Below are 144,179 nucleotides of genomic sequence, written 5' to 3'. Positions count from 1 at the left end.
GCGAGGCGCTTTTAAAAATCGGGCAACAGGCGCCGTGGCTGCTGAGGGAGAGAGAGGGGGTGCGGAAAGTGTCCAACATGGCCATAGTGTGCTGGCAGTTGTGCCGCTGGCCGGGGGGGGGGGCTTCTGCCTGGGCCTGGAGGAATAGCGGGGGGTGGCCAGAAGGTGGGCTGTGGGGCCGGGGTGGACATGCACGGATGTGAACGCCGTAATTGTCCACGGTGAAGCTGCGCCACCGGTCGGATGAGTCTCCCCCCCCCCCCCCCCCCCCCCCCCCCCCCCCACCCCAGGCCACCCCCTTAGGTGCCCTCTGGCCCAGCCGACCAGCGCTCCAGCACAACCAGCGCCATCTTGTGGGCTGGGATGGTGTGTGCGGGGAGTGAAGTGAGTATAGGCGGCTACAGCTTGTCAGCCTCCCGAGTGTCAATTACGAACCCGCCGAATCCGACACCGTTTCTCATTGGAATCAGTGGTGTTCCACATTGCGCTAATGCTCGCCCCTCCACCGTCGCTGAATCGGTCCAGGTGTGGTGCCAGTTCTGCTGTCATTGAAGTCCACGTATCCTGCGTCAGCACAGCCTCAGAAATGGAGAATCCCGCCCATTGTTTTTGAACACTTACGTGTAATCGGACTGATTTTGACAGGACTCTGAAAGCCGTTGTTTCACCTCCCCCGAACGCACGTCTTCTAAAATTCACTGGAAATAACCTCTTTATAGCGTTCATTTGTTACCGAGGGCTCCATTTCAATATAAATTGATGGTGTCACCACACCAGCCTAGAGAATATGAACTGCATGTGTACAAGATGTGTACCGTGGGCAGAACGGTAGCACAAGTGGCTAGCACAGTGGCTTCACAGCGCCAGGGTCCCAGGTTCAATTCCCCGCTGTCTGTGCGGAGTCTGCACGTTCTCCCCGTGTCTGCGTGGGTTTCCTCCGGGTGCTCCGGTTTCCTCCCACAGTCCAAAGACGTGCAGGTTAGGTGGATTGGCCGTGCTAAATTGCCCTTAGTGTCCAAAAAAGGTTAGGAGAAGTTATTGGGTTACGGGGATAGGGTGGAAATGGGGGCTTAAGTGGGCCAGTGCAGACTCGATGGGCCGAATGGCCTCCTTCTGCACTGCATATTCTATGTTCTAAGAATGATAGACGTCATGGCCTCGCTCTCCTTACTGAAGATCGCCACACCATATCTGTAGGAGAAAGTCCACCTGGTTAAATTAAGGACATTACATGAAATGGAATGATGTTAGAATTAAGCAGAGAGAATTGTTCTGCCGGTGCTGAAGGGGAAAATAAATGCGGACTGAGCATGTAACTGTATCGACAGTGCCAACTCATGGTCAAACTCGCCAACCGTTCTGCTAAATGAACCAAAATATTGCAGAAGCTGGAAATCTGAAGTGAAAAGAAGGTTGGAATGGTCAGCAGACAAGGCAGCATCTGTGGATAGTGAAACGGAGATCACGGTTCATGAATCGATGGCCTTTCATTGGAACGGACATTTAGGCCAATGTCGTGCCCCTGGGTCCAGTTGTCCCCACCTGATGTGGATCACCATCTGTGAGGAGCTGACCAGTGAGTGACCTAGAAGCCTGTCTACTAGCCAATCCCACCGAGGGGTGAGTATCTGTGCTGGTGGAGGGTGTGGCCGACAGCTGGCACCGATCGAGGGGGAGATTGGAGAATTGTCACACTGAGATGCTCTGCTCTGGATCTTCCTGGGGGTGCAAGGAGGGTCCTGGATGGTCGACTGTTGCCCTGAAAGGGAAGGGAGCTGGCATTAGGACATTGTGAGGGATTTTTACTCCCCTGAGGTTTTAGGTGTGACTGTGTATCCTGAGGGTTCTCACTTTTCCTCGCTGCCCTCATGCAGGGTCAGGTTTCAAAGCTCCCACATGACCTACGGTGGCTGCACCATCTCACTCCAGTGGGGCTCCCGTCTGTCCTGCGCAGTCACAGATGAAGAGGTTGTAGGCAGCATACCTGTCAGTTCAGATGGTTGGGGTGTGGCATGCGTGGGACAGGGGTGGGAGTAGGGGTGGGAAGAGCTGACTTGAAATTGGGGAGGGGTTGCGCACCAGAGTAGGCTGGGTGGGGGGGGGGGGGATTCGTGACAGGTGGGCAACCCGTGAGAGCGATAGGTGAGAGATCACCTTGGCGGTGTGAGGGGTGGGTGAGGGAGTGCAGTGAGAGACTGGAGGTGGCTGACCTACCCTGGCTGCATGAGGAAGGTCATTCATCTTCTTCCTGCACTGCTCCCTTCAACTTCTGTGGAGAGCTGGCATTGGCCAAGGCAACTTTTGCCTCCCAGGCGGTGATGGTGATCCTGCTGGTGGGCCTCCTCCTGGATTGCGGGTAGAGTACGCCCCGCTTCTGCTGTACCCCATCCAGGGTTCTGGTCAAGGCCCCCTCAGTAAAACGTGGAGCTGGATTCTGTGTTGCCACCCCCACCGCCCCCTCGAATGTATCTGGAACACATATTGGGGAGGCGTTTATATGGAGCTCCCCCTGAGTAAGTTTCCCTGGGGTGAGCAAATCAACAGGTGGCCCCCAAGAGCGTGATTCTCGTGGGGAAAAAAATTCTTAAAATGGCATAAGATTCCATGAGAAATCTGTCGACTCCGTCGGCAGGTGTTCCTCCAGTTTTCTTGCCAGAACTGACACTTTGTCGTTTTTTGGTAAGATTCCACCCATGGAATGAAAGAAATGAACATATCAGTCATTTCCTCGCCTTCAGGCTGATTTTGGGTAATTACATTCCTGTTGTTAAATGATAACAGGTTTCGCACCATCGGCCTAGATGCATTGATAATATTAGTGCAATGTAGCAGTCATGGTGTAAGACTAGCAACTCAGGTGTCAGATCCCACCTGAGTAAGTTGTATCATTTCATAGACTGGCCCAGCCCAGGAGAAGGCGATTCAGCCCATCAGCTCCATGCTTGTGTATGAAAAAGCCCTTTTCCCCCATAATATCATAGAATTTACAGTGCAGAAGGAGGCCATTCGGCCCATCGAGTCTGCACCGGCTCTTGGAAAGAGCACCCTACCCAAGGTCAACACCTCCACCCTATCCCCAGAACCCAGTAACCTCACCCAACACTAAGGGCAATTTTGGACACTAAGGGCAATTTATCACGGCCAATCCACCTAACCTGCACATCTTTGGACTGTGGGAGGAAACCAGAGCACCCGGAGGAAACCCACGCACACACGGGGAGGATGTGCAGACTCCGCACAGACAGTGACCCAAGCCCGGAATCGAACCTGGTACCCTGGAGCTGTGAAGCAATTGTGCTATCCACAATGCTATCGTGCTACCGGCCAACTTTGGAATATTCCCTTTTCAAATATTTACCCAATCCTCTTTCGAGAGTCACTCTTCAATCTTCTTCCACTGCTGAATTACAAATATAAAAAGTCAATGCACTTCAAAAGTAATCAAAATGTAAAATGCTGCACGGCGTTCCAAAGTGGGCAAGGTATCATCGAAATATATCCATTACCTTAGTATTGTCTGAACTGAAAAATAAATAAATTCTTGGGAAAATCTATCCACTGAAAAGCAAAGTCTGGTTAAAATATTTGGAGATCTTATATTGAGAGGCAGCACGGTAGTGCAGTGGTTAGCCCTGCTGCCTTACGGCGCCGAGGTCCCAGGTTCGATCCCGGCCCCAGGTTACTGTCCTTGTGGAGTTTGCACATTTTCCCCGTGTTTGCGTGGGTTTCGCCCCCACAACCCAAAGGTGTGCAGACTAGGGGATTGGCCTTGCTAAATTGCCCCTTAATTGGAAAAAATGAATTGGGCACTCTAAATTTAAAAAAAAAAGAATTATCTATTGAGAAACAATGGCCGAGCCTTTGCAGCCGTTCCCCGTCGACAACGGCGGGCCCGGAAGATACCACCCACCGGCCAACGGTTTGCTACCTAGACAACGGGAAGATACCTCCCAATGTCCTTGCAGGAAAACCTCAGCAATGTTTTTCTTCGGAGGGTGTTCAAATACGAACGCCTTCACACCATGCCTCCTGTCCCAAGACTGGTTCTTGTTGAATGGGTCACCCGATCATTGTCAAATCTGCCCAATATTCACTCATTGATTGTTGCCGCTGGCACGATCTGCCCACTCTACTGGGTAATGGTCTCAAAGGGGTGGTGGGCACCATTATTTAGAATACTGTGAGCAATTTTGGGCCCCACACCTCAGGAAGGACATACTGGCACTGGAGCGGGTCCAGCGGAGATTCACACGGATGATCCCAGGAATGGTAGGGCTAACATACGATGAACGTCTGAGGATCCTGGGATTATATTCATTGGAGTTTAGGAGGTTGAGGGGAGATCTAATAGAAGCTTACAAGCTAATGAATGGCTTAGATAGGGTGACGTAGGGAAGTTGTTTCCATTAGCAGGGGAGACTAGGACCCGGGGGCACAGCCTTAGAATAAAAGGGAGTCACTTTAGAACAGAGATGAGGAGAAATTTCTTCAGCCAGAGAGTGGTGGGTCTGTGGAATTCATTGCCACAGAGGGCGGTGGAGGCCGGAACGTTGAGTGTCTTTAAGACAGAAGTTGATAAATTCTTGATTTCTCGAGGAATTAAGGGCTATGGAGAGAGAGCGGGTAAATGGAGTTGAAATCAGCCATGATTGAATGGTGGAGTGGACTCGACGGGCCGAATGGCCTTACTCCCGCTCCTATGTCTTATGGTCTTATGGTCTTATTATCCTTTGATTTATGCCTGTCTCGCTCTGGGATCCAGTCGAACCCCAATGGATAATTTGAGGGCTTAATCTTTCAAACGATAGGAGCGGCTCATCCATTGTGAGAGAATATTTTCGAACATCCAATTAAGTCTCAACAGTCATCGTGGGTTTGAATTGGTTCCGATCAAACCAGAGAGGCTGAACCCAGGCCGTTTTTTTTCTTGTCTCCCTGCAGGGCGTGTCTTCACAATCTCATTCCTGTCGCCCACTCATCATCTTCAAATCCTATCGCGTTAGATCCAGGAAGGATTTATCACTCTGGGGTCCCTGCACCTGATCTTCAAAGCATTTTAAGTTAAACATTATTTCCTTCGGGGTTAAGAAAATTAGTTTATGTTCAAACTTTATTAAGGCTGCCATCAATTATGGATTAGTCACTTGGGGAAATCTTTATCAAGGACTGTTAAAGCCACTCTCAAAAAATAATTTCCTGATCTTAGTCATTTGCGATCTTTCTAGTTTATATTCCCAGCTTTATTTAGCCCAACGGCTGTCCTTTACCCCCCTCACTGCTCAGTGTTGATCTTCACATGCTTGTCTCCTTATTAGAAACAATAAATTTTTTTTTTTAATACGTTTCTCCTGCTTGCTGTCTAATTTGCCACTCTCCATTTTAATTTCCCACTCTCTTGATGGCCATTGTTTCGATAACTTAATGGCTGCAACAATTATTAAACAATGAATTTTAATTACTGGATATATCCCACAACTTGTGGTGTACCTTCACACAGATTGTGGCGTACCTTCACACAGGTTCATATACATCCTGTTGGAGCACTGTTGACTTCATGTACTGCAGCTGATATACATCTTGTTATAGCACTGATCTCCTCCCTGCACACTGCCTCATATCGCAGCATCATAGAACCCCCTACACTGCAGGAGAGGGCCATTCAGCCCATCAGGTCTGCACCAACCCTCCAAAAGAGCAGCCCACCCAGGCCCACTCCCCGGCCTTATCACCGTAACCCCACACTAAGGGCCAATTTAGCATGGCCAATCCACTTAACCTGCACATCTTTGGACTGTGGAAGGAAACCGGAGCACCCGGAGGAAACCCACGCAGACACGGGGAGAATGTGCAGACTGCACAGAGACAGCCACCCAAGGCCAGAATCGAACCCAGGTCCCTGGCGCTGTGAGGCAGCAGTGCTAACCACTGTGCCACCGTGCCACCCATGCTGTATCATAGAAAGATGCAGCATGGAAAGAGGCCATTCAAACGATCGTAACTGCACAGGCTCTTGGGTAGAGTTAGCCAAGTAGCCTCACTGTTGGCACTTTCCCCTACTCTGCAGAGAGAAGCCTCCCTTCAAGCCTCCACCCAATTCTCTATTGGGAACCATGCTTCAAGCTACTTCCGCCATGTTTCCAGATCACCACTTGCTCAGAACAAAGAGTTTCCTCATGTTGACTCCAGCCGTCTCTCTTCCGCTTTGCGAAGTGACCATTCGAGCCACATGACCAGCTCATTTCGGTTGAGACAGTCTCAATATAGCGTGGAACAATATATTGAGGTTGAACTAAGATTCTTTTGCTAATCACCTTAAATCTTTATCTTCTGATCAATGAGCTTTCTGCCTCAGAATAGAGCACTGCCCACTCCACCTGCTATCCTCCTCTTCGAATACATTTGTCGGTATGCAGGACGCAGTAATAATTTTGGAGACTCCTTCAGATGGTACAACACCAGTCCCATGCACCTTGGGTCAAAAGGGTATCTCTGGCTATCCAGGACTGGCATGGAGCAAATCCACTGTGGCCAGTTTCAGGAAATCTGGCACCAAATGTTTCCAAATGATGCAGCAATTGGGGAGGCAGGTTCGATTCCGGTTCGTGAGCCCGTCAGGGTCTCCAGTGGGCCACGGAGTGTGACTTTCACAGGGTCGAGATCTTAAAGACCCGAGAAATAGGTTTGCCGCCTGGCTAGTGGCTACGGGCGGGGGAGGGGGGGGGCATCGTGATTGCATGGGCGGGGGGAGGGGGGGAGAGCATGAATGGAGGCAGGGCAGCAGGGAAACGGACCCCATTCTGGCCTGAATCAACAGCCAGTGCAGCACCCCCTGTTCCCGCCAGGTTGCAGCTGGTCAGTTTCAGAGAGCTTCTAAAGGCCCCCCCCCCATGAGAAACCCGTCACGGCTGAAGATGAGTTTTTAACAAGCTCCCCCAATGGCCTCAAAACGCCCCGTTAACAAGGTGGGCAATTTCACTTTACCCCACTCCTTCCCCGTCCCCAGAGAGTTGTCCAAGTCAGGGCAGAGGTGGCAGACTGGCACAAAGTCTGCCATTTTGTATGCCATCCTGCCTCCGCCGCATCCCAATTGGGAATGTGATAATGCAGCCACTGGTGCCTACCTCACGTGACGTAGCTCTGATGGAAAGGAATGCTCCTGTCCAAATATTCTCTGCAATTGGTGGAGGGTGCCCACGAGCTTCAGTGGGAACAACAGTGGGATTTTGCATGTTTGGAGAGCTAGCTGCCCTGAATGAATGAAGAGCCTCTACTGTTAATTGCTATCATCTTTAGAAAAATATGGTAAAGTTCCCTGGCTCTGACTTAGTCAGCGTCACAAATCTCATGTGTACTGCATGTTGGCTAAATCCATAGAATTTATACAGATCTATGGATTCTATCGAATCCACACTGACCCTCCGAAAGAGCATCCTACCTAGGCCAACTCCCCCACTCTATCCCTGTAACCCCGCAACTCCACCGAACATTGAAGGCACTAAAGGACAATTTAGCATGGCCAGTCCACCCAACCTGCACATATTTGGACTGTGGGCGGAAACCGGAGCACCCGGAGGAAACCCACAGAGACATGTTTGCACTAAGTGCTGAATTTGGTGCATTTGAGTGCTATAGTGAGAGTTTGGTGACAGAGGGAGTGTAAGGCTTCATTTTTATCTAAAGTCTAGTCTTTCTTTTATTTAGTAAATTAACTTAAAAGTTGCTGTTTGGTTTAGAAGAAGGTGAATTTTCAACAGCTTTAAACAAAGGTTCTACTTGCAGCTGGAGCTTGTTAATTAGTTAATTGGATTAGGCCAGTTTTCAGAGGCTAGATTCACAGTATAAAAGTGATCCCCTACAGTGCAGACTTTGTTTGCACTGAGTGCTGAATTTGGTGCATTTGAGTGCTGTAATGAGAGTTTGGTGACTGAGGGAGTGCTGAATTTGGTGCATTTGAGTGCTAAAGTGAGAGTTTGGTGACTGAGGGAGCTAGGTGAGGAGGGAGTAAGGTGCTCCGTTCATTTTGTTTCCTACATTTCCGCAAAGAGCGAGAAGGGAGCCAGGAGTTTACAGAGAGTGCAGCTGACTGGGAGCAGAGTCGGAGGGCGGAGGTCCAGTTGGTCCACAGGGCAGCTATATTCTGTAAGGTAAGAGGGGATGGAGGCTAGGCCAGTTGCATGCTCCTCCTGTAGGATGTGGGTGGTGAGGGATACCACCGGTGGCCCCACTGACTATACCTGCGGGAAGTGCATCCAACTCCAGCTCCTCAAAGACCGTGTTATGGAACTGGAGCTGAAGCTGGATGAACTTCGGATCATCCGGGAGGCAGAGGGGGTGATAGAGAAGAGTTACAGGGAGGTAGCCACACCCAAGGTACAGGACAAGAGTAGCTGGATTACAGTCAGGGGTAAAAAAACAAACAGGCAGACAGTGCAGGGATCCCTCGTGGCCGTTCCCCTTCAAAACAAGTATACCATTTTAGATGCTGTTGGGGGGGATGACCTACCGGGGGCAGGCCCTAGCGGCCAGGTCTCTGGCACTGAGTCTGGCTCTGGGGCTCAGAAGGGAAGGGGGGAGAATAGAAAAGCAATAGTAGCAGGGGATTCAATGGTTAGGGGAATAGATAGGAGATTCTGTGGTCGCGAGCGAGACTCCCGGAAGGTATGTTGCCTCCCGGGTGCCAGGGCCAGGGATGTCTCAGATCGTGTCTTCAGGATCCTTAAGGGGGAGGGGGAGCAGCCAGAAGCCATGGTGCACATTGGTACAAACGACATATGTAGGAAAAGGGGTGTGGAGGTAATAAACGAGTTTAGGGAGTTAGGCTGGAAGTTAAAAGCCAGGACAGACAGAGTTGTCATCTCTGGTTTGTTGCCGGTGCCACATGATAGCGAGGCTAGGAATACGGAGAGAGTGCAGCTGAACACGTGGCTGCAGGAATGGTGTAGGAGGAAGGGCTTCAGGTATTTGGATAATTGGAGCGCATTCTGGGGAAGGTGGGACCTGTACAAGCAGGACGGGTTGCATCTGAACCAGAGGGGCACCAATATCCTGGGAGGGAGGTTTTCTAGTACTCTTCGAGAGGGTTTAAACTAATTTGGCAGGGGAATGGGAACCGGATTTGTAGTCCAGCAACTAAGGTAGCCGATATTCAGGACGCCAAAGCGTGTAGTGAGGCAGTGGGGAAGGGAACACCGACAAGGGAGAGTACTTGCAGGCACGGAGATGGGTTGAAGTGTGTCTACTTCAACGCAAGAAGCATCAGGAATAAGGTGGGTGAACTTAAGGCATGGATCGGTACTTGGGACTACGATGTGGTGGCCATCACGGAAACTTGGATAGAAGAGGGGCAGAAATGGTTGTTGGAGGTCCCTGGTTATAGATGTTTCAATAAGATTAGGGAGGGTGGTAAAAGAGGTGGGGGGGGTGGCATTGTTAATTAGAGATAGTATAACAGCTGCAGAAAGGCAGTTCGAGGAGTATCTGCCTACTGAGGTAGTATGGGTTGAAGTCTGAAATAGGAAAGGAGCAGTCACCTCGTTAGGAGTTTTCTACAGGCCCCCCAATAGTAGCAGAGATGTGGAGGAACAGATTGGGAAACAGATTTTGGAAAGGTGCAGAAGTCACAGGGTAGTAGTCATGGGTGACTTTAACTTCCCAAACATTGAGTGGAAACTCTTTAGATCAAATAGTTTGGATGGGGTGATGTTTGTGCAGTGTGTCCAGGAAGCTTTTCTAACACAGTATGTAGATTGTCCGACCAGATGGGAGGCAATATTGGATTTGGTACTTGGTAATGAACCAGGGCAAGTGATAGATTTGTTAGTGGGGGAGCATTTTGGAGATAGTGACCACAATTCTGTGACTTTCACTTTAGTAATGGAGAGGGATAGGTGCGTGCAACAGGGCAAGGTTTACAATTGGGGGAAGGGTAAATACGATGTGGTCAGACAAGAATTGAAGTGCATAAGTTGGGAACATAGGCTGTCAGGGAAGGACACAAGTGAAATGTGGAACTTGTTCAAGGAACAGGTACTACGTGTCCTTGATATGTATGTCCTTGTCAGGCAGGGAAGAGATGGTCGAGTGAGGGAACCATGGTTGACAAGAGAGGTTGAATGTCTTGTTAAGAGGAAAAAGGAGACTTATGTAAGGCTGAGGAAACAAGGTTCAGACAGAGCGCTGGAGGGATACAAGATAGCCAGGAGGGAACTGAAGAAAGGGATTAGGAGAGCTAAGAGAGGGCATGAACAATCTTTGGCGGGTAGGATCATGGAAAACCCCAAGGCCTTTTACACATATGTTAGAAATATGAGAATGACTAGAGCGAGGGTAGGTCCGATCAAGGACAGTAGCGGGAGATTGTGTATTGAGTCTGAAGAGATAGGAGAGGTCTTGAACGAGTACGTTTCTTCTGTATTTACAAATGAGAAGGGCCATATTGTTGGAGAGGACAGTGTGAAACAGACTGGTAAGCTCGAGGAAATACTTGTTAGGAAGGAAGATGTGTTGGGCATTTTGAAAAACATGAGGATAGACAAGTCCCCCGGGCCTGACGGGATATATCCAACGATTCTATGGGAAGCAAGAGATGAAATTGCAGAGCCGTTGGCAATGATCTTTTCGCCCTCACTGTCAACAGGGGTGGTACCAGGGGATTGGAGAGTGGCGAATGTCGTGTCCCTGTTCAAAAAAGGGACTAGGGATAACCCTGGGAATTACAGGCCAATTAGTCTTACTTCGGAGGTAGGCAAAGTAATGGAAAGGGTACTGAAGGATAGGATTTCTGAGCATCTGGAAAGACACTGCTTGATTAGGGATAGTCAGCACAGATTTGTGAGGGGTAGGTCTTGCCTTACAAGTCTTATTGAATTCTTTGAGGAGGTGACCAAGCATGTGGATGAAGGTAAAGCAGTGGATGTAGTGTACATGGATTTTAGTAAGGCATTTGATAAGGTTCCCCATGGTAGGCTTATGCAGAAAGTAAGGAGGCATGGGATAGTGGGAAATTTGGCCAGTTGGATTACGAACTGGCTAACCGATAGAAGTCAGAGAGTGGTGGTGGATGGCAAATATTCAGCCTGGAGCCCAGTTACCAGTGGTGTACCGCAGGGATCAGTTCTGGGTCCTCTGCTGTTTGTGATTTTCATTAATGACTTGGATGAGGGAGTTGAAGGGTGGGTCAGTAAATTTGCAGATGATACAAAGATTGGTGGAGTTGTGGATAGTGAGGAGGGCTGTTGTCGGCTGCAAAGAGACACAGATAGGATGCAGAGCTGGGCTGAGAAGTGGCAGATGGAGTTTAACCCTGAAAAGTGTGAGGTTGTCCATTTTGGAAGGACAAATATGAATGCGGAATACAGGGTTAACGGTAGAGTTCTTGGCAATGTGGAGGAGCAGAGAGATCTTGGGGTCTATGTTCATACATCTTTGAAAGTTGCCACTCAAGTGGATAGAGCTGTGAAGAAGGCCTATGGTGTGCTAGCGTTCATTAACAGAGGGATTGAATTTAAGAGCCGTGAGGTGATGATGCAGCTGTACAAAACTTTGGTAAGGCCACATTTGGAGTACTGTGTACAGTTCTGGTCGCCTCATTTTAGAAAGGATGTGGAAGCTTTGGAAAAGGTGCAAAGGAGATTTACCAGGATGTTGCCTGGAATGGAGAGTAGGTCTTACGAGGAAAGGTTGAGGGTGCTAGGCCTTTTCTCATTAGAACGGAGAAGGATGAGGGGCGACTTGATAGAGGTTTATAAGATGATCAGGGGAATAGATAGAGTAGACAGTCAGAGACTTTTTCCCCGGGTGGAACAAACCATTACAAGGGGACATAAATTTAAGGTGAAAGGTGGAAGATATAGGAGGGATATCAGAGGTAGGTTCTTTACCCAGAGAGTAGTGGGGGCATGGAATGCACTGCCTGTGGAAGTAGTTGAGTCGGAAACATTAGGGACCTTCAAGCAGCTATTGGATAGGTACATGGATTACAGTAGAATGATATAGTGTAGAGTAATTTGTTCTTAAGGGCAGCACAGTAGCATTGTGGATAGCACAATTGCTTCACAGCTCCAGGGTCCCAGGTTCGATTCCGGCTTGGCTCACTGTCTGTGCGGAGTCTGCACATCCTCCCCGTGTGTGCGTGGGTTTCCTCCGGGTGCTCCGGTTTCCTCCCACAGTCCAAAGATGTGCAGGTTAGGTGGATTGGCCATGATAAATTGCCTTTAAAGTGTCCAAAATTGCCCTTAGTGTTGGGTGGAGGTGTTGACCTTGAGTGGGGTGCTCTTTCCAAGAGCCGGTGCAGACTCAATGGGCCGAATGGCCTCCTTCTGCACTGTAAATTCTATGATAATCGATGATTAATCTAGGACAAAGGTTCGGCACAACATCGTGGGCCGAAGGGCCTGTTCTGTGCTGTACTTTTCTATGTTCCATGGGGAGAACGTGAAGAGTCAGCACCGACAGTCACCCAACGTTGGAATCGAACCTGGGTCCCTGGCTGTGAGGAAGTAATGCTAACCACTGTGCCACCGTGCCTATCCAACAACCAAATATCTAACTAATGGGGGCAACACAGTGGCGCAGCGGTTAGCACAGCTGCCTCACGGCGTCAAGGACCCTGTTCGATTCCAGCCCCGGGTCACTGTCCGTGTGGAGTTTGCTCATTCTCCCCGGTGTCTGCGTGGGTCTCACCCTCACAACCCAAAGATGTGCAGGGTAGGTGGATTGGCCGCGCTAAATTGCCCCGTAATTGGGAAAAAAACAATGTCCAATATCCGTTGCGGCTGAGGCAGACTTGTGGCCTATCTTCCCATCAGCCTGCCCCGATGTAAAGTCAGTGCAAAAGCCATGGTTCGACCAGCCTCAAATAGCCGAGGTTGCTACCCGGAGAGGAAGAGAAATAACCGGGCCGTGACGCGTTGCTGCCAGTTATACAAATCGGACACGTAGCGTCCCATTGTACTCCCTCAATAGTGCCAACACTGGGACAAACTGAAGGTCTTCTCAATGTCAGAGTTCATTCATAAATGTCACTGGTGTTCCAAATGCGATCCTATCATTTGTCTCAGTGTAAAAGTGTAGACAGAAGTTGCCTTGGAAACTGTCACACCACATCGATTTCCTTGCAGCTCTCAATCTATTTAACTGACTTGTTTTTTTCAGGACAGACATAGCATTGACAGCTGTCGGTTCAGTGAAGACAAATCAGGTCTTAAGCTGCTATTCTTTCCGAAGCCGATGATGATTCCTCTCTTCCAGCCGCCGAATACATTTTCATTCACGTGTTTCATACTTTCACAGTGACCCAACCCACCAGACTCTTGCCAACTGGCGTGAACATGTTGACTGTCAACCCACAGAGGCCCGAATTGACTGTAGTGATGGATATGCATCATCGCCAGAGTCTTCTTGCTTCCACTCAGTGATGAGTCACAGTCAGCAGCACCATTACGTTCCTCAATACTCACATCAACCGCCCCTCCTGATGGTTCCAATAACTTTAGCTCAGTACGAAGGGTTTGTGTTCCTTTATTAACTCGGTAATCAGTGATAGCCTTGGGGCAGAGACGCCCTTCACAAGCGGGCCAGATGAAGATCAGACCGGTGCCAGCTAAGTGAGGGATTAGGCATAAAAGCCTGCAAAAAAAAAAATCCCTTTTCAAGCTCTGCAACCAGAATGAAATGAGCAGGGTCTGACTTGAACAGATTAAATACTAGAGTAGCACGAGTGACGATGTAAATCCAATGATGTGACTCCATTGTCAAAACTCGATCTGCCTTTGCAGCTGAGGACGCCGGGCAATTAATCATTTAATTGATTAATTAATTAATTAATCAATCCTCACAGCTCCAGGGACCTGGGTTCAATTCCGGCCTCGGGTGACTGTCTGTGCGGAGTCTGCACTTTCTCCCCGTGTCTGCGATCGGTTTCCTCCGGGTGCTCCGGTTTCCTCCCACAGTCCAAAGATGAGCAGGTTAGGTGGATTGGCCGTGCTAAATTGTCCCTTAGTGCCCAAAAAGGTTAGGTGGGGTTACTGGGTGCGGGGATAGGGTGGAGGTGTGGGCTTAAGTAGGGTGCTCTTTCCAAGGGCCTGTGCAGACCCGATGGGCCGATTGGCCTCCTTCTGCACTGTAAATTCTATCTATTGTGATAAACGTATGGCTATAAGCAGTGATCACAGTCTTTTACGGTGTAAGTTGACCTCCAACCTGTAAAGTGACAAACTATGTAATTCTAGGAATAGCAATACGGGATGATGAACTGTGGTATAAAAGAAAGGCAGCTAATGAGAAATTAAAATGATGTTGTTGAAAGTATTGCAACAGTCAATGACTCAGAAATGTGTGTATGTGCGTGACAGCCAATTAAGTACTTCTGTTGGAACATAGAAAATGTGGCAGCCAACTCGGGCTCAGCAAATTCATAGAATTATAGAATCATTATAGTGCAGAAGGAGGCCATTCGGCCCATCAAGTCTGCACCAACCCTCTGAAAGAGTCCCCATGCCCCCACACTATCCCCATAGCCCAGTAGCCCCACCTAACCTTTGGACACTAGGAGCAATTTACCATGGCCAATCCACCTAACCTGCCCACCTTTGGACTGTGGGAGGAAACCGGAGCACCCAGAGGAAACCCACGCAGACAAGGGGAGACAGCGCAGATTCCGCACAGGCAGTCACCCGAGGCTGGAATTGAATCCGGGTCCCTGTCGCGGTGAGGCAGCGCCGTTACCCGGCCGCCCCAAAGCAGTCTTGAAATAATTGACCAAATAACCTCTTTCCGTGACGTCGGCGGAGGCATTGAGGCAAACCTTCCTGCTCTTCGTCCAATCGTGGCATGGGATCTCTGACTTCCGTCTCCGGGGGCAGACGGAGCCTCAGCTTTGAGGTGAGAAAGGTGCTCCTCCGACAGTGTCCCGGCATTTGGGAAACCCTGGCTACAATCTAAATATAGGAAGAGCATTTTGACAAAATAAATTTGAAGAGACTTGATAGAGTAAACAAAGAGAATCTGTTTCCACTGGCAGAGAGCTCAGTAGCCCAAAGGATCAGATTTAGAATAATTGCCACAAAAGAAATAATTGAGAGCAAACATTTCTGTGGATTATTGGTGGTAGAAGCAGATTCAGTAACAACTTTCTAATGGATCAATACTTGATGGGGAAAATATTAGAGGGCGATGGGGGAAGGGCAGAGGGTGGGACCAAAGCTTTTTCAAAGAACCAGTATCAGTACAATGTGCAAAATTGCCTCCTTCTGTATTGTCATTTTCTATGGTTTTATGAAATGCCAAACAGCAGATAAGAAGGTTTAAGTGGCAGCAGGCACTAAATTCTAGTCTTAAAATGTCAATTTTTTTTTTGCGGCATTTTCTAAATTTCGAATCAAAGCTGAGTGACCTCTTGGAAGGTCCAGGCATGGGTGGTCGCCCCAGTGCCTGTGCTGAAGAGGCACAGGCCTTAATTGTTTCGCAGGTGCCGCAATTTAACATTGGAATTCAGTTTGCATCACAGTCGCCAGTTCAAGTGGAAACGGAACCTACATTAAATTCCAGACATGTCACTACATCTATTAATAATGAAGATGCAGCAATCCGAGGTGTAAAGCCTCTGTGCAGTCACAGGTCATCGATTTATTTCAGCTCAGCTCGGCTGTCTAACCTCAACATTCTCTAAGACCGCTACATGAACACAGTCTCTTCCTGTGTAGGGTGAAGAAAATCCTGACTGGGGAATGTTGCCCCTTGGTGACTTCCGCAACCGCATTTAAATAAATCAAAATCCTTCTAGTCGGATTTAGTGATCAGATTCTTGAATATGTGGTCCACCAAAACCAAGAAGGAATTTGACGTGCTCAGTCAACATAAACCATTGGAACTGATCAGAGGGAATGTCGGGATAATGATCGGAAGCATCAATCCAAGTCTTGAAAGTGCCAACAGAGATAGAACATAGAACAGTACAGCACAGTACAGGTCCTTCGGTCCACGATGTTGTGCCGACCATTTATCCTAATCTAAGATCAACCTAACCTACACCCCTTCAATTTACTGCTGTCCATGTGCCTGTCCAAGAGTCGCTTAAATATCCCTAATGACTCTGACTCCACCACCTCTGCTGGCAGTGCATTCCACGCACCCACCACTCTCTGTGTAAAGAACCTACCTCTGACATCTCCCCTATACCTTCCTCCAATCACCTTAAAATTATGTCCACTTGCGACAGCCATTTACGCCCTGGGGGAAAGTCTCTGGCTATCCACTCTATCCATGCCTCTCACGACCTTGTACACCTCTATCAAGTCTCCTCTCTGCCTTCTTCCCTCCAGTGAGAAAAGCCAAGAATTTGTCCTATTCTATGATGAGGTCACTGTCATGTGGAGTAAGACTGCCAGAACCATTTTAGCCTGGTTAATGTCTTGTCAATTACACATTGTTACAGTCTATTAATGTTAATTACTTACTACAGTTAAGAGAAACAGCTGGTGGTTATTGATTGTCTTTGACCATGTATAAACAGGGGAGGGCTGCGACAGTGGGTTGAGTGGGACAAGAGCTCTGAGATTGAACAAGTCAATAAATTCTCTCAGTAACGAAAGACTCTGTGTCTTGATTTTGGCTTCACCATCCAGCTTGGATTCTATCCGCAAGCATGTCATAAGCGAAAGAATGAGCTCCCACCATATGCTCCCAAATTTGAAACGCTCAAACTAACGTATCGATGAGGGAGAGTTTTCCTGCTAAATGACCGGTCCACCTTAAATCCAAGGGAACACTTGTGCCGTTGCCCTGTCTGCCAGTGGCAACCCGTCATCAATCCCCCACTGACCTACTTTAAGTTGGCCACTGCAGCTCCTCCTTCGCTGCAAGTCCCCCATTTCGTGAACGGGATGGACTGACAGCAGTGAGCAGGGTAAACCCGCAAGAGTACAATCATCTGCCTGGCATCGGTCAACAGTAATGAGCTGCCCAAAGTGGCCAGCTGCTGCTGAGAAGCTGATGCCAAGATCTCAGAAGCAACAGCCCCAAATGGAACTCCAGTGCCAAGTGGAGCAACAAGGAATGGAGGGCACATCAGGTACCGCTTCAATGTTTGGAATGACCAATGTCACCCCGTTCTCCTCAGAGCAGGAAAAGGTTAAGGCGGGATTCAATAGAGTCATTCTGAGCCATGAGGTGTTTTGATAGGGAATATGGGGAGCCTCTGTTTCCATTGGCAGAGACAGCAGCCGCCAGAAGACACAAATTTAAGATAATTGGGAAAAGAGGCAGAGAACAGGTGAGACACCGTTTTTGACACGGAAGGCGGGTTGTTAAGATTTGGAATGCATTGCCTCAAAGGAAGGGCGGTGGAAACAGTTTCATGATTAACCTTCAAAGGGAAAATGGATAAATAATTGAAAAGGAGACAATTGCAGGACTAGGAAAGAAGTGGGACTAATTGGAGAGCTGTATCCTACTGTCAGCACCTTCAATGCTGTTTGATTCTATGATCCTAATTGCAAAATCAGAGCTAATGTGCGAAATTAGATTGCGATAACTAATGTTTCGCTGCATACGTTGATTCATATGGAGATGTCAGAAGGAATGCGTTGCCAAACAAATTAGTCTTGCAGGTGGATAGCCTGTTCTTGCCTTCATGAACTTTGCAACGTTTACGAGCTGACGGAAGAGGCCGGGGAGAATTCTAACCAGAAAAACTTCAGAACTGTAATCAAAGGGAAAGAACTGCAATGCCAAGGCTGGTCATGGTTGGCGACGATGATGCAAACAACAAACAGCTGATCCGATCGCCTGACACAAATGAACACCAGCAGTTTCCACTGCAACATTCTTTCAGCAGAGATTCCGAGATAAATTCTTTTACAAGCCAAATTGCCCCTTAGCTGAGGGGATAGGGTGGGGGGAGTGGGCCCACCAGAGGGTCGGCGCAGACCCCATGGCACCTCCTGCACTGTAGGGATTCCGCGGATTCCATGGGTAGACTGATCTCGATGAGGTAGCTCCACAAAAATAGCGCGAGGCTGTCTCCTGCCAAGTCCAATAAGCATGTTAAAAGATTCATGTGCTAAGTGCAGCTTGATTTAATTTAATATGCTGCTTTTAGTCTGCTGTCAGACTGAAATTGGCCGACTTAAATTTTACACCCTTTCTATCTCAATATCAAAATCATTCCTGATCTGAATAAATATCTGACAGCTCCACCCCAACTCTGCAACTGTGTTATCCAATGACCAGTACAGGCTTGGAGGGCCGAAGGGCCTGTTCCTGTGCTGTATTGTTCTTTGTTCTTTGACTGTGGTGCTCATTAACCACAAGTGTCCCCTCACGTTTCCACCCTTCTGTTCTTCCCTTCCTTTTATAATCTTTACTCTGGTTTTCTCGGTCCTATTTCATTCTTTCCCAACGTTTTCTTTGCTTTTCTCAGCTCTCAATATTTTACTCGCCTTCGGTCCTAATGGAGGGTCCCCAGTGGGGAAGTTTTTTTTTCCAGGATGCCAAGGCAGATTTGGGTGAATGTGGTAGGTTATGATCCTGACATCCCCCCACCCACCCTCCCCTGTCGTGCACGTTTCACTGGAGCTGGATTGAAGGTAAGTGAGGACCCCCGTGGATCTGTCAAGTAAATAATTCCGGTGCTTGCAAAGTCGATCAAGGCTCATTTCAAACCTCAGGTTTGGATATCCCAGCCAGGGCACCCCGATCTGTTGGCACCTCACCAGTGAAACTGACCGGCTGGAAAGGCTTTAATCAATGGAACTGAAGAGCTCCAGCCTTGGCCGTGAGAGGCCGCTGTTCAAAGCACTTCTTTGCTCAGAAAGTACTGTCACTAGTTGAGTGTCAGTTTCTTGGGAGGCACGTCACCTTGCTAACATTTCATGCACCCTCACTTCCCTGCTTCCGGTCTAAACCCTGACACGGGAGCTGCTTTCGCAGCTCAACCTTCCACCCATGATGAGGGCCAAGAGAAGGTGCCGCATGGCCTCCAACAGCTCCAGCAACAGCAGAAGCAGCACCACCAACAGCTGCCTCCTCGGCAGGCAAATGCTCCTCCTCAGGGCAGAGGGGATGGGCACTGAGATCAAACTCAATGGAGGCAAGGCCCCCACCTCAGGGTCTACAGGGAGAGAGGATCAGCGTTCGAGGAAAGCCAAGGCTTGACACCTGCTGCCTCCTTGGAATAAGACCTCCTTCCCAGCATGCAGCTGGGCGCACGTTGTGTGACCAAGAAGGTGCCTGTCGCTGGAGGGCCGCCATGCCTGCCCCCACCCTCAGCAACCCCACCCTACCCCCGGCTGGTCTCTTGCTAAGCTGTGTTCATTCGTCTCCAGAAAGGAGAAAAAGCAGAGAATAATGCAGAAAAACAAAGAGCAGGAATAGACCATTCAGCCTCTTGGCCCTGATCCACCATTTAATAAGATCATGGTTGAGGTGATTGTCACCTCCAATCTGCATTTCTCCTCCTTGCTTACCAAGAATCTATCCACCGCTGCCTTAAAAATATTCAAAGAGTCTGCTTCCACCGCCTTCAGAGAAAGAGTTACAAAGACCCATGACCCTCTGATCTGAGGGAAAACATTTAGCCTCATCTCAGTTTTAAATGGCCGACCCCTTAGTTTTTAAACCGTGACCCTCCAGAATGTTTGTCATAGAAGAGGGTTGGAAATTTAAGGGAGGGGTGACTGTGAGGCATGGGGTCATGCGGGAAATGGGGTGAGTGTGGGTGTTGGCTGCTCAGGTGGGATGTGAGGTGGCAGCTGAGAGAGGAATGAGTGCAGTTACAAACTGAATTGCCCTGAGGAGAACTCTGCATGAGGACACTGGGCCAGAGTACAGGGGCTGGTGCATGAAAGTGTTTCGTCACTCTCACCTTTCCCACCCTCTTGAGATCCCGAATCCCATTGGTGCCCTGTCTCCAGGTTGGAGGGACCACACGTATTACTGCCGTCTACCTCAGCCACTTCCATCCATGCCTACCTGGCTGGAGAGGTTGTCCTCTTCCTCCAATCTATTGTCATGTCATCCCGCCGACCCTCCCTGATTAGTCAGGAAAGCCCGGAGCCCTTTCCCGCCGACCGGCGGTGCACCAACCACTCCGGCGCGGGGCTAGCCCCTCAAGGGAGAAATCCGTACCTTTGGGTCGGCCCGACGTCGGAGTGGTTCCCGCCACTCCATCCCGCCGGGACCCCCTGCCTGCCGGGTAGTGGAGAATCCCGGCCCCTGTACTTAAATTCAGGCACCCGGTTTAGGTCAAGAAACAGTGGCCGCTGTTCAATTCTGGATCTCTTGGGTTTGAAGGGGTAACTGCGGCTCAGCTGGGCTCATCCGTCTGGTATCGGGCGTTGAACTCGAACTTGCTTCTGGTGTTGCTGCGATTGGCGATGACCGTGACCTAGGTACCAAGGCCCAAAGAGAGCGAGCATATGGCGAACTCTTCCTTTATACTCGGGGGGGGCTTTCGGGCTCTTTTGGGCGGTGCTTCGATTTGGGCCTTTCTAATTGGATGATCCCTGATCACTCCGTTGGATTCCTTAGCCAATAAGTGGGCGGGGATCTGGATGACTGGGCGTGTCTCAAGCGGTCGTTGACCCCGTTTTTTGTGTTTCCCTTGGACAGGGAGTGGCGCCGAAGTGTCTGGGCCTGTCCCGGTTGCTGGAGTACCAGTCCTTTGTGTTGGGGGAGATGGGCCATCGCCTGCTAATGGGGCGGGGTTTCGATAGTGTCTGGACTTTGCTGACAAATATGCATTTCAGGCTCAGAACCTGCCTGACTCCTGGCTTGTCCATTTTACCCATCAGTCTTTGCGAGTTGCTCTGTGCGTAGTTGGAAGTGGCCATCCCAGATGGCTACAGTGGTGGCAGGGTGAGGAGGCTTTCCACGGGCCTTCCCATAACGGGTCATCGGGGCAGACACGGGATGGTGGCGGAGTAAATGCCTGCCCCCTGCACCCCCACCCATCCACTACCAGCCACATTTCGGGGGAGGGGGGCATAACATTCTGCCAATGTTTCAGGCCAATGGCCCTGTTGTCAGAATTTGCTTTCAGACCTGCTCTTGTCCTTCCTAATAACAGTGCTGCAAACGATCCAGCTGGAAGATGGGAGGATCGTGTCACGTTTGCTATGAGACCGCTGCCTCTAATAACCGGGACATGCTGAGCTTCGAACCTGCAATCAAGTTTGAGGTTTATCACTGTGACACTCATTTGCCGCAATTGCGCTTAAATAGCTAACATGGATCACGCAGCATGACCTGATCTTTCCTCTTGTCATGGAGGCTGACTGACCCACTGTGTCCTTCGATCATTTTCTTTCTGTCTACCAAGTAAAGCTGCCAACACCTTCAAGACAAAATGCTATTTGAAACTCTTGTTTAAACCATTTCCTCCCCATCTTGCTATCGAACCCCTTAGCTCGGATATATAAATCCAACAGATTTTATCTATTTGCTTCATCAATTTAAACACGTGTTCCTTCTCCCATTAATCTTTATGGCAGCAGTAATAAGAGAGACGACAGTAACTAGGCAGGATTGTGTCGCAACAGTACAATGGATACTGCTGAGACCCACTTAGCCACCCTCAACAGAATTCTAATGCAAACACCCCATCAATAATAATTCAGTCAATGCAAAACAATTCCGACAAAAGCTGATTTAATATTCATAGATGCAAACAATGGTTCAGCATCTGATCAGAACAATCCTCATGGCCGAAAGTTATCAAAAAAGCGAAAGAGATACATGAAATATATATACTGGGTAATGATCTTTTTTAGGAAATGAGATGAGTGACACCGAACCTATTAACTGTTAATTGTTGCTGTGACTGGTGCCTTCTTCACACACTATCAACTTCGCAGTGTGGCTTTGTTACATACGATGCACGAATTGACAATTTTATTCTGAAGCATTTGAAAACATTGACACTTGACACATCTGGTGGATGCCACATTCTGAGCTGTATTGACTGGCAAAGTTAGCTTGGGGCTAACAATCCTCCTTTGGATAATTTTGCTCGACACAATGAAAAAGCCTGCCTGGTTTATATAGAACCATAGAAACCCTACAGTGCAGAAGGAGGCCATGCGGCCCATTGCGTCTGTGCCGACCCTCCGAAAGAGCACCACAGGCCCACTCACCCGCCCTATCCCCGCAACCCCATCCAGCCTGCACATCCCTGAACACTAAGGGGCAATTTTAGCGTGGCCAATCCACCTAACCTGCACATCTTTGGACTGTGGGAGGAAAGCGGAGCAACTGGAGGAAACCCACGCAGACACGGGGAGAACGTGCAAACTCCACGCAGACACTCATCCGAGGCTGGAATCGAACCCAGGGGCCCCTGCTGCAGTGAAGCAGCAGTGCTAACCACTGTGCCACCATGCTGCCATATTCACAGAAACCTCTTCCCCCCCCAAAAAAAAGACAACCAATTAAAGTAGTGGGCTGGGGAATTTAAGGTGGAAGAGGGTAGTGTAGTGATAATGTCACTGAGCTAGTAGTCCAGAGCCCACTTGAATGTTGTGGGAAATCAGGTTCAAATCCCACCAGCAGTTGACGGAATTTAAATTCAATTTTAAAAAATCTAAAATTGAAAGAAAGTCTCAGACATGATAACTATGCAACATATCGTTGATTGTCATATTTAAAAACCCATCTGGCTCACTAATGTTCTTTAGGGATGGAAATCTGCCATCCTTACTTGGTCTGGCCTACGTGTTTTTTTAAATTCATTTCCAGGATGTTGGTGTCGCTGGTTAGACAACATTGATTGCCCATCCATAAGTTGCCCTTCAGATGGTGGTCGTGAGTTGCCATTTTGAACCACTGCAGTCCCTGAGGTGTAGGTACACCCACAGTGCTGTTAGGGAGGGAGTTCCAGGATGTTGCCCCAGCGACAGTGAAGGGACGGCGATATATTTCCAAGTCAGGGTGGTGAGTGACTTGGAGAGGAACCTCCAGGCAGTGGAGTTCCCAGGTATCTGCTGCTCTTCAAGATGGTAGTGGTTGTGGGTTTGGAAGGTGCGGACGAAGGAACCTTGGTGAGTTACTGCAGTGCATCTTGTAGATGGTACACACGGCTGTACGTCAGTGGTGGAGGGTTTGAAAATTTGTGTAAGGGGGAGCAATCAAGCAGGCTGCTTTGTCCTGGATGGTGTCGAGCTGCTTGAGTGTTGTTTGAGCTGCACTCATCCAGGCAAGTGGAGAGTATTCCATTACACTCCTGACTTGTGCCTTGTGGTGGACAGGTTTTGGGGAGGTCAGGAGGTGAGTTACTCGCCTTAGGATTCCTATCCTTTGACCTGCTCTGGTAGACACAGTATTAATGTGGCTAGTCCAGTTTAGTTTCTGATCAATGGTAACACCCCAGGATGTTGATTGTGATAGATTGAGCGATGGTAATGCCATTGAATGTCAAGGGGCGGTGGTTAGATCCTCTCTTGTAGGAGATGGTCATTGCCTGGCACTTGTGTGGTGTAATGTAACTTGCCACTTGTCAGCCCAAGCCTGGAAAATGACCAGGTCTTGCTGCATTTGGACATGGATTGCTTCATTATCTGAGGAGTCGTGAATGGTGCTGAACATTGTGCAGTCATCCGCAAACATCCCCACTTTTGACCTGATGATGGAAGGGAGGTCATTGATGAAGCAGCTGAAGATGGTTGGGCCTAGGACACTAAACTGAGGAACTCCTGCAGTGATGTCCTGGAGCTGAGATGATTGACCTCCAACCACCACAACTTTGTGCCAGGTATGGATCCAACCAGCGGAGAGTTTTCCCTGATTCCCATTGACTCCAGTTTAGCTAGGGCTCCTTGATGCCATACTCGGTCAAATGCTGCCTTGATGTCAAGGGCAGTCACTCTCACCTCACCTCTGGGTTTCAGCTCTTTTGTCCATGTTTGAACTAAGGCTGCAATAAGGTCAGGAGCTGAGTGACCCTGGCGGAACCCAAACTGAGCGTCCATGAGCATGTTCAGTAAGTATCGCTTGATAGCACTATTGATGACTCCTTCAATCACTTTGCTGATGGAGAGTTGACTGTTAGGGCAGTAATGTGCCTGGTTGGATTTGTCCTGTTTCTTGTGTACAGGACACTCCTGGGCAATTTTCCACATTGCCGGGTAAATGCCAGTGTTGTAGCTGAACTGGAACGGCTTGGTTAGGGGTGCAACAAGTTCTGGAGCACAAGTCTTTAGTACTATTGCCGGGATATTGTCAGGGCCCAGTGTCCAGCACCTTCAGACGTTTCTTGACATCACGTGGAGTGAATCGTATTGGGTGAAAACTGACATCTGTGATGCTGGGGACCTCCCACAGCAATGTGGTTGACTCTTAACTACCCTCAAGGGAAGGGATGGGGGACACATGTTGGTCTTGGCAGCAATGCCCACATCCCACAAATGGAATAAAATAAATAAACCAAGGAGGGGCAGGAGAGGGAACAATACAATTTTAAAATTCTGACACCTTACCCTAACCAGCCCTAAACGAGTGGGACGAGTGAGTAACACACAAAACCTGGTAGAAGTTTGAAACTCTCACGTGCAAATTGTCAATTAGATATTAGTTAATCAAAGTTATTCAGGGATATGAGCGAAAGTGGGTATATGGAGTTAGATCACATGTCAGCCACGATCTTATTAGATGGCAGAATAGGCACAAGGTGTTAAATGGTCTCTGTTTCCATGTTTCTCCTCTTGACACACAGATTGGTCATTTACCTATGTTAATGGGACTTTACGCACCAGGTTTCAATAAACTTTTGTATTCATTGTCTGTGGACTGTGTTTCCCACACTTGAGAAAGCTTGGACTGGGTTTCCGAAGCCTTGAGCTGGATGCTGCTGGTAGTAGCTTTTCCAGCACTGCATGTGGGCCTCGGGGAAGAGCACTTCCCCTCGCCAGAGTCAACTCGGCCTAATCCTGTCACATTCATGCAATCTAATCGGAATTCCAGCAATTGAATTTTTCATAACCAACCCCATTCTCCAAATGTTGATTTCCTCATCCGAAGTCCTTCCGTTTCTTCTCCAGGAAGTGAACAAAATCAATGGGGAAATGTCAGAGACAGAGACCATGACATTTTGGATGATCCATTTTCGGGTAGGGGACAGGTGAGAATATCAGGATGGTAGAGGCTGGCAAATCAATTACTTTTCTGAAAACTGTGGCAACAAAAGTGATAAATGAACGGATGTAAAGACGCTTAATAAATATACAAAATCAAATATTATGTTCAAGCACCATAGCACCATGCAATGTCTTGTGGATAATGAAATGTCAGACACTAGATGCATTATGGAGCTGATTCATATTTGGTGACATTTATCATGCATGTGGCTCGAATACTCTGGCTCATTTCAGTCAAACCCTCCCCCAACCATCACCCTGTGTTTCAAGCAATGTACAAAGAAGCTGTGGAAGCCAACAGTGGGGGGAAAATGCAAACTCAGTGATGTACGATCAATGACCACTAAAGCGAGGTTGTAGTCCAACTGAAGGCTTTAATAAGCTAGATGTTTCCCCCAGCAGCTCATGTACAGAATGAGGGCTGCTGGGGCGGCACGGGTTCTTATACCCTGCCTATCAGGGCGGAGCTATTATACACTCTAGCCAATAGAAAGCATACAGTTTCCACCAATGGTGCTTTAGCCTATCAGGTGCCGTAATACCTATAATACCACATTCAGTAACGCACTCGAGGTTACAGAACTCACAGTAGGCATGTACCACTGTGTACTGCGACTTGACCACATGTTATTGGCAATTAACCTCCTTCCACAAATTAGGCCAGTTGTAGCTTTTGAAAGTATGGTTTACGAGCTGAATTTTGTCGGACAATGCAAGGCAAAGATTTCTGATTTGACATAAAAGGTGTGGATAAAGTAGACATGGAGCAGATGTTTCCTCTTGTGGGGCGTTCTAGAACGAGAGGTCAATGTCTTAGGAAAAGGGGTAGCAAATTTAAAATGGAGTTGAGGAGAAACTACTTCTCCCAAAGGGTCGTAAATCTGTGGAATTTGCCACCCCAGAGTGCGGTGGGTGCTGGGACAGTGAGTAAATTTAGGGAGGAATTAGAGAGATTTTTAATTGGTAATGGGTTGAAGGGTTATGGAGGACGGGCAGGTCGGTGGAGTTAAGGCCAGGTTGAGATCAGCCATGATCGAATGGTGGAGCAGACCCGATGGGCTGAATGGCCTAATTCTGCTCCTATATCTTATGGATTTATGAACTTATGACATTGATTTGATTTGATTTATTGTCACATGTACCGAAGTACAGTGAAAAGTATTTTTCTGCGGCCGAGGGAACGTACACAGTATGTACATAGTAGACAAAAAAATAATCAACAGAGAACATTGACAAATGGTACATCGACAAACAGTGATTGGTTACAGTGCGGACAAGGGGCCAAACAAAGCAAATACATGAGCAACAGCAGCATAGGGCATCGTGAATAGTGTTCTTAAAGGGAACAGATCAGTCCGAGGGGGAGTCGTTGAGGAGTCTTGTAGCTGTGGGGAAGAAGCTGTTCCTATGTCTGGATGTGCGAGTCTTCAGACTTCTGTACCTTCTGCCGGATGGAAGGGTCTGGAAGAAGGTAATGCCTGGTTGGGAGGGGTCTCTGATAATGCTGTCTGCCTTCCTGAGGCAGCAGGAGGTGTATACAGAATCAATGTGGGGGTGGCAAGCTTGTGTGATGCATTGGGCTGAGTTCACCACACTCTGCAGTTTCTTGCAATCTTGGACCAAGCAGTTGCCATACCAGGCTGTGATGCAGCCGGATAGGATGCTCTCTATCGCATATCTGTAGAAGTTTGTGGGAGTCGATGCAGACATGCCAAATTTCTTTAGCTTCCGTAGGAAGTAGAGACGTTGTTGGGCTTTCTTGACTGTTGCATCAACGCGAGTGGACCAGGACAGACTGTTGGTGATGGTGACCCCCAGGAACTTAAAGCTATCGACCATCTCCACTTCGGAGCCATTGATGCAGACGGGAGTGTGTGTCGTGCTGCGCTTCCTGAAGTCGATGATCAGTTCCTTGGTCTTTCCAACATTTATAGAGAGGTTGTTTTCGGTACACCATGCAACCAAGTGATCTATCTCCCTCCTGTCGTCTGATTCGTCGTTGTTTGAGATACGACCCACCACAGTCGTATCATCCGCAAACTTATAGATTAAGTTGGAGTTAAATCTTGCTACACAGTCATGTGTGTATAGGGAGTACAGTAGAGGACTGAGCACACATCCTTGTGGGGCTCCGGTGTTGAGGACTATTGTGCAGGAGGTGCTGTTGCCTATCCTGACAGATTGCGGTCTGTTGGTGAGGAAGTCGAGGATCCAGCTTCACAGGGAAGGGTCAAGTCCAAGATTGCGGAGTTTGGTTATTAGTCTTGTTGGGATAATGGTGTTGAAGGCGGAGCTGTAGTCTATGAACTACAAGCACAGAAACCACTGAAGATCGGTCAATTGTACACAGAATGAAGCCCCAGAGAGTGACATTCCTTCTCCTTTAAGGGGACTATGGTGGATGTCTCTTCTTTGTCACTGATGGGGGCAATCTATTTTTATCCTCGACACCACACACAGTAAGGCCATCCGACAATATAGCCACAGTGATATGTTTTCTTTCAAATCATTCTGTGTTTATTCAGCATGAAACCGTTTTCCAAGAACAAATGCATCTTTTTAATTAATGTTACGCCTGCGTTAACCGAGTCCTCCTACTCCCGGTAACGATGAGGCTGACTTACACAGTGTCCACTGGCCCATTCTGGACCCAGCAATCAGACTGCATGATGCTGGCCCTCTCACGCTAAGGACCAGCGCTCGCAGTCACGGTAGGGATTGCACACAAGAAAGTGGTCCTCCCCACCTCATCAATTTGTTTTGGGCCCATGAGCTGAATTGAATGTTCTTCAATTTAAGCTTCTGATGGACTCATAAGAATGTTTGACAAAAGACGGCCTCATTAAGATGGTAGAAATAGATGGTTTCCCCAGAGTGGGTGCAGCATCTGGCAATTTTGGCAACTGCATAAATCAGTGCAGGGGCATCTCGCAATGGCTGTGCCGCCAGTCGACATTGGCATAGATCTCCCCACATCTAAATCAACGGCAACAGGCAAGGCACCGCCGTGTTGTTTCAGGTTCCAGCATCCGCAGTCATTTGCTTTTATTGCTGAGGTGGGTTTAATTTACACTGGCACCAGTTCACAATAAAGAACCCAGATCATCTCCAAGAGGATGTTGAAGTGAATGAGACTGATAGCGAGTGAACCACTGGGAATCTAGGCATTGTGGCAAAACTCTGGGGGGGGTTGGGGGGGGGCGGGGGGGTATTTGGGAAAAATCCATTCATCTGTTGTGCTTAAAGAAGAATATCAAAAGGGTAGGGTGGGGTGGGGCGGGGGTGGCATAGGTACAGTCTGTGGTTACAATTGTGAAGAGAATTCCTTGAGAACCATAAAGGAGATGAAATGACAGAGGGGCAAATGGATCTCTCGTTGACAGGCTGTGGGGCTACAATAAAGGTGCATGTTGTGCTTTTACATAGAACATACAGTGCAGAAGGAGGCTATTCAGCCCATCGAGTCTGCACCGACCCATTTAAGCCCTCACTGCCACCCTATCCCCGTAACCCAATAACCCCTCCTAACCTTTTTGGTCACTCAGGGCAATTTAGCATGGCCAATCCACCTAACCTGCACATCTTTGGACTGTGGGAGGAAACCGGAGCACCCGGAGGAAACCCACGCAGACACAGGGAGAACGTGCAGACTCCGCACAGACAGTGACCCAGCGGGGAATGGAACCTGGGACCCTGGCGTTGTGAGTCCACAGTACTATCCACTTGTGCTACCATGCTGCCCAATTACATTCAGCATTAGTTCCAGATGTACAGGTGTCTGTATCACCAGTCTGCTAATAATCCTTTAAAAGTAATTGCTGAAATACTGCTTCGCCCCATCTTCATTTAAATCCCTGAGAACTCTAAAACGTAGAAGGACCTTGGTTCCATAATTTCTTCCATGCTTGTCTGTCAGACACAATGGTGAAGATTCCCATTAAACCACAATGTAGGAAATATTTTATATTGATAATAATCAGATAGCTCCATATTTCTCAGATGCATGGATGCAGAAACAGGGAAGACTGGAAATATTCAGCAGGACAGGCAGTATCGGCAGAGAAACAGTGAACATTTCAGATAAATGCAAGTTACTGCGGGATGCTGAAATCTGAACCAAAAACAGAAAATGTTGGACAATCTCAGCAGGCCTGACAGCAACTGTGGAGAGAGGAGGGAGCTAACGTTTCGAGTCTGGATGACTCTTTGTCAAAGCTCCTTAGGTGGATGGTTTTTGCTGGAACTGGAAATAGTTAGGGATGTAATAGATGTGCTGAGGAGCTGAATGTTATTTAAATGGAGAGAGATTGCAGAAAACAGCAGCGCGGAGGGGATTTGGGGGGTCCTCGTGCATATATCACAAAATGTCAGCATGTAAGTTCAGCAGGTAATAGGGAAGGCAAATAGGGAATGTTGCCCTTTATTTCAAAGGGAATAGAGTAGAACAACAAGGAAGTCCTGCTAAAACTATACAAGACACTCGTTGGACCACATCTGGAACACTGAACTGTTTTGGTCCCCTTATCTATGGAAAGGTATCCTGGCATTCAAGACAGTCCAGAGAAGGTTCACTAGGTTGATTCCGGGTATGGAGGGATTTTCTTAAGAGGAGAGGTGGAGTAGGTTGGGCCTGTATTCACTGGAGTTTAGAAGAACGAGAGGCGACCTCATTGAGACATATAGGATTCTCAGGAGGTGTGGCAGGGTAGATTCTGAGAGGGTGTTTCCCCTTCTGGGAGAGGCTAGGATCAGGGGGCAGAATCTCAGAGTAAGGGGATGCCGAATGGCCTACTTCTGCTCCTACGTCTTATGGTCTGTGACAGGGTGAGAGAAAAGAGAGTTTTAATGTCAAAGGGGCAGATGTGGCAAATTTGGTTAACGGCGGGATGGGGTGAGTGGGGCAAAACGTGGTGGTGGTAATGGAACAGGAAAAGAGCAAAGTTTGGCTCTAGATGAGCAATAACTATCAACAGAATCATAAACAGCAGCAGTTGGGGTGATATGCTCATATGCATATCTGTATATAATTGAACCAATGTATATAACTATCTAACAGTACCAATGTATAAAGCTGATCATCAATGCATGTAGTGACAGTTATGACCTCCTGCCAGTAGGTGGAACCAGACACACATGGAGCCAGATATATAAATCAGGTGACTGACGAGACGTAGGCAGTCGGTAGCAGGACGGGACAACAGGACAGTCACATCTCACCTTAGCTCTACAGTAATTGCGATATAATTGTCTGTACATAGGTTTGTCGGTTACCTGACCACGTGTTTCATAATAAATACTTGTCGTAGCCTAACACACATGTTCTATGCCTGACTTCATGATCAGGGGAGCTATAGAACACAACAGCAGCAGTCTCAAAGAATAGGACAGTGATTATGATCTGAAATTGCTAAGCTCAATGTTGAGTCTGGAAGGCTGTAGAGTGCCTAATTGAAAGAAAGGACTCAATCCGCAGCATTGTTGTTTCTTTGCTCTTGGGATTTTAGCGTTGTCAGAATGTATTACCCATTGCTAATTGTCCTTGAACTTGCTGAGCTTGCTGCGCCATTTCAGAGAAGCAGTTAGAGAGTCAAGCACATTGCTATGCGTCTGGAGTTACATGGGCCAGATAAGGATGGGAAGTTGCTTTCCGCAAAGGACATTAGTGAACTAGATGGGATTTTAAGACAATCTGGTAGCTTCACGATTATTAATGAGGTTTATTAACTAATTAAATATAAACCCCTTGAGCTGCCACGGTGGGATTTGAACTTAGAATCGCCTGAGCCTTTGGATTCCTAGTCCAGTATTAAAACTACAATGCGACTGTGCCCCTCGCCCCACCCACGATACTGAAAATCGCTTATTTTCACAAGTAGGCTTCAAATGAAGTTACTGTGAAAAGCCCCTAGTCGCCACATTCCGGCACCTGTTCGGGGAGGCTGGTACGGGAATTGATCCATGCTGCTGGCCTGCCTTGGTCTGCTTTCAAAGCCAGCGATTTAGCCTGTGTTAAACCAGCCCCCAGATACTAGTCTCAAATTGCCATAAACAAGTAACAAACAAGGTTTTGCTGCAAAACTACAACAATTGAACTGCCCGCACTCTTTACACCCCTTCCGAACAATGCACGGAAAGGTAAAGATAGCTCCTCAAAATCAAAATACGCGGACCAACAGTTGGTTTTCTGCCTCTGATTTCCCTATTTTTCACCTACTTGCATTAGTCAGAGGCATGCTTCGGATGTTGATGGCTCTTTTTATTCTGGGAGGGGAGTTTCACAATTAAGGAGTTAAGGAGAGCAGACTATTAAATGAAGTCCAATTATAATCTTCAATTCTTTCTGTAGTAACGTTTCGTGTCGAGACCAAAATGTGAATACTTCTTGGTTCATGTCGGAATCCAATTATTAATTCATCCCATTCCAATGGTGGGTCCTATTATGGCACAATGCAGTGTTATTTCATTGAGGTGTATTATTGCTCCACCCTTCAGCAGTCCATTTAAGCGCACTCCTCTAGCCTAACAAACTAATTGAATTCCTTTCTGCTCTGGCCAGCCTGCAGTCACAATCCTGAAAACAGCAATCACTCTGTTGTTACTCATGTGTGTTAGCCTGATAGGTGCAGAGTTAAAATCGAGTTCACTCGCCTGCCTGAAAACAAATTGCACTCGGATCAGACAGGACATATAAACATTGCTCTGCTTCCCCCCAGTGTTCCGTGGACCTTGTCTTAATTAACTGCATGATGCACGACTCGCTATTCCACAATGCATGCCAATTAACCAACTAGCCCTTGTCCAACTTATTCCATCTGTTTGCTCGAACACAGCATTGCTGAGCCAGAGATTGCCGGAAGGAAGGACCCACTCCGCATGGTCAGTCCCCAGTTCCGGGTCGGATTGACAGGGAGCAGGAGACAGAAAGGAAAATCAGGGAGTCAGTCAACCTGGACCACTCCCTCATCCCTTCTACTGAAAAACAAGTGATCTCACAGACTGCTGTGTGTAACAATAAAGTTTTAAATCAAACAAAGAAACTCTGATGATCATTGCCTTCAACACAAGTTTGTTGCAATGGTCTTTATTCAAAGAAATCACTCGTTTTGAACTACAACACTACCAGGTTCAGTACTGTAGCCAATCATCAGGGCTGATAATGTTATATGACTTATCTTTCATTGTCTTGTTAAAATTAACTGATTAAGCAGTAGCTCCCTGTTACTTACTGTTCTCCTTTCTGGATAGACAGATCAATATTTTACTTCAACATTGCACTCTGTGCCATTTCCTAACTATTATATATTGTGTTATCTGCACACATCTGGAAACACTTAGCTCAAAACTAATGTGTTATGTGTAAGTGTTCCATGGGGCAACTGTGCTGCACTAAAGACCTACATGAATTATAACAGAACCAACTCAATCCAGCCCTTCCATTGAACCAGACAGCGTGGCAAAATTACACACAAGGCATCTTTCCAAGACTGTAGTGTGATTATTGAACAACATCTGGGAGCCAAAAGACATTGAGAATGCGCAGCACTAACTGTACGGGTTTCTCGGATTGAAATCAGTCTGAAGCGCTCTTCACCTTCTCATTGCATCAACTCCATCAAGCCTCATGCTCAACGCAACTCACAATTAATTGGTTTAAGAGCCAAAGCGGATGCAGGCTGTGGTGATGTGCATCACTGTGGGTACACGGGGGGGTTAATGTAAATACATGTCAGCTAGCTAGACACTAGAGGGAGCACCAGACACATCACACACACACACTCAACCAATAGATCAGTTAGATAGGACACGCCCAATGGACATTCACGATACACACAGAGGTGACACGACCACAGGAGGGCATTACACCAACCCAAATATAAAGGACACCACACACATGATCTGCCTCTTTCCAGTGGAGACAGTCAGTGAGTAGAGACACGGGGTTGATTCAATATTACACCCACCACGTGGATTGCAGCAACTGGTTAGTCAGTCTGGGTAGCTATAGTAGGATTAGCAGTAGTGTCAAACCCGAGTAATACGTATTGAAGTTATCTCCACGTCTGAACCTTCCTTTGTCAAGTGCACCACAAGGAAGCCGCTTATGCTACACCTAGAGCATAACAAATCACAGGCAATTATTTCATTTTTGTTCTCCCTCCTATAGAGTGGGAGTCAACTCACATCAAGTTACGATCCGCTCAACACCAGTGTGAGAAACCTGACCGTGAGTTTGGGAGGTATTTAACTGCACAAAGCACCAAACCTAAGCCCTATCCTGGTCTCTCTAGCATCCGCACGCGTGGCAGACACGTACCAGGGGCGGCACGGTGGCACAGTGGTTAGCACTGCTGCCTCACAACTCCAGAGACCTGGATTTAATTCCAGCCTTGGGTGACTGTGTGGAGTTTGCACGTTCTCCCCGTGGTCTGCGTGGGTTTCCTCCGGGTGCTCCGGTTTCCTCCCACAGTCCAAAGATGTGGTATAATCTAGGTTAATCTAGATTCCGTGCGTTATTGATTGAATTTCGAGGAACAACATTCTGGATAGAATATCAAGTCAAAGCCCAGACAAGTTAGATGTATAAGATCTCTTGACACTATTCGAAGAAGGTCAGAGGAGTTCTTGCTAGCTTCTTGGCCAACATTCACCCCTCAAACAGTAACATTACAATACAAGTTAATGGCTCATTCCCTCATAGCTATTAGTAGGACTTTTAGGACTGAATTCTCCGATTTTGAGGCTATGTCCGGAGGAAGTGTCTGGTTTTACGATGAAAAAAATCAGCGCAGCCCCAGCACCGATCCTCCGACCAGTGAGGGGCTAGCTGTTGCGCCACATAAAACGCATGGCCTTCCCGATATAAACGCCTGGAGAATTGGCGGGTCCATGGCCGCGCATGAAATGAAATTAAAATGACTTATTGTCACAAGTAGGCTTCAAATGAAGTTACTGTGAAAGGCCCCTAGTCGCCACATTCCGGAGGCTGGTTCGGGAATCGAACCGTGCTGCTGGCCTGCCTTGGTCTGCTTTGAAAGCCAGCGATTTAGCCCAGTGTGCTAAACCAGCGAAACCAGCATGCGCACGGTGACGACCTGCAACAGTCCCGCCATACAACATGGGACCGGCCGCGCCAGATAGTACCCCGCTGGACACCCCTTGCCATGCCTGGGACACCCCCAGCCCTCGCCGAAGCCCCCCAGCCCTCGTCGATGCCCCCCCGGCCAGCAACTCGGCTCCTGCCCGACTGTAGCGTCGCTGGACACAGTCCGCAGCCGCCATGCCGGGTTCACGAAGGCTGAGAGCACACGTGTCCCGCGCTGTCGGGAACTCGGCCCATCGGGGGAGTGCCTTCAGGTAACCTCCAGAGGCTGTCCCACCGGCGTGTGGCATACTCCTCGATGGCGCCATTTTGGAGGGGGCGGAGCATCTGAAAACAGGCACCGCTCCCGATTCGGTCGTAAACAGGATTCTCCGCCCGATCGCCGATTACGATATCGGCCTCGGGCAACAGAGAATCCCACCCAAGGTGTGTGCAAAGTGGTTTCTCTGTTTGACAATAACATTGTCAATGCTTCAAAGGTAATTAATTGGCTCGAAAACATTTTGGGATGTCCAGCGGACGCGAAAGGTGCTATATAAATGCGGGGGATTTTGTTTTTAGTGGGAATCACTGGAAGTTGTGTAGGATCAGGAATTTTGACGGAGGTTTCCCCTCCCTATTCTGAAACTTCGAAGCTTACCCAGGCGACCCAGAAATGACCCGAACGTGAATCCGCATTCAAATGCAGAACAGAAATGGAATGCATGGATTAAGACAAGAAAGGAGAAGCACATAAAAGATGAGCAGAGAGATAGATAGGTACAAAGAGTGTGTACCGTTTACAGGGAGCACTGCAGCAACTCACCAAGGCTCCTTCGGCAGCACCTTCCAAACCTGTGACCACAATCATCTAGAAGGACAAGGGCAGCAGATACCTGGGCGCATCCCCCCCCCCCCCCCCGGGAGGTTCCCCCCCCAAGCCACACCTCAACTTCACTCCTGCATGTTCCTTATAAAGTCTCTCGAAGCCTTTGGTGCCTTTCCAAATAAACCTTCTCATATTTAGTCAGTCACCAGCCAGTGGCTCCCCTGGGTCAGTGGGAATGTTCGGTCTCCTCAGGAATGCTCTGAGCACACGTCTAAAGTGAATCCGCTGACCTCCTGGGAGCCTACTACAGTGACGGAGTTCAGAGTGGAGAAATTGCTTTGGGAATCTGGGGTCAGGCACACGAACGTTAACATTTGCTTGGTCATGTTTTTAAACTTTCTATAGACGATCGGATCATTGTCGTCAGTACAGATAGATTTTTTTTTTAATGCATTTAGTGTACCCAATTAGTTTTTTCCGATCAAGGGGCAATTTAGCGTAGCCAATCCACCTAGCCTGCACATCTTTGGGTTGTGGGGGTGAGACCCACGCAGACACAAGGAGATTGTGCAAACTCCACACGGACAGTGACCCAGGGTTGGGATCGAACCCGGGTCCTCAGAGCTGAAAGGCAACAGTGGTAACCACTACACGACCCTGCCGCCCAGTACAGATAGATTACAATGCAAACCATCGGCCAGTTATTCCAGTGCAAATTGCTCCAATGGAAAAATGCTGAAGCATTCTGTAATTAGGGACATTTGAGTTCCTAGATTGTGATGAAATGATCATTATTGGCTATACGACTAGATTGTGATTACAGAATCACATGAGCAAGAAAACTGGTGCTTACTGTTTCACGAGGAAGCTTGCCTGCACTAACAACAAGGTAATTGTCAGGATTGTACCGGGAACATGCTCATTAACATATGGGCCTGAACTTGCCCTGCCCTGCAGAGACAGGGTCAATGAGGCAAAGGCTATCTAACACCAGGCTGTGTTGGGTTTTCAATTAGTCACGTTAGTGGGTCATTGGGGGAAAGGTGATGGCATGCCAGCAATGTCCTGAAGGTGGACGGTCCCTCTGCTGAGGCCGGAGGCCAGCAGGCGACCAGGGGAGGCCTCCCAGCCACAGGACTGGAAGCAGTCTCAGAGAGTCGGCAGCCTGTGGAACTCTCTTCCGCAGAGAGGAGTGGAGGCCGGGTCATTGAATATCGTCGGGGCTGAGTTAAGGCAGCTTTTTGATCAACGGGGGAATCAAGGGTTAGGGGGGAGCTGACAGGAAAGTGGAACTAAGGCCACAAGCAAACCAGACATGACCTTATTTCTGATGGTCTTCCGAGGTTGTCAAATCAGGTGTTTAATGGAAATTCGAAAGTGGCCAGAGGCCCAAAACTGTGCTTGGACATCCTGGCAAGCAACCCACATCTGAGGAAGGGGATACTGGCCTCGGATTGGGTGCATTGTAGATTCAACAGAACAATACTGAAGTTAAAAGGATTGAATTATGCAGACAGGTACCATTGGCGAGGTTGATTGAAAACTTCAAAGTTGAGCTTGAGGGTTACAGATCAAGGCAGGTAACTGGAGTTAAACGACAGATCAACCGTGATCTAAGTGAATGATAAAACAGATGCGAGGTGCTGAATGATCTCTTCCTGTTCCATTGTTCCTGGCCTCCAAGCCTCTGGTGGGTAGAATTGAATTCAAATCAGAAATCTGGAATGGAAACTATCACTGAATTTTGTAAAAACCCATCTGGTTCACTCATGTCCTTTCGGGAAGGAAATCTGCCTTCCCACCCAGTCTGACCTACACGTGACTCCAGACCCACAGCAGTGTGGTTGACTCTTAACTGTCCTCTGGAATGGCTCAGCAAGCCACTCAGTTCAGGGGCATTGGGAATGAGCGCCGATGCACGAGTGGACTTTGTCAGCATTACTGGAGGAGGTTAAGGGGGATTTTAAGAGTTGGGACACTTTGCACTTGACACTGGCAGGGAGGGTGTAGATGGTGAAGGTGAATGTGCTGCCAAGGTTCCTGTTTGTCATTCAAACCTTCCCAATCTTTCCCGCTAAGGCTTTCTTCCGGGGGGGTGGAGGCACTAATCTCGGAGCGTATATGGGTAGGGAAGGTACCGAGGGTGCAGAGGGCTCAGTTGCAGAGGCAGCGACAGTAAGGGGAGGTTGGTGCTCCCAAACCTGCTGCATAGTTGAGGAGGCATTGTATGTTGGGAGGGATGTTGGTGTTGATGCCACTGTGGGGGAACCACAGGTTCAAGCCGGGGAGATGAGAAATGGAAGGGTGGGGGGGGGGGGCTTGTTCTCGGAAAGGAGGCTTGCGGGACTGGGCGAGCTGTGGGAGTGACTTTAGGTATATGCTGGTGTGAGACTTTGCCCGGAAGGAGCAGAGGGCGTTTGCCAAGCTGCTGAGTATACACTGTTGGAGCAACTGCTGTTCCTGGATGCGTTGGGGGAGGGCAGGGCTGGAGATATATACGGGTGGTTGGGGGAGCAGGGTGGGGCACAGGTGTTGACGATCAAGGGTAAATGGGAGGAGGGGTTGGGGAGGGTTGGGGGCTGTGGTGTGAAGCGATGCGCAGGGTGAACTCAACCTCCTCCTGTGTGAGGATGAGCTTGATTCAGTTCAAGGTGGTGCACAGGGTGCACCTGACTCGGGCGAGGATGAGCGGATTCTTCCAGGGGCTGGCCGGTGGGTGCGCGGCGTGTGGGCGAGAGGCTGGCCAATCATGCTCACATGTTCTGGGGTTGCGAGAAGCTGCAGAGGTCCTGGGAAGCGGTGTTTGGGATGTTATCTAAGATTGTGGGGGTGGAGATCAGGCCGGACCCAATGGTGGCGATCTTTGGGGTATCGGAAAAGCCGGAGTTGCTGGAGGGAAAGTTGGTCGATGTTGTGGCCTTCGCCTCTCCAATTGCCCGGCGTAGGATTCTGCTAAATTGGAGGTCGGATATGCACTGGGGGTGGCGGCCTGGCTGGGAGACTTGTATGACTTCCTCTGGTTGGAGTAGATTAAGTTCGGAGCTGAGGGCGTCAGCGGAGGGCTTTGAGTTGCAGTCCGGTGTTCATGATGCTATTTGAGGAGTTGATTATGGCGAGGGAGTGGATAAAAAGGGCAAAATTGTGCAAACTGTGGACTGTGATTTTATCGACTGCGTATTTCATATGTTGCTGTTGTTGCATGTGTAACTGTGCTGCTGGGGAACAAGTCTGTGTAATAAAGCCATCGTTCGACTCCTTCTCATCCCGTCTCGTGAGTGATTTATTGTGCTACAATTTATTACACAGTTACAGAATGCGGCTGCTGGGAGAACCCGGGCTCTTATACTCCGCCTTACTGGGTGGAGCCAGTAGGCAGCTGAACTAATCGGGACCCAGCTTCTATCCACCAATAGCCTCTCGGCATCACAGGGTACCTTAATACCCCTAATACATACCACCACAAGAATAAAATACCTTTTTGAAACAAGAAGGAATGAGCAACAAATGCTGGCCCTGGCAGCAACACCCACGTCCCACAATAGAATAAAGGACATTTTTATTACAGCTTTCTCAACCTCAGGAAATCCAAAATCACTTGACAGCCAATGAAGAGCTTGGATGCTGGAAAATCTCGGCCCGCCTGGCTGCGTCTGTGGCGAGAGAGCAGAACTAACGTTCCGAGTCTGGATGACTCTTCGTCAAGAGTACTTTTGAAGTACAGTCACTGTTGTGCAGCAGGAAATGCAGCAGCCACTTTGCACACAAACAGCAATGCGTTAATGGCTAGGCAAACCGTTCAGGGGATGTTGGCTGAGGGCTGAATGTTGGCCAGGGCAGCAGGCAGAGCGTCCCTCCTCTTCTTCGAGATATTGCCATGAAATCTTTCACATTCGCCCGGGCGGGTCGAGGCCTCGACTTTGATGCTTTTGCCTGGACATCAGCTCCTCGATACTGCGCCGCACTCTCTCGGTACAGCTCCAGAGCAGCACGGATGTGTCTGCTGGGTCCCGGAGCAAGGAAGAAATTGGTTTGGAGGCAGATGGTGGCAATCAGTGGGACGTTGCAATGTGAGCGGGGGCTAGTGAGTTGGCACTGGTCAGAGAGTGCAGCATCTGGAGCTGTGTACTGTGGGAGAAGTTTCAGCTTGAATTGCCCGAAGCGAAGAAATTCTCCACAGAAAAGCAATTGGGGCATTATGGAACTATTATAAATACTGCATGTACTAAGTATCACCATATTACAGCTTCCATCTCGGTGTGTATTACAGATCCTGGAATTACACTGTCTGGAAGGGGGGTATTTGAAGCAAGCTCTTTGTGCCAACATTGAAAGATGTATCAAATTAGTCTCAAACCCCATCTCGCCCTGATTTTTAAAAATTTACTTGCAAGTCATTATTGAGTTTACTTTTGAAAGTTGCTGCAGTATCTGCGCCCATCACCCTCTCAGGCAGTGCTTGCCAGACCACAACGACTGGCTGTATAAAAACAATCTCACAATTCCCACTCCAGTTCTTTTAACCAGTATCTTCAATCTTTAACTTCAGGTCCCCTGACCCTCCCGCCAAAGGGAAGTTTGTCATCAGCCACGAGGATCGTGCCTCAAAATCATTCCTCAACCTCTCAGTTTAGGCGAGGTCCAGCTTGTTTACAGGCTTAGATTCAGAGAAAGGCTCATGTTGACGGTGAGGCTTACATGGCCCCGGGACACTCCCACGTATTTTGCGGCCAATTAAGGACTTCTGGAATTGTACCCACAGTCGCTACTCAGGTTGTTTTGTGGCAGACGCGTGCGTATCGAGTCTTATTCTCAGGTAATGGTGCCTGCATGCTTGTAGGAGAACGCATCATTAGTTTTCTGTGCGAGCGATGGCAAGTTCCAGACCGTTAGAAAATAACCTGAACCCTCTTGGTAAGAGCTACCCTTCCAGGCCCCGATAAGGGCCCTCAATCTTCATGTGCTGCGACCTCTCACTCTCACTCCTTGATCCCTGCTCTTTCGCTCTCTGTCCGTGTTTTAACTTTTAATTCCTGGTTCACCCGGCAAAATAGCCAGATGTTGCATTGAGGGTAGACTCAACAACAACCTGCATTTATATAGCGCCTGAATGGTCATAAGCTTTTCCCACGTCCCAAAGTGTTTTATGGCCGAACTCCACGTTAGACAATGCAGTTGGCGTCAGTGAACAGGGCAAATGGTGCAAATGAAATAAAAGTCAGCCAAGGTGAAAATAATCTGGAAATCTGAAAATTAAAACATCGGAAGCAGAAAATATCCAACAGGTGAGGCAACATCCCAGGAGGAAGAGGAGTCAGTCAGTCAGGATTACAGGTCCGAAGTCCGAAGGAAGGCTCCTTCCTGGACCCACAGTGGGATGTTTGTCTCGAGCACTCCATTTACAAAGTAACCATCTGGGGCAAGACGAGCAGCGCCTGTCAGGAATGGAACGATGCTTCTCAGGGAAGGGCGGCACAGTGGTTAGCACTGCTGCCTCAGGTACCCGGGTTCAATTCCGGCCTTGGGTGGCTGTGCGGAGTTTGCACGTTCTCCCCCGTGTCTGTGTGGGTGTCCTCCGGGTGCTCCGGTTTCTTCCCGCAGCCCAAAGTTGTGCAGGTTAGGTGGGGTTACGGTGGGGAAGTGGTAGGGTGCTCTTTCAGAGGGTGGGTGCAGACTTGATGGACCAAATGGCCTCATTCTGCACTGTAGGGATTCTTCTGTGAAAGTGGCTGCCGCCATGGGACTGATTGAGTCATTTTGTGCGTATGGCTGTGCTCGGGATTCCTGACGGGATGTTTTTGCAAACATGTTTTTACACCTTCAGTCAACCTTGGTGCTGCACAAAGGGTTTTGATGTTGGGCACATGCTATCAGTAAGATTTAAGATGTAAACGAGACTGATGTCACGTTCATTTGAACATGCATGAAAACAGATGAAACCAAACATTAGCACCTCTCAGTATGAAGTGGGAGAGGGGTTGGTATGTTTGTCCCTTCTGAGCAGTTTTAGGATGCTGTCCCACAATTGTTTTTCAAAACAAAATCCCTAATTTGTCTGTTTATGGTATTTCTGCCACGCACCATCTCATTCTCCACCATGACTTATTTTCCATTTTCTTGTTCTGTTTGCTTTTGCTCCGTCGAATTAAACACGCAAATTGGTGTGCTAATAATAAACATTTTTCACTTGCAGCCTCTCTGCAGTATTCAGTCAATGACAAGTTAATACAAGAGCCCGACTAGTGTAATTGATACAATGTGCTAACTGCTGTTAGGGGGCCACCTAGTGTTCGGATAACAACATGCAAATCCCATATCGATCAGTTTTTACAGACAAGTGACCAGACTTTTTTTTTTAACACTTTTTTTGAAAGACTTGCAACTTTAAGGGAAGACGGTGGCGTTGCGGTGCTGGCACTGGCCACGTACTCCAGTGGTGCAGGCTCACGTGCTGGGGACATGGGTTCAAATCCCACCGTGGCCGCTGGTGGATTTTGCAATCGGGGATTGAATGTTTCTTTACGACGCCCCTTTTGGGAAGGAAAATCTGCCAATCCTTACTTAGCCTGGCCTGGTCTGGCTCCAGGCCCGCAGTTAATTTGGCTCAACAAGTTAGTCACTTCAAGGGGTGGGCTGGCAGGAAATGCGGGACTTGCCAACGATACACACACACACACCACCGATAGTGTTTTACAAAACCACCTGACATGCCAAAACGTTCTGGACAGTGGCACAGCAAAATCTCACAGGCAGCAATAGTGACCAGGTCACCTGCTTTTGTGATGTTGATCGAAGGATAAATATTGAAAAGGACACCAGGGATAATTCACCTTCAAAATAGAAAGTGGGATTTTCTAAGTCAAGCTGAGTAGGGGCCACGGTTAATATGTCATCTGAAAGACAGCATCGCAGACAGTGCAGTACTCCCTCAGTACTGCACTATGAGAGTTCCTTGCCCTTCATGGTTAAGTGGTGCAGTGGGACTTGAACCCAGGACCTCATGGCTCAGATTCGAGAGTGCTACCAATAAAGCCACAGCTGCCATTTAATTAGTACTTATGGAAGCCAATCAAGAACCTGGAACTTATTTCCCCCGTAGAACTTGAGTACACCTTGTAATTGGGTACATGGATGGTGGCCATGGACAATACGTTCAGCAATAGTGCAGAGGATCTGTGTTCCAGAACTTGCCACGCCCCTAGCCAAGCTGTTCCAGTACAGCGACAACATAGGCATCTACCCTGCAATGTGGAAAATTGTCCAGGTGTGCCTTGTACTCAAGAAACAGGACGTGGCCAATTACTGCCCCATCAGTCTACTCTCAATCATCAGTAAAGTGATGGAAGGAGTCATCAACAATGCTGTCAGGCGGCACTTACTCAGCAATAACCGGCTCACGGACGCTCGGTTTGGGTTCCGCCAGGGTCACTCAGCTCCTGGCCTCATTGCAGCCTTGCTTCAAACATGGACAAAGAGCTGAACTCCAGAGGTGAGGGCAGAGTGACTGCCCTGGACATCAAGGCAGCATTTGACCAAATATGGTATCAAGGATCTCCAGCAAAACAGGAGTTGATGGGAATCAGGGAAGAAGGAAGGACAGGGGGCAAAGAAGGGGAGGAAAGACAAGAGAACACAAGCTGGAAGGAGATCCCGGGAAACAACGGTGCCCACAACGAACACAGCAGGGCAACAGAGAGTAAAGAAAGTACAGGAGGACGGAACGACAGCGGGCCGAGGCGGAGGCAACACACAACAACAGCGAAAACCAACCGGGAGAAGCAAGTAACATCAGGGGCACCGCCCAGGTGCCCTACCCACCCAGTTTTGTTTTGTTTTTCTTCTTCTGTAGGTATTTTATTTTAATTTTTTTTAAAGCAGAACAGAAGGGAGGGGAGAAAGCTCCCCCCCCCCCCCCCCCCCCCCGCCATGACATGTATAACGGAATTGTCTCTCCGTTGTTTCTCTGTATATACACTTCCCCAGTTTTTATTTCCCCACCCCTTGTTTTTTTTAGTTATGCCGTGTTTTTGTTATCACTTTTTGGTTTCTCTGTGTGTACACCTGTAAATGTACCATGTGTAAAAAAAAACCAATAAAAAACATTTTTTTTTAAAAGCAACATTCAAGCAACATTCCAACAAGAGAGAATCTAACCGTCGCCGTTTGACATTCAATAGCATTACCCTCACTCAATCTCCCACTCGCAACATCCTGGAGGTTACCATTGACCAGAAACGCAGCGGGACCATCCCTATAAATACTGTGGTTACAAGAAAGGCCAGAGACTGGGTATTTTGCAGAGAATAACTCACCTCCTAACTTCCCAAAGCCTGTCCACCATGTACAAGGCACAAGTCAGGAGTGTGATTTAATACTCTCCACTTGTATGGATGAGTGCAGCCCCAACAACACTCAACACCATCCAGGACAAAGCAGCCCCACTTGATTGACACCCCATCCACCACCAGGGTATTCTGAGAATTTTGAGAGCCGATTGTGATGAAATCCAGCTTACCTGAAGGGTAAGAGCATGTGGTAGCCTGTGTTAGGAGGATTACGGTACCTAGTAATGCCGGAATACCATTGGTGGAGAATGTACCTGTTCCCATTGGATAAGCTTGCATGTTAGCTCCGCCCTGCAAGGCGGGGTATAAGAGCCCGTGCCGCCCCAGCAGCTTTCTTCTGTACCTGCGCTGCTGGGGGAAACATCTAGCGTATTAAAGCCTTTAATTGTCTCCAATCTCGTTTCTGAGGTTATTGATTGTGCATCAATTTAATACGCTAGATTTAAATGAATGGAGCTCCGAATCAAGCTGGTGTCTGCAACTCAGCCCCCATGCGGCAAACTCAGCGGCAACCTTCAAGCACTGGCCGAAAAGACACCCACGGGAGAACAGAAACTGCAAGTCCTGCACTCGAGGGTGAGCCCAGAAATCTACACCCTCATCGAGGACGCGGACGATTTCGATGCAGCAATGGAGCTGCTGAAAGGACATTATATTCGCCCGGTAAACCAGGTCTACACCCGACATCTGCTAGCGACAAGGCGACAAATCCCTGGGGAATCACCGGTAGAATTCTACCGTGCGCTCCTGGTGTTGGGGTGAAACTGCAACTGCCCGCAGGTTTCGGCGAGCGACCACACAGAACCTTTGATCCGGGGCGCTTTTGTTGCAGGTATGCTGTCCTCCCAAATTGGCCAGCGATTGCTGGAGAAAGACACCGTAGGGCAAGCGGGCAAGCCAAGCACCCCCGACAGCGCTGTCTGGCCCGCGCATCCACCTGCAAGGGATGCGGCAAAAAGGGCCACTTTGTGGCGGTATGCCAGGCCCGGGTGGCCGCTGCGGTCTCCGGTGGCGAATGCGGACTGCCACCACAATCCTCTCCATGGTCCCCGTGCGGCCAGCGGGCGCCGCCATCTTCCTCCTCCAGGATCACGTGCGGCCTCCGAGCGTCGCCATCTTGTCCCGCAGACGCCACGTGCGATGGATGGGCGCCGCCATTTTGTGCACCCACAGCCATGTGCGATCAATGGGCACCACCATCTTGGATGGAGTCCTAGGACCCCAGCTCAGCTGACCACACACCGCCCGAAGAAAACATTCAACTGCTGCCACGAGTAGCCTCGGTGACCCTGGACCAGTCTCGGCCTCGAACACTATCGACTGCTACGACAACGGTGCTTATCAATGGGCATGAAACGGCCTGCCTAATCGACTCTGGGAGCACGGAGAGCTTCCTACACCCCAACATGGTAAGACACTGTTCTCTCCTCGTCCACCCCATTAATCAAAAAATCTCCCTGGCCTCCGGATCTCACTCAGTAGAGATCAAGGGGTTTTGTGTAGCTAACCTCACAGTCCAAGGAAGAGAGTTCAAAAACTACCAACTCTACGTCCTTCCCCACCTCTGCGCGGCCACACTCCTTGGATTGAATTTTCAGTGCAACCTCCAAAGTCTAACTTTCAAATTCGGCGGCCCTATACCCCCCACCCCCCCCCCCCACCCCCTAACTGTCTGCAGCCTCGCAACCCTCAAGGTCGTTCCACCTTCCCTGTTTGCGAACCTCACCCCGGATTTCAGACACGTCGCCACTAGGAGCAGACGGTACAGTGCCCAGGACCGGATCGTTATTAGGTCACAGGTCCAACGGTTACTGAAGGAAGGAGTCATTGAAGCCAGTAACAGCCCCTGGAGAGCTCAAGTAGTGGTTGTAAAGACCGGGGAGAAGCATAAGATAGTCATCGACTACAGTCAGACCATCAACTGGTTTACGCAGATCGACGCGTATCCTCTCCCCCGCATATCCGACCTGGTCAACAGGATCGCGCATTACATGGTCTTCTCCACGGTGGATCTTAAGTCCGCCTACCACCAATTCCCCATCCGCACTAGTGACCGGAAATACACTGCCTTCAAAGCAGATGGGCGGCTCTACCACTTCTTAAGGGTTCCCTTCGGTGTCACTAACGGGGTCTCAGTCTTCCAACGAGAGATGGACCGAATGGTTGACCGATACGGTTTAAGGGCCACATTCTGGTACCTCGATAATGTCACCATCTGCGGCCACGACCAGCAGGACCACGACACCAACCTCCGAAAATTCCTCCAAACCGCAAAAATCCCTAACCTAACGTATAACAAGGATAAATGCGTGTTTAGCACCGACCGCCTAGCCATCCTCGGCTACGTAGTGTGTAATGGAGTGATAGGCCCTGACCCTGAATGCATGTGCCCCCTTATGGAATTCCCCCTCCCTCACTGCTCCAAGGCCCTGAAGCGCTGCCTTGGTTTTTTTTCCTACTCTGCCCAGTGGGTCCCCAACTATGCGGACAAGGCCCGTCCACTGATCCAATCCACAGTTTTTTCCCTGTCGATAGAGGCCCGCCAGGCCTTCAGCCGCATCAAAGCGGACATTGCAAAGGCCACGATGCATGCCATCGACGAGTCCCTCCCCTTCCAGGTCGAGAGCGACGCGTCTGACGTAGCTCTGGTGGCCACCCTCAACCAAGCGGGCAGACCCGTGGCCTTCTTCTCCCGTACCCTCCATGCTTCCGAAATCCGCCACTCCTCAGTCGAAAAGGAGGCCCAGGCCATAGTATAAGCTGTGCGACATTGGAGGCATTACCTGGCCGGCAGGAGATTCACTCTCCTCACTGACCAACGGTTGGTTGCTTTCATGTTCGATAATGCACAGCGGGGCAAGATAAAAAACGACAAGATCTTACGGTGGAGGATCGAACTCTCCACCTACAAATATGAGATATTGTATCGTCCCAGGAAGCTAAACGAGCCCCCTGATGCCCTATCCCATGGCATATATGCCAATGCACAAGTGGACCACCTCCGAGCCCTCCACGAGGACCTCTGCCACCCGGGGGTCACTTGATTTTTCCACTTCATCAAGACCAACAACCTGCCCTACTCCATCGAGGAGGTCAGGACAGCCACCAGGGACTGCTAAATCTGCGCGGAGTGCAAACTGCACTTCTACTGACCAGAGAAAGTGCACCTGATAAAGGCTTCCCGTCCCTTTGAATGCCTCAGTATGGATTTCTAAGGCCCCCTCCCCTCCACCGACCGCAACACGTACTTCCTGAACATGATTGACAAGTACTCCCGGTTCCCTTTCGCCATCCCCTGCCCCGACATGATCGCAACCACCGTCATAAAAGCCCTCCATAGTATCTTTACGCTGTTCAGTTTCCCCGCCTACATACAGTGATAGGGGGTCCTCCTTTATGAGCGACGAACTGCATCAATTCCTGCTCAGCAAGGGCATTGCCTCGAGCAGGACGACCAGTTACAACCCCCGGAGAAACGGACAGGTAGAGAGGGAGAACGGAACGGTCTGGAACACCGTCCTACTGGCCCTGCGGTCCAGGAATCTCCCAGTCTCCCGCTGGCAGGAAGTCCTCCCGGATGCCCTCCACTCCATCCGGTCACTGCTGTGACCAACCAAACACCTCACGAACGTCTCCTTGCCTCCCCCAGGAAGTCCTCCTCTGGGACCTCGCTCCCGACCTGCTGGCAGCTCCCGGATCCGTCCTGCTCTGAAAACACGTGTGGGCGCACAAATTGGACCCATTGGTCGAGAGGGTCCATCTCCTCCACGCTAACCCTCAGTACGCCTATGTGGCGTATCCCGACGGCCGACAGGATACGGTCTCCCTACGGGACCTGGCGCCCACTGGATCCCCACACACACCCCCGCCACCAGCCCCACCCTCCCTCCCACCAGCGCACCCCACAGCCGCCCCCCTCCTAGGTGGATCGGTTCTTCCATCGGCCCCATCTAGGCCTTGCCCACCGGCGCACCCCACAGCTGCCCCCTTCCCAGGTCAGTCAGCCCTTCCACCAGCCACGTCTAGGGGTGATGAAGCTGCCACAGAAGCCGAAACCATGCTCCCGGAGTCACAGACGCCCGAACCTCCACCGACATCAACACCAAAGCTACGACGATCGCAGAGGACGACCAGGGCCCCCGATCGACTAATTGCTTCCTTTTGAAATGTGCATTACTGTTGTAAATAGTTAAAAGTTGCAATGAGACAAAACGCTGTACGGAGGCATTACGGTACCTTCATAACTATAACTTCTACCACTTTTACCACGTTGTAATACGAAGCCACCAGCCCTGCCGGACTCTTTTTTAACAGGGGGTGAATGTGGTAGTCTGTGTTAGGAGGATTACGGTACCTAGTAATGCCGGAATACCATTGGTGGAGAATGTACCTGTTCCCATTGGATAAGCTTGCATGTTAGCTCCGCCCTGCAAGGCGGGGTATAAGAGCCCGTGCCGCCCCAGCAGCTTTCTTCTGTACCTGCGCTGCTGGGGGAAACATCTAGCGTATTAAAGCCTTCAATTGTCTCCAATCTCGTTTCTGAGGTTATTGATTGTGCATCAGAGCAGAAGTGGGAAATTCCAAATCCCAACAATCCTTGGGCTCTCCACACACACACAGACCAGGGCAGGCTGCACATGCACAATTCAACAGGACAGGCCCCTGCACAGCGATGGAAGATGGAGTGAAAATCTGTGTCTTGTGACTGGAAGCAATGTGCCATTGGACGCAGGTATCCCAGGCAGGGGACTATGGGAGGTCCCAAAGGGAGGGGGCAACAGGAGGAGTCCTAAAAGGAGGGGGCAACAGGAGGAGTCCCAAAAGGAGGGGGCAACAGGAGGAGTCCCAAAGGGAGGGGGGAACAGGAGGAGTCCCAAAGGGAGGGGCAACAGGAGAAGATCAGAAAGGGAGAGGGAACAGGAGGAGGCTCCAAAGGAGGGGAGGGGGGGGGAGGAGGTACCAAAGGGAGGGGGAACTGGAGGTTCCAAAGGGAGGGAGGACATGAGGAGATCCCAGAAAGAGTAGGGGGCAGGAGGAGGTCCCAAAGGGAGGGGTTCAGGAGGAGGTCCCAAAGGGAAATCCCAGGTAGAGGGACAGAGACAGGTCCCCATTGAATTCAGGTAAAAAGAGAGGAGCAGTGAAGCAGGCTTCAAACTGGAAAAGAGCTCCAGGGAGAAGATCTTAGGTGAGGAGGGAAACCCTGAATATTCAAGATGGTAACCAATGGTTGGTGACTCCAGGCTACGGCCATTGGGGCAGAGGCATCCCTTTGGCATCAATATCATTCTGTTGAGCCCAGCCAAAGAACTGAAGTTATGCTTGTGAATTGGTGACTGGGTGCAGACTCGGGAATCCAGGGGAACAGGATCTCAGGAGATGAGACTGAAACCCTGCCAGATGGACCTCTGCTGATGCATTCCGAGTTACAGCAGAGAATTGACTGGTTGAATCTTCAAAGGTGAAGACTGGAATCTCTTGTGAGGGAGTCAGAGCTTCAGAGACTGGTTGACTCACAGCCTTTACTGATGTCTGGCTGGGTTGACGAGAGATCCATGGACTCTGTTTTGGTCACATCTTCCATTTATTGTGTAATGCGGTGTGTCTGACCGCAGAGTGCTTGTTAATTCACATATACCTCGTATTAACACTGAATATCAGAGTATAAGTTGATATTGTAAATTGTTTTACCTTCTGACCTTGTATAGTACAGTTTATCTTTATTTGTTCAAAATCGGTGGAATCTTGTGGTTTATTCACTGAGCAAGTGTCTTGACTATCAATGTTTGTTTATTATAAACAAAATGTTAGACTGTTGTGAAAACTGAATGGCTTTAGCTAGTGTGCTTGAGGGAAGGAAGCTTCTGGCCTTTGCCCTGGCTCTCCTATGTATGACTCGTCTCACACATGAATGGTTGGCTCTCAACTGCCCTCTGGAGTGACCGTGCAATTGGGTCATTACTTCTCAGGGCAACTAGGGAGGGGCAGTAAAGGTCACCATCATGAGCAAAGGGCAAATTCACCGCACAAAGTAAACAACACAGGTTTGAAATTGGCTCATGTTCAGGTCTTTGGCCTGACCAGAAATGCTTCCACTTGTGTCCGTGTGGGTTGTTAATGTCTCCACCATGTGGCTACAGCAAGAACTGCAACAGCACAGTCCCCGTGAAGATCACGAAGACTCGCAGGGATCCGGAATTCACAACTCCTGAGCAAGGTATTCGCAGATGGCTCAATAACGGGGCCAAAGTATCAGGCCTCGCCCCTCAGGGACTGCAGCTGTTCAAGGCGGCAGCCCACCACCACCTTCTCAAGGGCCACTAGGGATGGGCAATAAATGCTGGGCCCAGCCACTTTCCCGTAAATGTATTTTAAAAAATGAATGAAATGAAATGAAAATCGCTTATTGTCACAAGTAGGCTTCAAATGAAGTTACTGTGAAAAGCCCCTAGTCGCCACATTCCGGCGCCTGTTCGGGGAGGCTGTTACGGGAATTGAACCCGCGCTGCTGACCTGCCTTGGTCTGCTTTCAAAGCCAGCGATTTAGCCCTGTGCTAAATAGCCTCAGATAAAGTTAACTGCATGAAAACATATTTGTACATCTTATACCAAAACGTCTCATTTTTTAAATCGTTTTTCTCACCAGTTATAAAAAAAACACATTTACAGGAAGCCAGTGCTTGCCGCTGAATGTGGCCATCGAGTGAGACCTCAAAGGTACAGGGTGCAAACTCACAGTCACAGTGAAGTATTCTCAAGTCCCCTCACACTCCTCCTACCAGCTGGTTCAGATCAGCGGATGCAGAAGCCCGGGATCGGGTCACACCATTCACATTCTGCAGCCAATCCCGCCCCCCTCTTGGCCAAGCACGTCACTGTAACCCTGGCCAGAGCCAGCAGATCCCTCCCCCGCCCCCACGGCCTCGGGGGTCCATGGTTGACCTGTCCTCCTCCTCCTCAATCCAAGGTGATGTCGAGCCAGTTACACATCGAAGGGCTTTGTAACTTTACAAAGAGGCACTCACCTAAAGGGAAGGCACTGAAAGAGAGAGCAGGACAGTGTGAACACTGGCGAGGCCAGCATTTATTGCCCACCCCCAATTGCCCCTCGAGGAGGTGGTGGTGAGCGCCATCTTGAACCGCCGCAGTCCACGCCAGGTTTAGGTACACCCATAGTGCTGTTAAGGAGGGACTTGCAGGATTTTGATTCAGCAACAATGAAGGAACGGCCGGTATATTTCCAAGTCAGGGTGGTGAGCGACTTACCTGCAGCTGGTGGCTTTCCCACGGGCTTGCTGCTCCTGTCCTTCTGAGCTGCAACGGTTTGGGTCGTACTGTCAAAGAAGCCTGCTCTCCCTGATGACATTCCCCTTCCTCCTCTACCCTACTGCTTGTAGTTTCTGCCCTCCTTCCCTCACTCCTTCATCCATTCCCCCTTGCTGCTCTCTATCATTACCCCTTTTTGTCCAAATTATTCACACGGTAAAGGGGTCTAAAAAAAACTAGTGTATATACGAACGCCGATAGCTGCTGATCCCCATTACACCAAATGAACTCAGACCCAAGCATTCACACACAACAGGAACCTACTCATCTCTCTCCATTTCCCGACCATCGATCTTCAGGGAGTGATTCTGGCAACTAATGAAAAACTGGTTAAATTGCACCTTGCGTTGAAACGTTATATATTTGTTATATATTTAGCTCATTGTAGTGACCAGGCCTTTAGATTTTTGTGTTCCACTGTAGGTTGTTGATGGAAATGTTGCAGAACACATTTTGTGGTGTGACATCACCCTCTAGTGACAGCCTTGCACTACTGCACCAACAATAAGCGCAGAATTAAAAAGGGTAAATGGGAGGAGATTTTGCCTTAAAACGTTCAGCATTTTTGTTGGTGCAGGAGAATTTTATCTATTGGGTAAGTTTAAACGGGCTGAGGCTCTTTGGGGTAGGCATAGAGAGAACACAGAAGGGGCGGCACGGTAGCACAGTGGTTAGCACTGTTGCTTCACAGTGCCAGGGCCCCAGGTTCGATTCCCCCCCAAAAAGACTGTGCTGTTTTAATGTCACACTGACTTTGAAAATATGCATTTGCCAGAACAACGGACCTCAGTAAAAGTGAATTATGCAGTATAAGTGGGTATTTAAAACTGGGGCTTAATATTTATGCTTAAACAGCTATCTTTTACCTATACTAGTTGTATTCGAAATACCTGGCTTCTACAGTCACTGTGTGCGGAGTCTGCATGTTCTCCCCGTGTCTGCATGTGTTTCCTCCGGGTGCTCCGGTTTCCCCCCACAAGTCCCAAAAGACGTGCTGTTAGGTGAATTGGACATTCTGAATTCTCCCTCTGTGTACCCGAACAGGCGCCGGAATGTGGCGACTAGGGGCTTTTCACAGTAGCGTCACTGAAGTGTTAATGTGAGCCTATTTGTGGCAATAAAGATTATTATTTCCACTTCTGGGAGAACTACCGGACAGTCATCAATAAAACCAACAGAGAATTCAGGAGAAAGTTCTTTACCCAGAGAGACTGGAATTGGGAACTTGCAGTCACAAGCAGTAGTTGGGGTGACGAGCATGACTACATTGAAGGGAAAGTTAGGTAAGTACATGAGAGAGGAGAATTGAAGGCCATGTTGGTGGGGTGAGATAAGAGGGAGGAGGTCTTTGTGGACAGGAACTGCAGCATGGATCAATTGAGCTGAACTACCTGTTCGCTGCTATTCTATGTATGAACATTCTGTCAACCTTGAAACTATAGTATGAATACTATGGCTGTGTGTGGTCATCATCTCCTTTTCACACGAATGGCCCATAGTTCACAAGGTATGATCAATGAGTCATTGTTAGACCGCAGTTTAAACCAGTTTTTCATTATCATAGAATTTACAGTGCAGAAGGAGGCCATTCGACCCATCGAGTCTGCACCGGCTCTTGGAAAGAGCACCCTACCCAAGTCCACACCTCCACCCTATCCCCATAACCCAGTAACCCCACCCAACACTAAGGGCAATTTTGGACACTCAGGGCAATTTAGCATGGCCAATCCACCTAACCTGCACATCTTTAGACTGTGGGAAGAAACCGGAGCACCCGAAGGAAACCCACGCACACACGGGGAGGACGTGCAGACTCTGCACAGACAGTGACCCAAGCACGGAATCGAACCTGGGACCCTGGAGCTGTGAAGCAATTGTGCTATCCACAATGCTACCGTGATCAGGTAGTCACCAGTCCTGATATATGGGATGGACTGATCGGGGGGTTTGATATCACTCTGGTTAGTTTACCTGACCAAGGTCTTTGACATAGTCATTCACGAGCTCGGGCCTCTGGAAGATAACAGATAAATTCCACGCAATGGTTTTGACAACTCCGTGCCGACATGCTCATAAGCGTGTCCTGGATGCCGGTGAATCTTCTGGCCCACTCCCAGACATTAGAGGAGTTAATCAGAGCTGCATGCTATCGCCAACCCGTTTCCGTTCATTTTCTCTATTATGCCCCATGACGCCCTCCACAATGGTGGAATTGCAATGAGATGTTGCACAAGCAGGAAGCCCCTGGATCTGAGATGACTCCGGACACAGACCAATACTGTCTGGAAATTATCAGACACTTCGACCAGCTTATGACTAAAACATTTTACCCAGGTACCCTTATTTGCGAGGTGAACAAACGACAAGCACAGGCTCAGGGTTTAACCCAATTTTATTCACAATACTCTCACTCACACAAAATATGACTCAGACATACAGCTGAGCTCTAGGCATTACCTATGCTTCGGGCGAGAGGCTGGCCAGGATATGATCACTCGATGTGGTTGTCTTCTCTGGGCCCGGAAATGAAGGTTTTGCCTGGGGGGACTCCCTGGTTATCGCTGAAGATCTGCTCCAATGTTCCTTCTTTTATATCTGTTCTGCGAGCACGGAGTCATAGGTATATGCCCACACCTGGCCTGAGTTCTATTGTCCCATCCAGACTTAAACTCATTAATTAGAATAAACAGGATACTCCTGTTCAGCCAGGGGGGATTCAATCAAGATCCGTTGTCCTCCGAAACACTCTTGTCTGACCTGCTGTTAGTCCATTATGGAGTCTGATGGCCTCTTTGTTTGTCCTGGCTACAAAGCTGTTCACCTATGTCTGGAAGTTCGTTACATATTTATAGCATGGTCTTGTTCATTTGTGTAAACGTGAATGGTTAATCACAAAGTCCATATAGCGTTAATGAGTTGATATGTTGATGTGAGTGTTCTCGCAGGCGGCCAGTATCAATTCCAGCCAGGGCCTCATTCTGTTCTGGCCCGATGGGGCTTGTCAGCGTGTTCTCAGTACCACACCAAGGTCACCAAGGAAACACTTTCCTTTCTTTTTAATAAACAATTTACTGAATTACTAAACTAACCCACATTAACTCAACCCCCCTAACCCTTTAACGCATCCAGATCCTTAAAGAAAGAAATGAATGGCTGCCATCTCTGGTATCGTGTCGAAAAAGGAAACCCCGTCTCCAGCAAGCTTAGGTCAAGCTCAAAATGCATGCGTGTGGCTAGCCGGTGTAAGTGAACACTGTTCTCCAGGACTCAAAAGTATCCACTCAACCTGGCCTTGGTCCAATGCTTCTGTGCAGCACTCTGAACTGACCCAAACTCAGTCTGGCACAGGAAGAAGTGGAATTCACCCTGTAGAGGGCCTCTCTCCAAACCTCAGTAAGCACAGAGCCCAGCAACCCCCGCCTATTTCTCCTATACTCTATCCAAAGGGGCAGGATACGAAGATAGTCTGAGGTTTGAAATTGACCCTCTCCCCCGCTACTCCAAGGCCAGAACATTTCCCAGCAGGGAAGGAGGGAAATTAACTTGGGTGAGAATTCCTGAATTTGAGAAAAACAGAAAAGGTTGGGACCAGACAGATTGTATCTGTCTGAGGGATTTTCAAGGCTGGCAAAGCTCCCATTTAGGAATAAACCCCCAAAGTGCACCAGGATCTGAACAATGGGTCCAAGCTCGAAGGCACAAAGAGGTGGTTATCACATATCGGGGCAAGTGAGGTCAGCGAGAGGAGATTGAAGTGCGACCGGAACTGTTTCCGGATCCAGAGGGAAGAAATCACAGGGCTCGAGGAAAGACCTACCGGGGAAAAGGGCAGCGGTGCGGTAGTCATGGTTTGTAGGGGGGAAGGCTGTGGCACAAGACCGTGCCTCCAATCTACTCCAGTTCAACTTCGGGTCACTGAGCCATTGTAGGATTATCTGTATGTTGGCAACCCAGTAATAAAGCAGATTCGGGAGGCTTAATAATAATAATAATAATAATAATCGTTTATTGTCACGAGTAGGCTTCAATGAAGTTACTGTGAAAAGCCCCTAGTTGTCACATTCCGGCGCCTGTTCGGGGAGGCTGGTACTGGAATTGAACCCGCGCTGCTGTCTTGTTCTGCATTACAAGCCAGCTGTTTAGCCCAGTGTGCAAAACCAGCCTCTCTGACGCAGAGCGCTGCGGACTCTGGGACTCTTACCCGCCCAGATAAACGCAGATATGCATTTGCTGACTGTAATAAGAAATGCTTTGGGTAAAGAAAATGGGGCTGCATCGAAATAAGAATAAAAACCTTGGTAGCACATTCATCGTGACAGTTTGGATTCTGTGCGCCAGAGTCAAAGGGAGATTATTCCACCTCTGTAAGTCCATTTTAATCTTCCCAATGAAGGTAGAAAAGTTCAGTTTGTGGAGTAAGGTCCAGTTATGGGCTACGCAGCTCCCCAAATATCGGAAATTAGAGGGCAAAAGGCGAAACGACAGTGAACCAAGCTGAGTCCGTCTGGCCAATGGGTTCACATTTCATTTAGAACCTGCAAGTTTGCCAAATCTCGTGAGAATCTTCATGACGTTTTCTATTGAGGAGGTCGGATATGTATAGCGAGATCCGTTGCTCCTCCCCCTCCCCATGTGTTCCCCTCCACCCCTCCGATGACCTCAACGCTATCGCCAGATATTCAATGGCCATTGCAAAGAGCAATGGAGAAAGGGAGCAGTCCTGCCTGGTGCCCCTGCCCAGCAGAAACTATTCAGAGGAGGTCATATTTGTGCGGATGTTGGTTTTCAGTGCATTGTACATTAGATGAACGCAGGAGAATTTGGGACCAAATCCGAATCTATCCAGTATCTCAAAAAGGTAGTTCCATTCCACCCTGTCAAATGCTTTTTCCACACCCAAAGATATTATAACTTCAGATTCTCGAGCGGAGGAGGGGTTAGCTCAAGGCGCCATAGTCCCAGGTGACCACAGGCTGCTTTCACCTTTGAAGGGGAGAGCTGACTGGTGGTGGTTTAACCAGAGGGTCACCACACCTCAGGCAAGGGGACCAGGTTGAGAAAGCGGGGCCTTAATGAGTAACCTCAGCCGGTAGGGAAATTGAATCCACGCTGCTGGCCTCGCTCTGCATCACGGACTAGCTGTCTAGCCCACAGAGCTAAACCATTAAGGACGATGTTCACCTTTGATAAAGCCTGTCTGATCCTCCGATATTATAGTTGGGAGGCAGGGTTCCAAGCGGGTTGCCCGTACTTTAGCAAGTAGCTTAACATCAGTGTTAAGGAGTGAAATGGGTCGATAAGACCCACACTCTGCTGGGTCCTTATCCTCTTTAAGGAGCCCCGAGATTGTGGCTTGGGCAAGGGACAGGGGTAGTGATCTCCTAAACAGTGAATCACTGAACATGTCCAATATTAAGGGTATCAGTTGCTCTTAGGACCTCTTATAAAATTCGGACTGGAAGCCGTCAGGACCTGGGGCTTTGCCAGTCTCAGGCCAACCGATACATTTCTGTATTTCTTCGAGGCTTAAGGGGAAGTCCAGTTCCCTTTTCCTGCCTTCCTCACTGGCAGGATGTGTAAATCATCTAGAAACCTCTTCATGTCTAAGGTGTCTGGAGGAAGCTCTGACTCATATAGCTCCCAGTAAAACGTGCTAAAAGCCACATTTACCTGGAGAGGGGCTGACACTAGGTTACCTTCTTTGCTCCGAATCCGGGGGATTTCTCCGAAGGCAGCCTGCTTCTTGAGTTGATGCATGAAAAGACAACCCGCCTTCTCCCCATGTTCATAGAGGGTGTCCCTAGAATGTCGTAACCTATGCATCGCTTTATTCGTGGAGCTCAATTCAAATTGAAGTTGCAAATTTCTTTTATGCATCAGTAATTCCGGTGTCGAGCTAGAGAATATTGGCGGTCAACCTCCAAGATGGAGTCCACCAGCCTTTGTCGTTTCACTCTCTCCTTTTTCACACCTGAGCTTTATATGAGATTATTTCCCCCTTTACTGCGGCCTTCAGGATTTCCCAGAGAGTCGATGGAGAAATTGACTCTGTTTTGTTGAGTTTGATGAAGTCTGCTGTAGCAGACAATCACTCACAACGTTTGTCATCAGACAGCAAAGTGGTTTCTTGTCTCCATGGCAGCCACTCAGGGGGGGCTAAAATCAAAGCAAAATTCAAGAAAGTGAGGGGCATGGTCCAAGATGACAATTGCCGAGTATTCAGGTGCTCTCGCTGAGGGGAGGAGGGATTTGTCAACAACAAAAAAGATCAATTCGAGCATAGGCGCGGTGGACTTGCGGGAAAAAAAGAAAATTATTTTCTGTTTGGATGCAGAAAACCCATCCAGTCCTATCCATGAAAGAGGTCAGCACCCTAGACATCCCAGTTTGGGATTTGGACATGGAGCGGTCCACTTTAGGGTTCAAGACATAGTTTAAGTCTCCTCCCAGAATCATCCGATGAGAGTCTAAGCCGGGGAGGACGTTCACCAGTGAGTTTATAAAGCTCGAGCCGTCCCAGTTGGGAGCATAAACATTCACAAAAATAACCAGAGTGTTTTCCAATGAACCACAGGCGATAATGTAACGCTCATTGGGGTCATCCATAATCCGGGAGGGAGTTAATTGTGTTTTTTGTGGATTAGTATTGCCATGCCTCTAGCCTTACCATTAAGGGCTGAGTAAAAGACTTGGCCCACCCAATTTTTGCGAAGCCTTATGTGGTCTTTCACCCGCAAGTGGGTCTCCTGTAGGAACACAACAGCCGGGTCCAGACCCTTCAAACGTGCAAAGACCCTTGCCCGCTTCACCGGTCCATTCAAACCCCTCACATTCCAGGTTATAAGGTGGAAAGGGGAACCTCTACCGCCTATCCCACCCCGGGGTCAGCCATTACACCTGTAGACCAACAAACAAGGAATGCTGTAAAGCCAGGGTGAAGAAATCCCACCAGGACAGCGGCCGGTTCCAGACCAAAGAGCAGACAAATACAAATTAGTGGACAGCGTCAAACAACCAACAGTAACTCCCTTCCTGCCCCAATCTCCCCTCTAATCCATTAAAAACATCAAATTTGTACACAATAATCTAAACACCCCCTCGCAGGGTGTGAGTGGGAGCTGCAAAATACCCACATTTGTGACTTCCCTTCACTAGATCTATCTCCAGCTGTAGCTGAGAGGATCTCCAACAGACCCTGAGAACATTGAGAAAAAACATTAACAAGATTTTAAAATGTCAGTTATAACAGTGACGGCACAGTAAGAATATATACAGCACTAGCACAACAAAAAACATTAAACAGGAATAACTTTTCATATAAATCAACCACATTGAAAAATTAATTAATTTCCGAATGTACAACAATTTAAAATAGGGAAGGGTTTACACAAAATTCAAACCATGTTTCCGAACAAAGATGCTCGCATCATCTGGGGGAGTCGAGAAGTGGTCTTTCACCTCGGCAGAGACGCGAAGATGGGCCGGGTACAGTAGCCCAAACCCTTCTTGAATCGAGCAGATTTCGCCCCGTTAAATGCGGCTCTTTTTTCACCAACTCTGCACTAAGGTCGTAGTATAACCAGATCGAGTGACCCTCACCAAGTTTTGTTTATTTTAATGGTTAGCGCTGCCGTTTTAGCGCCATACAGGTTGGGTTCAGGTCGGAGCGCCTCCCGGTGCGTTCTCTCCGTCCACATCTGCCGCCGGAAATCCAGGACGCACTTTCCTGTTCGCCGATGACTGCACACCAGCTGCCGGTTCAGAATTGGACATGAAACGCAGTACGGACTTCTTCTCCAACGCACGTGGCAACTTCAGCCTTACGATCAGCACAAAGAAAACCGGAATGATGTACCAGCCTGCTCCAGGAAAATCCGATCTCAACTCCCAAGGTATCAGTCTATGAGCCAGAACCTATCAGCAGTGGAGAGGTGCGTGGGTGATGGCATCGAACACGGCAAGACCCCTGGGTGAGAATCTACAAGAAGGGGGAGTGAAATACGGAAACGTAGCTCCACTTAACATTGTCGACGAGGAGGTGAGGCGGTACATGAGGCTCAGTGCATGGGAGAGGCTGAGAGACAGAAGCAGAACAAACCTAAATTGGCCGGTACAGTCAGCAAATAGGTAAAAAAGAAAATCCAGAGAAAATAACACCGAGAGGCAAGAGCTGTGGCTTAAAGTTTAAAAAAATATAAAACTTAAGTTAAAAAGAGTTGCTGCAGAGTTTGAAAAAAATAAAGCAGTGCTGCAGCTTTAAGAGTACACAAAAAAAGAAACAACATGGAACATTCTGGACCTGCATTGACACATTTGCTGTAAAATTCACCTGCAAAGGGGGGCAATACAGCTGATGTGGGTGGGAAAGATTACTATACAGTCTTAAAGCGACAACACCCTTAAAGAGGTGACACCTTTAAAGTGGAAATACACTTAAAGCGGCAACCACAAGGAACACATGGCTATTGACAGGAAAATTAGAGAAGACCGCAGAGAGAGACAACTCTCAAAAAAGGTCCATAAGCAACGAAGACCTCAGAGGAAGCAATGAAGACCTCAAAGGAGAGGCAACAGAGAGTTCAGAAAGGAGGCAAGAGAAAACCCCCAAAATAGGGCAAAAGACACTCCCCCAGAGGGCAACTCGCAAAAAAGATTCAAACGCAGCAACGGTCTCAAAGAGGAGGCAAAAGATGACCCCCACAAGGAGAACAATGAAAGACCCCCCCCCCCCGCCCACAAGGGGAACAATGAAAGATCTCAGGAGGGAAATGAAAGATCCCAGAAAGTGGGCAACAAGAGAATTGCAGAATGGAAACAAGTCAGCATTTCGTCGGAGACAGACCCGACCAACAGTGAAGCCAAAAGTGTTCGGCTGAAGTCAAGTAGAAATGAAGGTTCCATTTGTGAAATGTACATGTCCAGTGAGAACATGATAGATTCCCCTCGGAAGAAGCTCAGAAATTAAAGGCTTCAAAAGAAACTAGGAACTGTCGAGCATAAAGAGGAATCGGCAAAAAGAATTAAAGCGCCAGAGAAGAGATACAAACAACGGGGTGAAATGACTGGCAGAAAACGTGAAATAAAAAAGTTGCAAAACATTTTTAAAAGCAGATGGGGAATAAGCTGAACTCCACAAAGAGCAAGCAGAAAACAAGAACGCGACCAGTGAAGAATTGAATCAGGAGGATGAGCGTGAAGAAGGGAAGCTTGCCAATGAGAAATTATCCCACAAGGTAAAAACATTGAAAAAGAGGCAGAATCAGCAATTCAGACAGAGAAAGAAACTGTGATTACGTGGCAGGACAAGATTGCTGAAATGGTCGCACTAATGGAACAGCACACAAGAACAAATATGATGAAGTGGCCGATGGAAAAGATGCTGAATTGAAATGTTGGAAAGAGAACAAACTTTATCACACGACCCAAGTACTAGAAAGTGGTTTGAAAGGTTAGTCATGGCACAAATCAACTCCAGCCTCCCGGATTGCCTTGATCCACTACAGTTTGCCTACCGCTGCAACAGGTCCACAGCAGACATGCTCCATGGCCCTGCACTCTACCCTGGAACACCTAGATAACAAAGACACCTACTCCTATTTAATCGACTCCAGCTCAGCCTTCAACACCATTATTCCTACGAAACTCATCTCCAAACTCCGTGGCCTTGACCGCGGCCCCTCCCTCTGCGACTGGATCCTGAACTTTCTAACCCACAGACCACAATCAGTAAAGATAGGCAACAACACCTCCTCCACGATCATCCGCAACACCGGTGCCCCACAAGGCTGTGTCCTCAGCCCCCTACTATACTCCTTATACACCTATGACTGTGTGGCCAAATTCCTCTCCAACTCGATCTTCAAATTTGCTGATGACACCACAGTAGTGGGTCGGATTTCGAACAATGACGAGACAGAGTACAGGAACGAGATAGAGAATCTGGTGAACTGGTGCGATGACAATAATCTCTCCCTCAATGTCAACAAAACGAAGGAGATTATCATAGACTTTAGGAAGCGTAGTGGAGAACATGCCCCTCTCTACATCAATGGGAACGAAGTAGAAAGGATCGAGAGCTTCAAGTTTTTAGGTGTACAGATCACCAACAGCCTGTCCTGGTCCCCCCATGCCGACACTATAGTTAAGAAAGCCCACCAACGACTCTACTTTCTCAGAAGACTGAGGAAATTTGGCATGTCAGCTACGACCCTTACCAACTTCTACAGATGCACCATAGAAAGCATTCTTTCTGGTTGTATCACAGCTTGGTATGGAGCCTGCTCTACCCAAGACCGCAGGAAACTACAAAAGGTTGTGAATGTAGCCCAGTCCATCACGCAAACCAGCCTCCCCTCCATTGACTCTACCTATAATCCCCGCTGCCTCAGAAAGGCAGCCAGCATAATTAAGGACCCCACTCACCCCAGACATACTCTCTTCCACCTCCTTCCGTCAGGAAAAAGATACCAAAGTTTGAGGTCACGTACCAACCGAATCAAGAACAGCTTCTTCCCTGCTGCCATCAGATTTTGAATGGACCTACCTCGTATTAAGTTGATCCTTTCTCGACACCTTGCTATAACTGTAATATTATATTCTGCAGTCTCTCCTTCCTTCCCTATGTACGGTATGCATTGTTTGTACAGCATGCAAGAAACAATACTTTTCACTGTATACTAATACATGTGACAATAATAAATCAAAGAAAGAGAGCAGCAATATAAAACCCATATTAAATGCATAATATGACATGGTGTCATAATATGAAACTTCGGTAGCGGTTCCAGTTGGATCCTGGGAATTATTGTCTCGGAGACCAGACCCCTGCCGTACCAAGTAGACACGGATCGTTCGTAAACATGTGGACCACTTGAGGAGTAGAGAGATGCTCCAGCAGTCAGTGTTGCCAGCAAGAAATATTCTCGAACCAGTAAAGCACTGAAGGTACCTGGTCGACCTGTTACAGTCTCCGTTGAAGCAAATAGCAATGAAGTGCCTGTGCCAGAAGAGGTACCTGTTAGTGCAATTCCTGTTAACGTCGATCCTGTGAAAGCATCTCAGACAACAGAATTTCACCATTCCACAAGCAGGGTTCCACAAACCCTCAAAAACTTGATTTACAATTGTCCAACTCATGTATATAATGCTTGATTAGAATTGAGGACTGAGTAAATGATCCCACGTGTGAATAGGAAAACAATTCTGAACGCTCGCATCCATGCAAGCGGGTTGGGGGGTGCGGGGTGATGTGGGAAGACGGTGGCATTGTGGGAATGTCACTGGACTAGGCGAGGCCTCGAGTGCTCCGAGGGCACTGGTTGGAATCCTGCCCCAGCAGCTGCTAGATTCAGGAACGGCGTTCATCGATTGTTGCAAAAACCCATCCGGTTCACTGATGCCCGCTAGGGAAAGAAATCTGCTGGCCTTACCAGGTCTGGCCTACATGACTCTTAACTGCCCTCTTAAATGGCCGAGCAACCTACTCAGTTCAAGGATAGTTAGGGATGGGCAACAAATGCTGGCCTTGGCCGCGATGCCCACATTCCATGAAATAATTTTAAAACATGTACACAGGTTCCCAGATCCATGTAAAATCCAATATTTCCCAGTCTTACCCCATGTAAAATATGTTCCTATCTGAGCAGGAAGCTCACAGCTCCGAAATGAGTCATAGAGCACCGGCCGTGATTAACTCAATTCTGTTTGGATTTGTTTTATTGTCACGTGTACCAAGGTATAATGAAAAGTATTGTTCTGCATACAGTCCAGACAGATCATTCCATACATGTTGATAAAAAAACATAGGACATACATCATGTAAATACATAGACACAGGCATCAGGTGAAGCATACAAGAGTGTAGTGCTACTCAGTAGAGAAGATGTGTGAAGAGATCAGTTCAGTCCATAAGAGGGTCGTTTAGGAGTCTGGTAACAGCGATGAAGAAGCTGTTTTTGAGTCTGTTCGTGCGTGTTCTCAGACTTTTGTATCTCCTGCCCGATGGAAGAAGTTGGAAGAGTGACTAACCCGGCGGGGTCTTCTGATTATGCTGCCCGCTTTCCCCAGGCAGCAGGAGGTGTAGACAGAGTCAAAGGATGGGAGGCAGGTTCATGTGATGTACTGGACGGTGATCACGACTCTCTGAAGTTTCTTACGGTCTTGGGCCAAGCAGTTGCCGATACCAGGCCGTGATGCAGCCAGATAGGATGCTTTCTATGGTGGATCTGTAAAAATTGGTAAGAGTCAATGTGGACATGCCAAAATCCCTTAGCTTCCTGAGGAAGTATAGGCGCTGTTGTGCTTTTTTGGTCATAGCATCAATGTGGGTGGACCAGGACGATGTGAATTTAAAGCTGCCAACCATCTCCACCTCGGCACCATTGATGCAGACAGGGATGTGTACGGCACTTCGCTTTCTGAAGTCAATGACCAGCTCTTTAGTTTTGCTGACATTGAGGGAGAGATTGGTGTCATTGCACCACTCGACTAGGTTCTCTATCTCCCTCCTGTACTCTGACTCATCGTTGTTCGAGATACGAACCACTACAGTCATGTCATCAGAAAACCTGTAGATGGAGTTGGAGCCAAATTTTGCCAGGCAGTCGTGTGTGTGTATAAGGAGTATAATAGGGCCACAGTAGGTGTATAGTGGTAATTCCCTCCTTAGGCCTGAACAAACACCTTTCCCAGTCAAGGGCAATGGTGCCAAAAACTAAATCCAATCAACATTGCGGAACTTACTTAGTTCAAGAATCCATCAGTATCCTGATGTTTCCAGGTTGCTTTTACCAATTCCAAGTTTATCCATACTAAATAAACACGAGTCATCAAAATTAGACATTGTGGCAGCTCAAAGTGGTGCACAGAGCGCACCTGACCAGAACCCGAATGTGCAGGTTCTTCCCGGAGGTGGAGGACAAATGTGAGCGGTGACTGAGGGGCCCGGCCAACCACACCCACTTGTTCTGGGCTTGCCCCAAGCTTGCTGGGTTCTGGACAGCCTTCTCCGAGGCAATGTCCAAGGTTGTGGGGGTGAGGGTGAAGCCATGCCCAATAGTGGCAATCTTCGGGGTATCGGAGCAGCCAGAGTTACACATGGAGAAGGGGGCCAACGCCCTTGCTTTCGCTTTCCTAATCGCACGCCGGAGAATCCTGCTCGGCTGGCGATCGGCAGCACCACCCAAAGCTGCAGACTGGCTCGCTGACCTCTCGGAATTTCTCCACCTGGAGAAGATTAAGTACGCCGCCAGAGGGTCAGAGGAAGGCTTCCTGGATACTTGGGGGCAGTTTGTCGGCCTGTTCCAAAACCTGTTCGAGGCCAACAATGAGGAGTAACCCAATAAGAATTTTTTTTTTTTTAATTTTATGCAAGATAGATGAGTTACCAAAAGACAGGCAGTCGTACAGGTCACCCAACCATGCTGCTACCCCCGGTGGCGATGCCGACCGCCACTCCAACAAAATTCGTCGCCGTACAATCAGAGAGGCGAAGGCGGCCAAGATATCGGCCTTCCTCCGCTCCATGAGCTCCGGCTTCTCTGAAACCCCAAATATCACCACCAAAGGGTCCGGGTCCACTCCCTCCTCCGCTATCCTGGCTAAGACCACGAACACTCCCGCACAGAAACGTCCCAATTTTTCACAACCCCAAAACGTGTGCGCGTGACTGTGAGGCAGCAGTGCTAACTACTGTGCCACCTACATTGAATGCAGCAATGGGCAACTTTATGTGGATGGATTCGAGAAGCAAGAGTTGTCCTTCTTGGAAGAAAGCAAGCTGAGGGGATGTTTAATAGAGTTGTTCAACATCCTTAGGTGTCTAGACTCTGGACAGGGTAGATAGGGAAGGCCAGGATGACAACTGTGATCTACTGTGGCCAGAAGTAAAGGCCTATTTCAGGTGAGGCTTATTTTTAATCTTGCTTGAGAAGTGTTCCACCTGCTGGCATATTAATAATGCAGGTTACTATCAGCCCACACTCCACCATCTACCATGTACGCCAAGACTTTTAAAGGGCCGTTCCCAGTGTCTACGCTGGCGGAGATTGATCAGGCTCTGACTGCAGGCCATCTCATGGTGGCCGATTAGGGTCTCAAGATAATGCGGCCCAACAACCCATTTAGGACAGAATTTGTGCCCCATTTATCTGTCACTCAACTCCAGCCAGAAACATTTCCACTTTTTCAAAATTTATTGATGGGAATGTGGGGGCCGCTGGGCAAACATTTATTGCCCAGCCCTAATTACCCTTGAACTGAAAGGCTTTTAGAGGGTTGTAAAAATCAACCACATTGTGGTCACATTTAGGCCCACATCAGGTAAGGATAGCAGAAAATTTCCTTCCCTAAAAGACATTATTGAACCAGATGGGTTTTTTACCACAATCGACAACGGGCTGGTTTAGCACACTGGGCTAAATCGCTGGCTTTTAAAGCAGACCAAGGCAGGCCAGCAGCACGGTTCAATTCCCGTACCAGCCTCCCCGAACAGGCGCCGGAATGTGGCGGAATGGGGCTTTTCACAGTAACTTCATCGAAGCCTACTCGTGACAATAAGCGATTTTCATTTCATTTCATGGTCATTATGAGGCCTTCAATTCCAGATTGTTATGGATTTCAAATTTCACCATCGGCCTTGGTGGGATTTGAACCCGGGGCATTGGGTCTCCGGATTACGAGTCCAGTCACAATACCACTACACCATCGCGAGGGCTTCCAGGTCCCGTTGCACATTCCTCTCTCAATGTATAGCCATTCAGATGATAATCTGCCTTTCTGTTTTTGCTACCAAAATGGATAATCTCACATTTATCCACATTATACTGCCTCTGCCATGCATTTGCCCACTCACTCAACTTTTGCAAATCGCACTGAAGCATCTCTACATCCTCCTCACAGCTCACCCTCCCACCCAACTTTGTGTCATCTTCAAATTTGGAGATATTACATTTCGCTCCCTCATCTAAATCATTAATAAATATCGTGAATAGCTGGGGTGCTGGCACTGATCCCCGAAATACATCATTCACTGCCTGCCATTCGGAAAAAGACGCATTTATTCCTACTCTGTTGCTTGTCTGCCAACCCGTTCTCTATCAATCTCAATGCACTACCCCCAATCCCATGCGCTTTAATTTTACGCGCCACTCTCTCATGTGGGACATGTCGAAAGCCTTCTGAAAGTCCAAATAAACTACATCCACTGGCTTCCCCTCATCTGCTCTACTAGTTACATCATCCAAGAGTTCCAGTAGATTTGTCAAGTATGATTTCACCTTCATAAATCCATGCTGACTCTGTCCCATTAGAGGATGGGTCAAGAACTAGAGGGCACTGATTTAAAGTGATTGGCAAAAGAAGAAAGGACCAAAGAATTATGTACAGTGAATTTGGACAACGTTCTGGCCTAGATGATCGACAGAATTCAAAGTGACTGGGGAGGGGGAGCAGAAGGAGCCCATGACCGCCTGGATTCCCCCACTCCGTGGCAATAATCAAACAGAACATTGGGGTTCTCCTGGTTTCTTTCTATCTCTGATCGAGTCTTACAGCCATTACAGCACAAAGGGAGGCCACTCTGCCCAGCCAATCTGTGCTAGTTGTCTCTAGAACAACTCAGTCCATCCCAGTCAACTCTCACAGCTCGGCAGGTTTATGACCCTCAAGTGTCTACTTTGTTGAGAAGACATTGGCAGACCTAGCAGAACATTCCATGTGTCATTGTTAATAAATAGAGCATTGAATATTGCTGAAAATAGAGGCATGTTTCTGAAGATTTTCATCTTGCGCTAATCAGGACAAATGCAAGAATACCAAATGTCAAGTGATCACAACAATTTATACTACAGGAGAAAAGGTGCTGATTGGTTAACAAATAGAATATTTTGAACATGCCAATCAAAATGTGTGGTAATTAATTGGAGCATGTGATGTGAGCATCACGTGATGTGAGCGTGGGAGAGGCTGCATTTTCGTGAGCTCCGACGCAGTCCATCTTTGTTTTTATCCTTGTGCACATCTTTATGTATTTTTTCGGATGAAATGACTTTTACTATGTGACAAGATTTGTTGTTTAATGTTTCAGCACTCGAGGTCGAGACAATGTGCTTTAAACCTCGATGATTTGTGGCGGCAGTAGGGAATTGGGGCCTAGACTTAAGTGGAGCAGTGCCCTCCGAGAGGTTTACCACCCTGACGACATGGTGCACACAGACCGATGATGGCTGCTAGCGATGAAGGTGATCCACTTGTTGGTCTTGGCTCCGCGATCCAGGACGTTAAAGCCCAATTTCAAGAGTTTCGAGGGACCTTTCAGGAGACGGTGGCAGGGCACGAGAAGCTTTTTGACGCAGAAAGTGAATGGTCTCTGGTGGAAGCCTCCGCACGGTTGAGCTCCTGTCACATGGCCTGTCGTCCATCCTGAAGAATTTGGGTGAGGACGAAGGGAAGCTGAGGAGGAGTCCGGTCATGTCTGGTGTCTCCGGCGAGGTGGAGATGTTCCCAGCCGGGTTTGAGAACTGCCTGCCATACCTTGGCATTCTCAATCTGGAGGCCGGGCAGCTTGGATTCGATGGAGCACAGCCCCTGGTTCTGTGTGCTCCCGTCCCTGTTGTCCATCGAGGGAGGTTGGGGTGCCTAAGCCGGCCAAGCCGTCCCCCACTGCTGGAGCCAAGGTAGCTGACTGGCTGGGCTGGTCCATGGCAGCAGGTTCGAACTAGAGATTCAAAGACAATGACAAAGAAGACAAAGAAAAATTACAGCACAGGAACAGGGCCTTCGGCTCTCCAAGCCTGCGCCGATCCAGATCCTCTATCTAAAACTGTCGCCTATTTTCTAAGGATCTGTATCCCTCTGCTCCCTGCCCATTCATGTATCTATCTAATGACGCTATCGTGCCCGCCTCTACCACCTTCGCCGGCAATGCGTTCCGCTGCAATGAAGTTACTGTGAAAAGCCCCTAGTCGCCACACAGAGGGAGAATTCAGAATGTTCAATTCACGTAACAAGCACGTCTTTCGGGACTTGCGAGAGGAAACCGGACCACCCTCTGCGTAAAGAACTTTCCACGTATATCTCCCTGAAACTTTTCCCCTCTCACCTTGAACTCGTGACCCCTAGTAATTGAGTCCCCCACTCTGGGAAAAAGCTTCTTGCTATCCACCCTGTCTATACCTCTCATGATTTTGTAGACCTCAATGAGGTCCCACCTCAATCTCCATCTTTCTAATGAAAATAATCCTAATCTACTCAACCTCTCTTCATAGCTAGCGCCCTCCATACCAGGCAACATCCTGGTGAACCTCCTCTGCACCCTCTCCAAAGCATCCACATCCTTTTGGTAATGTGGCGACCAGAACTGTACGCAGTATTCCAAATGTGGCCGAACCAAAGCCTTATACAACTGTAACATGACCTGCCAACTCTTGTACTCAATACCCCTTCTGATGAAGGAAAGCATGCCGTATGCCTTCTTGACCACTCTATCGACCTGCGCAGCCACCTTCGGGGTACAATGGACCTGAACACCGAGATCTCTCTGTACATCAATTTTCCCCAGGGCTTTTTCATTTACCGTATAGTTCGCTCTTGAATTGGATCTTCCAAAATGCATCACCTCGCATTTGCCCGGATTGAACTCCATCTGCCATTTCTCCGCCCAACTCTCCAATCTATCTATATTCTGCTGTATTCTCTGACAGTCCCCTTCACTATCTGCTACTGCACCAATCTTAGTGTCATCTGCAAACTTGCTAATCAGACCACCTATACCTTCCTCCAGATCATTTATGTATATCACAAACAACAGTGGTCCCAGCAACGGTCCCTGTGGAACACCACTGGTCACAATTCTCCATTTTGAGAAACGCCCTTCCACTACTACTGTCTCCTGTTGCCCAGCCAGTTCTATATCCATTCATACTCCTCCGTTCATCGGAATCCTTTAACGATTCTAAAGAGTGCTCTCCGTCTCAGATCCTCCTTTATCTCGAGGGTCTACTTCGTTTGCGCACCAGTGGAATGATCTTTGCCCTGGTGACAGCCGCGTTTCTCAGTTGTTATCCTGGACCTCTCTCCCAGATAATCACGTAGTTGTCGGTTAAGGTTGTCTATCCATTCGTTTGCATGGGAAGTAAATGAGTTGGGTGCGGTGTCCTACACCGTTGGTTACCCTGATTTAATAAGGTTTTATCACGTTTGGCTGAATATTAAGTTTGGTATTTGTGCAGTTTCTTTATCCGAATGTATTACTGTGGGGCGGATGAGCAGAGCCTGAGCAGTTGTGTGTGTGTGTGGGGGGGGGGGGTTAAAAAAAAAAAGAGTCCCGGGGGGCGGGGGGCACGGTGTTTCGACTTTTCTCTTGGTATTGGGGCCTGTGAGGGGTGGCTGTGGTGGTGCTGGCTGGTGAGCTTTGCTGACGTGAACATTCAGATACGGATCGGTGTTGGCCTTTGGGTGGCCCTGGTTGTGGGGGCGGGGCGGGTCCAAGGGTGTTTAGGTGTGTGTGTGTGTGTGTGTGTGTCCCCAAGGGTGCTCCCTTGTTTGCGGGTCACTCTGACAGCCCTCCCATCCTCAAGTGGGGTTCCCCTCTCGTCATCCAATTGGGGCCAGTTTATGTTCCTATTCGTTCTTGGCCCTGCACTACGCTGCTGTTCTGTTTAGGGCGGTACTGCGGGTGGCTCGGTGGTCAGTTTTGTTCTTTGACCTAGGGGGGGTGGGCGAAAGGATTGTGGTTATTTGCCCTTGGCCTCTCTATGCCTGTCATTTTCTCTGCTTCTTCTATGGGAGACCCGAGGCTGAGTCTTAAAATTTGATTGTGGCCGATCCTCTCTTTTTCCTTGTTATTGTCATTTTGCCTTCTTGCACCCCGGTGTAGGATGGCCGCCTGTTGTGGTCTGAATCTGGAGAGCTGTTTAACTTGCGCTAAGAGTTATTCCCCCCCCCAAGCACTCGGGTTCCCGGGGCATTGTTGTCTTCTTCTGTCATTTTGTTCTGAAGCTATGTGTAAAACATAGGTCTTAAATGTTGCTTGGGTGCAGACAGGTCACCTTTCCCTGGAAGGAACACATTGACGATTCTGTCCCTGAATCATCAAGTCTTATTTGTTCTCAACTATGGAATGAATAGTTTAATAATAATCTTTATTAGTGTCACAAGTAGGCTGACATTAACATTGCAATGAAGTTACTGCGAAAAGCCCCCAGTCGCCACACAGGGAGAATTCAGAATGTCCAATTCAAGTAACAAGCACGTCTTTCGGGACTTGTGGGAGGAAACCGGAGCACCGGAGGAAACCCACGCAGACACGGGGAGAACGTGCAAATTCCGCACAGACAGTGACCCGAGCCGGGAATCGACCCCGGGACCCTGGCGCTGTGAAGCAACAGTGCTAACCGCCGTGTTTTCTGCTGTACCCCTTGTGCATTGGCACCTGCAGTGATCTTTCTACTTTTCTGTTTGTTGTTGCAATTTCTTTGTTAAAAAAATTGAACATCCTGATAAAACAGACATTCATTTTCTTCTTTTAAACCTATTGATCTCAGCCTTGAGAACCTTCAAGGACTCGGCCTCCACAGCTTCCTGGGGTAGAGAAGTCCGAAGATTCACCACTCAGAGAAGAAATTTTTCCTCAAAGCTATCTTAAAATAGCACCCCCCCCCTTATTCTGCAACGATGCCCTCTGGTCCTATACTCTCCCTTGAGTGGAAACATCCCCCCAACATTTACCCTGTCTAATTCCTGAAGAATTTTGTGTTTTCATCACATCACCTCTCATTTGTCTGAACTCCGAGAACTACAGATCCAACCTGTTTAATCTTTCCTCATATGGCGGTCCCTCCATACTTGGGATCATCCTGGTAAATCTCCTCTGTACTGCCTCCAGTGATAATAGATTTTTCCTTAAATAAGGGGACCAAAACTGTTGTTAGGATCCCAGACCAGACCCCAACATTTGTTGGGGTGCCGGACCAGACCCTGACATTTGTTCGGACCCCGGACCAGACCCTGAAATTTGTTGGGGTACCGGACCAGACCCTGACATTTGTTAGGATCCCGGAACAGATCCCGACATTTGTTAGGACCCCGGACCAGACCCCGACATTTGTTAGGACCCCGGACCAGACCCCGACATTTGTTGGGATCCCGGACCAGACCCCGACATTTGTTGGGATACCGGACCAGACCCCGACATTTGTTAGGATCCCGGACCAGACCACGACATTTGTTAGGATACCGGACCAGACCCCGACATTTGTTAGGATCCCGGACCAGACCCCGACATTTGTTAGGACCCCGGACCAGACCCTGACATTTGTTGGGATACCGGACCAGACCCCGACATTTGTTAGGATCCCGGAACAGATCCCGACATTTGTTAGGACCCCGGACCAGACCCCGACATTTGTTAGGACCCCGGACCAGACCCCGACATTTGTTGGGATACCGGACCAGACCCCGACATTTGTTAGGATCCCGGACCAGACCCTGACATTTGTTAGGACCCCGGACCAGACCCTGACATTTGTTGGGATACCGGACCAGACCCCGACATTTGTTAGGATACCGGACCAGACCCCGATATTTGTTAGGGTACCGGACCAGATCCCGACATTTGTTAGGATCCCGGACCAGACCCCGACATTTGTTAGGATACCGAACCAGACCCCAATATTTGTTAGGATCCCGAACCAGACCCCGACATTTGTTAGGATCCCGGACCAGACCACGACATTTGTTAGGATCCCGGACCAGACCCCGACATTTGTTAGGACCCCGGACCAGACCCCGACATTTGTTGGGATACCGGACCAGACCCCGAAATTTGTTATCGTACCGGACCAGAACCCGACATTTGTTAGGGTACCGGACCAGAACCGGACATTCATTAGGGTACCGGACCAGACACTGACATTCGTTAGGGTACCGGACCAGACCCCAAAATTTGTTAGGGTACCGGACCAGACACTGACATTCGTTAGGGTACCGGACCAAACCCCGACATTTGTTGTTGTACCGGACCAGACCCCGACATTTGTTAGGGTACCGGACCAGAACCCGACATTTGTTAGGACCCCGGACCAGACCCCGGCATTTGTTATCGTACCGGACCAGACCGCGACATTTGTTATTGTACCAGACCCCGACATTTGTTGGGGTACCGGACCAGACCCTGGCACTTGTTAGAATCCCGGACCAGACCCCGACATTTGTTAGGATACCGGACCAGACCCCGACATTTGTTATCGTACCGGACCAGACCCCGACATTTGTTAGGGTACCGGACCAGACCCCGACATTTGTTAGGACCCCGGACCAGACCCCGGCATTTGTTAGGATCCCGGACCAGACCACGACATTTGTTGGGATCCCGGACCAGACCCCGACATTTGTTGGGATACCGGACCAGACCCCGACATTTGTTAGGATCCCGGACCAGACCCCGACATTTGTTAGGACCCCGGACCAGACCCTGACATTTGTTGGGATACCGGACCAGACCCCGACATTTGTTAGGATACCGGACCAGACCCCGATATTTGTTAGGGTAGCGGACCAGACCCCGACATTTGTTAGGATCCCGGACCAGACCCCGACATTTGTTAGGATACAGAACCAGACCCAATATTTGTTAGGATCCCGAACCAGACCCCGACATTTGTTAGGATCCCGGACCAGACCACGACATTTGTTAGGATCCCGGACCAGACCCCGACATTTGTTAGGACCCCGGACCAGACCCCGACATTTGTTGGGATACCGGACCAGACCCCGTCATTTGTTATCGTACCGGACCAGAACCCGACATTTGTTAGGGTACCGGACCAGAACCCGACATTCATTAGGGTACCAGACCAGACACTGACATTCGTTAGGGTACCGGACCAGACCCCGAAATTTGTTAGGGGACCGGACCAGACACTGACATTCGTTAGGGTACCGGACCAAACCCCGACATTTGTTGTTGTACCGGACCAGACCCCGACATTTGTTAGGGTACCGGACCAGAACCCGACATTCATTAGGGTACCGGACCAGACACTGACATTCGTTAGGGTACCGGACCAGACCCCGAAATTTGTTAGGGTACCGGACCAGACACTGACATTCGTTAGGGTACCGGACCAAACCCCGACATTTGTTATTGTACCGGACCAGACCGCGACATTTGTTATTGTACCAGACCCCGACATTTGTTGGGGTACCGGACCAGACCCTGGCACTTGTTAGAATCCCGGACCAGACCCCGACATTTGTTAGGATACCGGACCAGACCCCGACATTTGTTATCGTACCGGACCAGACCCCGACATTTGTTAGGGTACCGGACCAGACCCCGACATTTGTTAGGACCCCGGACCAGACCCCGGCATTTGTTAGGATCCCGGACCAGACCACGACATTTGTTAGGATCCCGGACCAGACCCTGACATTTGTTAGGATCCCGGACCAGACCCCGACATTTGTTAGGGTACCGGACCAGACCCCGACATTCGTTAGGATACCGGACCAGACCCCGACATTTGTACCAGACCCTGACATTTGTTGGGGTACCGGACCAGACCCCAACATTTGTTGGGGTACCGGACCAGACCCCGACATTTGTTAGGAACCCGGACCAGACCCCGACATTTGTTAGGATCCCGGACCAGACACTGACATTCGTTAGGGTACCGGACCAAACCCCGACATTTGCTATTGTACCGGACCAGACCCCGACATTTGTTAGGATCCCGGACCAGACCCCGACATTTGTTAGGATCCCGGAACAGACCCCGACATTTATTAGGGTACCGGACCAGACCCCGACATTTGTTATTGTACCGGACCAGACCCCGACATTTGTTGGGATACCGGACCAGACTCCGACATTTGTTATTGTACCGGACCAGACCCCGACATTTGTTAGGGTACCGGACCAGACCCCGACATTTGTTAGGGTACCGGACCAGACCCCGACATTTGTTAGGGTTCCGGACCAGACCCCGACATTTGTTAGGATCCCGGACCAGACCCCGACATTTGTTATTGTACCGGACCAGACCCCGACATTAGTAAGGGTCCCGGACCAGACCCCGACATTCGTTAGGACCCCGGACCAGACCCCGACATTTGTTATTGTACCGGACCAGACCCCGACATTTGTTATTGTACCGGACCAGAACCCGACATTTGTTAGGGTACCGGACCAGAACCCGACATTCATTAGGGTACCGGACCAGACACTGACATTCGTTAGGGTACCGGACCAGACCCCGAAATTTGTTAGGGTACCGGACCAGACACTGACATTCGTTAGGGTACCGGACCAAACCCCGACATTTGTTGTTGTACCGGACCAGACCCCGACATTTGTTATTGTACCGGACCAGAACCCGACATTTGTTAGGGTACCGGACCAGAACCCGACATTCATTAGGGTACCGGACCAGACACTGACATTCGTTAGGGTACCGGACCAGACCCCGAAATTTGTTAGGGTACCGGACCAGACACTGACATTCGTTAGGGTACCGGACCAAACCCCGACATTTGTTATTGTACCGGACCAGACCCCGACATTTGTTATTGTACCAGACCCTGACATTTGTTGGGGTACCGGACCAGACCCTGGCACTTGTTAGGATCCCAGACCAAACCCCGACATTTGTTAGGATCCCGGACCAGACCCCGACATTTGTTAGTGTACCGGACCAGACCCCGACATTTGTTGGGGTACCGGACCAGACCCCGACATTTGTTAGGATCCTGGACCAGACCCCGACATTTGTTAGGATCCCGGACCAGACCCCGACATTTGTTAGGATCCCGGACCAGACGCCTGTACTTGTTAGGATACCGGACCAGACCCCGACATTTGTTATGACCCAGGACCAGACCCCGACATTTGTTAGGATCCCGGACCAGACCCTGACATTCGTTAGGGTACCGGACCAAACCCCGACATTTGTTATTGTACCGAACCAGACCCCGACATTTGTTAGGATCCCGGACAGACCCCGACATTTGTTAGGATCCCGGATCAGACTCCGACATTTGTTACTGTACCGGACCAGACCCCGACATTTGTTGGGATACCGGACCAGACCCCGACATTTGTTATTGTACCGGACCAGACCCCGACATTTGTTAGGATCCCGGACCAGACCCCGACATTTGTTAGGGTACCGGACCAGATCCCGACATTTGTTATTGTACCGGACCAGACCCCGACATTTGTTGGGATATCGGACCAGACCCCGACATTTGTTCTTGTACCGGACCAGACCCCGACATTTGTTAGGGTACCGGACCAGACCCCGACATTTGTTAGGGTACCGGACCAGACCCCGACATTTGTTAGGGTTCCGGACCAGACCCCGACATTTGTTAGGATCCCGGACCAGACCCCGACATTTGTTATTGTACCGGACCCCGACATTAGTTAGAGTCCCGGACCAGACCCCGACATTCGTTAGGACCCCGGACCAGACCCCGACATTTGTTATTGTACCGGACCAGACCCCGACATTTGTTAGGATATCGGAACAGACCCCGAAATTTGTTATTGTACCGGACCAGACCCCGACATTTGTTATTGTACCGGACCAGACCCCGACATTTGTTAGGGTACCGGACCAGAACCCGACATTCATTAGGGTACCGGACCAGACACTGACATTCGTTAGGGTACCGGACCAGACCCCGAAATTTGTTAGGGTACCGGACCAGACACTGACATTCGTTAGGGTACCGGACCAAACCCCGACATTTGTTATTGTACCGGACCAGACCCCGACATTTGTTATTGTACCAGACCCCGACATTTGTTGGGGTACCGGACCAGACCCTGGCACTTGTTAGGATCCCGGACCAGACCCCGACATTTGTTAGGATCCCGGACCAGACGCCTGTACTTGTTAGGAACCGGACCAGACCCCGACATTTGTTATGACCCAGGACCACACCCCAACATTTGTTGGGGTACCGGACCAGACCGCGACATTTGTTAGGATCCCAGACCAGACCCCGACATTTGTTAGGATACCGGACCAGACCCCGACATTTGTTAGGACCTAGGACCACACCCCAACATTTGCTGGGGTACCGGACCAGACCCCGACATTTGTTAGGATCCCAGACCATACCCCGACATTTGTTAGGATACCGGACCAGACCCCGACAATTGTTAGGATCCCGGACCAGACCCAGACATTTGTAAATTTGTAAAACTGTGAGGAAAGGATACTTCACCCCAGAAGTGATAACACTGACCAATAGGTATCTTTTATATTAAAACACACTTTAATTTAAACACAGAATTAACCACATTAACATCAAAGAAAATAGCTTTACAATTAACAGAGGAAGTGTTCTTAAAACACAATGAAAAACATAAACTTACTATCTATACCTGCTACGAACTCAAATTCAGCAACATAATAAAGTTCAAATTCCACTTTTAAATAAAGTTAACAAACGGATTGCTTGTTTCGTTGTGTAGAGACATGTGGAGGGAATTCCTTTCAAGGGCAGATCCAGTACACTTCAACTTGAAATCTTATAACAGACAAACTGCAGAAAGATCTGGCTTCTCCCATTAATATCATGTGTAACCCACTAAGTTCCATGGCCTGCTTAGCTCTGACGAAAGACCACTCCCCCATAAATTATCTGCACTCCAGGGAATCTCCAGCAAGCAAAACACAATTCCATTAGCCCTTTATCTGTAACCAAATAAATGGTTAAAATCAATAATGATCTCACTCTATTATGACTTCTTAATTAAAGCTTTAGCAGACAAACAGTCTGGGTACCTTAACTTAGGTTATTTAATAATAGTACTGCAACAAATATATACTTTAACCCAGGCTTTTAAAAACATGACTGCAACAGATTATAAAATATAATGGATAACCATTCTACATTCATCACATTGTACACAGTATTCTAAATGTAGTCTCACTACTGTATAGTTGCAGCGGCACCTCTACTTTTATACTCCAACCCCCTTGCAGTTAAAACTAGCATTCAGGGGAGCCAGTGATGTAGTAGAATTGTCACTAGACTAGTAATCTAAAGACTCTTGGGACCTGGGTTCAAATCACACCACAGTAGATGGTGAAATTTGAATTCAATACGAACCGGAATTAAAAGTCTACTGATGACCATAAAACCAGTGTCCATTGCTGTAAAAACCCATCTGGTTCACTTACGTTGTTCAGGGAAAGAAATCTGCAGTCCTTATCTGGTCCGACATGAGGGCTAACACGTGACTCCAGGCCCACAGCAATGTGGCTGATTCTTAATTGCCCTCGTGGATGCTGGTCCTGCCAGCGACGCCCACATCGCATGAACACTTTTTTTTGTTTTTTAACCTATTTTAAATGTTTTCTACGAAATGAATACGGTCGCAATGAGTAAATTATCACCCTGCTGAGCTTCATGGGCATTATGAAGATTGAGCACAAAACATGTACAACAGCAGTAATCTATTTTGTTCACTCTCCCAAAACCACACAACTACAAGGCCTCTGTTGTAAAATAACTTAATATGCACTTTACCCAAATAAGAAATTCAAAATTTACCCCTTTTGCGTTTCTTCAAATAATTTTGAGAAACCTTTGATCAGAAACCACTGCCGCCTTCATCTCTTGGACTGACTGCCACTGAAACAATTCAAATTCAGCTTGCAGTCTCAGCTATGAACGAAAATAGATCTCACTGACCAATTTCACTCGCTCGCCATCAACCAAAACCCACAGAAAACTCTCGTGCCGCTGTTTGTAGGAGGTGGTGGAGGTCAAAATTGTGACCATGTTTGTCTGCATTTCAACATTTTAGAAATACTTTGCAAAATATTTTAATAGGATATGCAACACTTTGCGACATCCTCAACTTCCAAGAGGCATGCGATGAATGGCAATTTTGAAAGATATGATTCTATTTTTTTTAAATAAATTTAGCGTACCCAATTATTCTTTTTGCAATTAAGGGGCAATGTAGCATGGCCAATCCACCAATCCTGCACATCTTTTGGGTTGTGGGGGTGAGACCCACGCAGACACAGGGAGAATGTGCAAACTCCGCATGGACAGTGACCCGGGACTGGGGTCGAACCCGGGTCCTCGGTGCCGTGAGGCAGCAGTGCTAACCACTCTGCCACCGTGCCGCCCGAAAGATGTGATTCTAACATTCACCTCCATGATCGGCCCCTTATCCTGAGATTGTGCTGCTGGGTTTTAGACTCCACGTCTGGGGGAAACACCGGTTGGTCACCATAGAACAGTCCTTGCTGGAAACATTTTGGGAAATTTCAATTGCCACGTCGCCCACACTCCACCCACCCCACTCTGCACCATTAATCTGATAAGAAAGAGCTCGTCAGTTTGTCAAACTCTATTTACAAAAAATAAAACACATGATGTTAGAGATACCTGTACACATACTGGTAATTCTCAATAACATTTTCGTGCAGATTTTTTATGAATAGAACATTTGGTGAGAAGCAGGTTTTTTGCTTTGTCGAGATCTCTCCTCGAAATACAAAGGATAGATTTGGTGGCGTGATGAATAGGGATTCCTCGTGCTCGTCTCCCGTTTCCATACACTGGAACAACGTTCACTACCACATCTGGAGGGACTCACTAAAACCCGTCTGATCCCCAGGCTGTTTAGAATCTGCAGTTTAAAATGTAAAAGCAAGGCAATAATGGGACCAGTCAAATCCAAAGAGACAGAACAAGTTTTTTTTTTAAAGTGAAGTGTGGTTAAAGTGCAGTGTGCAGGAGTTTGCTGAATCTTGTGCTCCGAGATAGACCGGTTGGTCTTTCCCGCCTGCTCCGATATTAACACCAGTCTTCTGATGTTTACCACAGTAAAATGATACATCTCTCTGGAAACGCAAGTGTCACAGAACATAACATGACCACAGACTGGGCAACAGTTTGTATCACACATCATAGTAGTGGAATCCTAAATATGGGAATACCAAGTAAAATGCATGCCACTCCCATCCCACTTCCTGTTTTGCTTCCAAATCTTGGCAATGACTTCAATGTAGAGAAAATGACTTGAATAAAGGCAGTTAATGCAGGCACACTAGTGAAACCTTTCCCCTCTGTAAAACAAAGACAACAGCTATAACCTGTCTAAAAAGAAACTAAACTTCACAAATGCAACGGTCAAGTCCCTCTGAGAAAATTAAAATTTTAACAGGTTATGTATTCTTTGTAAAAAGCAGTAAGTGAGCATTCGTGGAAGCAGTTACTCTCAGAAGCCATCCACTCATCTTAATACTTTGGTGTCGCTGGTTTGAGTGCAACGAATGATGAAGGGACTGTCTAAACTTCCATCATTCTCCCTTTGGCCAACTGCGATTAGGTTTAATATCCTTCCGTTGTGCCCTCCAATCCATAGCACTAATCCGATAGCCTCTGGCTCCACCTTGGAACTAGAGCCACTTGTTTAGTGGCGATAATTGCAGTGGGAAAAGAAGAGTTTTCTTGCGACAAGCTCATGTGCTGGAATCCCAGCTGCCATCATAAAACCCTGATGGTTGGTAGGTACATGGAGATGGGGCGGATTTTATTTTTTTGTTCTGATCAAGATGACCACCATCAAGGCCAAGAAATGTTATACCGGCCTCAAATTGTGTCAAACAGTTTGAGAGTAATTTATCTTCCAGAGTGACTCAGTCGTGTCCACAGTCCCGCTTAATTACTTGTACATCCTCAGGTACATCCTCAGGAACACTTGGTTTAGAGGCAATTTGGGCATAGTTCTGCACCAGATTCAGTGAACATGGATTGAGGTCACTAAAAATCGTTTCATGTAGAATTTGTTCAAACAGGGAAGAGATTTTCATACCATGATTCGAGACTGTGTTTCCGAGAATCAAAGATCCTGCATGAAGTCCTGAATTGGTTCCTTCCAGAAGAAAGCCTTCATAGCACCGAGCAATCAGTTGGAAACAGGGATCCCAGGGGATGATTCAACTTCTCAGTTGATAGACACACCATTTGATGTATCGGTTGTCTTCTCGAAGATTCAGCTATTTTCTAGGGGCTGAGCATCATTCAGATCTTTGTTGCAGTGAATCTATCAGTGCAATACCTGTATGATGGACTAAGACCGCACACTGCACATCTATTTACACACTCATCACTATTTATAAATTTTAAAGTTTGGTCGAACAAGATCCTTAAAATGGCTGAACTTATGCGTGCCTGTGATCCGAGAACAAAATAACCCACTCTGCAGTTTTGGGAAAACTCCCCTCGTTACCTCAGAGGAGTCACTAACAATCACTTGGGGACTGCACAGCGTTCCAAGAGAACGGTGCAGTGGCCCTTAGCAGTTAATAACCCAAGCTTCTCCACAGGAGACAGAGGGTCTGTCTGCTCAGACAAAAGGCCCCTCAAGCATTCCTTTCAACTCAGTGGCTGGGATATTTAGCAGTCTTTGAGACCCGGCTGAACGCCAGATGATGGATACGCATTGAAGGCCTGATGGAGAGGTGGGGATCCTGTGTAATGCCCTCTGGCTTTTGAACAAGCTAATATTGCCTTGCTGAGCTGAATAGCTCAGTGTGTTTTGTCATCTGACTTGCAGCCTCCCAAAGGAACTCTGCCCAGGTTGAACACCTGGCCCAATCTACATTGCGTCTGTTGGAGGTTCTACACCATCGCCGACAAGACTACAATCTCTGCGTGACTACCTTTCTCATCTTGTGACGGCAACATCATTGGAACAGGGAATTCTGCAGCATTGGTTTTCAACTCGCCATCCTGCATGAAGGAATATTTCGACTCAGGAACTCACATGAACCAATTTTTATTTTCTCTGTGGTCTGTAACATAAAATCTTCTTTCCTCTCTCTCTCGACTGTCTGAGAGTTGAGGTGACGTTGCGAGCCCTCCTTCTCACATTGTGTGTGCGCAAATAAACTAACCCTTTGAGTTCACCCTATCTCAAGTTTGCTGTGGGGTTATTAATGGAAAATTAGATCATACAAAACGCAGTTTGGAAATATGGCACCGCTTATAAAGAGCAAAGCAAAAATCAAAACACTTTTCCGTTTACAGAAGGTTGACAGTGGCAAAAAGAAATTAATGTTGTTTTTTAAACCCCCCCCCCCCCCGCCCACACACACACACACACACACACACACACACACACACACACTTCCTGTCCATAATAGAATTTGGGAGCTCAAGTCCAGGAAAATCCATTTGAATTTGACCAAGTCCAAGGTTAAGATACAAGGCAAATCTAATATATAGTCATAGAATCATACAGCAGAGAAAAGGCCCTTCGGCCCATCGCCTCTGTGCTAGTCAAAAACAACCACCTAACTATCCTAATTCCATTTCCCAGCCCTTGGCCCATAGCCGTGTACTTTGGGACTGCAAGTGCACATCTAAGTACTTCTTAAATGTTATGAGGGTCTCTGCCTCTTCCACCCTTTCAGGCAGCGAGTTCCAGACACCCACCAACCTCTGGGTAAAAAGATTTTTCTCACATCCCCTCTAAACCTCCTGACACATACCGTAAATCTATGCCCCCTGGTCATTGATCCCTCCACCAAGGGAAAAAATCCTTCCTATCTACCCTACCTATGGCCCTCATAATTTTATACATCTTTTAATCTTGCCCCCCCCGCCCCGCCCCCCCACCGGGTCTCCTCTGCTCCAAGGAAAACAACCCCATCTATCCAATCTCTCTTCATAAGAACACTCTCCAGCTCATGCAACATCCTAGTAAATCTCCTCGGCACTCTTTCCAGTGCTATCACATCCCTCCTATATATGTGGATTCTAGAATTTGTAGCCATCTGGGATGGCCACTTCCAGAATACAAAATGGATGATCGCAAAGACTGTAGGGAACTATGGACAATGTTAAGAAAGCAAGCAGGCACAGAGCCTGTATGCATATTGAAGAAACAGCTCCCAGGACTGAAACTGTAGGGCAATTAACATATTGATGGCTCATCTCCAGGAACAAAGGAAAGACACTCAAGCAACTGATCTAGCTCCAGACATCGCGGCGCCAGTTCCCCAAACCGAAAGCGTAAACAAAGCAAGGCCAACGGCCACATAGGACCCGCCCAGCCATCAGGGCACCCACCCCTTTATTGGTCAAGATCAATACGAGTGATCAAGATACGGCCCAATTAATTTAGGCCAAGTTTAAGACCCGCCCAAAAGCGCGTGAAGCCCCTTCGGGTATAAGAAGGCCCCGAGAGAGAATCGCCCTCTTGGACTTGGCTCTCAAAGCGGAGAGACCCGTCCAACAGCTGCACCAGAAGCAACTAAGTCCAAGGTCAACGCTCGCTACCAGACGGACGACCTTAGCTGTTCTCCTGTACCACTTCGAACCCAGCAACCTCAGATCCGAACAACGGCCATTGTTCCTCTGACTGAGTGGGCACCCGAAGCTAAATATAGGCGTTAGCGTGAGAGATAGTTTAGTTTGTAGTACTTTGTGCATGTGTAGATATTACTGTGTGTGTAAATAAATAGTATTGACTTTGAATTAATTAACTGGTGAATTGGCTCTTTGATCAGTATTCGGGTTTGAACCTAGTGGCGGTATCGAGAGATATCTGATGACTCTAAAGCAAACATAATTAGGATTAAGGACGGCGACCATATTGACCGCCATATTTAGAACCAGAGAAACAGAGCAACAAACTATACACAATACTCTAGCTGTGGCATAACCAACGTTTTACACAGTTCCAGCATAACCTCCCTGCTCTTAAACTCTATGTCTTAGCTAATAAAGGCAAATATACCATATGTCTTCTTAACCACTGTATCCACCTGCTCTGCTACCTTAAGGGACCGGTGTACATGCACACCAAGATCCTTCTGGTCCTCGATGCTTCCCAGGGTTCTGTCGTTTAACATGTATTCCCTTGCCTTGTTTGTCCTGCCCAAGTGCATCACCTCACACTTATCCGGATTGAATTCCATTTGCCACTGATCAGCCCATCTGACCAGCCCATCTATATCCTCCTGTAATCGAAGGCTGACCTCCTCACTATTTACCACCAACCCCCCACCAATTGTCGGACCATCCACAAACTTACTGATCAACCCTCCGAAATCCAAATCTAAATCATTGTACAAGCCACAAAGAGCAAGGGCCCCAACATGATCCCTGTGAGACCTCACTGAGCACAAGCTTCCAGGCAGAAAAACACCCCTTAACCATCGCCCTCTTCTTCCTGCCACTCAGCCAATTTTGGATCCAATTTGCCAAATTTCCTTGGATCCCATGGGCTCTTACCTTCGCTATCAGTCTCCCATGTGGGACCTTATCAAAACTCTTGCTGAAGTCCAAGTAGACTACATCAAATGCATTTTCCTCATCTACGCACTTAATCGGTCACTTAGGCTTGAAAGCCCTACAGTGTAGGAGGCCATTCGACCCATCAAGTCTGCACCAACCCTCTGAAAGAGCACCCGACCTAGGCCAATTTCTCTGCCATATCCCGTAACCCCACCAAACCTGTGCATCTTTGGACTGTGGGAGGAAACTGGAGCACCCGGAGGTAATCCTCGCAGACAAAGGGAGAACGTGCAAACTCCACACAGTTACCCAAGTCCGGAATTGAACCCGGGTCCCTGGCGCTATGAGGCAGCAGTGCTAACTAAACTGCCACTTCCTCAAAAAATTAAATCAAATTGGTCAGGCATGACCTCTCCTTAACAAATCCATGCTGACTGTTCTTGACTAATCCCTACCTCTCCAAATGCAGATTAATTCTGTCTCTCAGAATTGCTTCCAATAGTTTCCCCACCACTGAGGTTAGACTGACTGGCCTGTAGTTTCCTGGTTTATCCCTTCCTCCTTTCTTGAATAATGGCACCACATTGCCTATCCTCCAATCCTCCGGCACCTCTCCTGTGGCCAGAGAGGAATTGAAAATTTTGCCAACGTCTCTGCTATTTCCTCCCTTGCCTCACTCAACAGCCTGAGATACATATCATCTGGCCCTGGAAAATTGTCTACTTTTAAGCCTCCCAGACCATTCGGAAGAGGAGATTCTCCTCTCTGTTATATTTATCTCGATTTTTTTTTCCAGTCCTTTTCCCTGATTTCTATACCTCTCAGGAGTGAACACTGACATGAAATATTCATTTAGAACACAACTTACATCCTCTGGTTCCACATATAAATTACTACAGTAGTCCTTAAAGGCCCTATTCTTTCCAGGGTTATCCTTTTACCCTTAATGTACTTGTAAAACATAGGATGTTCCAGTATTTTACCTGCTAGAATCCTTTCAGGTCCCCATTTTGTTCTCCTAATTTCCTTTTTAAGTTCCCTCTTGCACATTCTAAATGGCTCTAGGGCTTCTGCCGTTTTGAGTCCTCGATATCTGCCAGAAACCTTCCTTTTTCTCCAGATCCAATGCTGTATACCCCTCGATATCCAGGGTTCACTGGATCTATTTGTCCCACCCTTTTTGTTGATTTGAACATGTTAGCCCTGTACTCTCCCTATTTCCTTCTGGAATGCGTCCCACTGTTGTGTCACAGATTTAACGAATAGTGCCTGCTCCCAGTCCACTTTGAGCTAAGGCCAATCTTAATAAGATCAGATACGACTTTATCCAAGTTTAGAACTTTGACCTCAGGCCCATCCTTGCCATTTTCCATAACAATCTTGAATCTAACGGAGTTATGATCACTGTCTGAAAAATGCTCCCCCACTGATACTTCAACCACTTGTCCAACTTGGTTTCTGAAAATTAAGTCCAGGACCGCTCCCCTCTCTTGCAGGTCCTTCTATATACTGATTTTAAAAGTTCTCCTGGATACATTTTAAGAATTCCGCTCTCTCTAAACCTTTCACACTATGAGTAGCCCAGATAATGTTGGGAAATTGAAATCCCCACTATCACTACCCTATTACTTTTACACTTCTCTGAAACTTGCCTACGTATCTGCTCTTCTATTTCTCTTGGATTGCTCTGGGGGCTATTGAACACTCCCATCAAAGTGATTGTTCCCTTTGGTTTTTATGTTCTACCCATACAGCTTCAGTTGAAGAGCCTAAAATGTCATCCCTCCTTACCGCTGTAATTGATTCCCTGATCAAAATTGCAAACCCCCCCTCCTCTTTTACCTCCTTCCCTATCTCGCCTGAAGATCTTGTATCCTGGAATGTTGAGCAGCCAATCCTGCCCCTCTCTCAACCATGTCTCAGTGACAGCAATGACATCATATCCCCCATGTTTTATTTTGTGCTCAATTCATCTGCCTTGTTCCTTAGACTCTTGGCATTAAAATAAATACCATCTAATCTTGCCAAACTCCCTTGTAAAGTAACTGATGTAGATATTCGATGCATTCCTGAAGAGTCTATAGGAAACCAAATGGAAAAACGTCTTCCCTCCAGAGCTGGAGGTCAGCACAGAAGCTGCGATAGAATCTTTAGCAGTTCTGAAGATGCAGTATCCTGCACCACAATCTTGTCTCTAATTTAATCATCTATATGAAACGTGTCTCATTGCAGAAGATGATGTCTTGTCTCCATATCCTCAGCAATCCTTCCTATTGCCCAGAGTAGAGCAACTTCGCACAGACAGAAATGTAGTTCTCTTACCACTGCCTACTGCCACCAAAAATATTATTGGGAAATCATCTCTTCTTTTCCTGAAAGGCTTACAGGAATTTGGTCATTTTTCTCTTCATCATCTAAGTTCATTGAAACCTCAGATCTTCAATGTCTTCTCAACCTTTGATGCTGCAGAGAATGAAACAGCTTACAGTGTTCCCTGTATCATTCCATTTCTGGAGGTCTTCAACAGAGTGCTCAGAGAAACAAATTCCTCAGAGAGTCCAGAGTTCTTCTCTTTTAGTGTCAGAGGGTCCGATGGTCGATTCTCTTCAATCTTATCTCTTGGGTCAGTCTTTCATTGAAAAGCCCTCACTGTCCTTGCAATTCAGTCTTTCTGAATCTTAGCACTGTCCTATTCTGCAGGTGTTGCTCTACCTACCAGCAATGTTGTTAATTGCTGTCCTAGTCTGTAGGTGATGTCTTAGCAGATACAGAAGAAAATGCTCCTGTTTCGAAGATGTCTTTCCTGACAGCCACGAATACAGTGGACAATCATTATCATAGAATTTACAGTGCAGAAGGAGGCCATTCGGCCCATCGAGTCTGCACCGGCTCTCGGAAAGAGCACCCCACCCAATAGAATTCCCAGAGCTGTGACTTGGCGACGGGGAAGAGTTGAGTAGAATCTGCATTTGCAAAACAGAAGTTATAGAAATGCAATGTAAATACTTAAAGACGTGGGGCATGATTTTCTGAATCATAAGATTGCAGGGTCAAGTCACGCCACAGGCACTGGAGTCCAAAACATCAGGGTTGGAATTCCAGTGTCGCACTGAGGGAGAGGGGCTGTCTTTCAGCCGTGATCTAAAACCGAGGCATTGGGTAAATGTAGAAGATCCCATGGTTACCCCTGATGACACAACCAATATTTATTCCACAGTTAGAAATATTTTACCTGGTCATTATTGCTCTGAGATGGGCCCTTCTATAACAATACATACATACACACATTGCATGACAACAGCAGTAAACAAATTTAGCGAAACATAATAGGATGTGAGATGTCCAGCAACCAGTAGAAATCTGCCTAGAGACAGCAGTAAGCAGCACTGAAAAGGCCTCATTGATATGCATCTCTTCCAATAATGAGATTGAAGGGCCGTGTAGATAATAATCAGGTGTGAATAGCTTATGAGGAGAAACAGCTTATAGATGATTGGGAAGATCAATGGGGTATAGATGTATCTAGACAGATACTTGAATGGGCAGGGAGCAGAGGGATACAGATCCTTAGAAAATAGACGACAGTTTTAGATAGAGGATCTGGATCGGCGCAGGCGTGGAGAGCCGAAGGGCCTGTTCCTGTGCTGTAATTTTTCTTTGTTCTTTGGATACATATGTTAATATGCAGTCAAGGAAGTTGATAGGGGCAAACAGCCAAATATACAGAAGGCTTAATCAAAGAGGAACAATGGTATTATTGACCAGATGATCAGAAGCTAGGGAGGAAACTAACATCTAGCAGTCTCAGAAAACAGACAAGCTAGTTTCCAACCACCAAGCCTGAAAAGCTAGTTTTCCAGCCAGCAGCTGAGAGGTCAAGTTTACATGAAACAAGCTTCTAAGTCTGAGAGCTAAGGCAGTGCAGAACACCTTTGTAATGGCAGTTTTAGATACCTGCACTGGACCAGGGAAAGACATTTCCTTGACAAGAGTATCATCACTGTATTGTGCAAGCTGGTTATTTAATTTGGATGTCCTTTGGGGGAAATCTTACAGAGTGGCGGTATCATAGATTTATTTTGGAACAATGGGTACGTTCTATATAAACTGCGTTAAGAAACTCATACATCTCAATTGCATGAGATAAGTAGGCCTGTTTGCATGTATTTCTCTTTTCCTTACTTTAATAAATAGTCTTTAATAATTATTACACGACGAGTCTGGTTGTTCTCACTGGGTTTCACTTGTCTCCTCACACCAAAGCAATAAAATTATACACCTCTACAAACTGGTGTTCCACGTTGTGATACCCTCGCAGATAAAATCAGCATGCTTCGTGACAATATACACTATGTTACCCTTTATATTACAATTACCATATTGCTGCTTAGAACTTGCTGTGGACAAATTAGTGGCCATGTCTCTTGCATTATAACGGTCACTAGTTGAAACGTATTTGAAATGAGAATGAAAATCGCTTATTGTCACAAGTAGGCTTCAAATGAAGTTACTGTGAAAAGCCCCTAGTCGCCACATTCCGGCGCCTGTTCGGAGAGGCTGGTACGGGAATTGAATCGTGCTGCTGGGATGCCTTGGTCTGCTTTCAAAGCCAGCAATTTAGCCCTGTGCTAAACCAGCCCCTCAGGGCAGTATTTCACTGCCTTTAAAGCGTTTTGAGACATTGTGGTTTCAACAGGTTATACAAAAATCAAAAGTCATTAAAAAAAATTATGCTTCACTTTTTCCAGTTCTTATATATGCATCTTCTGAGGTGACAAAAATGAAATGAATAAATGAATGAAAATCGCTGATTGTCACACGTAGGCTTCAATGAAGTTACTGTGAAAAGCCCCTCGTCGCCACATTCCGGCACCTGTTCGGGGAGGCTGGTACGGGAATTGAACCGTGCTGCTGGCCTGCCTTGGTCGTCTTTAAAAGCCAGCGATTTAGCCCAGTGTGCTAAACCAGCCCCAGATCCCAGTGCCCAGAATGGCATACATCAATCCAACTCTGCTCAAATCAGGGTTTTCTCACTTCACCATTATCTTATTTTATCCTATTTTTGGATCCAATGTCTCGATAGAGAAAACCAAGGATTTTGTTTGCTTTGTTGACTCGTTTCCTGGAACTGTCAGCTTCGATAACCTGCACGCCCACACATAAGAACTAGGAGGAGTAGGCCATCTGGCCCCTCGAGCCTTCTCCGTCTTTCAATAAAATCGTGGCTGATCTTTTTGTGGACTCAGCTCCACTTACCTGCCTGCTCACCGCAACCTTTTATTCCTTTTGATGTTCAAAAATCTATCGACCTTTGCCTTAAAACACTCAATGAGGTAGCTTCAACTGCTTCACTGGGCAGCGAATTCCACAGATTCATGACCCTTTGGGTGAAAGGTTCCTCTTCAACTCAGTCCTAAATTTGCTACCCCTTATTTTGAGGCTAAGCCCGAGTTTTAGTTTCACCTGCCAATGGAAACACCCTCCCCTGCTTCTATCCTATCTATTCCCTTCATAATTTTATATGTTTCTATTAGATCCCCCTTTATTCTTCTAAATTCCATTGAATCTAGTCCCAGTCTACTTAGTCTCTCCTCATAAGACAATGCTCCCAACTCCAGAATCAACCCAGTGAATCTCCTCTGTACCCCCTCCAATGCCAGTACATCCTTTCTCAAGGAGACCAAAACTGCACACAGATGGCAGTAACAGACGGTAGTCTCAAAGATACAGGACCACAGAGAGGGAAGGAGCAAGATTAGTGCGGGATGGGATTGGGAGACTTTTTTTTTGCCTTTTCCCCATCCTGATTGCATTATTACAGTCTTGTCCCCCTAAAATATAGGACTTGCTGCCATAGGAACAGTTGAGCTGAAAAGCACAGATACTTTTAAGGGGAAATTAGATTGGTACAAGAGGGAAAGAATAGAAGGGTATGCTGACCAGGTTAGATTAAAAGATTGGTAGAAGGCTCACGTGGAGCACAGACAGCAGCATATGCGAGTTGGGCCAAATGGATCATTTCTGTACTATAACTTGATGTAACCTCATTCAGCCTTGCTCAGTTGGTCTCCATGTACCTAAAGCCTTCCCTTAAAAGGCTACCTATATCACTTTCACCATTTCTGTTCCCTCAAGCGTATCTACTAGAAACCAACTCCAGCTAATCCTGCCATGCCCCACTAGCCCTGAACCCCTACCATTAGCATACTAGAAGACAACTGGGTCCAATATGTCAGCAAAATTGTTAATTCCTGTCTCATTCGGGCGGCACAGTGGCTAGTACCACTGCCTCATAGTGTCAGGGACCCGGGTTTGAATCCGACCTCGGGCGAATGTCTGTGTGGAGCTTGCACTTCTCTCTCCCTACCCACCGGGTGCTCCGGTTTCCTCCCAGTCCAAAGATGTGCTGGTTAGGTGGATTGGCCATGCTAAATTGCCCCTGGGTGTTCAAAATTTAGGTGGGGTTACAGGGATGAGGGTTGGTGCAGACTCGATGGGGCAATTGGCCGCCTTCTGCACTGTAGGGATTCTATGACGACAGAATCCAAATTCCCAGGGATATTAAAATAGGAAGGAAAAGGATTGGCACCCTACGGTTTAATTCAGTAGTTTCCACATTCGTTCTGTTTCACATTTTAGCTTACATACATAAACCTCTATCATTTACACAAAAGAGGAATTGCATGGTGACCAAATTAATTGAAAGCAACGTCACATTCCATTCCTAATGAACTGTCCCAAAATTATAGTTGAGATTCTCTGCACAGCCATCAAATACAAGATAAGGAAAGGAGGCCAGGTGCGACTCCAGCCAGGAAGGGAAAAGAGAGTCACTCGAAGACACTCGCATCCAGTCATAGAGCAAAATAAGAACTGTGGTAAGGTCGGCCAGTGAGCAAGCAGAAATATGTAAAACCAGTTGCAAGAAACTAAGATCCTGTTACCGATGTGACTTTACACCCCGGCTCTCAACCACAACAAAAGCATTGCATCAGTGCTATAAGTAACATAGCACCTCAGCACACAGCACCCAAAGACAAATTTTAGTCAGTCCCCCAATTTTAATTCTTGCTCTGCTCCAAATCCAAGAACAAATTATGTGCAAGCCCTAAACTACAATTATTTCACCAAACTCAAAAATACCACCTGCTCATTACAAGTCAAAGAAATACCTAGTTAGTACTTGGTTAGTTTGTCAGTAGACCTGAGAATGGTGCATGATGTGGTGAGGCCAGGCAGAAAGTCAAGATAAAAAACTTGCGCAGGTATTGGTTTCTGCACGCAAGCACAATGTACAGCTATTAGGAATTCCATAAATTAAGTTTCACATGATTGTGACCTAAATGAAGTGTTTTGCATCAAGTACTTGTATCAGTCTTTCTTTCTGCATCATATGAGCAATGTTACACCACACAGGAACAATTTACCACCTGCATTGCATGTGTTCTGCATTGCAGGCAAATGATAATCCATAGGTTAATTGGTTTCATGCACCAACCGCACATATAGGTCTTTTGAAGTACCTGATCTGTGCAATATCCCACATGGAATGTCTGTACAGATTTTAGTAGAAACATCAAAGCTACATGTTCCCGAGTCCATCACGCTAATGGAGAGATGCTGAGGCCAATTATAATCTCTCCACAAGCAGGAAAAGCAATCGCCATTACTGCACAACATGTCCTGATAGCTCAACGTAACAATGGAATTGGTCTGGGAGTGGATGATGTCAACTTTCACAACCAGTTGGTGCATGACCCAGAAACCAAAACAGCTTCAAGGGGCAAACTTAAGCATTGAGGCACCACAAGACATTCAAATATGATACTCAAGTATCCCATGTTAACATTGTTACGCCGCTACACTTTGCTCCAGAAAAATAATTTTACATACCTCTTGAGCTTTAAAATTAAAAGGACAGGGAGAAACTCGCTGAAATCCTTCACTTTCTTCAAGCACTGTCAGAGGGGGGTTTGGACAGATGTATTCATGGTTTGCATTGTTCCATTCTCCAGTTAATCATTCTCCATGATTGTCAAAAGGGAGCCAACGTCACAGGAAATACTTTCATGCAAGGGAAAATACAAAGAAAAAATACTAAACTGATCATTATTCAGCAGTACTCCCAAGGGAAAAAAAACAGAAACTAGCACAGAAGGCAACTGTTATTTACTGGCTGAAGCACTCAGGCAAACTGGAAGCATACAATTCATAGCTCTTTATTACCATCAAGCAGACAATCCAAAAGTACAGTAGTATTCATAGATGGGCTGTTAGAGTCTATGAAATAAAACGAAGTTGGGTCTGAAAGAGGCCAAATTCTCCATAAAATTTTAAGCTAGCAGTTTGGCTACAAAACATGGGGGTGGGGGGAGGAGAGAGAAGGGGTGAGAGAATATTTATATTTGCAATTGAAAGCTTTTATGCCCTCACGTTCACTGTTTAAACTCAACAAAATATATTACATGGCAAACACTGCACATTTCGAAAGCTACCTGTGAGCTTATGCCTGAACACTAACGGGTACCAGTGTCATTCACTTGAGACATTGGTGCACCATCAACTGAGTTTGCTGCAATGCCTGTATTTACATAGCGGAGCTGCACAAGGAGAAGAAAATGAGAAGGGCACAGCAAGAAAAGGAAAACCGCAATTTGTTCATTTCGGCAATGTAACAGCTGCAAACTTAGAATATTCAAAACCAATCACCAAAAACAATTCAGCCACCTAAAGAGCTGCCCTGAAAAGTTCGAGTGACCCTCATTTCTCCACAGACGAGTGCAGGTACAAACAACATTTGTTTCCCAACCTGAATTTCCATTCATTTTCCTCTCCACAAAGCTGAAGTGCAACTCGAGGTAAGGGAATGGGGGGGGGGAAATACAGACAAAATTTACCTTCAAAGTGAAGCGATTTTCAAATTAATTCATAATTAATAGACAAGTGCGATTGAAAACGGCAATGTCTGATTTGCATGGTGTTTATTCTTTCTCCCAGTGCACGCTACAGTCAGGTGAAGTAACAGTTTGGTACAGTTTTCTTACTCATTAAAAATCAAGTGCTACCTATTCTTGAAATGGCAATTACAACTTAGTGGTTTCCACCAAATGAAAAAATACGACGTAAACAAGGAAAACGAACAGCGTGCAACTTAGAAAGCCATCCAAGGAGCATCACACCATCAAGGCATTAAGGCAATACCTTTTCAGCACACCATTAAAATTCAATTTTATCAAAACATTCTACGGAATTTTATCAATCGCCTCAGTGGTTGGTGGTCTATCCCTACCTTGATTTACATTATACATTAAGCTTGAAAAGTGGCAAAAATAAACTCCTGCAAAAAAGCAAGAGGGGCTCGTGGTAACGTGATGATGAGAAGGAAATACACATGCAAATATCAATCACTGTAAACTGAAAATCTGTTAGTGCAAAGTTTGCTGAAAGCCTTTTGACTTTTAGAATGCACACCAGTCCCCGTCTCCCCCCCCCCCCCCCCCCCCCACAAAAAACTATTTCTCAAACTCAACGCTTATCCTCTTCCCCCTCCCCCCCCTCCCCCTCCCCCCACAGAAAAACATGCTGGTTCAAAAGGTGTTTCCTCTGAAACTGCCGCTTGAGCAAGTTTATTTTACATGCTCCACCCCCGACACAACTTCATACATCAATTACACCTTTCGCCTAAAATCAGTAAAACTGACCATATGACAGTTCCCAACATTTCCAATTTCAAAACGAGCCCAGTATCCGAAAAGGTAAACTATCAAAATTTCATATAGGCCGCCCATTGTTTTCAAACGTAGTGAGTTCTCACCATGTGGACTGTTGTACGAATTCCAGTATCAGGTGTCTTTTACGCACTTTCAAAGATTGTGGGTTTTTTTTAAAATAAAGTTTCACCAGTAACCAACTACGAAGCCATACTTCAATACTTACTAATAGGACCTATACTTGACTTGAGGTTGGTGAATGGGGAACAGGGGGGAATTGTCAATGGAAGGTAATTAATCGACCTAAAAATGATACTTATGTTGTATAAAGAGGGAAGTTGTATAAAGAGGGGGGAAAAAAGTGTTGCCTTGCAGCACACCCCGACGGTCTCTGGCTGAAAAAAAAATGTGCCATTTTTTAGGCTGGGTCATCTACTGCCAGCAAATAGATGAGGCTAAGAGGCACGACCCACCCTGCCTCTCCCAGTTAGTATTACTCAAATAGTTAAATTGCACTTTGCATAGGTTTCCCAGTAAGAAAACAAGACAACTCAAAATAGTTGCCAGATGTGTCTGCATGTGCAAATGGGCAAAATTGCTCAATTTAGAGTGTGTGCATGTGTATACAGACACATCATCAGCTCTTTCACGTTTCTGTGCAAGTTGTTGGATTATGTAGTGACCTTCAGCTGTGGAATTATTTTTAAATCAAAAAGTATATTAACTAAATAAAGCAAGGGGTTTCTCTGGTAAAATACAGTAAGTAGAAGTTTTTTTGCTTAGCCTGCTTACACAGTGTAAATTTACACGTTAAAATTCCTCCCAATAAAGACTTTCAAGACTAAAGTATCCCTTTCCAAACGTCCCTCCACTAAAATGCTAGCGGAGATTACAGAAATACAGTATTTTGTGACAAATTGGTTTGAAAAGTAATTCCCCAGGTTTATGCAAGTACGTTCACACAAACAATCTTCATACAAAAAAAAAGCTCACCTCCTTCAACAGACTCTCAACAATTTTTGAAAGCGAGCAGGCCTCAAGTAACTGAGCAAGTTGTAACTTTTTTTTTTTTACCCGCTGTCAAAGACTCTCCCACAAACTACCTGACCGACTTGGCCAGCTCCACCGTGAAGGAAATGTTTAAACCGAGCATGATGCAATTCTGATTTCGGATATCCACTCCAGGGTTTGGTGTGCACATTTTATTTACATTATGTAGCACTATACCAGCATCCAAATGCTTAGTATATACATTACATATATTTATATATATTTATATATTTAAACATGAGTATTTTTTAGAATTTTTATGGGAAAGTCAATATTATTGTTGTGATTTTTGCAACACTAAAACACAAGAAGTGAATCCAATAAAGATCTTTATGTTGATTTGATATTTAGTATTAATTGCATGACCATCATAGCACCATTTCCACAATCCACAGAATTAGCAGCTGCTGGAGTTTAACTAAAAATAGTCCAATATTGATACAACTTATGTTCGCACTATACAAAAACCAGTAGTGTCTTAGTACAGTGCTGTAGAATGGAAGTCTGCAGATTTGACGGAAGATGCCATTTTAACATAGACTATCAGTGATATACTGGCAATACTGTTGAAGCAGTCAACACAGAAGGAAATAAAAAAGGGCAATTAACAGTTTTAACCAAATTAACATCCAATATTACCCTTCCCTTTAAAAGGAAACAAGTTAAGGTCACTTTAGCTTGGAATCTAATGTGTTTACCCTATGATGATCTTGCTAACCACTACACAAATGATTGGATGTCCTCTGTCACAAGACCAGTATTGGGAAAGCCATAATTACAAGAGGCATCTACTGCATTAGTTAGAACTTCCTTTATGGCAATCATTATTGAATTCACTTGTACTTTCACAATCAAACAAGTTATGTTGGCCCTCCATTTCCATTCAAGAAAGTGTCGAGTATCAAGTGGCTTTCAAGTAGCACAGTGACCATATAAAAGTTCAAAGCATTCGATTGCGCTTGTGCGTTGGGGAGTCTGTGATGACATCAGTACACTGGGCTGAGGTACGCTTCCTAGTGCCACCATTGTCCAAGTGGAGCGCCATTTCTTCTGATATGAAAGTGTTCAAATCCACATCATGGAGTCCATTTCTCCTGCGGGAAGAGTTGGAGCTGCCACTTACATGAGTGGGAGACCCTGGAGTACTTGAACGTACACTTATACTAGCCATTGCTCCACTCAGACCTGTGGAGACAAAAAAAAGCAAAGCTTTAAGAATGGTCACCGCAATTGGCAATGGTTCTGACAGTTGGCTGACCACCAAAATTCCACATTTGCCAATCCACTTCAAGAAGCTGCCAGAATTCCAGCACTTCACAAAAGCACATCTTGATGTCAGCCAATCGTTCAAGCCAATGAATAGATGGGTTCAGAATAGCTGATGATGCGAGCAATATTGCACACATTCTTCATCAGAAGCTCATTAAAACAACGCTGTTCTCATCAAAATTAAAAATATGGGGTGGGCGGCACGGTGGTGCAGCTTAGCACTGCTGCTTCATGACCCCAGGTCACGGTCCCTGTGGAGTTTGCACATTCTCCCCGTGTCTGCGTCAGTCTACGGTCCAGAACCCCAAGATGTGCAGGGCAGGTGGATTGGCCACGCTAAATTGCCCCATAATTGGAGAAAAAAAGAATTGGGCATTCTAAATGTTTTTTTTAAAATCAGGTGTTGGATGATCAAGGCATCAGAAGTACCTTCTTTGACTTCGTGGTGTTTGACTGAATGGCGCCCTGCACTGCGAGGTTCCATGATTTATGAAGCAGCAATGTAAATTATCTTTGCAATTGAGTCTGACACTTGGATAATTCAATGATCCAATGATAACAGAAGGGCAAGAAAGCGAGCCGTGTCGAGATGGGGACACGAGCGAGGGGGGGGGATGACAGAGAGAGGAGAGGGAGAAGGAGGAAAGGGAGACAGAGACAGGGGGAGAGAGACAGGGGGAGAGAGACAGGGGGAGAGAGACAGGGGGAGAGAGACAGGGGGAGAGAGACAGGGGGAGAGAGACAGGGGGAGAGAGACAGGGGGAGAGAGACAGGGGGAGAGAGACAGGGGGAGAGAGACAGGGGGAGAGAGACAGGGGGAGAGAGACAGGGGGAGAGAGACAGGGGGAGAGAGACAGGGGGAGAGAGACAGGGGGAGAGAGACAGGGGGAGAGAGACAGGGGGAGAGAGACAGGGGGAGAGAGACAGGGGGAGAGAGACAGGGGGAGAGAGACAGGGGGAGAGAGACAGGGGGAGAGAGACAGGGGGAGAGAGACAGGGGGAGAGAGACAGGGGGAGAGAGACAGGGGGAGAGAGACAGGGGGAGAGAGACAGGGGGAGAGAGACAGGGGGAGAGAGACAGGGGGAGAGAGACAGGGGGAGAGAGACAGGGGGAGAGAGACAGGGGGAGAGAGACAGGGGGAGAGAGACAGGGGGAGAGAGACAGGGGGAGAGAGACAGGGGGAGAGAGACAGGGGGAGAGAGACAGGGGGAGAGAGACAGGGGGAGAGAGACAGGGGGAGAGAGACAGGGGGAGAGAGACAGGGGGAGAGAGACAGGGGGAGAGAGACAGGGGGAGAGAGACAGGGGGAGAGAGACAGGGGGAGAGAGACAGGGGGAGAGAGACAGGGGGAGAGAGACAGGGGGAGAGAGACAGGGGGAGAGAGACAGGGGGAGAGAGACAGGGGGAGAGAGACAGGGGGAGAGAGACAGGGGGAGAGAGACAGGGGGAGAGAGACAGGGGGAGAGAGACAGGGGGAGAGAGACAGGGGGAGAGAGACAGGGGGAGAGAGACAGGGGGAGAGAGACAGGGGGAGAGAGACAGGGGGAGAGAGACAGGGGGAGAGAGACAGGGGGAGAGAGACAGGGGGAGAGAGACAGGGGGAGAGAGACAGGGGGAGAGAGACAGGGGGAGAGAGACAGGGGGAGAGAGACAGGGGGAGAGAGACAGGGGGAGAGAGACAGGGGGAGAGAGACAGGGGGAGAGAGACAGGGGGAGAGAGACAGGGGGAGAGAGACAGGGGGAGAGAGACAGGGGGAGAGAGACAGGGGGAGAGAGACAGGGGGAGAGAGACAGGGGGAGAGAGACAGGGGGAGAGAGACAGGGGGAGAGAGACAGGGGGAGAGAGACAGGGGGAGAGAGACAGGGGGAGAGAGACAGGGGGAGAGAGACAGGGGAGAGAGACGGGGGAGAGAGACGGGGGAGAGAGACAGGGGAGAGAGACAGGGGGAGAGAGACAGGGGGAGAGAGACAGGGGGAGAGAGACAGGGGGAGAGAGACAGGGGGAGAGAGACGGGGGGAGAGAGACGGGGGGAGAGAGACGGGGGGAGAGAGACGGGGGAGAGAGACAGGGGGAGAGAGACAGGGGGAGAGAGACAGGGGGAGAGAGACAGGGGGAGAGAGACAGGGGGAGAGAGACAGGGGGAGAGAGACAGGGGGAGAGAGACAGGGGGAGAGAGACAGGGGGAGAGAGACAGGGGGAGAGAGACAGGGGGAGAGAGACAGGGGGAGAGAGACAGGGGGAGAGAGACAGGGGGAGAGAGACAGGGGAGAGAGACAGGGGGAGGGAGACAGGGGAGGGAGACAGGGGAGGGAGACGGAGGGCGACGGAGGGAGGGCGACGGAGGGAGGGCGACGGAGGGAGGGCGACGGAGGGAGGGCGACGGAGGGAGGGGCGACGGAGGGAGGGCGACGGAGGGAGGGCGACGGAGGGAGGGCGACGGAGGGAGGGCGACGGAGGGAGGGCGACGGAGGGAGGGCGACGGAGGGAGGGCGACGGAGGGAGGGCGACGGAGGGAGGGAGACGGAGGGAGGGAGACGGAGGGAGGGAGACGGAGGGAGGGAGACGGAGGGAGGGAGACGGAGGGAGGGAGACGGAGGGAGGGAGACGGAGGGAGGGAGACGGAGGGAGGGAGACGGAGGGAGGGAGACGGAGGGAGGGAGACGGAGGGAGGGAGACGGAGGGAGGGAGACGGAGGGAGGGAGACGGAGGGAGGGAGACGGAGGGAGGGAGACGGAGGGAGGGAGACGGAGGGAGGGAGACGGAGGGAGGGAGACGGAGGGAGGGAGACGGAGGGAGGGAGACGGAGGGAGGGAGACGGAGGGAGGGAGACGGAGGGAGGGAGACGGAGGGAGGGAGACGGAGGGAGACGGAGGGAGGGAGAGACGGAGAGAGAGCGAGACGGAGAGAGAGCGAGACGGAGAGAGAGCGAGACGGAGAGAGAGCGAGACGGAGAGAGAGCGAGACGGAGAGAGAGCGAGACGGAGAGAGAGCGAGACGGAGAGAGAGCGAGACGGAGAGAGAGCGAGACGGAGAGAGAGCGAGACGGAGAGAGAGCGAGACGGAGAGAGAGCGAGACGGAGAGAGAGCGAGACGGAGAGAGAGCGAGACGGAGAGAGAGCGAGACGGAGAGAGAGCGAGACGGAGAGAGAGCGAGGCGGAGAGAGAGCGAGGCGGAGAGAGAGCGAGGCGGAGAGAGAGCGAGGCGGAGAGAGAGCGAGGCGGAGAGAGAGCGAGGCGGAGAGAGAGCGAGGCGGAGAGAGAGCGAGGCGGAGAGAGAGCGAGGCGGAGAGAGAGCGAGGCGGAGAGAGAGCGAGGCGGAGAGAGAGCGAGGCGGAGAGAGAGCGAGACGGAGAGAGAGCGAGACGGAGAGAGAGCGAGACGGAGAGAGAGCGAGACGGAGAGAGAGCGAGACGGAGAGAGAGCGAGACGGAGAGAGAGCGAGACGGAGAGAGAGCGAGACGGGGAGAGAGAGCGAGACGGGGAGAGAGAGCGAGACGGAGAGCGAGACGGAGAGCGAGACGGAAAGGAGAGAGGGGGGGAGAGAGGGGGAGAGAGAGGGGGAGAGAGAGGGGGAGAGAGAGGGGGAGAGAGAGGGGGAGAGAGAGGGGGAGAGAGAGGGGGAGAGAGAGGGGGAGAGTGGGAGAGGGGGGGAGAGGGGGGGAGAGGGGGGGAGAGGGGGGGAGAGGGGGGGAGAGGGGGAGAGAGAAGGCGAGGAGAGGGGGAAGGGCGAGGAGAGGGGGAAGGGCGAGGAGAGGGGAAGGGCGAGGAGAGGGGGAAGGGCGAGGAGAGGGGGAAGGGCGAGGAGAGGGGGAAGGGCGAGGAGAGGGGGAAGGGCGAGGAGAGGGGGAAGGGCGAGGAGAGGGGGAAGGGCGAGGAGAGGGGGAAGGGCGAGGAGAGGGGGAAGGGCGAGGAGAGGGGGAAGGGCGAGGAGAGGGGGAAGGGCGAGGAGAGGGGGAAGGGCGAGGAGAGGGGGAAGGGCGAGGAGAGGGGGAAGGGCGAGGAGAGGGGGAAGGGCGAGGAGAGGGGGAAGGGCGAGGAGAGGGGGAAGGGCGAGGAGAGGGGGAAGGGCGAGGAGAGGGGGAAGGGCGAGGAGAGGGGGAAGGGCGAGGAGAGGGGGAAGGGCGAGGAGAGGGGAAGGGCGAGGAGAGGGGGAAGGGCGAGGAGAGGGGGAAGGGCGAGGAGAGGGGGAAGGGCGAGGAGAGGGGGAAGGGCGAGGAGAGGGGGAAGGGCGAGGAGAGGGGGAAGGGCGAGGAGAGGGGGAAGGGCGAGGAGAGGGGGGAGAGCGAGGAGAGGGGGAGAGCGAGGAGAGGGGGAGAGCGAGGAGAGGGGGAGAGCGAGGAGAGGGGGAGAGCGAGGAGAGGGGGAGAGCGAGGAGAGGGGGAGAGCGAGGAGAGGGGGAGAGCGAGGAGAGGGGGAGAGCGAGGAGAGGGGGAGAGCGAGGAGAGGGGGAGAGCGAGGAGAGGGGGAGAGCGAGGAGAGGGGGAGAGCGAGGAGAGGGGGGAGAGCGAGGAGAGGGGGAGAGCGAGGAGAGGGGGAGAGCGAGGAGAGGGGGAGAGCGAGGAGAGGGGGAGAGCGAGGAGAGGGGGAGAGCGAGGAGAGGGGGAGAGCGAGGAGAGGGGGAGAGCGAGGAGAGGGGGGAGAGCGAGGAGAGGGGGAGAGCGAGGAGAGGGGGAGAGCGAGGAGAGGGGGAGAGCGAGGAGAGGGGGAGAGCGAGGAGAGGGGGAGAGCGAGGAGAGGGGGAGAGCGAGGAGAGGGGGAGAGCGAGGAGAGGGGGAGAGCGAGGAGAGGGGGAGGAGAGCGAGGAGAGGGGGAGAGCGAGGAGAGGGGGAAGAGCGAGGAGAGGGGGAAGAGCGAGGAGAGGGGAAGAGCGAGGAGAGGGGGAAGAGCGAGGAGAGGGGGAAGAGCGAGGAGAGGGGGAAGAGCGAGGAGAGGAGGAAGAGCGAGGAGAGGGGGAAGAGCGAGGAGAGGGGGAAGAGCGAGGAGAGGAGGAAGAGCGAGGAGAGGGGGAAGAGCGAGGAGAGGGGGAAGAGCGAGGAGAGGGGGAAGAGCGAGGAGAGGGGGAAGAGCGAGGAGAGGGGGAAGAGCGAGGAGAGGGGGAAGAGCGAGGAGAGGGGGAAGAGCGAGGAGAGGGGGAAGAGCGAGGAGAGGGGGAAGAGCGAGGAGAGGGGGAAGAGCGAGGAGAGGGGGAAGAGCGAGGAGAGGGGGAAGAGCGAGGAGAGGGGGAAGAGCGAGGAGAGGGGGAAGAGCGAGGAGAGGGGGAAGAGCGAGGAGAGGGGGAAGAGCGAGGAGAGGGGGAAGAGCGAGGAGAGGGGGAAGAGCGAGGAGAGGGGGAAGAGCGAGGAGAGGGGGAAGAGCGAGGAGAGGGGGAAGAGCGAGGAGAGGGGGAAGAGCGAGGAGAGGGGGAAGAGCGAGGAGAGGGGGAAGAGCGAGGAGAGGGGGAAGAGCGAGGAGAGGGGGAAGAGCGAGGAGAGGGGGAAGAGCGAGGAGAGGGGGAAGAGCGAGGAGAGGGGGAAGAGCGAGGAGAGGGGGAAGAGCGAGGAGAGGGGGAAGAGCGAGGAGAGGGGGAAGAGCGAGGAGAGGGGGAAGAGCGAGGAGAGGGGGAAGAGCGAGGAGAGGGGGAAGAGCGAGGAGAGGGGGAAGAGCGAGGAGAGGGGGAAGAGCGAGGAGAGGGGGAAGAGCGAGGAGAGGGGGAAGAGCGAGGAGAGGGGGAAGAGCGAGGAGAGGGGGAAGAGCGAGGAGAGGGGGAAGAGCGAGGAGAGGGGGAAGAGCGAGGAGAGGGGGAAGAGCGAGGAGAGGGGGAAGAGCGAGGAGAGGGGGAAGAGCGAGGAGAGGGGGAAGAGCGAGGAGAGGGGGAAGAGCGAGGAGAGGGGGAAGAGCGAGGAGAGGGGGAAGAGCGAGGAGAGGGGGAAGAGCGAGGAGAGGGGGAAGAGCGAGGAGAGGGGGAAGAGCGAGGAGAGGGGGAAGAGCGAGGAGAGGGGGAAGAGCGAGGAGAGGGGGAAGAGCGAGGAGAGGGGGAAGAGCGAGGAGAGGGGGAAGAGCGAGGAGAGGGGGAAGAGCGAGGAGAGGGGGAAGAGCGAGGAGAGGGGGAAGAGCGAGGAGAGAGGGGAAGAGCGAGGAGAGGGGGGAGAGCGAGGAGAGGGGGGAGAGCGAGGAGAGGGGGGAGAGCGAGGAGAGGGGGAGAGCGAGGAGAGGGGGAGAGCGAGGAGAGGGGGAGAGCGAGGAGAGGGGGAGAGCGAGGAGAGGGGGAGAGCGAGGAGAGGGGGAGAGCGAGGAGAGGGGGAGAGCGAGGAGAGGGGGAGAGCGAGGAGAGGGGGAGAGCGAGGAGAGGGGGAGAGCGAGGAGAGGGGGAGAGCGAGGAGAGGGGGAGAGCGAGGAGAGGGGGAGAGCGAGGAGAGGGGGAGAGCGAGGAGAGGGGGAGAGCGAGGAGAGGGGGAGAGCGAGGAGAGGGGGAGAGCGAGGAGAGGGGAGAGCGAGGAGAGGGGGAGAGCGAGGAGAGGGGGAGAGCGAGGAGAGGGGGAGAGCGAGGAGAGGGGGAGAGCGAGGAGAGGGGGAGAGCGAGGAGAGGGGGAGAGCGAGGAGAGGGGGAGAGCGAGGAGAGGGGGAGGGCGAGGAGAGGGGGAGGGCGAGGAGAGGGGGAGGGCGAGGAGAGGGGGAGGGCGAGGAGAGGGGGAGAGCGAGGAGAGGGGGAGGGCGAGGAGAGGGGGAGGGCGAGGAGAGGGGGAGGGCGAGGAGAGGGGGAGAGCGAGGGCGAGGAGAGAGCGAGGGCGAGGAGAGAGCGAGGGCGAGGAGAGAGCGAGGACGAGGAGAGAGCGAGGAGAGAGCGAGGGCGAGGAGAGAGCGAGGGCGAGGAGAGAGCGAGGACGAGGAGAGAGCGAGGGCGAGGAGAGAGCGAGGGCGAGGAGAGAGCGAGGGCGAGGGCGAGGAGAGAGCGAGGGCGAGGAGAGAGCGAGGGCGAGGAGAGAGCGAGGGCGAGGAGAGAGCGAGGGCGAGGAGAGAGCGAGGGCGAGGAGAGAGCGAGGGCGAGGAGAGAGCGAGGGCGAGGAGAGGGCGAGGGCGAGGAGAGGGCGAGGGCGAGGCGAGGGCGAGGAGAGAGCGAGGGCGAGGAGAGAGCGAGGGCGAGGAGAGAGCGAGGGCGAGGAGAGAGCGAGGGCGAGGAGAGAGCGAGGGCGAGGAGAGAGCGAGGGCGAGGAGAGAGCGAGGGCGAGGAGAGAGCGAGGGCGAGGAGAGAGCGAGGGCGAGGAGAGAGCGAGGGCGAGGAGAGAGCGAGGGCGAGGAGAGAGCGAGGGCGAGGAGAGAGCGAGGGCGAGGAGAGAGCGAGGGCGAGGAGAGAGCGAGGGCGAGGAGAGAGCGAGGGCGAGGAGAGAGCGAGGGCGAGGAGAGAGCGAGGGCGAGGAGAGAGCGAGGGCGAGGAGAGAGCGAGGGCGAGGAGAGAGCGAGGGCGAGGAGAGAGCGAGGGCGAGGAGAGAGCGAGGGCGAGGAGAGAGCGAGGGCGAGGAGAGAGCGAGGGCGAGGAGAGAGCGAGGGCGAGGAGAGAGCGAGGGCGAGGAGAGAGCGAGGGCGAGGAGAGAGCGAGGGCGAGGAGAGAGCGAGGGCGAGGAGAGAGCGAGGGCGAGGAGAGAGCGAGGACGAGGAGAGAGCGAGGACGAGGAGAGAGCGAGGGCGAGGAGAGAGCGAGGGCGAGGAGAGAGCGAGGGCGAGGAGAGAGCGAGGGTCCGAGAGAGAGAGAGAGGAGGGTCCGAGAGAGAGAGAGGAGGGTCCGAGACAGAGAGAGAGGAGGGTCCGAGAGAGAGAGAGAGGAGGGTCCGAGAGAGAGAGGAGGGTCCGAGAGAGAGAGGAGGGTCCGAGAGAGAGAGGAGGGTCCGAGAGAGAGAGGAGGGTCCGAGAGAGAGAGGAGGGTCCGAGAGAGAGAGAGGAGGGTCCGAGAGAGAGAGAGGAGGGTCCGAGAGAGAGAGAGGAGGGTCCGAGAGAGAGAGAGGAGGGTCCGAGAGAGAGAGAGGAGAGGGGGAGGGCGAGGAGAGGGGGAGGGCGAGGAGAGGGGGAGGGCGAGGAGAGGGGGAGGGCGAGGAGAGGGGGAGGGCGAGGAGAGGGGGAGGGCGAGGAGAGGGGGAGGGCGAGGAGAGGGGGAGGGCGAGGAGAGGGGGAGGGCGAGGAGAGGGGGAGGGCGAGGAGAGGGGGAGGGCGAGGAGGAGGGCGAGGAGAGGGGAGGGCGAGGAGAGGGGGAGGGCGAGGAGAGGGGGAGGGCGAGGAGAGAGCGAGGGCGAGGATAGAGCGAGGGCGAGGAGAGAGCGAGGGCGAGGAGAGAGCGAGGGCGAGGAGAGAGCGAGGGCGAGGAGAGAGCGAGGGCGAGGAGAGAGCGAGGGCGAGGAGAGAGCGAGGGCGAGGAGAGAGCGAGGAGAGAGCGAGGGCGAGGAGAGAGCGAGGGCGAGGCGAGGGCGAGGAGAGAGCGAGGGCGAGGAGAGAGCGAGGGCGAGGAGAGAGCGAGGGCGAGGAGAGAGCGAGGGCGAGGAGAGAGCGAGGGCGAGGAGAGAGCGAGGGCGAGGAGAGAGCGAGGGCGAGGAGAGAGCGAGGGCGAGGAGAGAGCGAGGGCGAGGAGAGAGCGAGGGCGAGGAGAGAGCGAGGGCGAGGAGAGAGCGAGGAGAGAGCGAGGGCGAGGAGAGAGCGAGGAGAGAGCGAGGGCGAGGAGAGAGCGAGGGCGAGGAGAGAGCGAGGGCGAGGAGAGAGCGAGGGCGAGGAGAGAGCGAGGGCGAGGAGTGAGCGAGGGCGAGGAGAGAGCGAGGGCGAGGAGAGAGCGAGGGCGAGGAGAGAGCGAGGGCGAGGAGAGAGCGAGGGCGAGGAGAGAGCGAGGGTGAGGAGAGAGCGAGGGCGAGGAGAGAGCGAGGGCGAGGAGAGAGCGAGGAGAGAGCGAGGGCGAGGAGAGAGCGAGGGCGAGGAGAGAGTGAGGGCGAGGAGAGAGCGAGGGCGAGGAGAGAGCGAGGGCGAGGAGAGAGCGAGGGTCCGAGAGAGAGAGAGAGGAGGGTCCGAGAGAGAGAGAGGAGGGTCCGAGACAGAGAGAGAGGAGGGTCCGAGAGAGAGAGAGAGGAGGGTCCGAGAGAGAGAGGAGGGTCCGAGAGAGAGAGGAGGGTCCGAGAGAGAGAGGAGGGTCCGAGAGAGAGAGGAGGGTCCGAGAGAGAGAGGAGGGTCCGAGAGAGAGAGGAGGGTCCGAGAGAGAGAGGAGGGTCCGAGAGAGAGAGGAGGGTCCGAGAGAGAGAGAGGAGGGTCCGAGAGAGAGAGAGGAGGGTCCGAGAGAGAGAGAGGAGGGTCCGAGAGAGAGAGAGGAGGGTCCGAGAGAGAGAGGAGGGTCCGAGAGAGAGAGGAGGGTCCGAGAGAGTGAGGAGGGTCCGAGAGAGAGAGGAGGGTCCGAGAGAGAGAGGAGGGTCCGAGAGAGAGACGAGGGTCCGAGAGAGAGAGAAGGATCCGAGAGAGAGAGGAGGGTCAGAGTGAGAGAGGAGGGTCCGAGAGAGAGAGGAGGGTCCGAGAGAGAGAGGAGGGTCCGAGAGAGAGAGGGTCCGAGAGAGGAGGGTCCGAGAGAGAGAGGAGGGTCCGAGAGAGAGAGATGGGGGACGAGAGAGAGAGCGGGGGCGGGAGCGAGAGGGGGGCCGAGAGCTAGGGGGAGGCCGAGAGCGAGGGGGGGGCGAGAGCGAGGGGGGGGCGAGAGCGAGGGGGGGGGCGAGAGCGAGGGGGGGCGAGAGCGAGGGGGGGCGAGAGCGAGGGGGGGGCGAGAGCGAGGGGGGGGCGAGAGCGAGGGGGGGCGAGAGCGAGGGGGGGGGGCGAGAGCGAGAGCGAGGGGGCGAGAGCGAGGGGGGGCGAGAGCGAGGCGAGAGGGGGGGCGAGAGCGAGGGGGAGCGAGAGCGAGAGGGGGGGAGAGAGCGTGCGAGTGCGAGAGGGGGCGAGAGCGAGGCGGAGAGGGGGCGAGAGGGAGAGGGGGGTGAGAGGGAGAGGGGGGGCGAGAGGGAGAGGGGGGGCGAGAGGGAGAGGGGGCGAGAGGGAGAGCGAGAGGGAGAGGGGGGCGAGAGCGAGAAGGGGCGAGAGCGAGAAGGGGCGAGAGCGAGAAGGGGCGAGAGCGAGAAGGGGCGAGAGCGAGAGGGGGCGAGAGCGAGAGGGGGCGAGAGCGAGAGGGGGCGAGAGCGAGAGCGAGAGGCGGGCGAGAGCGAGAGGCGGGCGAGAGCGAGAGGCGGGCGAGAGCGAGAGGCGGGCGAGAGCGAGAGGCGGGCGAGAGCGAGAGGCGGGCGAGAGCGAGAGGCGGGCGAGAGCGAGAGGCGGGCGAGAGCGAGAGGCGGGCGAGAGCGAGAGGCGGGAAGAGAGAGAGAGCTGAGGGGGAGGGGCACGAGCGAGAGGGGAGGAGCACGAGCGAGAGGGGAGGCAAGAGCAAGAGAGGGAGGGAGCTGACGGGGGGGGCAAGAACAGTACGAGAGGGAAAAGGGGCAAGAGTGATTGAGTGCAACAGTACAATTTTAGCCAGAGAATATTGCAAATTGACATTCATTTCAATGCTCACTCTTGTATTGAAGTGTACCGTTTAAACTTCTATTTGAAACTGCTTTCAGAGAGGACGTTTTGTAAAGAAGTATCTTGGTCGTGATAGTGAACATGCTTAGATGAAACAGCAAAATTTTGATACACGACTCAATCTCATCTAAAGCCAACACTATTTAGCATTCTGTGACCATTAAGCTGAACATATTTCTCATTTCTGTCTCATCCATGAGCCAGTATTTATAGGCCAAGTAAAAATCCATCCAAAAAGCTGTGCATTTGAACATTAGTTTAAGCATATTTATTTTCTGTATAATAGATTATAAACATGAGACTGCATACAAATCTTTCCATTATTCCAGAAATGGATCCACCTCTAAGACTTGCCTAAAACTGAGGTGCAAATATTCAAGTCACAGTCAACCGCGCTACTCCCCGGTGACAAAATAACCTGCTAATGCTCAGTTTACAAGTTCACACAAAGAATACCCACTTGGGCAAACTACCACGGTCAAACAAAGTGTGTGGAACTGTTCCCCACAAACTAGTCTCCAAAAGACAAAATGGACTTGGAGACATTGGTGGAATTATCAGACAAGTGGCGGATGAAGTTCAATGCAGAGAAGTGTGAGGGGGTTCAATTTAGTAGGAAGAATGTGGAGAAACAGTATAGAAGAAATGGAGTAACTGAAGGAGGTGCAGGAACAAAGGAACCTGTGTGCATGTACATAAATTACTGGGGTGGTAGGGCATATTGAGAGCAATTAATAAGACACATGGGCATCCAAGGTTTTATTACTCGGGCACAGGGTACAAGAGTAAGGCTCTCATGTTAAACTTGTATAAGACTTTAGTTCAGCCTGATCTGGAGCACTGCATCCAATTCAATGTGTCAGACTTGAGGAAGGATGAGCAGGCATTGGAGAGAATAGAGATTAACAAGAACGATTCCAGGGATAAACAACTGTCGTTATGATGATGGGATTGGAGGTTGGGTTCCTTAGAGAAGACAAATCTGGGAGATGGCTTGATGGAGGTACTGAAGATACTGAGGGATATGGACAGTGTACACAGTGAGAAACTGTTCCCTCCAAGGATACATTAAGAACTAGGGGACACAGATTCAAAATAATGAGAAGAAGTGATGTGAGGAAAAATGTTTTCACCCAGAGGGTGGTTGGAGACTGGAACAAGGTTCCTGAGGGGGTGGTGGAGGGATGTTCAATCGCGGGATTCAAAAGGGAATTGGATTGCGATTTGAAAATAAGTAACGTGCAGATTACAGGGATATGGCAGGCGGCTGGGTCTCGATAAAATATTCTTTCAGAGAACCAGTGCAGGCACATTGGCCAAATGGTATCCTGGAAGAAACTGGTTCAATGCCACCATCATTTTGTTTGGAATACTGATGCAGGGAGGGAGTTATAGTTCCCTCTAATTTCATAGCCAAGACGCCATGTAATAATAATAATAATAATAATAATAATAAACACTCATTGTGACAAGTAGGCTTCAATGAAGTTACTGTGAAAAGTCCCTAGTAGCCACATTCCGGCACCTGTTCGGGGAGGCTGGTACGGGAATTGAACCCGCGCTGCTGGCCTTGTTCTGCATTGCAAGCCCAGCTGTTTAGCCCAATGTGCTAAACCAGCCCCTATGTACATACCGTTGACTTTTGGCAGCCTGTTTAACACTGGGCAGCATCATGTGACTAAAACAAGTTAATGGTTCCTTGGTCAAAGGTTCTCTTACCTTAAAAACCCCACTACAGTATTTAATAAGGGTTTCTTTGTTAACGGCTTGATGAATTGATCCAAAGAATTTAAGTCATAAAAAGCGAGAGGTACTACTCCTGGCCTCATTCACAAGTAAGGGAGGAGAATGGGAAAAAGGAGAGAGATACAAACTGCAGGCGAGAGAGTGCTCCCGAGTCCCTGACTGCTATCCAACAACATTCACTGCAAGTACAATGTGTGGATGTCAGGCAACGCTTTATGATCTCAAACAGCCAGCTGTGCTTCAACATTGAAGGTTACACCTTTCACTTCAACAATCTACCAGAAACATACCAGTTCTGACAAAAGTGCAATAGTATAAAGTCAATCCCAACAAGTTATTTATACAGTACATTTTATGTAATGAAACATCCCAAGGAAGCTCACAGTAGCATGACAAAACAAAGTCTGACACTGAACCATACGAGATGAGATTAGCTGACCAAACGAGGTAGGTTTTAAGGAGTATCTTCAAGGAGGAAAGCTAGGTGGAGGGGTTTCGGGAGGTAATTCCAATACTACACTCCTGTATGCTTCACCCGATGCCGGTGTCTATGTCTTTACACTATGTACCTTGTGTTGCCCTGTGTATTTTCTTTTCATGTATGAAATGATCTGTTTGAGCTGTTCGCAGAAAAGTACTTTTTTATTGTACCTTGGCACACGTGACAATAAACCAATCCAATCCAACTGAAGGTTTGGCCCCCGATGGTGGGAGTGATTAAAAGTGGGACGTTCAACAGGCCAGAATAAGATGAAAACATATATCGGATATATCATAACAGTAACAAAATCGGTGCCGAGCAAATCTATTGCAAAAGCATCAACAAATAGCTACGATCTCAAACAAAGTACTGCCAATGGCTGACATTGTTACTTGCCAAGAATGAAATATCTTGGGCAAATTCAACACCGAAAAATCTCATTTTCAGAAACAGTGGGGCAAAAGTCAATACAAGCACATTAATTAATTACTGGGCCATTCGACCCATTCGGCCTGCTCCACCATTCAATAAGATGGTGGCTAATTTGATTTCTGCACATCCTGCCTACCCACCATAACGTTTCACCCCCTTATCAAGAATCAATCTACCTCTGCATCAAAAATATTCAAAGACGTTGCTTGTACCGCTGCTCTGAGAAAGAGTTCCAAAGACTAATTTCTGTATTAAATAGGCAATCCCTTATTTTTGAACTGTTGAACCACCCCAGATCCTAGATTCTCCCAGAAGAGGAATCATGCTTCTCACATCTCCTCTGTCATGACCCCTCATGATCTTCGATGCTGCAATCAGTCAATTACATGAAAATCAGGTTAAGGGAGTTACCCAAACTGAGTTGGTGCTGACAGTCACACAACACAGAACAATGAACCACTAACTGGTGCACCACCTAATAATAGCGAGGTGAAGATTCAATCACTCTCTGGATTGCAACCAGTTCAATAGTCAGTGCCAATTCACACAGGTATCCCGGGAGCAAGATCTAATCCACAGGGATTGGGGTGCAAAACTGAAAACAAGCACACATGCCTCTATTCGCCATTGTAAATGCTTAAACTTCACCGAAACTCTCAGGTTAATCCCAAGTAGTGAACTAACTCTTAGGAAGCACAATTCTGCCCGGTACCAGAGCTTTCCTCAAACTTCTTCTCCAACAAAAATGTTTTGAATCCCAAGATTTGAAGCTTCTTTCCAAATTGAGTAACTATCATGGTAGGACAGTGGTTAGCACTATCGCTTGGCTTCACAGCGCCAAGGTCCCAGGTTTGATTCCCGGCTTCGGTCACTGTCTGTGCGGAGTCTGTACATTCTCCCCATGTCTGCGTGGGTTTCCTCCCACAAGTCCCGAAAGACGAGCTATTAGGTAATTTGCTCATTCTCAATTCTCCCTCTGTGTACCGGAACAGGTGTCTGAATGTGGCGACTAGGGGCTTTTCACAGTAACTTCATTGCAGTGTTAATGTAAGGCTATTTGTGACAATAAAGATTATTATTATGTTGGAATTCAAGTATTCTTGCGAGCTTCTTACAAGCTTCAGTTCCAACACATCAGATACCATTTGGCTTGGCAAGGCTGTACCAACTTATGAACCATTAAGGTACATTTAAAACTGTGTTGATAGCAGAATGTCCAGTGGTAATTGTGAATTTCACAAAAATCATTTCAACTTCAGAATTGGGACTTCCAGTCGTGGCGATGGAGTAAATGGTCGTTCACAGGGCAGCTCCAGCTCGAAGGCGTTGGTTTTGGAACTTTTTACCCCCCATTTGGGTAGTTTCAGCAGCAAGTGGTACGGAAGGGTAGGAGAGGTTATCCCCTGGATTGGCATGTCTACTGGCTATCAGAACAGGCAGAAGACAGTGAAAGACCTGGCTAAGGAGTTGGAGGAGACCTGTAGCGCAGCACCAATTGCGAAAATTGGGGAGGGGGAAGGGTCTTCGTTGGTGGCAAACCCTCAGATGGAGCAACTGATGAGCATCATCGAGGAGGAATTTCAACGACTTCCGGTGGCGACCATGGTGTGAGTGGTCTCACGTTTGGGATTTTCGGACATTTTCCCTGGCTATCAGGTGGATTGGTTGGTTACAAAAGGTGCAGGAGGGGTGATATGAGAGACTGCCTCACCGGTGGATGGATTTGTGGACCAGAAGTGGTCTAAAAAGAAAGGAACAGCTGGAGTTGTGCCTGCGACACAGATGAAGATGGCGGAGGGTCAGGGATCGGCCCTACCCTCTCAATGGTCGATGGAGCAGCTGGTGGGCTTCCTGGACGAGAAGTACACCCAGCAGAGGAAGGAGAATTTGGAGGACCTGGCTAAGGTGGTGGACCCAATAAAAGCAGGAATCGATTGGAGACGAGGCTGGAGGCCCAGAGCCAGGCGATCCGATCCAGAAGGTGGAGGAGACAATGGGGGAGCAGCTTGCCTCGATACTAGCGGAGATGGGAGTGATGCGGGATCACCAGAGGCGGCTGCAGGAGAAAGTGGAGGACTTGGAGAATCGGTCTCGCAGACAAAACTGGAGGATTGTGGGACTGCAGGAGGGCACCGAGGGAGCAGACGCCGGCACGTATGTGGCCCTAATGTACGAGAAGCAGCTGGGTAAGGGGTCATTTGACGACCCTTCGAAGTGGACCAGGCGTACAGGGTGCTGATGAGGAAGCCGCAGGGGAATGAGCTCAGAGGGCGATGATGGTGCACCTGCACCAGTTCCTGGACAAGGAGTGGATTCTGAGGTGGGCCAGGCATTCAAGGCGTCAGACCTAGAAGGGTAACGAGCTGTGTGTACCAGGACCAGAAGCGGAGTTGGCCAAGAGGAGATACAGCTTCAACAAAGTGAAGACGGCCCTCTTTAAGAAGGGGGTGAAATTTGGCATACTGTACCTGGCGCATCTGTGGGTGACCTATGAGTCGGGAGTTGCACTTCGGGACGCCTAAGTAGGCGATGGAATTTGTCAGGGACAATGAACTGGCAGGTGATGGAGGACACTTAACTTTGGAGATGTTCTCTTTCTGTTCCTTCGGGTTTTGGGTTATTGTTGTATTGTGTTTGGGGCCATTGCTCTGTGTTTGTTCTTGGTGGGGGATAGTGGGTTGCTCTTTTCTGTGTTGGGTGGGTGTTGTTAAGTTTGCGCTGGGTGAGACGCACAGTGGGGGGGTTCGTGTGTTGATGGGGGTTGGTGTTGTTATTATGTGGTTGGGGGGGGAAAACGGGGAATGCTGACAGGGGAGGAGTTTCTGAAATGTGGTTTGGAGAGGGTCGATGATGGTGGGCTCCCGAGGGTTGGCCTGAGGAGGTGCGGGACGCGGGCTGGAGGCAGGCCCAGAAGGGGCTATGGATGGGGCGGGGCGCCACAGGGCAACCCCCCCCCAGACTGAACACATGGAACGTGCATGTTGTAAGGGTTCAATGGGCTGGTCAAGAGGGCCAGTGTGTTCGCATATTTGAAGAGTCCACAAGTGGTCGTGGCTCTGTTACAGGAGACACATCCGAAGGTTGGGGATCAGACTAGGCTGCGGAAAGGTTGGTCGGGCAGGTATTCCGTTCGGGATTAGATTCTAAAACAAAGGGGGTAGCAATGTTGATTAACAAACGGGTGATGTTCGAAGTGGGGAGTATAATGGCTGACTTTGTGTGTGTGTGTGGGGGTGGGGAAGAGAGAGAGAGAGAGAGAGAGAGAGAGAGGGAGAGAGAGAGAGGGAGAGAGAATGTTATGGCGAGTGGGAAATTGGAGGGGTAGCCAGTCGTGCTGGTCCAAGCTGGGCCGATGTGGTATTTATGGGGCGGGTGCTGGTGAAGATCCCTGATCTGGACTCGTATCGGTTGATAATGGGGTTGGACCGATCGAGTTCGGGGAAGGTGTCAGCAGTAACGAAGGAGCTGAGGGGGTTTATGGAGCACATTGGGGGGTGGGAATCCATGAAGGTTTGGGAGGCTGAGGGGGAAGGAGTTTTTGTTCTTCTCGCATGTGCACAGGGTGTACTCCCGAACTGAATTTTTTGTCCTGGAAGGACGCTGTTGGCGGGGGCAGTCGATGTGGAGTATTCAGCGATAGTGGTGCCATGCTCTGCTTTGGGTGGACTTGCAGGTGAATAAGGGAGGGGGCCAGCACCCACAATGGAGGCTAGATGTGGGTCTTTTGTCAGATGAGGTCTGAGTGGGTGAGGGAGGCCATTCAGCAGTATGTGGAATTGAACGACATGGGGGAGGTATCGCCGGCCACGTTGTGGGAAGCATTGAAGGCAGTTGTGAGAGGGGAGTTTGGGCACACAAAGGGAGAAGGCAGATCGGGTGGAGATGGAAAGGCTAGTGGAGGAGATCCTGCAGGTGGACAGGAGGTACTCGGAGGCCCAGAGGCGAGTCTGTTCAAAGAGTGGCAGAAGCTGCAGATGGAATTTGGATTGTTATCCACAAGAAAAGTGGTTGGGCAGCTGAGGAAGGCAGGAAGTGTGGGTTTATCAATATGGTGAGGAGAGCAGGATGCTGGCGCACCAATTGAGGAAGCGGGAGGCAGCGAGGGAGATTGGCGAAAGTGAAGGACAAGGGGGTGGGGGGTGAATGGGGTGTTTAGGGATTTAGAGTATGCTGTGTGAAACAGTACCCCCCCCCACGGAGCGGAGGAGTTGGTTTTTGGCAGGGTTGGAGTTCCCGAAGGTGGAAGAGGAACTGGTGGAGGGGCTGGGTGTCCCCATTTGGCTGGTAGAATTGGTGAAGGGTCTGGAGGCGATGCAGTCGGGCAAGGCCCCGATGGGTACCCAGTCGAGTTCTATAAAAGGTTTTCGGGGGTCTTGGGGCCCTTGTTAGCAAGGGCATTTAACAGGGCAGGGGAGCTGGGGGTGCTCCCCCCTGACCTCCTTGATTTTGAAGCGGGATAAGGATCCAGCGCAGTGTGGGTCGTATTAAGTCGAGCTCACTGTTAAATGTGGATGCCAAGTTATTGGCTAAGATCTTGGTCTCGAGAATTGAGGACTGTGTGCCACGGGTGATAAGGGAGGATCAGATGGGATTCGTGAAGGGGAGGCATCTGGCGGCTAATATCAGGAGATTGCTAAATGTGACAATGATGGCCCCCAAGCGACGAGAGGTAGAGATGGTGGTCACCACGGACGTGGAGAAGGCCTTTGACTGGGTGGAGTGGGACTATTTGTGGGAGGTTTGGGTTTGGGCAGGGTTTTATGGATTGAGTCCAGCTGCTGTACCAGGCACCGGTGGCAAATGTGTGGACAAACCGGGTGACCTCGGATCATTTTAGGCTGCACCCGGGGACGAGGCAGGGTTGTCCACTCTCCCCATTGCTCTTTGCCTTGGCTATAGAGCCGTTGGCAATGACACTGAGAGAGTCGATGGACTGCTGGCGGGGAGGGTTCTGACGGTAAAGATGACGGTCCTCACAATCTTTATTCCAGGGTTTTTCAGGAAAGTGAATGCTGTGATCTCATGGTTTGTGTGGGTGGGTAAAGCCCCGCAGGCGAAGGTGCTGCTGGAATGGGGTGGGGGAGGCATGGCTGGCTCTCCCGAACTTTATAGATTACGACTGGACGGCGAATATAACGGTGGTCAGGAAAAGGGTAGTGGGGGAGGGGTCGGTATGGGAGCGAATGGAGGCAGCCTCATGCAAGGACACGGGTTTGTGGTGCATTATTAACGGCGCCTCTGCCGTTCTCACCGGTCAGGTTCTCCACAAGCACGGTAGTGGTGACGGCCCAGAGGGCGTGGGGGTAGTGGCGACAGCACACGGGGCTGGAGGGGGCTTCGGTTCGGCCACCGATATGTGGCAAGCATTGGTTTGCTCCGGGGGGGATAGATGGGGGGTTTCGGGGTGACAGCGGGCGGGGATCGAGCAGTTTGAGGACCTATTTATAGACGGGAGCTTTCCGTGCTTGAAGTTGGAGGAAGAGTTTGAGCTGCCCAGTGGGAATGCGTTCCGTTACTTGCAGGTGAGGGATTTTGTGCGGAGGCAGGTATCGACCTATCCGCACCTGCCGCCCTAGGGGTTACAGGATAAGGTAGTGTCGAAAACGGGAGTGGGGGAGGGGAAGGTATCAGAAATCTATAAGGAGCTGATGGAATGGGAGGGATCCCTGATGGAATGGGAGGGATCCCTGATGGGGGGGGTGAAGCAGAAGTGAGAGGTAGAGCTGGGTTGGGAGTTGGGGGCAGTTATGTCCAGACGCCCTGAGGAGACTCAATGTGTCCTTGTCGTGTGCCAGGCTTTCCGAGGTGGTCCACAGGGCACACATGACTGTGGCCCGTATGAGTAGGTGGTTTGAAGGGGTGAAGGACATGTGTTGGCTGTGTGCAGGTGGGCCGGCGAATCATGCCCATATGTTTTGGACATGGCCGAAGCTTGGGGGATTCTGGCAGGGGTTTGCCGACGTTATGTTGGAGGTGCTGAAGGTAAGGGTGGTTCTGAGTCCAGAGGTTTAAAAAGGGGAGGCATGGGAATTTGGGGGTAGGTTGGTGGGGAATTGTTGTTGGGGTGTTGGTTATGTAAGCCATGCTGGGTTTTGTTTTGCTTTCCTTGGTGTGTGGTTGCTTATTCTGTTAAAATGTTAAATATAAATGCCTCAATATATATATATATATATTTTTTTTTAAGAGGAATCGGGTGAAAAAGTGCCACAAAGCACACGGGGGGGTGGAGAAGGTGGTGTCTGACCAGTGTGACCGGATTATACCTTTGGAGGCAGAGGTGGAGATCCTGGGGGATCTATGCAAGTCACTGCGGGTGAAGGTGGGGGAGCAGTTCCAGGCGACATAATTTGCGGATTGCCGGAGGGTGTGGAGGGCACGAGTGTCACAAAGTACGTTGAGGATGTTGGCCAGGTTGGTGGACAAGGTGCTGGATAAGGCCCCAGAGATGGAGCGGGCTGATAGGTCCTTGAGACAGAAGCCGAGAGCAGGGGGGCTGCTGCAGGCGGCCATTGTGCGGATGCACAAGTTATTGGACAAAGAAGATCTTGAAGTGGGCCAAGGCAAAACGAGCGTGAACGGGAGGAGAATAGAGTCCGGATTTCCCACAACATTGGTGCGAGGAGGCATGCAGGTTTCAACAAGGCCAAGACGGTACTGTACAGACAACAGATTTGGTTCAGGGTTTGGTACCCGACCAGATCCTGGGTGACTTATGACAGCCAGGAGTATTATTTTGAGACGCAGGAGGCAAATTACTTTATAAGGGACCATAGGTTGGGGGAGGGATGAGGGGTGGTACGAGATGGAGGAGTTAAGTTCACGAAAACTGAGTTATTGCTGTTGCCGATGGGGAAGGGGGTCTTTTTTGTTGGAAGCTGTAAGATGGTAAGATTCCACCCGCCCCCCACCCCACCCATTTGCTTTTTTGGGGGGAGGAGATGGTTTCTGAATTTTGGTGGGTTTCTTTTCATGTCAGGGGTGTGTTTGTTGGGACGCCTTGGGTGGTGTTGGTGATTTGGTCGTTATTCAGGTTGGGTTGGGGGGGGTCAGTTGCACAGGCCAAGGTGGGGCTGGTGGGGGGGCTCCAGGCGGGCCTTCAGGCGGGAGGTGCCATGCTGGCAAGCAATGCTGGCGAACGCACGTGTGATGGAGGGGGAATGTGACATGGCAGATTTGGGGGATGAACAAAGTGGTCATGGCAGAGTGGGGAGTCACCTTGGATGGGCCAGTTTAGAGCGAGGTTGAGCGAGGCAAAATCAAAGGGGGATGATGGCGGACGATAGAAGGGGGTGGAGGCACAAGCCTCTGGCAAGAATTGTGACGTGGAACCTCCCGCAGGTTGAAAGGACCAGTCGGGTTTGAGGGCAGAGGTGATTTTCTTGCAGGAGACACCTCTCCTGGTGAAGGATCAGGCAAGGCCAAGGGATGGGTGAGACAGGTATTTCACTCGGGGTTTGATTCGAAGCCAAGGTGGGTGGTCATTTTGTAAAGCACAAAAACAGGGTTTGCGGGAGCCAGGGAGGTGCGAGATACAGGTGAAGGTTTGGGATAGGGAGTGAGCGGTGGGGGGAGGGGGGGGGGGGGGGGGTTAGAGAGGACGCCGGTAGTGTTAGTTAATGTATTTGTGAGGAGAACGGGAGGGTGTCAATTCGGAATTATGTGGAACTGTACCAGAACAGGGAGGTGTCGGCAGCCACATTTTGGGAAGCTTTGAAGGTGATGGCCAGAGTAGAGTTTATTTTGTTTAAGGCCCATGGAAACAAGAGGAGGGAGGGAGGAGCACAGGCGGCTGCTGGATGAGATAGTGGAGATGGATACTTGGCAGCCCCCACAAAGAGGTTGCAGGTGCAGTTTGATAAGCTGACAACAGACAAGGTGGTGGGACAGCTGCAGAGGGCGAGGGGGTGTAGTATGAGTATGGAAAGGCGGCGAGCCATATGCTGGCCCACCAATTGTAGCGGCAGGGCAGCAACTAGGGATATTTTAACGGAAGGGTGGAGATGGGGGAGGTGGTATCGGAGCCGGAAAAGATAAATGAGGTGTTCATGGGGTACGACGAGAAGTTGTAGAAGGCCAAGCCGGGTGGAGAGGCGGAGGATATGGACGGTTTCTGGATGGGTTGGAGCTCCCAGAGTTGGAGAGGAAGAGGCAGGCATCGGAAGAGATGCTCAAGCTGAGGGAGGTGATGGATAGTATCAGGAGAATGCAGTCAGGGAAGCCCCGGATGGTTTTCCGGCGGAATTCTAGAAGCAGTTCGCAACAGAGTTGGCCCCCACCTGCTGGGGATATTCAGTGAGGCGTTGGAGGGGGCGGAGGGGGAGTTGCCAGCAACATTGTTGTAGGCGCCATTTTGTTGATACTGAAGAAGGGGAAGGACCCTCTGGAATGTGGGTCCTATATGTCCATCTCTTCGTTGAACATGGATGTCAAGTATTGGCGACGGTGCTGGCGTGTAGGTTGGAGGGGTGTGCCTCCGAGGATCAAACGGGTTTCGTGAAGGGTAGGCAGCTGTCCAGCAACATTAGAAGGCTGTTAAACATAGTAATGACTCCGTCAGGGAGGTAGGCACCGATGGTTATTGTACACATGGATGCGGAGAAGGCTTTTGACTGGGTAGAGTGGTGGTATCAGTTTGGGATTCGTCTTTTGTATGCGCCCCCAGTGGCAAGCACGCATACAAACGAGATGAGTTCAAGGTACTTTGGGCTACATAGGGGAACGAGGCAGCGGTGCCCGCTGTTGCCGTTGTTATTTGCGTTGCTGATTGAGCCCTTGGCAATGGCCCTTCTGGGGTCAGCCTAGTCATGAGAGATTGAGGGGTGAGAGGGAGAGCACAAGTTTTGTTGCACGCAGATGACCTGTTGTTTGTGTCTGACCCGCTGGAGAGTATGGGTAGAATCATGGGCCTGCTGGAGTGGTTTGTAGCCTTCAGGCATAAGCTGAACTCAAAGTGAATGCGACAGGACCTGGAGGAGGAGGAGGGGGGGGGGGGGGGGCTAACGTTTAAGAGAGTGAATTAAGTATTTGGGGATGCAGATGATGCACGAACGGATGCACAGATGGAACTTGACAGCATTAATGGATGAGGTTAAGGGGCACCTCAAGAGGTGGGGTGCTTTGCACTTGACGTTGGCAGGGAGGGTGCACATGGTAAAGATGAATATGCTGCCATGGTTCCTCTTTGTCTTTAATCTCCCAATTTTTTCGCCCCAAGGACTTTTTGCGGAGGATGGAGGCACTGGTCTCGGAGTTTATATGGGCAGGTAAGGTGCCGAGGGTGAAAGGGCTCTGTTGCAGTGGCAGAGACGGAAAATGGAGATGGCGCTCCCAAACTTGATCTATTATGACTGGGCTGCAAACATGGAGACGGTGAGACGTTGCCGGGGGCGCCGAGTGGATAACTTTGGAGGAGGAGTCTGCAGGGGGTCTCGCCTGAGGACCCTGGTGACAGCCCCAGGAAATCCAGTGGTGCAGTCGGCAGTCAGGATATGGAATCAGTTGAGGAGGCATTTCAAGTTCGATAAAGTGTCAGTGTTGACTTCACCATGTGGGGACAACAGGTTTAAACCGGGGGAGATGGACGGGATGTATGGGAAGTGGAGGGAAGGGGGGCCGGAGCGGGTTAGGGATAACGTTCTTGGAGGGGAAGTTTGTGGGGCTGGACAAGCTGCAGGAGAGGTTTGAGCTGCTGAGGGGCAGCGAGATTAGGTATATGCAGGTGCAAGACTATGCACAAAAGGAGGGGCAGATGTTCCTCCAGCTACCAGAGTACAGGTTATTGGAGCAACTGCTGCTCCTGACAATTTGGTGGAGGGAGGGCAGGAATGGGATATATATGGGTGGTTGGGGGAAGCAGGGCAAGGCACAGGTGGTGAGGATAAAGCGCAAGTGGGAGGAGGAGTTGGGGAGGGAAATAGGTTGGGGACTCTGGTGTGAGGCAATGCAGCGCCTGAACTCAACCTCCTCCTGCGTGAGGATGAGCTTGATTCAGTTCAAGATAGTGCACAGGGTACACATGACTCGGGCAAGGATGAGTGGATTCTTCCAGGAAGTGAGAGAGAAGTGCAGGCGGGGGCTGGTGAATCATACGCACATGTTCTGGGGCTGCGAGAAGCTGGAGAGCTTTTGGGAGGCGGTGTTTGGGTTATTCAGGATAGCAGGGGCTGAGGTCAGGCCGGACCTTATGGTGGCAATCTTTGGGGGAGCCGGAGCTGTTGGAGGTGAAGGAGCCGGAGCTGTTGGAGGTGAAGGGGCCGATGCTGCGGCCTTTGCCTTTGATTGCCTGGCGAAGGATCATTCTGAATTGGAGGTCGGAGACGCCGCCAGTGGTGGCGACATAGTTGGAGGGCCTGTACGACTTTCTCCGGTTGGAGAAGGTTAAGTTCGCGTTGAGGGGGTCAGAAGAGGATTTTCAGGTGCAGTGGCGGCCATTCATCCATTCAGCACCTTATTTGAAAAGCCATTCATCACAGGGGGGTGGGTGGATTAAAATGGGGGGGGGAGGGGGGGGCAAATGGTAGAAACTGTTGACTATGTTTTGATGGATTGTGTATTCTGTTGATGTTGCGTATGTTTTAAATACAACCTTCCATCACCACATAATATGCAACCCAAAACAGTAGCTACCAAGTGACACTCCCTGCACATCAATACAGTGCCTGTACTCTTCAAAATAATTTCTTGACAATGAAATATTTTGCGTTTAAAAACTTGTCAAAACCTTTGAAATTCTTCCCATAACTCACTACACCATTAGCACTAACACTCTCCTATTAAAATCAGACTAACCGCTTTGCTGTTTCATAATTCATTTCAAAAATGAACATTCAATTTGACAGTAAGGCCACACAAAGCTTTGTCACCCAACTTCGGTGAGGCTAAGAATCTATTGAAGGGGGTTATACAGAATCAATCGTGACAAGATAATTTACGCTTGACCCAAATTACTGAAATATACACGACAGAGCCCTGCTTCTGCAACAGAAAAGCAATGCCGCATTGACATTTTCTTCTCTGCCAGTTACTGGTTTCAGTTTATGGGGTTTTTAGGAAATAGCTCAGCCAAACTTTCCCAACGCAATTGAGTAACAGCTTCCAAACTTATGGATCAAACAAGCTGATAAAATACAAAAACCATGGCCATTTTATTCCTTTACACATTTGTCTCCCTGAGATAAATGGGACAATTTCTCTTTGCAGGAATTAAAGATGTGACCTACCAATTAAAACCCACCATGCATCAGCCTACCTATTCCCTCCATCGCCTTCTTATTGAGCTCAGTGCTGCAGTTCACAACTACCCATCTCTCCCGAGGTTTGAAACCTCATGCGAATACGATTCAGAAAATGGGAAGGAAATAAAAACAAAACAAAAACGATGAGTAGGAAATAAAGGGTTACCAAAAGGTGCTGAATTTTGCTGAAAATTACCAAGAATCTAAAATAAATACCGAGGAATTTAATTATTTGCCCCAGCTATTCATGATTAAGATCTTTAGATCTTGTCCCATGTCCATTCTCTCTTCCATTCTTCCCCTCGCACAGGCAATGGCAACAATGGAGGTGGTGGTGGGGGGCTCAGCCTCTAAGTAGTGACAACCTAAATCATTACAACAACAACTTGTTTATATAATGCCTTTAATGTCATAAAATATCTCAAGGCACTTCACAGAAACATTATAAAACAAAATTTGACACCAAATCACTTAGTGCAATACGCAGGCAAATGATCAAAAGCTTGGTCAAAGAAACAGACTTTAAAGGAACATCTTAAAAAGAACTAGTAAGGCAGACAGGTTTAGGGCAAGCAGCTCAAGACACGGTCGCCAATGATGGAGTGATTAAAATCAGGAGATGCAGTGGATAAGTGCAAATCTCAAAAGGTTGGAAAAGAATACAAAGATAGCGATTAATAAAAATCCATTCATAAACCCAGGTATGGTACACCGAGAATACGGATTCAGTTTCCTCACTGTCAAGCACACTTCAGACTCACATGTCTGTATTCCCAAAGAGGTTGTTGCTGACATTTTCTCAATTTCTTCTAATATCAAACATGCAAACATCTATATAACCAGGACAATGCACATTCTAAGCATTGCAACCTGCAAAGAGCCAACATCTTGCATTTACATAGTACCTTTAACATTTTTTTTTTAAATTTAGAGTTCCCAATTCATTTTTTCAATTAAGGGGCAATTTAGCGTGGCCAATCCACCTACCCTGCACGTCTTTCGGTTGTGGGGGCGAAACCCACGCAAACACAGGGAGAATGTGCAAACTCCACACGGACAGTGACCCAGAGCTGGGATCGAACCTGGGACCTCTGCGCCGTGAGGCTGCAGGGCTAACCCACTGCGCCACCATGCTGCCCCTTAGCACCTTTAACATAATAAAACATCCCAAGATGCTTCTGAGAGTGTTATAATGGTACATTTGACATAAAGGGCTGGATTCTGCGGAGTCTGCACGTTCTCCCCATGTCTGCGTGGGTTTCCTCTGGGTGCTCCGGTTTGCTCCCACAGTCCAAAGACGTGCAGGTTAGGTGGATTGGCCATGATAAATTGCCCTTAGTGACCAAAAAGGTTAGATGGGGTTATTGGGTTACGGGGATAGGGTGGAAATGAGGGCTTAAGTGGGTCGGTGCAGACTCGATGGGCCGAATGGCCTCCTTCTGCACTGTATGTTCTATGTTCTCCGGTTCCCCAGCCATGTGATTTTTGGTAGCGCCATTCACTGGTGGCGAGATTCGCTATTCCTGCCTCTTGTCAATGGGATTTCCCTTTGAAGCCACCCCACGCCACCTGGAAACTCACAGACAGGGATGCATTGCCAGCGCAAACAGAGAACCCGGAGAATTTGGTCACAAAAGGCAAAACCGGGCAGATGGCTAACAACTCACACGCTTGGCCATGAAGATAGGTTTTAATGCAGAGAGGCTGAAAATTTTAGTGAAAGAATTCAAGGGGCTGGTTTAGCACAGGGCTAAATCGCTGGCTTTGAAAGCAGACCAAGGCAGGCCAGCAGCGCGGTTCAATTCCCGTACCAGCCTCCCCGAACAGGCGCCGGAATGTGGCGACTAAGGGCTTTTCACAGTAACTTCATTTGAAGCCTACTTGTGACAATAAGCGATTTTCATTTCATTTCATATTTCAAGAGCTTACAGGCTAAGAGACTGAAAGCAGTCACCAACGGTGAAGCAATTAAAATCGAAGATGCTCAAAGAAACAAAACTGGATGAGCAAAGCAAAGGGCTGGAGATTACAAATAAAGGAAGGTCAGGCCATGGAGGGATCTGAAAACATGAGAATTTTAAAATGAAGGAATTGCTTAACCAGGAGCCAATGCATTCAGTGAACACACGGTGATTGGTGAACAAAGTTTGGTACGAATCAAGACATGGGCAGCAGAGTTTTCGCTGACCTCCGGTTTACAGAGTGCTGCAAGAGGATTGCAGAGACTGGCCAGGAGTGTAATGGGATGGACAAGTCTAAAGGTAAAAAGGGCACGAAAGAGGGCTTCAGCAGCATGTGAGCTGAGGCAGAGCAGAAGTTCCAAAGATGGAAATATGTAGTCTTGGATACATACTCGGAAGTCATCTCAGAGAAAGTACAAAGCCATTCAGCATACAAGGCAGAAGGTTTTGAACTATTCATTTTGAGAACTGACTATTTAGGCTAATGTTCTTCACAACGTTGTCGTCTGTGACACTTGTATCAATGAAACAAATTTCCAAATAAATGAACTGGGATTTTTTTTTAAATCTGTACAGTTGTGGCCATTTGGATGAGATGGGGAAGATTACATTCATTTTTTGCAGTGTATCAAACAGCAATTCTAAATTGGTTATATTTAGACTACCCAGGAATAGGTAAGCCATACTATCAGTAGTATGGAAAGGTATATATTAGGCATCTTGACAATTGCTGTTAATTTGGATTGAAGGAGAACAGTTTCTGGATGCATTGCTGAAACCAGCTCACGTTCACTATTCTGCTCCAAGGATAAGGGTGTAGGTTTTAGTAATGCCAATACAGGGAGCCAATTCATGAATGTGGATCTCCTACACTCCTGATTGCAGAGGCACTAACTGTAATACAGTTTGAGATAGCATACAAGCAGCATCCCTTTCATGAAGACAAGACAAGAGGTTCAGGGGGAATTGTAAAAAGTACACAAAAAGCTGTCATTGGATGCTTATGCATCCAAGAAACATCTGCTCAGCCATGCTTGATGCAGAGTGCCGCCCATCAGGCTATCACCTCTAGCTTCAAGCTAGCAACCTATTCCAAGAAAACTAAGCTACGGAAAACAGACCAGAATAGGCAGTGTCTACCACTTCCAAATCTACATCTAACATGAACAAAAATTGGTTAACAAAAAGATGGTCAAAAATGAATTAGAAGGGTATGCATGTGGATCATTTGACTCCCTGCAGCCGGATAACGGTGGCACAAAGGTTAGCACTGATGCCTTACAGTGCCAGGCACCCAGGTTCGATTTCAACCTTTTGTGACTGAGTGGAGTTTGCACGTTCTGCCCATGTCTGCATTGGTTGCCTCCGGGTGCTATGGTTTTCTCCCACAGTATGTAGGTTAGGTGGACTGGCCATGCCAAATTGCCCCTTAGTGTCCAAAGATGTCCAGGTTAGGTGGGGCTGCAGGGAGAGGGCAAGAAAGTGGGCCTAGTGTGAGGAGGCCAGGGCAGACTGGATGGGCCAAATGGCCTCCTCCTGCACTGTAGAGATTCTATAATTATAACAGCACAAAGTCAAGGAACGAATTCAGGCATGTCGCCAATGAATCTTCATTCCTTACTCAGTTGTGTCATTTGTGTGTGAATTTGCACTGGATCCTGATACCAGTCTAACACAGCGTGCTACCAACATTTAAATGCATAAAGCTTCTTAAAAAAAACATTTGATCTATTTCCCATTCAATTCTTTTGGCTGCTATTGTAATTAATGTTTATCTTGATGCAGAAGCAGCTGATGCAATTACATTGCGGGTTTCCAGATTACAATATAGCAACAATTCACAAAACCATCAGTTAAACTATTTTGTAGTCAAAATTGAAATACGATCTGTCTGACAATGCTGAAATTCAGCTTGTGCATGTCAATGAGAGAAATACAGGCTCTCTGAAATCCACATTTACTTTTCCCAAGTGCTTAATCACTTAACAGTATAATTACCATGCAGTGCAATGGCTTCACGAAAAGGCTGCAAGTCAGTCTCTACAGATGAACTAGTTTCTGTTGTAGGTGCTCTAGTGGGAGAGGTTACTACTGTCAGTCTAGGGGGAGCTCTGGTGTTGCGTGGTGGTGGAGCTTTGCCACATAAGAAGCTGATCAAATCTTCTCTTCGAATGGTTCGTCTCCGCTTTTTTACCCAAGCTAACACATCCTTATTACGTCGTTGATAACCGACCTGAATTCCTAAGTCACAGCTTCGACGGTGAGCTTCAATACTTTCTGAAACAAAAACAGAACAAATTTCTCAACACCGATAGGAATAGCTGAATTATAACTATTCTAGAGACCACAATCTGATTTCAAAGACCAAATTCTTTCACTACTACAGAATAGGGGCTGGTTAAGCACAGGGCTAAATAGCTGGCTTTTAAAGCATACCATGGCAGGCCAGCAGCACGAGTTCAATGTCCGCACCAGTCTCTGGAATGTGGCAACTAGGGGCTTTTCTAACTTCATTTGAAGCCTACTTGTGACAATAAGCGATTTTCTTTTTCATTTCATTTTGGGAATCAAATTTGCATGTATTCAATTCAAATTTGAGCATCGTGGTTTACAAAATTTGTAGTTTAAGACTGTGCTATATCTCATTTGATTAAACGTAATGAACATAACTACACCAAGGCTATTTCAGGTGGGCACATGCAGAGACTCAAAGAAACAGAAAACATATATATACAACCTCAGGGCATCCCAAAGTGCTTCACAGCCAATTAAGAGCTTTTTGATGCATTGTCACGGTGGTAACGGAGAAAACAGATGCCAATTTATGCACAGCAAGTTCCCACAAGCAGCAATGTGACCATGAACAAATAATCTGTTTTTGTGATGTAGAGTAAGGGATAAATATTGGCCTGGCCACCAGAAGAACTCACGTGCTCTTCTTTGAAATAGTGCCACAGGATCTTTTACATCGAGAGGGGGCCCCAGCTTAACATCTCACCCAAGAAACACCAGCTGAGCATACAGCATTCCCGCGGTACTGCACTGGAGTGCCAGTCTTGATTTTTACATTCAAGTCTCTAGAGTGGGCCTTGTGACTTATGAGGTGAAAGTGCTGACATGAAATTAAAAGCAAAGATTTGAGCAAAAATGAGCAATTTCAAACAGGTTAACGTATTACAGGACACCAGTTTCTGAAAGGGAAGGAATTCACCGGAGAGTAATCTTTATTTTTAAAAAAATCTAATGCACTTGAAATCCGTGTCCAGCTCATCTAAGTCGAGCTAATTTGACGAAAACGGGAAATATTTTGTATGCAACCCACTTGAGAGATGAGAAAAGATCCAGCTCCTTTGATCACCAAAAAGAATGCTGCCTCTGATTGTCATTATTCAGGCAATGGTGCAAATGGAGTTTACTTCAGAAGTAATTGTGTGCACATTCAGAGACCAACCTCACTAGGAGCTGCCCAAAACCAAAAATGTATTAAAGAACATTTTTCAATATTGTACTATTTGCAACATGGGGATCATACAGCAGTGTTCTAAAGCCACAGAGGAAAGAACCTGAATGTCAAGATGGAAACCCAATTAGTCACTAATGTTTAGCACTGAATGTGCTTAACCCGACAATGGCTTTCAGAAACCTGACAAGGGCAGCCAAGAAAGGATCGGACTGTTTCTTAAAAAGTATCAAAATGTAGTAGTTTGGCAAGAAGCACATAGCTCTATTATAGGTCTCTACTGTAACTCACTATGGCTCACTAAAGGATCTGCACAACTCAAAAGTGTAAAAATGTATACGTCCAATTTGTTTTAAAAATCCAACTGTATTGCAATGCAATCAAATACAGATTAAATATTCTTGAAGCACCACTTGAAAAATTAAAAACAATGTTTCAGCATGTGATCGTGCAAACTGTGGTTATTATAATGTAATTACACAAATGTAAAGCAAGAGAAAAAAAGTCACCCATAAAATCAACTGATTTAAGTATGGATGCTGTTATGTCCGAACTGAAATTCTCCCATCAAATATAAAAACAACATATCACCCCACAGAAAAAGTGCATTCTGCTGCACCTTAGACATGGAGGATGAAGAATAAGCTGCAAGTAACTACTGTCACGAGAAGAGCATTAGATAAAATGGCTCACAAATTCTCAGTGTAAGAACGGATATATATTGCAGCAGTTTTGTTTTGACTGCATTAGCTATCTAGAAATCATGAGTCATGCCAGGGACACCGGACAAGAAGGGGGAGGGGGTCCTGATCTCAGCAAAAATTTCAGAAAAGTAAAATCTACTCAAAAAAGTCCAACTGATCAACAAAATTACTTCAGTTCTTGAAAGCTGCACTCACGCCAAAAAGGAGAAAAGCAAACGCGAACAAGAGACATGATTTTTTTTTTCTTTTTACAGATTATTAAGCAAGCTTTAGCATTAAGGCCTCCCAAAGCAAACTGAACCACAACATTTCGCCTTCAATCCTTTGACAATTGGCTGAGGCACATTGGTGCTGCTGGTGGTTACTAGCAACTGCAATTAAATGATACAGCATCCACTCCACATTATTTTCAAACCGTGCTCCTAAATGGGGGGGGGGGGTGAAGGTAGGCAACCATCGTGTTAAGAAATCCACCCTCCATTAAGAGTGCAAGGGTTCAAGCACCCACCACCCCCTCCAAAAGCCACAGACACACACAAGTGACAAGACGACTGCAGCCTAGAGGATTAAGGGTTTGCATTTACCTTTGTACACATTGGTGACGGCCGAGGCGGCGTTTTGAAACGGGACCCAGAGTGACAGCCCTTGTTGTTGACAGACTCGATCTACAAAAACACACAGGGATTTGGGGGGGGGGGGGGGGGGGGGGTTTGGGGGAGAAGGAAGGGGGGGATAAAAAAAAATTAGGAGAGCAATGAATGCAAACAGAGTGCCTAAAAAAAACCATACGCACCGTCCAGATAGAGATCATATATATATATATATTAAACAAAAAAGAGATGGACAACCGTCTTTGGATAGGGAGAGGGGGAGAGACTCGGCCGGCCATGTTTGATTTCGCCATTTTGGTTGCGACTGTTGTTTTTCCCCCTCTTTGGGGTCTCTTCCCCCTCCAAAAGACAAAATAGGGGAGAAAATATTTAATAGATATATAATTTGTTTATTAAAGATATAAACGCCGGCGAGAGATCCCCCCCCCCCCCTCTTCCTTTCTCTCTCGTCCTTCATTCGCATCCCCCCCCCCAACCCACACACACAACCAGGAGAAAATGAAGGACTTTTTAAAAAGGAAATTAAAGCAATATTGAGAGGAAGGTAATGGGTGGCGAGGGCCCGGGCCCAGCCCGGCTGTGTACCTTTGTACAGCTGGGCGACGGCGGTGGCCGAATTCTGGAAGAGATGCCAAAGTTTCTGCTGGGTCTGCTCTTCCTCCAGCGACGCCCTCTCCTCCTGGCTCTGCTCCTCCTGCTCGCTCTCCGCCAGGCACTGCCTCTCCCACTTGGAAAACCAGTGTTCGGGGCAATGTTCCTGCATCTCCGACTCGTGCTCATCTCGCTTATCCTCCATGATAAATCGATCAGTCACAATCGCCCTCTCTCTCTTCAATATAAATATTTATTCAAGGGAGGAGGAGGGGGGGGGATTCTTTTTCCTTTTATATTATGGATTTTCTTTTCCTCTCTCCCTTCCCCTCCCCCCCCCCTTTATTTTTGTGAGGTTTTTTTATTTTTTCTCTCCCTCCCCCCTCCTCCTCCCCTCTCTCGTTCCTTCCTTCCCCACCCCCCCTCCTCCCCCTGCTCACATTTACACACGGAGCCACATTAAAAGCCTGGCCCCGCGCCGTCAACAATCGCCCCGCTTGTACTTTTCGCTGACGTTATTAAACTGAAGGGACGCGCCCGTCCGGCCGGCAGCCCGCCCGCCCGTCCGTCAGAAAAAAAAAGCCCCCGCGGCCTCCAAGGGCCGGAAGTTCAATGCCCATGCGCGCGCGTCAACCCCCCCCCCCCGCCCCTCCCCCCTCACTCGCCCCGCCCTCCCCCCCTCACCTATCGCTCACCCATTGGTTGATCGGACGGACGGACTCCTCCCGTCCTCCTCCTTTTCCTCGGCCGGGCGGGCTCGCCGTCGCCACTTCCGCCGTTTGATTGGTGGGTCCATGCGCCCTGGCGTCATTCGCCTCTGACGCCGCGTCGCGTAAAGGGGGGAGGCGTGGCCAAGGCCGTCCCCTCTTCCCCCCCCTCAAGAGCGCATGCGCTTTCGTTGCGATGCTCTCTCTCTCACGCCGCCTGGAGCCGGGGGCGCATGCGCCGCTACGCGACGCGGGGCCTGTTGGCGCGGGCGGGGGCCTACTTGAAGTAAGCGGCCAGTCACCGCTGTGCTGCGGGGAATGAGCAGCTCCTCTGTTGGTGCCGCGCTGGTTAACACGGGCGGTATCTCCAATGTTATTCTTTGCTTCAGTGCCCCGGGCATCTTTACATCCAGCCAAGCAGGCCTCAGTTTAAAGTCGCCTATTGTGGGGTAAGGACATAATGGATATAAGGTCGTCATCCAGAAATCTTCCTTCAGAAGATGCTTCTTTAGCCAAAAAGTGGTAAGAATGGGGAACTCCCTACAACAGTGGTTGAAGGGAATAGTACAGAGGTATTTAAGGGGAAGCTAGGCAGATGTTTGAGGGAGAAGGGACTCAATAGATGATTACCATCTAAATAGAGGGAACAAGATGGGTGTAGGAGGACTGCACCATAAACGCTGGCATGAACTGGGTGGCATGGTAACACGGTGTTTAGCACTGTTGCTTCACAGCGCCAGGGTCCCAGGTTCGATTCCTGGCTTGGGTCACTGTGCGGAGTCTGCATACCCCCACCCCCTGTGTCTGCGTGGGTTTTCTCCGGGTGCTCCACTTTCCTCCCACAAGTCCCGAAAGATGTGCCTGTTTGGTGAATTGGGTGTACTTGTAATATGATAAAGATTTAATTTTGGGGGCTGAATGGCCACATGTACTCTGAAAGGTGGCATCCCCCAAACAGTGCTGCATTCCCTCAGCCCTGCAATTTTCAAATTTGGGGTACAAACTTTTTGTTTTGAGACTGAAGAATAATTTTTTGTTTGGACATTTAGCCTTCGAGTGAAGCAACTAACGACGCTCCATAGTTACAGAGTCGGCTAACTTTCCACAGCTTATGATTTATTTCTTGTTACAAAACTGCCAAGTTTATTGAAGGGGGAATTGTAGTTACACTCAATGTCATTTCTACATTCACTGTTTCCATAATGGACATGTCTACATATTTAACTATTTGTTACCTATGTTTAGTTGTTCATGGGATGTGGGCATAGCTGGCTTGACCAGCATTTATTGTCCCATCCATTTGCCCTTGAGAAGGTGGATGGTATGCTGCTGCTCTCATGCTGAAGTCCATGTGGTGCAGGAACACTAACGGTGCTTTCAGGAAGGGAGTTCCAGGGTTTTGACCCAGCAACAGGGAAGGAATGACTATGTTGTTCCAAGTGAGGCTTGTGTGTGACTTCGATTGGAGGGGAAGGTGCAAGTGGTGGTGTTCTCATACATCTGCATCTGTCTTGTGCTTTTGGTGGTAGAGGTCACACGTTTGGAAATTTACAGAGCTTGATTTGCAAATAACTTCTCAAAAAGGCAGCTGGGTTCCTTTCAGGAATTATTTTGAAAATGAAACCGCCTAATTTGCTCTGCCTACTTGCTGAAAGTAAACACGGCTCTAACTTTAAATGTATTTTCTCTATTTGTTCCCCAAATTTTCCCTTGGTAAAGATTAGAGTTAAAAGGTACGTTGCACAAGATATTAGTTAGACTGTTTTCTGTGAAGATTCAGCTATGGGAGTAGAATTAGACTCTGCAACCTGTGGATATAAGCACTGGTACAGGCATGATTGCTATTTATTCCTACTTTCGAATATTTACTGGTTCTATCTACAGAGAAAATAATTTATATTGGAATATAATTGGAAAAATGTGAAAATCAACAGGGAATAAAAAGTTCATGCAGAGTAAAGTCAAGAAAGTATGGAAAATGTATAGTGTACAGGGTTAACAGCAAACTCTTATCATCTTGGATAAAATGATTTCCTGTTAAGCACACTAGCTAAAAGGTATGGGAAACAAAAAATATACAAAGTATGATATGGAAAAGACTGGCCATGTGACAATGTGATAAAATGAGTAGCCCCTCTATCAAGATATTGCTGCACATTGTTTAATTCAATTTTCATTTTAATATATATATAGATCAAAAGTCTATCTCGGGCGTGCATTTCCTGTTTGCACTTCCTGTGCGTACAATTTTGCCGTCATAAGTTTCTTCACACTATTTCCCCATCAATTGCCTCAAAGTAAAGTCCGAGTACAGGAGGGAGATAGAGAACTTAGTGGTAATGGGGAAATGACAAAAATCTCTCTAAGTGTCAGCAAAACTAAGGAGCTGGTCATCAACTTCAGGAAGCGAAGTGTCGTCCATTCCCCTGTCTATCATTGTGCCACAGTAGAGATGGCGGATAGCTTCAAATCCCTCAGTGTAAACAACAATCTGTCCTGGTCCACCGACGTCAACGCTACAACCAAGAAAGCACAGCAGTGCCTAAACATCCTCAGGAAATTAAGGAAATTCGACATGTCCACAATTTCTATAGATGTACCATAGAAAGCTTCCTATCCGGCTGCATCACAGCCTGGTATGGCAACTGCTCGGCCCAAGACCGTAAGAAACTACAGAGAGTCATGAATACAGCCCAGTCCATCACACAAAACTGCCTCCCATCCATTGACTCTGTCTACACGTCCCGTTGCCTTGGGAAAGTGGGCAGTATAATCAAACGATCCCTCCCACCCGGGTTATTCTCTCTTCCAACCACTTCCATCGGGCAGAAGCTACAAAAGTTTTGAGGACACGTGCCAATAGATTCAAAACCAGTTCCTTCCCCATTATTTGTTTTTTTAAATAAATTTAGAGTACCCAATTACTTTTTTCTAATTAAGGGGCAATTTAGAGTGGCCAATCCACCTAACCTACCCTGCACATCTTTGAGTTGTGGGGATGAAACCCACACAGACATTGGCAGAATGTGCAAACTCCATACAGACAGTGACCCGGGGCCGTGCCTCCCACCACTTCCTTGATGATATTACCAGACTCTCGAATCGCCAAGTTAGGGTCTGAACTGATCTTTCTATGCATCTTCTCTACAGTTGTAGCACTATCTCCCGTACACTTCACCCACTGTCTATGTTTATGCATTTTCAATATGTATCCTCATGTATAGTATGTTCTATGTTTTCATGTGTGGAGTGAACTGCCTGGACTGTAGGCAGAGTAATACTTTTCACTATCTCAATACACGTGACAATAAGCAATACAAGCAGATAGGCTGAACTAAATAGATTGGGAATGTATGAAGCAAAAGAGACTATGGGCATTTATAAGGCAACCACATTGCTGTGGGTCTGGAGTCACATGTAGGCCAGACCAGGTAAGACGGGCAGATTTCCTTCCCTAAAGGACATTAGTGAACCAGGTGGGTTTTTACAACAATCTGCAATGGTTTCATGGTCATCATTAGATTTTTAATTCCAGATTTTTTTTATTGAATTCAAATTCCACCATCTGCCCTGGTGGTGGATTCACAGAAACAGGCCATTTTGCCCAACCAGGTCCAGGCGAGGGTTTGTACTTCACAGGTGCCTATCTTCCATCTTTTTTCATCAACATATTCTTCTATTCCTCTATTGCTTTTTCACTTAATTGGATCTATACTAGTCACCTCAACTTCTTGTGATGGTAATTTCTGAATTTTAACCTCTACCTGGACAAAGACGTTTCTCCCAAATTTCCTCTTGGATTTAGTGACTATCTTGTCAGTATGACCCCCAGTTCTGGTCTCCCATGCAAGTGAAAACATCAAGCAGGATTTTTTGGTGTCCCTCTTCCCCCCTCCCCACGCAGTGTATTTTGCAGTTACGAAGGTGGCCTGCCATTGACTGGTGATATGATCCCAGGCCACATCCGAACAGTGACTAGGATACTGGATCGAAACCCCAATATTTTATTTTATTTTGTAAGACTGTGCGGAAAGAATACTTCGCTTCAGGCGTGATTGCGCAACAAAATAAGGATTTGGTATTTTTAAAACAACACATTATTAAAGCAATATTAAAATCTTTAACCACATACTCAAATAGCTTACAATTACCCCTTAAACAATACTACTCAATACAGTAAATACAATACCCTTAATTACTACTGTCTCTATTCCCAATTATACAACAAGAAAGGAAAAAATATACAGTTCTCAAACAATCCCACATCCCAATGGCACAGAGTAATATTTGCTTTCCAGAAATTATTTGGCTGCTGTTAGAACCCCTGCAGACTCTGGCTGGATGTCTTCAAAAAGCTGTTTCAACTGTTTTGTTTCAGCTTCCCCCTTGTCCTCTGACAAGTCTGCACTGCTTGAAATACTATTCATCTTTTTTAACTATCTGCTGTGAGAGCAAAGAACTTCACCTGTGGACTCGGTGTTAGCTAGGTCAGAACTCCACTCAAAAGCTTTCTCAAAATGCGTGAATGCCTTAGCTCCCGGCAATTACATCATCTCCCCAAGCTGAAAACAAATTAACTCCACAGGCTGCAAACACATTAACTCCCCCTAGTTAAACAGCAATATATTAGCCAGGCTTTTACGATGGTTTATTTCAAATACCAGTCAAACGCACCCTAACCTAGGTGTTTAACCCTTAAATTGCCAAATGTTTATAATCCAATATATTCCAAGTCCTGCATTCGTCACACTGCCAGCAGGATTTTCCAGTCCTGCCGCTGTCAATGGGGTTTCTCATCGTTTGCACCCTCTGCCCCCAGGGAACCCACAGACCAGAAGATCCCACTGGCAGCTGGAAAATCCCACCCATCGTCCCTAAATCTATCTTATCAAATCTATCCATAATCTGAAAGAACTCTTTCGGGTCACCCCTCAGTCTCCCCTTTTCTAGAGAAAGGAGTCACAACCCTGTTCCTCTTTTCTGGTCGGATTAACCTCTAATTCCTGCTTACATTTGTGTAGATCTTTTCCAGTGCTTCTATATTTTTTATAAAATGGAAGTCAGGACTGTCTGTGGAATCACCTAAGGTTCTATACAAGATTAACAGCATTTATCAGCTTTTCAATTCAATTCCTCCTGACATGAACCCCTTTCTAATTGCCTTATTAACATCACTGCATTTAATGGTTTGTGTATTTGTGTTCCACAATCCTTCTCTAATAGACATTTGGGTAGAACCTTGTAGACTCGTGCCTGCCAGAACGTTGAGGCCTTGCTCCGGTCAGCCCAGTTTCCTAATGGGTGAAGCTTTGCCAAGGTTCTTTCCCAGGACAATGGCATTAGCTCCCTGACTAATTGGGAAGCAAGAGCGGGATGACAAATGCATTCTGTCAAGGGGAGGATTTCTAATTCGAGGGGCCACCACATGGGTGACGGAGTCTTGCCAGCATTTGGATTTTTGAGGCTCTCAAAGCACAGGTAGGAGCGGAGAGCAGAAAGACTTTTACCCACCCCACCCCCCCATCCACTGTTTTCCCCCCCTACATGGAGGTTCTTCGGATGCAAAAAAACAACAGTCTGAATGAAATCAGGGGAACCCACCAATTTTTTAAAAGGGAAAAAAGTACCCACATGCTCGTTGAGAAAAATCCTGTGCATTGCTTTTTTTTTTTTTTTGGAGCACCTCAAATGAAATTTTCAGCTAAAATGAAAACTTTTTTTCAAAGAATTGCAGTTTAAAATTATGCGATCACGTGTTCTCATTGAATTCTCCTTTTTGTCCTGGCTCCGACCTGATATTTTAATTCATGCTCATTGAATTCTCCTTTTTGTCCTGGCTCCGACCTGATATTTTAACTCCAATGTTTTGACATTTTGCAGTTGTGCAAGCTTCACATTCTGATCATGTGCCATTTGCACAGCTTGACGGAATACCTGGGCAGCATTGAGTCAATCTCACTGCTCCAATATTTCTCTTCCGCTTTCAGCGGCACAGAGTCTTACAGCACCGAGAAAGAGGCCCTTCAGCCCATCTCGTCTGCGCGGCTGTCACGCACCTATCTATTCCAATCCCATTTTCCAGCACTTGGTCCGTAGCCTTGTATGCTATGATGTTTCATGTGCTTGAGCACTCTAGCAGTACCAACCAACTGCTCAAAACCATCCAGTTTCACCTCTAGATTGATACTTTTACTTGCATCCTTTAAATCAGCAGGCTCCAATTGCTGAGTATTTCTGACTCGGAGTGATTCTTGGTCATTTGAAGAAAATCCCGAGGACAAATTTCAAACTCTTTATGCAATTGAAACTTAGATTAATTTTTTGGTGCAGCATGTGAGAAAAAGAGGATGGTTGACCTATCCAGAGGAGTTTTTTGAAAAAGATAACCAATTGCATGGATGAAGACAATGCCACTGATGTAATGAGTCTATCCATTGAAAAATCAAAATTTTGAGACAAATATTTTGGGAAAGAATGTAAGAGTCAACTTTTACGGAAATAATATTCGTGAGGGATTGGCGTCTGTGCTTGATTTGAGCCCACACAGCTTGCAACAAATTCCAAAACAAAATCTTGAGCGAAATCCAAAATAAAAAATCATTCCATCGGCCAAAATTTACACAGTTGTCAACTTATACTGTTGGCAGTCAATATTTCCCTCATCTGTTTTGTGATACGATTTTCCATTGAATGATTAACCATATAAGACAGTGGTAGGCCTCGTCTTTTTTAATTCTTTCATGGGACAAGTACATCGGTGGCGAGGTCAGCATTTGCTGCCCGTTCCTAGTTGCCCTTGAACTGAATGGCTTGCTAGGCCATTACATAGGGCTATTTAAGAGCACTGCATCCTCGACTGAGCACCATACTTCAGGAAGGATATGCACTGGAGAGAGTACACAATGATTCCAGTGATAAACAACGGCAACTATAAGGATATGGAAAGGTTTGATCTGTTTTCCTTTGAAAAGAGGAGGAGACATGACAGGGGACATAAGTGCAGAAGGGCCGATAACATAGCACTATGATAGGGCAGCACGGTGGCCTAGTGGTTATCACAGCTGCCTCACGGCGCTGAAGTCCCAGGTTCGATCCTGGCTCTGGGTCACTGTCCGTGTGGAGTTTACACATTCTCCCCGTGTCTGCGTGGGTTTCGCCCCCACAACCGAAAAATGTGCAGAGTAAGTGGATTGGCAACGCTAAATTGCCCCTTAATTGGAAAAAATAATTGGGTAATCTAAAAAAAAATTTAAAACAACATAGCACTATGATGTGTTAAACAGTCCTCGTCCTTTGCTCGAATGAAGAACATCTGAATTTAAAATGTGGATCCTGAGCAGGCAACACGCACGAACAGACTCAAAAACAGCTTTTTCCCCACTGTTACTAGACTCCTAAACGACCCTTTTATGGACTGATTCACACTACACCCCTGTATGCTTCACCCGATGCAGGTATTATCCAGTTACATTGTGTACCTTGTGTTGCCCTATTATGTATTTTCTTTTCTTTCCTTTTCTTTTCATGTACTTAATGATCTGTTGAGCTGCTCGCAGAAAAATACTTTTCACTGTACCTTGGTACATGTGACAAAAAAACAATCCAATCCATTGCCATTAAGAGAGGGTTTTTTGGAAGACTTTGAAAGCTGAATCTTGTCTGACCTAAACTTTGACAACTGTCATGTCATGGGTTTGTCAGCCACGTAAGTAATACTGAATTGTGGACCAGTTTAGCTCAGTGGTCTAGACAGCTGGTTTGTGATGCGGTGCGAGGGCAGCAGCGTGGGTCCCCCCCCCCTCCCCAGGGGAAAGCAGCTTATGGCCATCTGGGACTTGAGAGCGGATGTAATAAAATAAAAACAAAACCAGCACCTGCCTCCTTAACTCGAGGGATGTTAAAACTAAAAATCAGAAGTGAAATCAAATTTGTCACCTAAGGCTCATCTTCTTTAACTACCTACATCCATCAACACCAGCCTCCTTGAGATTCTTGCCCTGAAACTGGCAACAAACATGCGCGCAAGTTTGTTTGGTCCCTGGCTGTAGAATTTAATTATTTTGGGGAACTGGGATGTTAACATGACCTAACTGCAAACTTGACATGAAAATTTAAATATTGTTCCACGGCACGGTGCCACAGTGGTTAGCACTGCTGTCTCACTGCTTCAGAGTCCCTGGTTCGTTTCCGGCCCTGGACGACTGCCTGTGTGGAGTTTTCACTTTCTCCCCGTGTCTGCGTGGGTTTCCTCCGGGGTGCTCCGGTTTCCTCCCACAGTCCAAAGATGTGCAGGTTAGGTGGATTGGCCATGCTAAATTGCCCTTAGTGTCCAAAAGGTTAGGTTGAGTTATGGGGATATGGTGGAGGTGTTGCCTTAAGGGTGCTCTTTCCAAGGGCCGGTGCAGACCAGATGGGCCAAATGGTCTCTTTCTGCACTATGATTCAAGATCCTGAGGGGTACGAACAGAGTAAGTACGGAGGAACTGTTCCTTCTCAAGTGCACATCAAGAACTAGAGGGGACAGATTCAAAATAATGGGCAAAAGAAGTAGAGGTGATGCGAGGAAAAACATTTTCACCCAGAGAATGGTTGGTTGGAGTCTGGAAAAGAGGACAATGGAGGCATGTTCGATCGAGGTGTTCAAAAGGAAATTGAATTTCTACCTGAAGGGAAGAAATGTACAAAGTTATGGGGCTGAAGAGTAGAATGCTCTCAGAGAACCTTTGCAGGCCTTATGAGCTAAATGGCATACTTCTGCACTGTAAAGATTCTGTGGACTTCGCGAAGGACAAAAAAAGACCAGGAGGAGGTGCCACATAAAACAGGAAGTTTGAAGAATCTCACCATCCCGTGGATGTGATGAAATGCAGTCTAAAGATTTTTGCAACTCAAACCGTCCTAAACATCTCCAGTATTATACTTTTGGTTCTGAAATTTTTTAACTTTGAGTCCTGACAAACTTACAAGAGGTGTACAAACGCTTTAGCCAAAAATCAAGGCTGATCTTTACGTGAGATTAACATTTACATGGGTGGCACAGTAGTTAGCACAGCTGCCTGATGGTGCCGAGGACCCGGGTTCGATTCCCCCAATTACCACGGGAGCTCATACTCTGTGGTAAAGAGTATCTCATGGGGCTTAGTCCTTGCCCCGCCCCCCCCTCCCCCGAGGGGGCCGTAACAGTATCGATGATCAATTGATGTTACAGTTGAATGCTGTATTGATTTGTGCCTGTTTTCTGTGGCTGCACGTTCTATGTAAAGCAAGTGCAGAAGGAGCAGGGGGTAGTATCTTGCCTTGTTGCAACAAACTCAAATTTTACACCTACCCCATATTATCAATTTTATTGGACGACTTGTTTCTTATCCCATTACCACTCCCTTTGGCCTTGCACCATCATCCCTCTTGTCATTTATTTACTCCTGTCCTTCACCCCAACACAGTCCCACCCTTTCGTTCTTCCCTTCGCCTCCCTGCTTTCCCTGTGTCTGCGGCAGTTAATATCTTTCACATTTGTAATATTTTCCAGTTCTGATGAAAGCTTATGCACCACGGGTGTGGGATGGAGTCTGGCCCAACTCCCCGAGGCCCAGATCAGAGACAGCCACAGGGCTGCCAACTCCTGAAGCGGGCTAGTTAAAAGGCCCATCCTCAATTTTCAGGGACCTTGACCTAGTTGCTTTGTAAAATATATTGTAATAATTTTTTTTTTTAAATTAAGTGTACCCAATTCATTTTTTTCCAAATAAGGGGCAATTTAGAGTGTTTAATTCACCTACCCTGCACATCTTTGTGTTGTGGGGGCGAAACACACGCAAACACGGGGAGAATTTGCAAACCCAACATGGATAGTGACCCAGAGCCAGGATCGAACCTGGGACCTCGGCGCTGTGAGACTGCAATGCTAACCACTGAGCCACTGTGCTGAATTATATTATAATAATAATCTTTTATTGTCACAAGGAGGCTTACATTAACACTGCAATAAAGTTACTGTGATCAGCCCCTAGTTGCCACATTCCGGCGCCTGTTCGGGTACACAGAGGGAGAATTCAGAATGTCCAATTCGCCTAACAGCACTTCTTTCGGGACTTGTGTGAGGAAACCAGAGCACCCGGAGGAGCCCAACCCTTGTGCGTCGTGCCACCCCATCATGTCACTGCATGCCCCTCAATCCACTCCCCATGGCACCTCATACCCTCTGCCAACCTAATGCCAACTCATGCTGACCTAGGCCCCACCACCCTTTATCCTTACATCCTGCATGTCAACTCGCCCAGTAGCCACCCTGGGTAGGCCTCAGGAACCATGTTGAAATGACGCAGAATAAAGGTTTACATTTTTATTACAACCTTTACTATTTTTTTAAAAACCATTCCAATTCAAAACTTTAACTCCTTATCCTGTTATCAAAACAAACTGACTTGCATTTATAACCCAACATTAAAGACATCAAATCCTTTAGTAACCTCTTTTTGATTTGTCAATCAAATTGATCTTGCACCCTCCCTAGGATAGTGATGTTAATAATGGTCTAATGATTGCCCGTGGAGAAATGTCAACAAACAGCTATTGTAATTGCTAGAACATATTTTTCTCAACTCTCATTGACACAGGCTTTGTTTCACATTTTTGAAGCGCTAGGCATCTGAATAACTTCGCAGCTTGAGTTTTCCTTACCTCTCACTGACAGAGGCAGGCTGTTTTGAATTGTTAAACTGTTGGTTATTTGAATAATTTCATAGGCTGACACTTCTGCAGACATTAGCCGGCCTTCACCATAATTTACATCTCCTCCACACTTCGGGATAAAGTCCTTTCTACAGTGAAAGTAGGATCTGTCTGAGCTCAGCACTCGGTTCAACGAACCCTGCAGAGTTTGGGTATCCCCTATTCGTGAGTCACGCCTGCCCCCATTCCTGGAGTGGCCATAATGGGATCTGTTGGGGATGGTGGCGGGACAATTGGATCCGTATCCCATTTTCCATTTTCAAAGGTCCCTGGAGTATCCATGATTCCGTGAACATCGGGCCAGTTAACTGGCAAATAACTAGCGGTGCATGCTGCGAGATCCGCTGAGTATTTCCAGCCTTTTCTGTTTATATTTCAGGTTACCAGCATCTGCAGTATTTTGCCTCCACAAAGTACCTTCCCATTGACTTCACTGGAGAGTTAAGTTGGGCGGAGTGTAAAATCAATTCCACGATGAGCAGGAGGTTAATACTATCTGAACACAGTATACTGCCAGTGCTTAAAATAATAATAATCATCTTTATTTTTGTCACAGGTAGATTTACATTAGCACTGCAATGAAGTTACTGTGAAAATTCCCTAGTCGCCACATTCCGGCACCTGTTCAGGTACACTGAGGGAGAATTCAGAATATCCAATTCACGTAAAAAGCACATCTTTCGGGACTTGTGGGAGGAAACTGGAGCTCCAGGGCGAAACCCACGCAGACACAGGGAGAACGTATTGACTCCGCACAGACATTGACCCAAGCCAGAAATCGAATGTGGGACCCTGGCGCTGTGAAGTAACTGTGCTAAACACTGCTACCGTGCCGCCCATGGAGGCAGGGGTCATGGCTAAGGTATGAAATGAATACCTTGCATCTGTCTTTACCAAGGAAGGAGATGCTACCCAGGACATGGTGACAGTCAAGGAAATTCTGTCCCGTAAGGGTTCAAAATTGATGAGGAAGTATTGAATAGACTGTCAGTACTGAAAGTTGACAAGGCACCAGGACCAGATTAAATTCATCCGAGCATGTTGAAGGAAGTGAGCTTGAAAACTGGAGGGACACTGGCCATATTCTTCCAGTCTTCTCTGCACTCACGAGAGGTGCCAGAGGATTGGACAATTGCAGACATCGCACCCTTGTTCAAAAAAAAGTTGTAAGGATAGCTCCAGAAATTACAGACCAGTCAGTTAAGAAAAGTGGTGCTAATATACAAAGGTTCCACTACCAACCCAAGAATACAAGTTATATTTGTTACATATGGGCAAGTAATGTGTGGGTGGCGTATCCCACAGAGGGAAGTTCAGAGTATTGAGCCACCAGACACAAGAGTGATATCCATTCGCCAAGCAACTACTGTTTACTGCCTGTTATAACCCCACAAGACCTATAGGGAGGAACTGACTAATCTCCCCATGAGCTTCATGGAATACGAGCTTCCCCGCTGTGGGATGGAGACCTCTCAGCGGGATATTGGAATTGGGACGAGAAAGCTGGCCCAGGTAGGGGTTGTGTGCAGTCCTGTTTGGGACTTGAATTGTGCTTGTACGTAGTTTATTATGACAATAAACCTTTTTGTTAAACTCTTGTCGGACTCCTCTGACGATTAAACGGCCAAATATTAAAGTGCATTGGGGAGACGATGTTGATTTATGAACAAATTGTTCAGGACTGGTACCATGGCCATTCTTCATGTTAGCAGATGTTATATGCACCACCGTCCAAATTCCTTAAATGTAAGCTTCAAAAGTTTTTTAAAAATCATTCATCTATAAAATAGCTAGAACAACCAGTAGGTACGGTTGGGGATACAGCTGTGTCCGAAATGTTTAAGAACAGCAGTCACCGTTCAGCGCACATTCATAAGATCCAATCTGTCTAGTTACTGACCACATACAGTAAGAGAATGTCCGAGAATAAAATCCACGATGGGACAAAGAAATACATTTCAGCATTAGTCTTGAACACATTCTCGAAGCATGACATTAATTAAATGATACCCGCAAAGGGATATGGATTAATTTTACGTCCCTCAGCAACTCAAAACCAAGTCAAGACGAAAAACACATCAATCAGATCTGTTTGCCGATGTGGATGAAGCAACAAAGGAGGAAATGAGCAAGATGAAGTTGGAGGTCATGCACAGCTTCAGGAAGGAAACACAATGAGGGGGGGAGGGGGGGTGATCAGAGAAAAATCCACACAACCGGGTAATTGTCATCCAATGATCTTGTTCCCTTCTCAAATCCTTCAGCGGGAAGATTGTGCCATGTCATTTGTCACATTTCCTGAGTTTGAGAAATTTCTGCAGGTATCCCAGGTGTTCAGACTGGGCAGATTTTAGAGCAGCACGGTAGCATAGTGATTAGCACTATGGCCTCACAGTGCCAGGGTCCCAGGTTCGATTCCCGGCTTGGGTCACTGTCTGTGCGGAGTCTGCACGTTTTCCCCGTGTCTGCATGGGTTTCCTCCAGGTGCTCCGGTTTCCTCCCACAGTCCAAAGATATGCAGGTTAGGTGGATTGGCCATGCTAAATTACCGTTGGTGTCCAAAAAGGTTAGTTGGGGTTACTGGATTACGCGGATAGGTTGGAAGTGTGGAATTAAATGGGATGCTCTTTCCAAGGGCCGGTGCAGACTCAATGGGCCGAATGGCCTCGTTTTGCACTGTAAATTCTATGAATTCGCAGGAATCTGGCAACCGTTTCCCAGCTATTTAAAAGGAACAGAGAGGGGAGATATAGAATCCCTACAGTGCAGACTGGGGCGTTCGGCTCATCGTGCCTCCGATCGAACACCTTACCTAGGCCCACTCTCCCACCCCATCCCTGTAACCTCATAACCCCACCTGCCCTGCACATCTTAACTGTTCACATTACTTATTAATGATTTGGACGAGGGAACTGAATTAATTATCTCCAAATTTGCAGATGATACAAAGTTGGGCGGGAGGGTGGGCTGTGAGGAGGATGCAGAGGTGCTTCAGCGGGATTGGGACAAGCTGAGTGAGTGGGCATATGCATGGCAGATGCAGTATAATGTGGATAAATGTGAGGTTATCCATTTCAGTAGCAAAAATAGGAAGGCAGATTATTATTTGAATGGATGCAAACTGAGAGAGGTGGATACTCAGCGAGACCTTGGTGTCCTCGTGCATCAGTCGCTGAAAGTAAGCGTGCAGGTACAGCAGGCAGTAAAGAAAGCAAATGGTATGTTGGCCTTCATAGCGAGAGGATTTGAGTATAGGAATAGGGATGTTTCACTGCAATTCTATAGGGCGTTGGTGAGGCCACATGTGGAGTATTGTGTGCAGTTTTGATGTCCTTATCTGAGGAAGCACGTTCTTGCTAAGAACATAAGAACTAGGAACAGGAGTAGGCCATCTGGCCCCTCGAGCCTGCTCCGCCATTTAATGAGATCATGGCTGATCTTTGTGGACTCAGCTCCACTCTCCGGCCCGTACACCATATCCCCGAATCCCTTTATTCTTTAGAAAGGTATCTATCTTTTTCTTAAAAACGTTTAAAGAAGGAGCCTCAACTGCTTCACTGGGCAAGGAATTCCAGAGATTCACAACCCTTTGGGTGAAGAAGTTCCTCCTACACTCTGTCCTAAATCTACCTCCCCTTATTTTGAGGCTATGCCCCCTAGTTCTGCTTTCCCCGACCAGTGGAATCAACCTGCCCGCATCTATCCTATCTATTCCCTTCATAATCTTATATGTTTCTATAAGATCCCCCCCCTCATCCTTCTAAACTCCAATGAGTACAGTCCCAGTCTACTCAACCTCTCGTCATAATCTAATCCCCTCCACTCTGGGATCAACCTAGTGAATCTCCTCTGCACTCCCTCCAGTGCCAATATGTCCTTTCTCAGGTAAGGAGACCAAAACTGAACACACTACTCCAGATGTGGCCTCACCAACACCCTATACAATTGCAGCATAACCTCTCTAGCCTTGAACTCCATCCCTCTAGCAATGAAAAGACAAAACTCGATTAGCCTTCTTAATCACCTGCACACCAACTTTTTGCGACTCATGCACCAGCACACCCAGGTCCCTCTGCACAGCAGCATGTTTTAACAGCTTACCGTTTAAATAATAATCCATTCTGCTGTTATTCCTCCCAAAATGGATAGCCTCACACTTGGCAACATTGAATTCCATCTGCCAGACCCTAGCCCATTCACCTAACCTATCCAAATCCTTCTGCAGACTTCCGGTATCCTCTGCACTTTTTGCTTTACCACTCATCTTCGTGTCGTCTGCAAACTTTGACACATTGCACTTGGTCCCCAACTCCAAATCGTCTACATAAATTGTGAACAACTGCGGGCCCAACACTGATCCTTGAGGGACCCCACTAGTTACAGGTTGCCAACCAGAGAAACACCCATTTATCCCCACTCTCTGCTTTCTGTTAGTTAACCAATCCTCTACCCATGCTACCATGTTACCCTCAATGCCATGCATCTTTAGTTTATGCAGCAACCTTTTGTGTGGCACCTTGTCAAAAGCTTTCTGGAAATCCAGATATACCACATCCATTGGCTCCCCGTTATCTACTGCACTGGTAACATCCTCAAAAAAGTCTACCAAATTGGTCAGACACGACCTTCCCTTTGTGAACCCATGCTGCGTCTGCCCAATGGGACAATTTCCCTCCAGGTGCCCCGCTATTTCCTCCTTAATGATAGATTCCAGCATTTTCCGTACAACCGAAGTTAAGCTTACCGGCCTATAATTACCCGCTTTCTGCCGACCTTTTTTAAACAGTGGTGTCACGTTTGCTACTTTCCAATCCTCTGGGACCACCCCAGAGTCTAGTGAATTTTGATAAATTATCACTAGTGCGTTTGCAATTTCCCTAGCCATCTCTTTTAACACTCTGGGATGCATCCCATCAGGGCCAGGAGACTTGTCTACCTTTAGCCCCATTAGCTTGCCCAATACTGCCTCCTTAGTGATTACGATCATCTCAAGGTCCTCACCTATCATATCTTTATTTCCATCAGGCATTGGCATGTTATTTGTGTCCTCTACTGTGAAGACTGGCCCAATAAACCTGTTCAGCTCCTCAGCCATTTCCCCGTCTCCTATTATTAAATCTCCCTTCTCATCTTCCAAAGGACCAATATTTACCTTAGCCACTCTTTTTTGTCTTATATATTTGTAGAAGCTTTTTACTATCTGCTTTTATGTTCTGAGCAAGTTTACTTTCATAGTCTACCTTACTCTTCTTTATGGCTTTTTTAGTAGCTTTCTGTTGTCCCCTAAAGACTTCCCAGTCCTCTAGTCTCCCACTAATTTTTGCCACTTTGTATGTTTTTTCCTTCAATTTGATACTCTCCCTCACCACCTCAGATATCCACGGTCGATTTTTTCCCCTTTCTACCGTCTTTCTTTTTTGTCGGTATGAACCTTTTCTGAACACTGAAAGATCGCTCGGAAGGTTCTCCACTGTTCCTCAACTGCTTCACCATGAAGTCTTTGCTCCCAGTCTACCTTAGCTAGTTCTTCTCTCATCCCATTGTAATCGCCTTTGTTGAAGCACAAAACACTAGTGTTTGATTTTACCTTGTCATCCTCCAACTGTATTTTAAATTCCACCATATTGTGGTCGTTCCTTCCAAGAGGATCCCGAACTATGAGATCATTAATCAATCCTGCCTCATTACACAGGACCAGATCTAGGACCACTTGTTCCCTTGTAGGTTCCATTACATACTGTTCCAGGAAATTATCCTGGGCACATTCTATAAACTCCTCCTCAAGGCTGCCTTTACCAACCTGGTTAAACCAATCGATATGCAGATTAAAATCTCCCATGATAACTGCTGTACCATTTCTACATGCATCCGTTATTTCTTTGCTTATTGCCTGCCCTACCATACTGTTACTATTTGGTGGCCTTTGACTACTCCTATCAGTGACCTTTTCGCCTTACTATTCCTGATTTCC

At 48.7% G+C, this 144,179-nt stretch overlaps 1 protein-coding gene and 1 long non-coding RNA gene across 4 annotated transcripts; one reads left to right on the top strand and one right to left on the bottom strand.

The window, feature by feature from the left end:
* Positions 1-92,571: 92,571 nt before the first annotated feature.
* On the bottom strand, positions 92,572-127,137 carry hapstr1a (HUWE1 associated protein modifying stress responses a). 3 transcript variants are annotated; one of them, XM_072481708.1, is made up of 4 exons: positions 126,765-127,134; positions 126,153-126,233; positions 123,403-123,681; positions 92,572-94,919 (listed from the first exon to the last, which is right to left on the bottom strand). In XM_072481708.1, the coding sequence occupies exons 1-4, from the start codon at positions 126,973-126,975 to the stop codon at positions 94,675-94,677; spliced, it is 816 nt and encodes a 271-aa protein (XP_072337809.1). In that variant the 5' UTR covers positions 126,976-127,134; the 3' UTR covers positions 92,572-94,674. The 3 variants fall into 3 exon arrangements, with proteins under 3 accessions (XP_072337809.1, XP_072337811.1, XP_072337810.1); XM_072481710.1 differs by lacking the exon at positions 92,572-94,919 and adding an exon at positions 119,417-119,532 and having other exon boundaries at positions 126,765-127,136; XM_072481709.1 differs by lacking the exon at positions 92,572-94,919 and adding an exon at positions 119,657-119,808 and having other exon boundaries at positions 126,765-127,137.
* Positions 127,138-127,655: 518 nt separating this feature from the next.
* LOC140394439 (uncharacterized) lies at positions 127,656-139,801 on the top strand. The gene is made up of 2 exons (XR_011935882.1): positions 127,656-127,926; positions 138,765-139,801. It is a non-coding gene; the product is annotated as an uncharacterized lncRNA (long non-coding RNA).
* Positions 139,802-144,179: the final 4,378 nt, after the last annotated feature.

The sequence above is a fragment of the Scyliorhinus torazame genome, chromosome 17, assembly GCF_047496885.1.
Source record: "Scyliorhinus torazame isolate Kashiwa2021f chromosome 17, sScyTor2.1, whole genome shotgun sequence".
Taxonomy (NCBI): Eukaryota; Metazoa; Chordata; class Chondrichthyes; order Carcharhiniformes; family Scyliorhinidae; genus Scyliorhinus; species Scyliorhinus torazame.
The sequence above is the reverse complement of the archived record's forward strand: the minus strand, read 5'-3'. Positions and strand labels throughout refer to the sequence as shown.

Bases quoted from the DNA above. Each gene is read 5' to 3' on its own strand.
- hapstr1a (XM_072481708.1), bottom strand. From the start codon at position 126,975: ATGGAGGATAAGCGAGATGAGCACGAGTCGGAGATGCAGGAACATTGC. The intron at 126,234-126,764 runs GTACACAGCCGG...GTGTTTTTGTAG, and splicing joins CGTCGCCCAGCTGTACAAAG to ATCGAGTCTGTCAACAACAA. The intron at 94,920-123,402 runs GTAATTATACTG...TTGTCTCCACAG, and splicing joins TGAAGCCATTGCACTGCATG to GTCTGAGTGGAGCAATGGCT.